Source organism: Hemiscyllium ocellatum, chromosome 26 (genome assembly GCF_020745735.1).
Source record: "Hemiscyllium ocellatum isolate sHemOce1 chromosome 26, sHemOce1.pat.X.cur, whole genome shotgun sequence".
In the NCBI taxonomy this organism is placed as follows: Eukaryota; Metazoa; Chordata; class Chondrichthyes; order Orectolobiformes; family Hemiscylliidae; genus Hemiscyllium; species Hemiscyllium ocellatum.
In genome coordinates this window covers 12,180,276-12,321,771 of record NC_083426.1, presented here as the reverse complement: position 1 = coordinate 12,321,771, position 141,496 = coordinate 12,180,276, and the positions used below count along the sequence as shown (strand labels likewise).

General features: G+C 42.7%; 3 protein-coding genes across 3 annotated transcripts; all 3 read right to left on the bottom strand.

Moving 5' to 3' along the window:
* Positions 1 to 36,955: 36,955 nt before the first annotated feature.
* LOC132828341 (cell surface A33 antigen-like) lies at positions 36,956 to 61,517 on the bottom strand. The gene is made up of 6 exons (XM_060845361.1): positions 61,430 to 61,517; positions 54,644 to 54,964; positions 54,183 to 54,506; positions 45,295 to 45,403; positions 44,320 to 44,410; positions 36,956 to 37,018 (listed from the first exon to the last, which is right to left on the bottom strand). Exons 1-5 carry the CDS (start codon positions 61,464 to 61,466, stop codon positions 44,320 to 44,322), a joined length of 882 nt encoding a protein of 293 aa, XP_060701344.1. The 5' UTR covers positions 61,467 to 61,517; the 3' UTR covers positions 36,956 to 37,018.
* Positions 61,518 to 73,991: 12,474 nt separating this feature from the next.
* Positions 73,992 to 117,019, bottom strand: LOC132828082 (polymeric immunoglobulin receptor-like). Its single transcript, XM_060844995.1, has 11 exons — positions 116,948 to 117,019; positions 114,045 to 114,359; positions 113,588 to 113,911; positions 109,112 to 109,205; positions 102,106 to 102,177; positions 88,410 to 88,495; positions 85,843 to 86,157; positions 85,388 to 85,711; positions 80,381 to 80,627; positions 79,414 to 79,504; positions 73,992 to 74,103 (listed from the first exon to the last, which is right to left on the bottom strand). The coding sequence occupies exons 1-11, from the start codon at positions 116,982 to 116,984 to the stop codon at positions 74,077 to 74,079; spliced, it is 1,932 nt and encodes a 643-aa protein (XP_060700978.1). The 5' UTR covers positions 116,985 to 117,019; the 3' UTR covers positions 73,992 to 74,076.
* Positions 117,020 to 121,427: 4,408 nt separating this feature from the next.
* On the bottom strand, positions 121,428 to 128,443 carry LOC132828081 (CMRF35-like molecule 8). The gene is made up of 3 exons (XM_060844994.1): positions 128,366 to 128,443; positions 122,252 to 122,566; positions 121,428 to 121,792 (listed from the first exon to the last, which is right to left on the bottom strand). The coding sequence occupies exons 1-3, from the start codon at positions 128,421 to 128,423 to the stop codon at positions 121,428 to 121,430; spliced, it is 738 nt and encodes a 245-aa protein (XP_060700977.1). The 5' UTR covers positions 128,424 to 128,443.
* Positions 128,444 to 141,496: the final 13,053 nt, after the last annotated feature.

The following is a 141,496-nucleotide window of genomic DNA, read 5'->3' as shown; positions in this document are numbered from 1 at the left end:
CCCCAGGGAAGAGACTTTGTCTATTTATCCTATCCATGCCCCTCATAATTTTGTAAACTTCGATAAAGTCACCCCTCAGCCTCCGACGCTCCAGGGAAAACAGTCCCCAGACTGTTCAGCCTCTCCCTGTAACTCAGATCCTCCAACCCTGGCAACATCCTTGTAAATCTTTTCTGAACCCTTTCAAGTTTCACAACATCTTTCCAATGGAAGGAGACCAGAATTGCACGCAATATTCCAACAGTGGCCTAACCAATGTCCTGTACAGTCGCAACATGACATCCCAACTCCTGTACTCAATATTCTGACCAATAAAGGAAAGCATACCAAACACCTTCTTCACCATCCTATCTACCTGTGACTCCACTTTCAAGGAACTATGAACCTGCACTCCATGGGCTCTTTGTTCAGCAACACTCCCTAGGACCTTACCATTGAGTGTATAAGTCCTGCTAAGATTTGCTTTCCCAAAATGCAGCACCTCGCATTTATCTGAATTAAACTCCATCTGCCACTTCTCAGCCCATTGGCCCATCTGGTCCAGATCCTGTTGTAATCTGAGGTAAGCTTCTTCACTGCCCACTACACCTCCAATCTTGGTGTCATCTGCAAACTTATAAACTATACCTCTTAGGCTCACATTCAAATCATTGAGATAAATGATGAAAAGTAGTGGACCCAGCTCCAATCTTTGTGGCACTCCACTGATCACAGGCCTCCAGTCTGAAAAACAACCCTCCACCACCACCCTCTGTCTTCTACCTTTGAGCCAGTTCTGTATCCAAGTGGCTAGTTCTCCCTGTATTCCATGAGATCTAACCTTGCTAATCAGTCTCCCATGGGGAACCTTGTCGAATGTCTTAATGAATCCATATAGATCACATCTACCACTCTGCCTTCATCAATCTTCTTTGTTCCTTTTTCAAAAAACTCAATCAAGTTTGTGAGACATGATTTCCCACACACAAAGCCATGTTGACTATCTCTAATCAGTCCTTACCTTTCCAAAAACATGTACATCCTGTCCCTCAGGATACCCTCCAACAACTTGCCCACCATCAATGTCAGGCTCACTGGTCTATAGTTCCTTGGCTTGTCCTTACCACCCTTCTTTAACAGTGGCACCACGTTTGCCAACCTTCAGTCTTCCGGCACCTCACCTATGAATATCGATGATACAAATATCTCATCAAGAAGTCCAGCAATCACTTCTCTAGCTTCCCACAGAGTTCTCAGGTACACCTGATCAGGTCCTGGGGATTTATCCACCTTCACCCATTTCAAGACATCCAGCACTCCCTCCTTAGTAATCTGGACATTTTGCAAGATGTCACCATCTATTTCCCTACAGTCTATATCTTCCATATCCTTTTCCACTGTAAATACTGATGCAAAATATTCATTTAGTATCTCCCCTATTTTCTGTGGTTCCACACAAAGGCCCTTATTTGAAACCAGAAGCTAGAATAGGATTGGCAAATCCAGAGAATTATTGATAGTGAGTTTGATTGCCAAAACTGGAGCAGTTAGAGGATGACAGTGGAATGTGAGAAAGATTGTGGTGGAGGTTCTGAGGTGGTTTAGAAGGATAAGATTAAGTGAAAAACAATCCAGAGAGAGCTGCCCCAAGGCACCTTTCTGTGTATCTTACAGCTCAGTAAAAACTTCACGGGAGCATGATATCAATTTACAACTCAAAGATGCCAGGACCGCTCTGAGAAAATTAGTTCAGTATCAAGGCATTGCACACCATGAAGCAGAGCACACCCCTTAAGTAGCTAACATTTCCAAGTCCAGACATAAACTAGTCTCTAGCACCCCCTGGTAGCTGCAAGCTCTCCCAGTGAGCCAAATAGTCTTCATACTTGCTGTGACAGTCATTACCCTGCTGATTTCAAGCTTTATTTATTTGATTTATTTAATTTCATTATTTTTATTATTTATTGTCATTTTCACTGTACCTCGGTACATGTGTCAATTGTTGTTTCATGTTCCCAACAGGCAGATCGCACCCTAATGATATTTTCAATGTTAGTCCCTGTATTAGAGGGATAATATATTTGAAAGCAAACCTCCCCTCATTCTGCTGCCTTGGAGAACAAAGCACAGCTGATATGTGCGGTCACCTGAACCATGGCAACAACCGAGGCAAGAGGAAGTGACTCAGGAAATCCCTTTGTGGTTAAAGAGGATGTCACACTGTGTAGAGACCGCTGTCACCAGCTGTGGTTTGGGTCCTGAGGGAAGGACAGAGATTGTAATAGAAAGTACCTTAGAAAGCATCCTATCCAGATGCATCACAGTGTGGTGTGACAATGCTCTGTCCAAGACTTCAAGAAACTACAGAGAGTCATGACCATAGCCCAGTCCATCACACAAACCAGCCTTCCATCCGTTGACTCCATCTATACTTCCTGCTGTCTCAGGGAAGCAACCAACATAATCAAAAACCCTTCCCAAACTCGGTTAAACTCTCTCCCACCATCTTTCGTCAGGCAAAAGATATAAAAGATTTAATGCATGTATGAGTACTTTCAAGAACAGCTTCTTTCCTGCTGTTTTTTGCACTAACCTCTCACATGATAGTGTTGACCTCTCTCTTTCTGCACCTTCTCTATGGCTGTACACTGTATTCTGCACTGTGCTCTGCTCCCCTAATGCACTTTGTATGGTACGATCCGTCTGCACAGCACACAAAACAACACTTTTCACTGTGTCTCGGTACATGTGACAAAAATAAGTCAATCAATATCCAGGTCTCCCCTGCTGCCTGAACGTAGAGTGATTCTGTCGAACTTTTCATAAACCAAAATGGTGTAAAGTGAAGAAACATTCATTTATATTGGAAAATTTTCACCTTTTTGCACAAAAGTAACAATCCTCTTTGAATTTCTTTCATTTAGTGAAAACAGGTCCTAATGTAGGTCTTTTGTAAAAGTGAAGCGATGTAAAGTGAACTTTTGAAAAGCAGTGGATACCTGTACGTGAGACCTGTATGTGAGAATGAGAAATGTGTAGAATCAGAGTTGGAGAGCGATCAGTTTGAAGCAGATTGCCCAAGCCGTATGCTCCCTCAGTTAATAAAGAAAATTGAAGCAGGACACTGTGACTAAAGGCTGCTCGAGAAACCAAAGAATGAAATAAGAATGGCATTGGAGGGAGAGTTTCTGCATTCCCACTGTCTGGAATGAGGTCTGTTGGGTGGTCTTCATTCTTTGAGAGTTTGTGCTGTTTCGGTCACAGTGTAGTCTACAAGACAATATAAGGTGAAGGTTATAATTAATTTATAATGATATTAATTTATAATTATTCTGAGCACTTTGTAAGTATTTCAAAAAATATTGCTCACAGATATCGTAAAGAAAAAAAGCTTGCATTTATATCAATCCTTCCATGTCCTCAGAATGAAACAAACCATTTAACTAATCACATGAGAGATTGCTGAAATATTTCTGAAGTTACAAATGATACATCAAGTGGATTATTTGTTCGGAACAGCGTCAGGCTTCTTGATCCTTGCTGTAGCTGCAGCATCAAGATCTGAGTGGCCTTCATTTCAAATTGGGGCCATTCGAGTCACTGATCAACTTCACAGCAAAGGCAGCAGTGGATCACCCAGCCATTCCAGGATGTAAATTGTGTGGGGGGTGGGGGGGGGAGGGGGAGGAGTAATGCCTGTAGAAACATTGAAGATAGGAGCAGGAGTGGGCCATTCGGCCCTTTGACACTGCTCCCCCATTCATTATGATCATCCAATTGAGAACCCTGAGGTACATAAGGACCTAGAAAGAATCAATGGCTAAATCTGAGTGGAAGATCTGGGGAATAGACAATAGACAATAGGTTGAGGAGTAGGCCATTCTTCCCTTCGAGCCTGCACCACCATTCATTACGATCATGGCTGATCATCCTCAATCAGTATCCTGTTCCTGCCTTCTCCCCATAACCCTTGATCCCACTATCCTTAAGAGCTCTATCCAATTCTTTCTTGAAAGTATCCAGAGACTTGGCCTCCACAGCCTTCTGGGTCAGAGCATTCCATACACCTACCACTCTCTGCATGAAGAAGTTTCTCCTCAACTCTGCTCTATCCCTTATTTTTAAACTTTGTCCTCTGGTTCGGGACTTACCCATCAGCAGAACATGCTTCCTGCCTCCAGAGTATCCAATCCTTTAATAATCTTACACTTCTCAATCAGATCACATCTCAGCCTTCTAAACTCAAGCGTATCCAAGCCCAGTCGCTCCAATCTTTCAGCATAAGATAGTCCCGCCATTCCGGGAACTGACCTCGTGAACCGACGCTGCACTCCCTCAATAACCAGAATGCCCTTCCTCAAATTTGGAGACCAAAACTGCGCACAATATTCCAGGTGCGGTCTCGTCAGGGCCCTATACAGCTGCAGAAGGACCTCTTTGCTTCTATACTCAATTCCTCTTGTTATGGTGGCCAGCATGCTATTAGCTTTCTTCACTACCTGCTGTACCTGCATGCTTGCTTTCATTGACTGATGTACAAGAACACCTAGATCTCGTTGTACTGTCCCTTTACCTAACTTGACTCCATTTAGGTAGCAATCTGCCTTCCTGTACTTGCCACCAAAGTGGATAACCATACATTTATCCACATTAAACTGCATCTGTCATGCATCCGTCCACTCACCTAACTTGTCCAGGTCACCCTGTATTCTCCTAACATCCTCCTCACATTTCACCCTGCCACCCAGCTTTGTATCATCAGCAAATTTGCTAATATTACTTTTAATACCTTCATCTATATCATTAATGTACATTGTAAAAAGCTGCGGACCCAGCACTGATCCCTGCGGCACACCACTGGTCACTGCCTGCTATTCAGAAAGGGAGCCGTTTATCACTACTCTTTGTTTCTTGTCAGCCAACCAATTTTCAATCCAAGCCAGTATTTTGCCCCTAATACCATGTGCCCTAATTTTGCACACTAACCTCCTATGTGGGATGTTATCAAAGGCTTTCTGAAAGTCCAGGTATACTACATCCACTGGATCTCCCATGTCCATCTTCAGAGTTACAACCTCAAATAATTCCAGAAGATTAGTCAAGCATGATTTCCACTTCATAACTCCATGCTGACTCTGACATTTCCTGTTACTGCTATCCAGATGTGTCGTAATTTCGTCCTTTATAATTGACTCCAGCATTTTCCCCACCACTGCGGTCAGACTAACTGGTCTATAATTCTCTGTTTTCTCTCTCCCTCCTTTCTTAAAAAGTGGGACAACATTAGCCACCCTCCAATCCACAGGAACTGATCCTGAATCTAGAGAACATTGGAAAATGATCATTAATGCATCCGCGATTTCTAGAGCCAGCTCCTTCAGTACCCTGGGATGTAGACCATCAGACCCCGGCAACTTATCAGCCTTCAGACCTAACAGTCTCTCCAACACCAATTCCTGACTAATATAAATTCTCTTCAGTTCAGGTCCTTCAGCCACTATTACATCTGGGAGATTGCTCGTGTCTTCCCCAGTGAAGACAGATCCAAAGTACCAATTCAACTCTTCTGCCATTTCTTTGTTCCCTGTAATAAGTTCACGCGTTTCTGTCTTCAAGGGCTCAATTTTAGTCTTAACTTTTTTTTCTTTTCACATACCTAAAAAAGCCTTGATAGTTTTGGCCAGTTTACCTTCGTACCTTATTTTTACTTTGTGTATTTCCTTTTTAGTTATCCTCTGTTGTTCTTTAAAAGCTTCCCAGTCCTCCAATTTCCCATTCATCTTTGCTATGTTATACTTTTTCCCTTTTGTCTTTATATGGTCCTTAACTTCCCTCATCAGCCATGGCCAACCCTGCCTCCCCTTAGGATCTTTCTTCCTTTTTGGAATGAACTGATTCTGCATCTTCTGCATTATACCCAGAATACCTGCCATTGTTGTTCCACTGCCATCCCTGCTGGGGTACTGCACCATTGAACTTTGGCCAGATCCTCCCTCATAGCTCCATAGTTCCCCTTATTCAACTGACATATTGTCACTTCTGATTCTACCCTCTCCCTTTCAAACTGCAGATTAAAGCTTATTGTATTGTGGTCACTACCTCCTAATGGCTCTTTTACTTGGAGGTCCCTGATCAAATCCGGTTCATCTACTTTCTAGTATCTGAGAAGGAAGTGGAGTAAATGGTTAATGTTAGTCAGTTAGTGGTGTAACTGATGATCTAATTATGGTATTGAGAACATTCAGGGAGAAAATCTGAGGTGGAGATTTCTGTATTAGATTGCTGGAGTATATATTATGTGAATAAAGAGTTGGAATTGCTTTACTGTGACTGTCTCCAGATTACTATCAGAGTAGATAAGGACAGCCAACTAATTGAATAGTACAGGGACAGGGCCAAATTGAACCTTAGAGAGATGTATAGGAAGACCATAGTGCAGATCTCCGTTCCATGGTCAACCTCATCTCACACCACAGTGGCAGCACAGTGGGCATCATTTAGAGGCACCTGATGACAGGAATTAATAAACCCACAGGATGGCCTGCCAGCTTCAGAAAAGAAGATAAATGAGGGTGAGAGCTGTGAAAGACTTCAGAAACAAGGAACACTTTGAGATCGGGTAAACTTTGACGGGAAAGAAAAGGCAGAACAATGGAGCAGCACAAGATGTTGATGCTAAAACAGTAAATAGAGAGCAGGGAGAATTGATTTTGGATAAAAATGCAGGGTGTCTTAGAATTACAGTGTTTCCTAATTCAAGAGATAGGTGCCACCTTTAAAAATGGCTGCCATGATCCAGCTGCAACCCTGACACCACAGCATTAGTGGGAATGAAAAAGAACTGCTTCTTAGTCAAGTTCTGAATAGGGCACTTAACTGGAACTAATATGATGGAAAGCACTTACAATCCTTTTCAGAAGTGTGTTTCTGATGGATTGTTCTATTGTGGTCAAAGATTGCTGCTGAGAAGGAAGTCTTCAATCTTGTAATGCAGGATATGATCTGGGATATCTCGGGTAGATTTGCCACCACCAATCCATCATGCTGGCATTAATCTGAGCCACTGATATCATGTGGGGAAGGATGCCCTCAATCGTTCCTGGCAGAAGACAAACTCAATCTTGATGAACAGTAAATAGGGTTAGTCCATGAGATTTAATTGCAGTTGGATTAAATCTAAGATACACGATTATCTCTCGTGAAACATCTTTAGTTGCATGTTGTATATAGTTCGGGTTTGGAGCGGAGGAGATTGAGAAGTGACCCGATGGAAAATTATAAAATAACGAGAAGTATAGACAGAATTGATGGTAGTTGTCTTTTCTCTAAGAAGGGAATTTCAAGACTCAGGGGCACGTTTTAAGATGAGAGGAGAGAAATTTTAAAAACATATCAGAGTTAAATTACTGACACTCAGACACTGGTGACCTGACAGCAGAGGGGTTTCATCCCCATTGGGGTATTAATTCCCAATTGTTTCCAAATGTTCTCCAGGAGTTTACCCAACGTATTGTTTCTGTTTCTAGACAGAGCATTGCGATGGTTCCTCGTTGGTTCAGTCTCTGGGTAATGACTCCAGTGACTCTCCTTCCATATTAAGGGTTAAGGTGGGGGCACTGCCTTCAGCATTGTGGCTGGGGGTGAGCACGGTTGATGAAGGGCGTCAGCCCCTTTGATCTTCTCAAAGGTGAAACCCAGCATGGTTCACCAGACTCACTCATCATCAACCACGTCCTGGTGAATACAAAGCCCCATGTCCGTCGGTTCACCAGAGGGACCCTCACCTTGGAACTGAAGCTCACTCCCAGTTACTCAATCACAGTTCACTTCCCCCTGAATTCCCTCTCTGTTGTTGAGTTCCTTTTTCTGCCTGAAATCTGCCCCATGACTTATTTAACTTGGATCTTGTGAAAATGCAGCAGAAGGTGTCCTTCTCTTGCGAATCGAGGAGTTCAGATCCTGACACAATAATTATTCAGCATTAACAGGAGGTATGTTCTAACTGATAGCATTTTTAAAATGTATTTTTAACCTAAGGATTAACTTGTTAAAATTTTCAAACAGGAGAGAACAAGCCAGTTGTCATTCACCTGAGAATTTGTATAAATACTGAGCTTGGGTCAATATTACCCTGAAAACCAGACTCTTTAGCTGTCTTGGTTTCAGAATTTTGTATTCTTTCAACGAAGATTAATTTAGCTCTTCCGGTAAACATAACTGATTGGAGAAAAATGTCTTCTGAGTTAAATGCCACCATCTGTATTACTGAGGTTTCAGAAGCCGGCTTCGTATATCTTCTTCCTCATTGAAATTCTTGTAAACATTGCATTATGCACTTATCTCAATGTGAGAAACAACTGCTGAGAGACTGACATCAAGAACTGAACTGATCTTTGTGAATAAAATGATGTGAACTTTGATTGTCCTCATTTGTTCCATTCCCAGAGAGTGACCATCTGAGTTGGAGATTGGGATAATCAATACTTGATAAAGTCTATGGTCTGGTTTATACAGTCAAGATGTTTAAATATTTGAAGATATGTTAAGAGACAAAGGAAGATCCTGTGAAACAATGGGCAACGTTGTTGTTGCTGTGACAAATGCTGAGAGTTTGATTCACACTCCAGCACCTTTTGCGAAGGAATGTGCATTATAACAAAGCTACCTGATGAAGGAGCTGTGCTCCAAAAGCCGGTACTTCCAAAAGAAACCTGTCGGATTTTAACCTGATATTCTGTGATTTTTAACTTGATCCAACATAGACTGACACCCCTCACATTACTGCAACTGGCTTCAGGCTAGTGTCAAGCTGCAGAAAACAGACACAGCATGTACTTTGTCTGCCCCATGTGTCTCTGAATATGGAAGTCTTTCAAGTTTAACTGAACAAATATAAACATGTATGAACAACATCAGGAAGTGTTATACTTCTACTTAAAATATTGTAATCCAATGTGACAGATTTCCCAAAAGATTTAGAATGACATTATTAATTATAAAATAAATAAAAAGGACTACATAATGCTGCTTTTATGTGAATTATTTTAATTTTTCCAAAGTTTTCAATGTTGAATATACACTGAAACCTGGAATGTTAATAAACCCACGAGCAACACATTCTGAGTTTGCTTTCATTTCTTTTATTTTTGAAGTGCAGTTCAATAAAGTGGGTGGCATGGTGGCACAGTGGCACAGTGGTTAGCACTGCTGCCTCACAGTGCCAGAGACCTGCGTTCAATTCCTGCCTCAGGCATCTGTGTGGAGTTTGCACATTCTCCTTGTGTCTGATGGGTTAGCTCTGGTATCCTCCCACAGTCCAAACATGTAGAGGTTAGGTGAATTGGCCATGCCAAATCGCCCCTAGTGTTAGGTGAAGGGGTAAATGTAGGGGGGGTGGGTTGCTCTTCAAAGGGTCGGTGTGGACTAGTTGGGCTAAAGGGCCTGTTTCCACACTGTAAGAAATCTAATATAAATGTTGTTTTGTGATGGAAAAGTAAATGGTTGGTTTATATTTCTCTTCCCATAAGAAGCCTTTTTCCTTTTACTCTTTAACTTGAATCAAGTTGCTGAATGTCTTTCAATGCCATTGATTTACACATTAGAATGTAACACTGCAATTCATTTATTGCTCATCATTGACACCTCTCCATTTATGGTTAAGAAATTTTGAAACACTCAAGGTTAAAATTCTGGTGTTGCATTACTCTAGGCTGCAGCTCAGTACATACCGTTACATGAAATCTTCCTGAAACAATTTGTAGCTGTCGCCACCAAATTCATACAGAATATTTTATGGACAGAAATCTGAAGCATGCATCTGTCAATTTAGTAGTCCTTTTTCTTTCAAGACTTCCTTTTTCTAAGAAGATCTCTTTTTTCCTGACCGTTATCACCTTCCTCCTTTCCTTCTCTCTTATCCATCTCTTCACTGATGTTTCAAATCGTTTCTGTCATTTTACTCAACTATTGTTCCCCACACAAAACATGGTTCTCCCAACAAGACCATTGGTCAGGTATTTATTGAAGTAAATTCTACTCAGTCATCCACAGGCTGTTCCTCTTCCACATCGGGACACAATGTGGCAGCAGTTTAAATAATTTCTCATGAAGCATCACTCTGGAACAATCAGTAAATTACTTCTATTATTTTACTCTCCTTATACTGACAACAATGTGTGATTACAAATAATCCTGCCTTGTCTGCCCTCAAGGTCCTGCACATTGATCTCTCTCTCCCATCATGAACCATCCCTTGCTGAACTTCAGTTTTCTTCGTCTCCCACTTGAGGTCTCTCATTATCTTCCTGGGTCACCTGTTGTACTGTCCCATCAGAACTGAAAATGCAGCCCCTGGGCACACCATGTGTCTACACACACCCCCCACCCCTCCCCTCCGTGGATGAAACCCTCCTTCTCCGGTCGGAGTAAGGACCCTTCAGCACCTGTACCCTTCTTCACACTGATCCCCAGCCGACTCCAATCCAGGCCTGTCACTCAGGCTGCTCTCCAGGGGACAACATTTCAATGATGCCACACACAGTGGAGTTAGAGCCCACAGCGGGCAGCACAAACCCAATTTCAAGATTATCCCAAAGCTCGACCAGTGGGTAAGAAAATATCCTGACTGTTTCAATCATTCCCTGGCAATTTGGAATACCCTGAGGCTCTGATAACGAATTACCTTCATCATGTACTAGATGGAATATAGCTAATTAAAATGTTCCTCTGCATATTAAGCATTTCCTCCCAGTCAAGTTGTTAACATGATTTCTCCTCAGTTTCAAGTGTTTTATGGGCAGAGAAACACGTTACGGGAATTTTGGGAAGAGCGATCACAATATCCTGTCACTACTAAGCATAGTGGCACCAGCCAAGCATGAAATATTGGTGTCACGGATGGATTTGTCAGTGTAAGGTGATAGCAACGACAAATTGGCCAAATGGGGGAATATCAATCACTGATAACAAAACACAAGGAATATTTCTTGTCACAATGAAGAACCTTCAATGGGGAGATGCCGGATGGTACAGCTTGAGACCTTTGCCCTTGACCCACATTGTAATGTAAAGCTGCACATCCCTGAAGGTCCAGGATGCAGCAATTGTTTTCAAATTACTTTCTGCTGATATGTCTGATCAGTGTTTTATTCAGGAAGAAACATGACAAAGTGTTGGGGGATATTTGATCTTTGATCTCTCAATAATTGTTTCTTTCCCACAGAAGCTGTCTCTGTTCATGGGCTTCAATATTTATCCCAACCAAATGCCTCATGGTCTGGGGGCTCAGTGACAGTCTCCTGTGAGTCTGCCCAGGGATCCCTCCCCATTCAATACACATGGTCTAAGAAGACCCTACCTCAAGATTCAATGATCTCTGACACCAATAAACTGGATCTACATTGTCAATCCTTCACACGGCAACATCATCAATATTACTGCACAGCCTCAAATACTCAGGGAACAAAATCCAGCGAAATTGTTCATGTGTCAGTCAACAATGTAAGAGAGAAGAACTGCAGTTATAGGATACAGATCAACAGCATTGGTAAATGTGATGTAAACAATGTTTGTTTATTATCTCATTCTGGAAAACTGTAATTGATAAAATGAACTCCAATCGTTTTCATTGTCAGTTCTGAACAAAGCCAATGGTTTGCACTGTACTTGGAAAATGAGCAGGTATATAAAATCCTACCCACAACATGGTGAAACATTGCAACAACTCCAACAATCCCTGCATATTAAAATAACGTTTGATTGATGGAGAATTTGCATTTTTCTAAGAGATGGAATTATCAAATTCAGTACATGGCTGTTGCATTCAGATTTCAGACAGATATTGGGGATAGAGTGGAGATCAGTTGTACAATGAAATACCTGTAAATATTGCCTGCAGCCATTTCCTGATCTGATCTGTTTGAGCTGTCAGGGAGGAAGCAAGTCAGCATCAAGTCGAAGTGACACACGGGAACTGTATTTGGAACTATCAGCAGCAGCTCATGAACAAAGAGAACAAAGAACAAAGAAAATTTACAGCCCAGGACAGGCCCTTCGGCACTCCAAGCCTGAGCCGACCCAAATTCACCGTCTAAACCTATCACCCAATTCCTCAGGATCTGTATCCTGCTGCTCACCACCTACTCATTCATCTGTCCAGATGCACCTTAAATGAATCTACTGTCCCTGCCTCTACTAACTCTGCTGGCAATGCATTCCATGCACCTACCACCCTCTGTGTTAAGTACTTGCTGCTTCTATCCCCCTTAAACTTTTGTCCTCTCACCTTGAACACGTGACCTCTCGTTATTGAATCCTTACCCTGGGAAAAAGCTTATCTCTCTCCACACTGTCTATACTTTTGATGATTTTGTAGACATCAGCCAGGTCCCCCCTCAATCTCCTTTTTTCTAAGGAAAACAATCCTAACCTACTCAACTTCTCTTCATAACTAGTACCTTCCATAACAGGCAACATCCTCATAAACCTTCTCTGCACCCTTTTCAAAGGCACACATCCTTTTGGGAATGTGACAACCAGAACTGTACACAGTTTTCTAAATGTGGCTGAATCAAAGCCTTGTACAATTTTAACATGACCTACCTGCTCTTATATTCACTGCCCATCCGATGAAAGCAATCATACCATATGCCTTCTTGACCACTGTAACTACCTGTGCAGCCATCTTCAGGGTACAATGGAGTTGCACTCCCAGATCTCTCTGCCCATCAACTTTTCCCAAGGCTCTTCCGTTTACAGTATAGTTCTTTTTGAATTAGACCTTCCAAAATGCATCACCTCATATTTACCCAGACTGAACTCCATTTGCCACTTTTCTGCCCAACTCTACAATCTATCTATATTCTCCTGTATTCTTTGACAGTCCCCTATCCTTTCTGCTACTCCACCAATCTTTGTGTCATCTGCAAACTTACTGATCATACCAACAGTGCTGTCTTCCAGATCACTTGTGTCTATCAAAAACAACAGTAGCCCCAGCACTGATCCCTGTGAAACACCACTGATCACCTTTCTCCATTTCGAGAAACTCCCTTCAACTACTATTCTCTCTCCTGCTGCTCAACCAGTTCTTTATCCGCCTAGCTAGAACACCCTGCACACTATGTGACTTCACTTTCTCCACTAGTTTACAATGGGGAACCTAATCAAACACCTTACTAAAATCCATGTAAATGATATTTACAGCCCTTCCTTCATCTATCAACTTAGTCACTTGGTCTATTGGTAAGGCACAATCTCCCCCGCACAAAACCATGTTGCCGATCACTGATGAGCTCATTCTCTTCCAAATATAAATAGATTCTCTCCCTCCGTACCTTCTCCAGCAACTTTCCCACCACTGACATCAGGCTCACTGGTCTGTAGTTTACTGAATTACCCCTACTACCCTTCTTGTACAGGGAGACAACATTAGCAACTCTCCAGTCCTCTAGCACTTCACCTGTGTTTAAGAATGCTACAATGATATCTGTTAGTGGCCCAACTATTTCCGCTCTCACCTCCCTCAGCAACCTGGGATAGATCACACCTGGTCCTGGGGATTTTTCTACCTTAATATCCTTTAGTCTACCCAACATGTCCTCCCTCCTGATGTCAATATGATCCAGAGTAAACAAACTTCTATCCTAACCTCAACATTCATCATGTCCTTCTCTTCAGTGAGCACTGATGCAAAGTAATCTTGCCCGTTTTCTCAGGTTCAACACACAACCTTCCTTCCTTATCCTTTAGTGAACCAACCATTTCTCTAGTTACCCTCTTGCTTCTTACATATGAATAAAAGGCCTTGGGATACTACTTAATTCTACCTGTTAAAGTTATTTTGAGACCCCTTTTAGCCCGCTTGATTCCTCATTTAAGATTGGTCCCACTCTTCCGATATTCCTCCAAAGTCTGTTCTGTTCTTAGCTGCCCCACCTTATGGACGTTTCCGTTTTCCTCTTGGCGAGTTGCACAATTTCTCCTGTCATCCACGGTTCACAAATCTTGCCTTTCCTATCCCTTGTTTTCAAAGGGATAGCCTATCTTTGAAAGCCTCCCACATTTCAAATCTGGATTTCTCTTTAAATTGCTGCCCCTCACCCACATTTCCCAACTGTGGCTGCACTCTCACTTTTGATGCCAGCATGTTGGGGGTTCCAGTTCCCCTTCGGGGTTAAAATTCAGCTGGATCCCACTGCCCAGCAGAGAGAAGTAATGCTGTGCTGTGGAAGATGAGACAGTGTCGATGAGATGAGAAACTGAGAACCTGTTTCCCCTTTAGAAATGGCACCATTTGTAAACTATTTACAGAATAGAGGTTCTCCTAGTGTCTGAGCAACCATTCATTCCTCAATCAATGTTACTAAAAACAAACAGATTTTTGAGAGAATTATTTCAATGCTATTGGCTGCTGCAAATTAACTTCTAGATATTGCTGCATTCCAACTGTTTGCTTCCGTCAACTCAGTAATCCACCGGATGGGAGGGATTTTGTGACCTCCTCAGTTTCTGTAAAGCACCAAAATCCATCTGATTCATTGATGTTCTTTAGGGAAGGAAATCTGCCGCCCTTTCCAGGTCTGCTCCACATTGGACTCCAGCAATGTGGTTTGTTCTTAAACTGCCCTCTTCAAATGGTCTAGAAAGCCTCTCAGTCAGGGGTAATTAGGAACGGGCTACAAAACCTGCTCATTAACGTACAACAGATAAAGAATTAACAGTTAATTTGTTGCAGAAGTTATTCACTTAAAACACACCCAAGCCATCTTGTCTGTGTACTCTTTGGAGATTCAAAAACTCAACCATCTACCTCATGAATCTTTACGGTTCAGTCGATGGAAAACCACTGGCGGGTTGTGTCGGTGTGAGGATGAGGTTTCACATTATTCCTGCAGGCTCAGAAAACAGGCCTCAAGAGGGTGGAAGTGACCACTGTCTATGTCGGCAAGGGACAGCTCCATGTGAAACCCGTGGTTTTAAACAAGTGGGATATCTGAGTGTAGTTACCAGCCCAAACCCTTTAACAAACCCCAATGGAACACACCAACTCTCAGATTCAGGGAAGGAAGTAAACAACATTATCTTTGTGTGGAAAAACAGGAGATAAAAGACTGCTAAACAAATATTTTGCAAGAGTTTTTACTGTGGAGAAAGACAGAGACACCAGTTAAATCAAGGAAATAAATATTCATGGTGTGATAAATAGTCCTCATTACAGAAGAGGAAATGATGGAGGTCCTAAAAAACACAATGCAGATAAATCACTGGGATCTGATCAAGTGTATCCCAGGACATTGTGGGAAGTTAGGGAAGGAATTTTGGGAGGCCCCCCAGCAGAGATATTTGTATCATGTCCAGCCATGGGTGAGATGCTGAAGGACTGGAGGGTGGCTAATGTTGTGCCTTTTTGGAGGCATGGTTAATAAGTTAGTGGATGACACCAAATTTGGTGGAATAGTCAACAGTGAAGATTACAAAGATTACCAAGGGATGTTGATCAATTGGACCAATGGGCTGAGGAATGGCAGATGGAGTTAAATTTGGGTAAGTGTGAGGTATTGCATTTTAATCAAACAAACAAGGGCAGTACTTTACACTTAATGTATAGCCCTGGGTAGTGCTGTAAGGAGACACCTGTGAGCTAGAGAGCTGTGAGTCTGATATCCGTGCAGAGTAGGTTGTTGGAGGGGATTCTGAGAGACAGGATTTACATGCATTCAGCGAGGCAAGAACTGATTTGGGAAATCGTGCTGACTAAACCTAATTGAGATATTTAATAGAGTAACCAAAACGATCGATGACAGCACAGTAATAAACATTGTCTACGCAGGCATTAGTGACAGGAATCCACAGAGTAGACTAATCAGTAAAGTTAGATCTCACAAAGCTAGTCCCTTTTTTTACTAAAGGCTGTTCCTTGGCTCAAGGAGACTCTATCCTTGATTCTTTTCAGAGGAGCAATAAACCCGGCCGGGCTCCGATCAGTCTGGCTTGGCACAGAGATGAAAAGGAGTTTGAGAGGCCTTTTGTTTATATGTAAACAGATGTGACTTCAGGCCAAAGTGGTCATGCTTTAGAAGTGACCTGTATAATGAAACGAGAGTGGTCAGCTCTTTAGCTGAACTGAGCAGTTTTCAGTTGAGTCTTGAATTGGGAAGTTCAACAGGGAGCTGTGTGGAAACTATCTCCCTTTTCTGCCCTTCAAGTTCAACCTGCAAGCATGCGTTCCATTTATAATGGGTTTCAAAGGGAGTTTGCTTATTGGGACTGTTGTATGTATTCAGAACAGCATAATTAATTGTAGCTGGATAGGTTGAGTTCTGTAGGGGTTCTTTATTCTGTTCTTTGTGTTCCATTGTGTAATTTTGTGAATAAACTTTTTGTCTGTTCTAAAATCTAATGAGTAAAAAGTGAGGTCTGCAGATGCTGGAGATCAGAGCTGAAAATGTGTTGCTGGTTAAAGCACAGCAGGTCAGGCAGCATCCAAGGAACAGGAAATTCGACGTTTCGGGCCAGAGCCCTTCATCGGAATCATTCCTGATGAAGGGCTCTGGCCCGAAACGTCGAATTTCCTGTTCCTTGGATGCTGCCTGACCTGCTGTGCTTTAACCAGCAACACATTTTCAGCTCTAAAATCTAATGGTCAACCTCGCTATCTTACTCCGGGTAATTTTCATTATACATTTACCAAAACAAATTGCAAAATTAGGCCTAGGGCTTACTGCTTAAGAATGTTTCGACTGCTCTGGCCTAGTCCATAACATAGATCCCATGGTATTCAGGGTGAGTTTGCCAATTAGATACAAAATTGGCTTGGTGGCAGAAGACAGAGGGTGGTGGTGATGGAGTTTTTTTGGAAGGGAAGTCTGTGACTAGTGGTGTTTTGCAGGGATCAGTGTAATTTATCTCAACAATTTGGATTGGAATTTAGGAGGCATGGGTAATGAGTTTGAATAGTCATCAGTGAAGAAGATTACGAAGATAACCAAGGGATTTTGATCAATTGGGCCAGTGGGCTGAGGAATCGCAGATGGAGTTTGATTTGGAGAAATGTGAGGTATTGCATTTTAATAAAACAAATAAAGGCAGGACTTTACACTTAATGCACAGCCCTGGTTAGTGCTTTCGGGCAGAGAGATCTAGGCTTTCAGAATAAAAAGGTGTTTAGCACGCTTGTCTGCATTGCTCAGATCTCTGTGTATCAGAGTTGGAACAGGGCATTTCTGAGGCCACTTTTGGAGCACTGTGTCCAGTTCCGGTCACCCTGCAAGAGGAAAGTTATTATTCAACTGGAGAGGGTTCAGAAAAGGTTTACCAGGGTTTGAGTTATAAGGATAGGCTGGAGACACTGGGACTTTTTCCATTGAGGGGGGACCTTGTCGAGGTTTATAAAATCATGAGGGGTATAGGTTAGATGAATAGAAAAGTTTTTTTTTCCCAGACTGCAGGAGAGTGCAAAGTGAGGGGACATATTTTAATGTGAGATGAGAAAGATGTAAAAGGGACCTGAGGGGCAATGTTTTCATGTAGTGGGTGGTTCATATGTGGAATAAAATGCCAGAGGACATGGTAGATGAAGGTACAGTCCCAACATTTAAAAGAGATTTGGATCGGTACATGAAAAGGAAAGGTTTGGAGGGACTTGGGACAAATGCAGGCAAGTGGAACTCGTTTATTGTGAGAAATTTGTTCAACATGGACGTACTTTATAGATTAGATTAGATTCCTTACAGTATGGAAACAGGCCCTTCAACCCAACAAGTCCTCGCCAGCCCTCTGAAGAGTAACCCACCCAGACCCAATCCTCCACCCCATATTTATCACTGATTAATGCATCTAACACTATGGGCAATTTAACATGGCCAATTCACCTCACCTGCACATCTTTGAAGTGTGGGAGGAAACCGGAGCACCTGGAGGAAATCCACGCAGACGTGGGGAGAGTGTGCATACTCCAGACAGACAGACGGCTGAGGGGGGAATTGAAACCAGGTCCCTGGCGCTGTGAGGCAGCAGCGCTAAATACTGAGCCACCATGCCACCCATCAGTATTGAACTGAAGTGTCTATTTTTGTGCCATATGAGTCGATGACCCTGGTTGGAATAATGAAGTGCAAAGTGTTGGAGGTTTTTGGCTTTTCAATTACAGTAGTTTTGTAATAACTCTTTCTTTCCCAAAGAAGCTGTCTCTGTTCCTGCATTTCAATTTGTTTCATGTTCAGTGGGCACAGTGCCAATCTCCTGTGAGTCTGCCCATGGATCCCTCCCCATTCACTACCATCTCAAGAAGACCCCATCTCAAGATCTCTGACTCCAATAAACTGCATCAACATTGTCAACCCTTCAAACACCATGTGGAGGTGCCAGTGTTGGACTGGGTTGGACAAGGTCAATAATCACACAACACCAGGTTATAGTCCAACAGGTTTTTTTGAAAACACTAGCTTTCAGAGTGCTGCTCCTTCATCAGGTGATAGTGAGACAGAAAGATTTCAGACACAGAATTTATAAGGAAATGATCAAAGGGTTATACAACTCATGTGAATGAATTGAACGCACCTAAGTTGGCTCTTAAATGTTTAATCAATTAGGATGGAGGTGCAGGTTTCAATTGGTTAATATGGAAAGGCCAGAATTTCAAGTGGCTGTCCTGAAATAACTTATGGTAATATCAATACCAAAGAGGTGACCCCTCTGGTCAGACAATGTATTTTAGGTGTGAGGTTCAGTTTGATGCCCTCAGCTGGAGTCAGACTGGTTTTATTTCCAAAATTTTTCGAATGACCATGTTGATTTCAGTTCATTCATATGTAAATCCCAGAACTTCTTTTAAATTAATTTCACAAGTGCGCTTTAACAATTAGTGCTATGTCAGCCCAGATAATGTATTGAAGGTGTTTGCTTCCCTGTGTGAGACTGTTTGTGTCCCAATGTTCAGACTGATTCTAATCTGAAAAAGGGACTTACAGAATCTTACATAGTTTCATGCAGTTTTTGAGGAAAATAAAATATAATTATGCAAATTCAAACGCACCCCACAAACATATATATGTGTGTGTGTGTGTGTATAGTGCGATGGGGTCACCTGTAGTGTGACATAAACCCAAGGTCCCGGTTGAGGCCCTCCCCATGGGTACCGAACTTGGCTATCAGCCTCTGCTTGGCCACTCTTCATTGTTGCCTGTCCCGAAGCCTGCCTTGGAGGATGGTCTCCCGAAGGTCCGAGGTTGAATGTCCTGGACTGCTGAAGTGTTCTCCAACTGGGAGAGAACACCCTTTTCTGTTGATTGTTGTGTGGCGTCCATTCATCTGTTGCCGTAACCTCTGTTTAATCTCACCAATGTACCATGCCTCAAGGCATCCTTGCCTGCAGCATATGAGATAGGCAATGTTGGCCGAGTCACATGAGCACCTGCCATGTTCTTGGTGGGAGGTGTCCCCACATATAATGGTGGTATCTGTGTTGACACTCTGACACATTTTACTGCATCCTCCATGACAAGATTGTATGGTGTTGTCCTGAAAGCCAGGCAGTTTGCTTCAAACAATGATCTGTTTGAAGTTTGGTGGTTGTTTAAAAGTGAGAAGTGAAGGCGTAGGGAAGGTCTTGGTGAGGTGTTCATCCTCATTAATAATGTGCTGCAGGCTGTGAAGAACATGGCGTAGTTTTTTGGTTCCCGGGAAGTACCGGACAACGAAGGGTGCACTATCTGTATTGCAATCCGCGTCTGCCTCCTGAGGAGGTCATTACAGTTTCTCGCTGTGGCACCTCGGAATCTACGTTTGATGAGTTCAGTATTGTACACTGTTCTTATGAGGACATCCTTAGGTACCTTCAAGTGTCCATCATGCTTCTCCTGATCCGAATAGATCCTGTGTATGAGTATGGCTTGCCTGTAGGGGATGGCTGTTTTAATATGTTTCAGGTGGAAGCTGGAGAAGTGTAGCATTGTAAGATTATCCTTGGTTTGCAGTAGAGTGAGGTGCTGAGGTGCTCATCCTTGATAGAGATGCATATATCCAAGAATGAGACAATACTAGAGAGTAGTCCATGGTGGGTTTGATGGTGGGATGAAACTCATTGATATCACTGTGAAGTTGTTTTAGTAACTCCTCGCCATGTGTCCAGAGGAAGAAAATGTCATCAATGTACATGGTGTATAGTGCTGTTTGGAGGTCCTGCATAGAGAAAAAGACTTGTTCAAACCTGTGCAAGAAAATATCGGCAAATTGGAGTGCAAATTTGATCCCCATTGGCTGTTCCATGTGTCCAGATGAAGAACTAGTTATCAAAGGTGAAAACGTTGTGTTTGAGGATAAAGTGGATGAGCTGCAGGACGATGCTCGGAGACTGGCAGCTGTTGGTGTTGGGTACTGAGGCTGTTGTTGCAATGCTGTCATTGTGGGGGATGCTGGTGTAAAGTGCTGAAATGTCCGTTGTGACGAGGAATAGTCTATGGGTCTTGAGTTTCTGTAAGAGATCTTAGTATCGCGACAGAAGTTGGGGGGTCCCTTGTACAATTAATTTCAAGATGCCTTTGAGTAACATAAAGACGGCCTCATCAGGTTTAAATACCATTACAGGACATACTACAGTACTGAAACTTGTTTCATTTGATCTTTATCTGTTGTTCATGTCAGTAATAAATTAAACTGTAATTTAATTTTCTCAGTTACCTGACCTCTGCTGCGTTACTTTGCAGGAATATCTTCACTCAGAGGGTGATGGTTTGTTGGAATTCTCTGCCCCAGGGAGCTCTGGAGGCTCCAGTCTTGAGTATATTCAAAACAGAGATCAATAATGCTCTGGGTAATAAAGATAAGTAGGGATGTGGGGTTAGTGCAAGAGAAATGGTATTCAGGTGGATGATCTGGTCTGATCCCGGTGAGTGCTGAAGGACCCTCGAGGAGCTGAACGGCCTACTCTGGTTCTGCCTCATCTCTCTCCATGGTGGCCTCATGCTGTTAATTGTTGTCATTTTACCAGCCTCCATCACTTCCTTTGGTAGTTCGTTTCATACACACACACACCATCTGTGTGAAAACGTTACTCCTCAGGTCCTTTTGAAATCTTTTCCTTCTCACCTTCAACCTATACCCTCTGGGTTTGGACACCCCCTGAGAGGAAAAAGACTTTGGCTGTTCACCCTGTCCATACCCTCATTTAAATCTCATTGGATAATATGGTCATGTGTCCTAATTGGAATGAAGACAATGCAAATACCGTTGGGTAGAGAGACAAGGGAATTAGTGTGTAATAGTTTGATTGGACAAAATATATTTTATTGCAGCCTGGACAACTTGATCAGCATTTATTGGTATGTACAGCTCCCGTGCAGACATTAATAAACATTTAAACAAAGGAACTGAGTCTTATCTGATCTAAAGAGGAAATACAACATCAAATCCTCCTTTCTGGGTCTCTCATAGAACATAGGAGACTCCAGAGAGCAAAAGAAAATGTCATATTCCCAGGTCACTGTCACTTTGTCCTTCACATGGGGAGGGTTCGGGCCAATAAGGGCTTTGTAATTCTCAAAGACATGAGCTCTGATGGGAAATTAGGGACATAATGGCTACAGAGAGAGAATGAACAGAAACGGTGAGCTGGCAAAAGATCATTGGGTCCACGGGGATAGCAACCATAAAGAGAGGAAGAAGGAGCATTCTACATCACAGGTAGAGTCTGCTGTTAATTCACAGAAACACCCCTCTCCCCATGTCTGCAGTATGTGGAGCACCTTATCGAAGCTACTAATAGTTCTGAAGAATGGCCAACAGACCCAAAACAGTAACTCTGCTTTCACTCCCCAGACACTGCCAGACCTGCTGTGTTTCTCCAGCAACTTCTGTTTTTGTCACAAATATACTCAGTTGACACTTCACCAATCCTGACCCAGTTGCTGCACAATAACTGTGTGAAATGACCGACACCCAATTGCAGAGTAGGGGAGGAGGCATTTATACATATTTTGGACAAGGAGGAGAAATGGTTGTTGGAGTAAAATTCTATGAATTTGAAACCTATTCGGGGCAATTGCATCCATCATGCATCCGCTGAGTCATTCCCACCACTGGCATAAAATAACACTTCAACAACAGGTCACTCATTGTCCAGAAGTAAACATTACGAGTGATGGCCACAAGCAATCATTGACAACAACATTGTTCACCCTCAGGTGTCTCATTAATCAGATAAATGTAATCAGACAAGCTCATTTTCTGTAATGCACTGCATGGCTATCAGTGGAAGACAGAAATCCTCAGCTGCCACATTCACACACTCAATTGTCAGTTTGTGAGGAGATCGTCTGTAATGTATAACAGGGGCTTAATTGTGCCAATAACATTTGGATGAAGATGCACACTTTGGACATCCTAGTGGAGTTATAACATGGACAACATTTCCCCTGAATTTCTCACACACACACACACACACACACACACACACACACACACACACACACACACACACACACACACACACACACACACTCTCTCTCTCTCTCTCTCTCTCCCTCGCACACATACACACTCCTTCATCCTCTCTCTCTCTCACACACACTCTCCCCACCATACATAAACACACACACATGAGTCTATCGGATGAATTTGCATTTACAAATTTGTGTTTGCAGATACCTTCTATTTTGTTCAAAAAGCACAAATCTGTCAGCAGTCAATGTGACATTTTATAAATTCCTACTTTTGAAATAAAACCAGTCTGACTCCAGGTAGGGACACAGACTCTAACCTTATCCTTGTAATGCATTGTCTGAGCTGAGATGGCACTTTTTTTATTTACTGATAAAACCTTTAGATACATTGGGACTGTGATTTGAGAGAAATTCTGGGATTTACAGATTAATCAATCGAAACCTGCATCTCCATTCAAAGTGACTAAAGACTTAACAGCAATCTCGGTTTCTCTAAAACATTGCATCCGTTGTGTGATACTTTGATCTTTTATTTCTTAATCCTGTGTCTTCTGTATCCTGTCCCACTGGCTACCTGACAAAGTTTGTATTTTCAAATAAACCTGTTGGACTATAACCTTGTATTGTGTGGTTTCCAGCTTTGTCCACCCCAGTCCAACAGCAGCCCCTCCACATCCTGAATCTTCTTGCCAGTGGCTCATATCCAGCAGACAGTGAGTGCTGAGCCTGAGTCTGAATGACAGTTGTTCACCTCTCCAAGGAGACAGCTAGATGTAAGGCTCGGGATTGATAGTGATGGTTGATGCCTCCATCCCCATTGATCCAGTTTAAGGACTGTCTCTGACATACCGACCTGCTGTGATTGTGCTTGTCTCTGCATTTTCACAACTTCAATAAAATTACTCCTGACAATTCTCAAGATTGAAGCCATTGCACAAGCATCTTTCCTCAGCCACTGACTCCAACCATCTCCCTGTCCAACAGAGCTCTTATCCATGACATTGTTAGCTCCGCACTCAATCATTCCAACACCATTCTATCCGGGTTTGAATATTCCAACTTACACTCCTCTCTGGCGCCTCTTATGTTCTACAAGAGCCCCAGAAAGGATGATATGATGCTGTATTTCCTCTTTAGACCAGATATGACTGACGTTTCATCATTTATATATTTATTAATGTATACATGAGAGCTGCACATGCCAACAAATGATGAATAGATCAAATCATTCAGATGACAACAAATGTATTTTATTGTTTTAACAGATAACAAAGTTCCATCCAATGCAACTATTACACACTATATCACTTGTTTTCTACCCAACAGCATTTACATTGTCTATGTTCCAAATGAGGACACATGACTATATTATCCAATGAGATTTAAGTGAGGGCAATGACAGGGTGAACAGCCAAGGTCGTTTTCCTCTCTGGGAGTATCCAGACCTAGAGGGCTTGGGTTGAAGGTGAGAGGGAAAAGATTTCAAAAGGACCTGAGGAGTAACTTTTTCATGCAGAGGGTTGTGGAACAAGCTGCCAGAGGAAGTGATGGAGACTGGTACAATGACAGCATTTAACAGCATGAGGTCATCATGCAGAGAGATGAGGCAGGACCAGAGTAGGCCATTCTGCCCCTCGAGTCTTCTTCAGCATTCACCTGGATCAGAGCAGATCTTCCACCTGAATACCATTTTTCATGCAGTAGCCCCATGTTCCTCCCTATTTTTATTATCCAGGATATTATCATTCTCTGATTTGAACATACTCAAGGCTGGAGCCCCCAGAGCTCTCTGAGGCAGAGAATTCCAACAAACCATCACCCTCTGAGTGAAGAAATTCCTGCTCATCTCAGTCCCAAATGGTCAGCCCATTTTTCTCAAGCTGTGTCTCCTGCTTCGAATCGCCTCCACCCAGGGCCACCTCATTGATGGGGAACTTAGAGTGCTCAAAATCATTCTTGTAAAGGCCATGATGTTCACCTAATGTTTTCATGAAAACATTGTGACTGAAACAGAACAAATCACCAGGAGAGTGAAGAGTACCCAGCGTATCACATCCCAGACAACGTAACTGTGTAAATCAGAAGAAATACAAAACCATATGTAGGAAACAAGACTGCTTCATATTTCAAATATTTATCCCCTGGTGATACTGCAGTGTATTGCAGCAAAGTAAAGCAGCACAGCTCAAGGAGTTATGTGGGAAACTAAAATTGTAATTTAATTTATTACTGACATGAACAACAGATAAAGATCAAATGAAACAACTTTCAGTACTGTAGTATGTGCCCGATGAGGCAGTCTTTCTTTTAGTTCCTGTCAGATGTAGACAAGGTGTGGCTATTGTAGTCCTGACAAATCAACAGATGTTCAGACAGTTTCTACTCTGAATGTGCCTTACAGCCACAGAAATGAACAATAGATAAAGGTTAAGTGAAACATATTTCAGTAACATGTCCTGTAATGGTCAGCTCAGTGTTATATGTGAGGATTACAAGGTTAAATGGTTGGACATTTGCAGGTGGCCCTGCAGTCTGGTGTAGTATTCCAGTCGGTGAGATGCCTCTTCAGTGAGTGAGAAACTCAGAATATCATCATCCCACACTGCTCCTGCACCTTCTAACAGGTCAGATTTATGCAGCTGGAACCAGACAGCATCCTACCCTCTCAGTTTGGGAACAATGTATAAGAAATGGACAGAAGAGGAGAAGTCAACAGAGAGTGTAATGTCCCTGTCAGTGGTACTCCAAAACACTCTGGCTTAAAAAAGCTGTCATTGCTGGTCTTTAAAAAATACCGTGAGCTGAGATAAATAATGAAGCATTGAATTTTAATGCTGGAAACAGCACCTCAATCTGGGGCGTTCCAAACAGAAAATTGGTACAGAACTTCCTGTTATGAATTTCCAATTGCATAAATCGAAATATTGTAAGGAAGGTAACAGAACAGCACTGTATAAAATCAGCCACCAATTCCATTCTGATAAATTATCATCTGAAATTGAAAATTATTGTAAACCTTTATGCTAAATCACTGATTCTCACTTGGAATCAATGAAATATTGACAATGAAATTGTTTTACCTTTCACAGACAGACTTGGATTCTGAAGATGATCTTGTTGTTGGTGACATTGTTGAAGAGACTGCACAAGTATATTCCTCTCCTATCGAGGCTTAAGAAAATATTCAGCTTCATCTGGGTCTCACTTGCAGACAATCAAGAGAGCTCTCCTCACCAAGGGAACCTCACGGCTTGTTGTGAGTAATGGATTTTGTTGAATTCATTTCTCTCTAACTCCCCCTGTCTGGAGAGATGTGGTAGTGACCTAGCTTGAACATAATTTGTGTTTGGATCCTTGCCTGGACATTGATGCTTGTATATTTTATTGAAGCATTTGAAAGGCTGAGGTTGGTGGGACTGTATTCCTGAGATTCTTTTCTTACCCTTTTCAAACATAAAGGAATGTTCCAGACACTGAGCTGGTCACTGTCCCCTGCTGGACAATGTCTTCCTGGGGGATCCCGCAGCCCCTGTTCTATCCTGTAATATCCTTGATGTGGAGGTGCTGGTATTGGACTGGGGTGGACAAAGTTAAAAATCATACAATCCCAGGTTATAGTCCAAAGGTTTATTTGGAAATGCTCCTTCATCAGGTAGCTACTGGAGCAAGGTCATAGGACACACAACTCATAGTGTCATACAACTGATGTGATATATTGAACAAACCTGGATTGCTGTTAAGTCTTTCATCTTTTAAATTGAGTTGCAGGTTTCGATTCATTAATATGTAAATCCCAGAACGTCTATATCGCATCAGCTGTGTCTTAAGATCTTGCTCCACTTGCTACCTGATAACAAGCAGTGCTCTGAAAGCTGTACTTCAAATAAACCTGTTGGATGATAACATGGGGTTGGTGTGATTTTTAACTCTGTAATATCCACTTATTATCAATGTGTTTTGGACTCTTGCCTCCTCTACAGGTGTATACCTAAAAGGTCAGAACTTATGTTCGCTCCTTAAGCATGAGGACAAGGAATGGGTCTTGTATAACTGACAAATCAATAGATGTTTATAGCAACATCTGGTCTAAACATATCTCACAGCCACAGGCACTTCAGGGTCTGGACTGAAACTGAGGTATTCGGTCACACACCGTGAAATACTTCCGTCAGCATGTCATGCTTGAAGTGACACCAACTAAGATGGAGTCAGACACCCTCTTGCCACATGCGATGATACAATGATTAAAGCAAGGTTTGTGAAGGTTTGTAGCTCAGGTTGAGGTTTAGGGTGTAGGTTTGCTCGCTGAGTTGTAGGTTTGATATCCAGACATTTCATTACCTGGCTAGGTAACATCATCAGTGGACTTAGAGGTCGCCATTGATGATGTTACCTAGCCAGGTAATGAAATGTCTAGATATCAAACCTAGCTCAGCGAGTAAACCTACACCCTAAACAGTGATTAAAGACAGAACACATCCAAGCTGTGAGATGGAACAAAAAGTTGGAGTGCAGCATTTATACGTATTCTGGAGCTACATTACAATTCTGTCCATTTTCAAAACTAAATCAACAATTGTTCAAAGGTCAAAGACGCCTAATGTGATGAGGTGCACTTGTTGGTAGTTAGACAAGAAACTTAACCAATGAGCAGTTTGAATAGGCATTGAATGAATGTGTCAGCCTCAGTGTTTGTATAAAACTTACCGATGCTGCTGATTTATATCATGGAACTACAGCCCCTCTCTGCTACCCTGGGAACTGACACATGAACAATTTCACTGGACTTTGTTCCATGAGTCTTTGAGGCTGTGCAGTAATATTGATGATGTTGCTGTGTGAAGGATTAGGTCAAAAACAACACAACACCAGCCTGTAATCCAACAGGTTTATTCGAAAACATGAGCTTTCAGAGAACTGCTCCTCCATCAGGTGATAATGAGAAAGGAAGTTTTTAGATGCAAAATTTATAAGGAAATGATCAAAGGGACATCGAACTTATGTGAATCGAACATGTGTAAAATGCCTCTTAACTCTTTAATCAGTTAGAATGAAGGAGCAGATTTCGCTTTATTGATATGCATATAGAGGAATTTCTTTCCTTTGGCTATCCTGAGATAACTTAAATTAAAAATCATACAACACCAGGTTATATTCCAACAGGTTTATTTGAAAGCACTAGCTTCTGCATCAGGTGGTTGTGGAGCAGAATCATAAGACACAGAATTTATAGCAACGGGATTACAGTGCCATGGAATGTAATATTAAGCAAATTTTGTTTAAATCTTCATCTTTTTGAATGACCCCGTTAATTTTGGTTCCTTCATATGTAAAATCGAGAATATTTTAAAAGTTACATTCTCAAATTAGCTTTTAACAATAGGTATCACTTCACCTCACATTGAAAATGTGAAGTTAAAGTCTGTCTGTGTCCCAATGTTAGGTCAGACTGATTGTATTTCTAAAGTGGGATTTACAGAATCTTACATGGATTTATGTAGCTTTTGAGCAAAATAAAATGTAATTCTGCAAGTATAAGTACACCTCAGAAACTTATGTGTGTGTGCAAGGGAGACTCAGTGAATGTGTGCATGTTGCTGTGTGTGTGGGGCCTGTGAGAGTGTGTGTCAATGTATGCAAGTGTAGTGGGTTTTCAGTCTGTGAGTGTGTGTGTGTGTGTGTGTGTGTGTGTGTGTGTGTGTGTGTGTGTGTGTGTGTGTGTGTGTGTGTGTGTGTGTGTGATAGACTGAATAGTGCAGTGGGGTCATCTGTCCCGTGGCATGAATGTCAGTCAGAATCCCCTCCAACAACCTAACCAGCACAAATGTCAGACTCACAGCTCTCCAGTTCACAGGCTTCTCTTTACAGCCTTTCTTACACAAGGGCACAACATTAGCTACCCTCCAGTCCTTTGGGACCTCACCCGTAGATGTGGATGATACAAATATCTCTGCCTGGGGCTCCCCGAATTCTGTCCCCAACTTCACACAATGTCCCGGGATGCACTTGATCAGATCCCAATGATTTATCTACCTTTGTGTTTTTTAAGACCTCCAGAATTTCCTCTTGTGTAATGTGGACTGGTTTCATGACATCATTTTTATTTCCCTGAGTTCTCTAGCCTCTATATCTTTGCGAGTTTTGAGAAGATTTGTAACTCTATGTCTTCCTCCTAAGTAAAAACTCTCGCAAAATATTTGTTTCATATCCCTCTTATCTCTTGTAGTTCCACACAAAAATGATCTTGTTCACTTTCTTTCTCAAATCTGTGAGTTGGTGTGTTCCATCTGGGTTTGTTAAAGGGTTTGGGCTGGTAACTACACCCAGATATCCCACTTGTTTAAAACCATGGGTTTCACATGGAGCTGTCACTTGCTGATATTGGTAATGGTCACTTCCATGCTCTTGGGGTCAGTTTCTGAGCCTGCAGGAATAATGTGAGACTTCATCCACAGGCACACAATCCGCCAGTGACTTTCCATCAACTGAACGATAAGGATCCATGAGGCAGACAGATGACGCTCCCCATCTCCATGACGTACACAGGCAACACGAGTTAGGTGTGTTTTAATTGAATAATTTCGGCAACAAACTATTAATTCTTTATTCTTTATTCTTTGATGGCCAGCTTTGTTGCCCATTCCTAATTACTGCTGAAAATGTGTTGCTGGTTAAAGCACAGCAGGTTAGGCAGCATCCAAGGAATAGGAAATTCGACGTTTCGGGCATAAGCCCTTTATCAGGAATGAGGAGAGGGTGCCAGGCAGGCTAAGATAAAAGGTAGGGAGGAGGGACTTGGGGGAGGGGCGATGGAGATGTGATAGGTGGAAGGAGGTCAAGGTGAGGGTGATAGGCCGGAGTGGGGTGGGGGCGGAGAGGTCAGGAAGAAGATTGCAGGTTAGGAGGGTGGTGCTGAGTTGAGGGAACCGACTGAGACAAGGTGGGGGGAGGGGAAATGAGAAAACTGGAGAAATCTGAGTTCATTTCTTGTGGTTGGAGGGTTCCCAGGCGGAAGATGAGGCGCTCCTCCTTCAGCCGTCGTGTTGTTATGTTCTGCCGGTGGAGGAGTCCAAGGACCTGCATGTCCTCGGTGGAGTGGGAGGGAGAGTTAAAGTGTTGAGCCACGGGGTGATTGGGTTGGTTGGTCTGGGCGGCCCTGAGGTGTTCTCTGAAGCGTTCCGCAAGTATGCGGCCCGTCTCCCCAATATAGAGGAGGCCACATCGGTTGCAGCGGATGCAATAGATGATGTGTGTGGAGGTACAGGTGAACTTGTGGCGGATATGGAAGGATCCCCTGGGGCCTTGGAGGGAAGTGAGGGAGGAGGTGTGGGCGCAAGTTTTACATTTCCTGCGGTTGCAGGGGAAGGTGCCGGGGGGGGAGGTTGGGTTGGTGGGGGGTGTGGACCTGACGAGGGAGTCACAAAGGGAGTGGTCTTTGCGGAACGCTGATAGGGGAGGGGAGGGAAATATATCCCTGGTGGTGGGGTCCGTTTGGAGGTGGCGGAAATGACGGCGGATGATACGTTGTATACGGAGGTTGGTGGGGTGGTAGGTGAGAACCAGTGGGGTTCTGTCTTGGTGGCGGTTGGAGGAGCGGGGCTCAAGGGCGGAGGAGCGGGAAGTGGAGGAGATGCGGTGGAGGGCATCGTCGATCATGTCTAGGGGGAGTCTGCGGTCCTTGAAGAAGGAGGCCATCAGGGCTGTGCGGTGTTGGAACTGGTCCTCCTGGGAGCAGATGCGGCGGAGACGAAGGAATTGGGAATATGGGATGGAGTTTTTACAGGGGTCAGGGTGGGAGGCGGTGTAGTCCAGGTAGCTGTGGGAGTCAGTCGGTTTATAGTAGATGTCTGTGTTGAGTCGGTTGCCCGAGATAGAAATGGAAAGGTCTAGGAAGGGGAGGGAGGAGTCTGAGACAGTCCAGGTGAATTTCAGGTCGGGATGGAAGGTGTTAGTAAAGTTGATGAACTGTTCAACCCCCTCGTGGGAGCACGAGGCAGCGCCGATACAGTCATCGATGTAGCGGAGGAAAAGGTGGGGTTGGTGCCAGTGTAGTTGCGGAAGATGGACTGTTCCACATATCCTACGAAGAGACAGGCATAGCTGGGGCCCATGCGGGTGCCCATGGCAACTCGTTTAGTTTGGAGGAAGTGGGAGGATTGAAAAGAGAAGTTATTCAGGGTGAGGACCAGTTCAGTCAGTCGAAGGAGGGTGTCAGTGGAAGGGTACTGGTTGGTGCGGCGGGAAAGGAAGAAGCGGAGGGCTTTGAGTCCTTCGTGATGGGGGATGGAGGTGTACAGGGACTGGATGTCCATTGTGAAGATAAGGCATTGGGGACCGGGGAAGCGAAAATCCTGGAGGAGGTGGAGGGCGTGGGTGGTGTCCCGAACGTAGGTGGGGAGTTCTTGGACTAAAGGGGACAGAACCGTGTCGAGGTATGCGGAGATGAGTTCGGTGGGGCAGGAGCAGGCTGAGACAATGGGTCGGCTGGGGCAGTCAGGTTTGTGGATTTTGGGCAGGAGGTAGAAATGGGCGGTGTGGGGTTGTGGGTCTATGAGGTTGGAGGCAGTGGATGGGAGATCCCCTGAGGTGATGAGGTTATGGATGGTCTGTGAGATGATGGTTTGGTGATGGGAGGTGGGGTCGTGGTCGAGGGGGCGATAAGAGGAGGCGTCCGCGAGCTGGAGTTTGGCTTCAGCGGTATAAAGGTCGGTGCGCCAAAGTACTACCGCGCCTCCCTTGTCTGCTGGTTTGATGGTGAGGTTGGGGTTGGAGCGGAGGGAGTGGAGGGCTGCACGTTCTGAGGGTGAGAGGTTGGAGTGGGTGAGAGGGGTGGACAGGTTGAGTCAGTTAATGTCGCGGCGGCAGTTGGCTATAAATAAATCGAGGGCGGGTAAGAGGCCAGCACAGGGTGTCCAGGTGGATGGGGTGCGTTGGAGGCGGTAGAAGGGGTCGTCAGAGGGTGGGCGGGAGTCTTGGTTGTGAAAGTAGGCACGGAGGCGAAGGCGGCGGAAGAATTGTTCAATATCTCACCGCGTGTTGAACTCATTAATCCGAGGGCGTAGGGGAATGAAGGTGAGGCCCCTGCTGAGGACTGATCTTTCATCCTCAGAGAGGGGGAGGTCTGGAGGGATGGTGAAGATCTGTCATGGCTGGGAGCTAGGACCTGGTGTGGGACTGGAGCTGGGAGTGGGGGCGGGGTTAGGGGCAGGGACAGAGATCGACGTGGGTCGGGTTAGATGTGGTGACATTGCTCGGTGTAGGGGAGGGGTCAAGTGTGGGGGCGTGGTCATGCGTCGTGACGGAAATAAGCGTGGGGGCGGGGTTACGTGTGGTGGCAAAAGTCGGCATGGGGGCGGGGTTATGCGTGGTGACGAAGGTTTGCGTGAGGGCGGGGTTACGTGTAGTGACGAAAGACGGCGTGGGGGCGGAGAAACCTGAGGCGTTGTGGTCCTGCAGGTTAGTGATGTCAGTGGGGGCGGAAATGGTTGCGGCAACGGAAGAACCGTAGTCATTCCCGGTAGCCGCGGGGGTCGCGAGTCTGTCGGCGATCGTGGAAGTGGTTGTCTGTGCGGTGATCGCCGGGGCGGTTGTTTGGGCGGCGATCGCGGAGGCTCCGAGGTCGGTGGGGGCGGAAGTGACATCACGGTCGGCAGCGGCCGTTGGTGCCGCAGGCGCTGTAGCGGCCACATGTGTAATGGCGTCCGACAGGCCGATAGAAGATTCTGGAACAGTTGAGGAACCACGAGTATGGGGGTAAGTACATGAAAGTTTTCGGTACTTACTATCTTTAATTTCTGATATGGCTAGGAAGAACTGTTTGTTTAGTGTGTGGATTCTTCTGTAGATGAAGAACAGCAGGGGTCCTTTGCAGGTCTGTGAGAGTGTTGTCCTGAGCTGGGGTAGGGCTGATTGCAGAGAGTGTAAGTTGCGACGCATGGCTGCAAGGGTGGAGCGGAGGATCCGGAGGGAGGTCTGTTGCTGGAGGCTTCGGATTTGTTGTAGGCACAGGTTGTCCTGGTTGGGTCCAAATTTTGTTGGTTGGAATGTAGTTCGGAGTCCGTGCGGGACCAGTCGGTTCCGTAGGCAGGTGCTGAGGAAGGAGATGTGGCTGTGGTAACGAATCTGTTTGAGAAGCTTTCTAGACCACTTGAAGAGGGCAGTTTAAGAACAAACTACATTGCTGGAGTCCCATGTGGAGCAGACCTGGAAAAGGCGGCAGATTTCCTTCCCTAAAGGACATTGATGAATCAGATGGGTTTTGGTACTTTACAGAATCTGAGGAGATCCCCAAATCCCTCCCATCCTGTGAGTCACTGAGTTGAAGGAATCAAACAATTGGAATGCAGCAATATCTCGAAGTTAATTTGCAGCAGCCAATAGCATTAACATCATTCTCTCAAAAATCTGTTTGTTTTTAGTAACACTGATTGAGGAATGAATGCTTGCTCAGACACTAGGAGGACCTCTATTCTGTAAATAGTTTACAAATGGTGCCATTCCTAAAGGGGAAACAGGTTCTCAGTTTATCGCCTCATTGACACTGTCTCACCTGCCACAGCACAGCATTACTTCTCTCTGCTGGGCAGTGGGATCCAGCTGGATTTTAACCCCGAAGGGGAACTGGAACCCCCAACATGCTGGCATCAAAAGTGAGAGTGCAGCCACATGAGCTGCTGCTGATAGTTCCAAATACAGTTCCCGTGTGTCACTTCGACTTGATGCTGACTTGCTTCTTCTCTGACAGCTCAAACAGATCAGATCAGGAAATGGCTGCAGGCAATGAGATTAGATTAGATTACTTACAGTGTAGAAACAGGCCCTTCAGCCCAACAAGTCCACACCGACCCGCCGAAGCGCAACCCACCCATTCCCCTACATTTACCCCTTTACCTAACACTACGGGCAAATTAGCATGGTCAATTCACCTGACCTGACGGGCAATATTTACAGATATTTCATTGTACAACTGATTTCCACTCTATCCCCAATATCTGTCCAAAATCTGGAAACAACAGTCACGTACTGAATTTAGTAATTCCATTTGTTAGAGAAATGCAAACTGTAAGACAATCAAATGCTATTTTAACTTGTGGGGATTTTTGGAGTTTTTGCCATGATTTTGCATGCTGTGGGTAGTATTTTTCCAAGTGCTAACCATTGGCTTTATTCAGAACTGACAATGAAACAAATGGAGTGCATTTTATTAATTACAGTGTCCCAGAGTGAGATAATAAACAAACATTGTTTACATCACACTTACCGATGCTGTTGATCTGTATCCTATAACGGCAGTTCTTCTCTCTTACATTGTTGACTGACACATGAACAATTTCACTGGATTTTGTTCCCTGAGTATTTGGGGCTGTGCAGTAATATTGATGATGTTTCTGTGTGAAGGAATGACAATTTAGATCCAGTTTATTTGTGTGAGAGATCTTTGAATCCTGTGATGGCATCTTCTCAGGCCATGTGTATTGAATGGGGAGGGATCCTTGGGCAGACTCATAGGAGTCTGTCACTGAACCCCCAGAACATGAGACATTTGTTTGGGATAAAAATCGAAGCCCAGGAACAGAGAAAGCTTCTATGGGAAAGAAACAATTATTGAGATATCAAAAAATTAAATATCCCCCAACACTTTGGCACTTTTCTTCCTGGAGAAAACATTGATCAGACATTCCAGCAGAGAGTATTCTAAAAAAATACTGAGACATTTGCCTTCAGAGACGTGCAGATATACATGAGACATGATGTCCTGCTGAATACCAGGAATCTCAATCCCAGAGATGTATCATTTGGCATCTTTCCATTGAACATTCTTCATTGTAACAAGAAATATTCCTTGTGTTTTCTTATCAGTGATCGATATTCTCCCATTTCGACAATTTGTCGTTGCTATAACCTTACACTGACGAGTCCACCCGTGACACCAGTATTTCATGTGTGACTGGTACCACTGAGCTTCGTAGTGTCAAGATATTATGATCGCTCTTATCAAAATTCCCGTTACATGTTCCTCTGCCTATAAAGCACCTGAAACTGAGGAGACAATATTTCAGAAATTTGACCAGAAAAACGTGCTTAAAATGCACAGATAAATTTTAATTAGCTACATTGCATCTAATTTCCGATGAAGGTAATCATTAATATAAACTCTTATCAAAGCCTCAGTCTGTTTCAAATTCCCAGGGAATGATTGAAACAGTCGGGATATTTTCTTACCCCCCCGGTCGAGCTTTGGGATAATCTTGAAATTGGGTTTGTGCTGCCCGCTGTGGGCTCTAACTCCTCCGTGTGTGACATCATAGAAATGTTGTCCCCCTGGAGAGCAGCCTGAGTGACAGGCCTGGATTGGAGTCGGCTGGGGATCAGTGTGAAGGAGAGTACAGGTGCTGAAGGGTCCTTACTCCGACTGGAGAAGGAGGGTTTCATCCAGGGAGGAGAGGGGGGCTGTGTGTAGACTCATGGTGGGTTCAGAGGCTGCATTTTCAGGGCTCAAGGGGTAGATACAACTTCCAAGTGACCCAGGAAGATGATGAGAGACCTCAAGTGGGAGAGGAAGAGAATTGAAGTTCAGCAAAGGATGGTTCACGATGGGAAGATAGATCAATGTGCAGCACCTTGAGGGCAGTAAAGACTGGTATGGGTTGTGGTTTCAAAATGGGCTTTCCCACAGGCTCTGGGGTTTTACCAGTGACTGAGGAGGCCAATCCCAAGTGTCTAGCAAACGTTTTGAAAGCCTGTGGAAGAGTTGTGTAATGTCCCTGCTGGAGCAGTTAGTGACATATTCCTGAACTCCTGAGCTGTTAGCTGTACAGTTCCTGGACATTATAAAAGGTTTCTGCTGTCGGAGCTTTATCTCTAGTTTACAATGGTTGAATTGATAACTCTTCTTCTGGTCCTTTGGAATCTCCCCTGTAGATTAATCGATAAAACTTCTCTCCCCTTTCAGCTGTCCTCTTTGTGATTCATAACCTACATCCTGCTCAGGCTGGACCCCGATACATCTGTCCACTGTTTGTTCCATCCACATCCAACAATGTCCTTCAAATGGACCAGGCCCCACAACATTAGCCTCCAGCAAGTGCTGTACCAGGGCAGCTCTCTCTCCAATTTGCAGACAAAAGTAACTAACATTTGCTCTCATTGTACATTCATGGGTATCTAACACACATCTCCCTTGATAATAATGACACTTTTTTCTTATAGTGTCAAAAGACAATGAACATCAAAACATGCAACAAGTGTGGAAACTTGCGTTTTGCATCTCAGCTTCTCAAAAATGGACAGCACAGTGTCTCAGTGGTTAGCACTGCTGCCTCACAGTCCCCGTGACCTGGGTTCAGTTCAAACCTTGGGTGACTGTGTGCAGTTTGTATGTTCTCCCTGAGTCTGCCTGGGTTTCTTCCAGGTGTTTTCTCCCACTGTCCAGCAATGTGCAGGTTCGGCAGGATGGCCTTGCTAACCTGCCCAGAGAGTCCAGGGATGTACAGGTTCGGTGGGTTAGCCATGGGAACTGTGTGGCTATGGGAACGGAATGGGATTATGGGTCTGGTGGGATGGTCTTCAGATGGCTGGAGCAGACCAGATGGGCCAAATGGCCTCTTTCTGCACTGTAGGGATTCTATAATTCTCAGTTACATTCCTCATTGACCATGAACCTGTTTGAGGGTTTAATGGAATGGGCCCAAACTGAATGTGTGTTCATTTACAATGAGCCATTCACACACAGCATGCTGCAGACAGAAACATATTTAGAAATAAAGCAATTTAGGGAAGAAAACTACTTTACCAGATTTAAATTTTAATTCAATAAAATTTTAAAATTATTCAATTCCATTGATGTTAATTTAGATTGTAATGTTTGGGATAAAAGTTCACATTGTTTCAGAATGATACATGAATTTGCAGCTTTCTAAATACAGTGAGCTGAGAAGGACATTCATTTCTTTCAAAGCCTTGCCTTGTCAGTGTGTTTGCGAATATTGCCAGTTGCATTCACATAGCACCTTTAAAGATGTAAAACTAGAGCAGAGAGATGGATGAGAGTAAATTGGAAGATTCATGGCCAGACAGAATGATGTTGGAATGATTGAGTGTGAAACTAACAACATCATGGATGAGGGCTCTGCTGGACAGGGAGATGGATGGAGTCAGTAGCTGAGGAAAGATGGTTGTGCTTCTTTGAGAGACAGTGGCTTCATTCTTCAGGACTGTCAGGTGTAATTTTATTGAAGTTGTGAAAATGCAGAGACAAGCACAATCACAGCAGGTCGGTATGTCAGAGACAGTCCTTAAACTGGATCAATGGGGATGGAGGCATCAACCATCACTATCAATCCTGAGCCGTACGTCTAGCTGTCTTCTTGGAGAGGTGAACAACTGTCATTCAGACTCAGGCTCAGCACTCACTGTCTGCTGGATATGAGCCACTGGCAAGAAGATTCAGGATGTGGAGGGGCTGCTGTTGGACTGGGGTAAACAAAGCTGAAAATCACATGACACCAGGTTATAGTCCAACAGGTTTATTTGAAAATACAAGCTTTCAGAGCACTACTCCTTTGTCAGGGAGTCAGTGGGGCAGGATACATAGGGCACAGCATCTGTAAGTAAAAGATCAAAGTGTCACACAACGTGCTGGAGAACCCTAGATTACTGTGAAGACTGTAATCACATAGAATGGGGATGCAGGTTTCGATTGATTAATATGTAAATCCCATAATTTATATCTCAAATCACTGCTCCGATATATCTTAAAGTTTTATCACTAAATAAAAACGTGCCATCTCGGCTGAGACAAAGCATTACAGGTATGATGTTAGAGTCTGTGCCCAACCTGGAGTCAAACTGGATTTATTTTGAACGTAGGAATTTATAAAACGTCACATTAACTCACTGCCTATAGATTGTGTGTTTTTTTAACAGAACGCAAAGTATGTACAAATACAAATTTGCAAATAGACTTATATATGTGTGTGATTGTGTTTGTGTAGCTTTGGGGGATGTGGTAAGAGAGATACAGGGAAGATGTGTGTATGTGTGTGATGGAGAGAGAGAGAGAGTGTGCAAATTCAGGGGAAATGTTGTCATATCTCCATTAGGATGTCCAATGTGTGTATCCTCATCCAAATGTCATTGGCACAACCAAGGAGACTTGCACATTGCAGACTATCTCCTCACAGACTGACAATTCAGTGTATGGCCATTGTAACTGAGGATTGCTGTCTTCCACTGTTCGCTATGCAGTGCATTACAGAAATACCAAACCCAAGTGGCCCTTTAAAATGTACTTGTCTGATTACATTCACCTCGTTAATATGATATCGAGGGTGAACAATGTTCTTGGTAATAATTGCTTGAGGCCATCACTTGTAATGTTTATTTCTGGACAATGAGTCATGTGTTGTTGATGTGTAATTTGATGCCAGTGGTAAAAGGTGGATAAATCCCCAGGACCTGATCAGGTATACCGGAGAACTCTGTGGGAAGCTAGAGAAATGATTGCTGGGCGTCTTGCTGAGATATTTGTATCATCGATAGTCACAGGTGAGGTGCCAGAAGACTGGAGGTTGGCAAACGTGGTACCACTGTTTAAGAAGGGTGGTAAAGACAAGCCAGGTGAGCCTGACCTTGGTGGTGGGCAAGTTGTTGGAGGAAATCCTGAGGAACAGAATGTACATGTATTTGGAAAGGCAAGGACTGATTTGGGACTGTCAACATGGCTTAGTGCGTGGGAAATCATGTCTCACAAACTTGATTGAGTTTTCTGAAGAAGTAACAAAGAAGATTGATGAGGGCAGAGCAGCAGATGTGATCTATTTGGACTTCAGTAACGCATTCGACAAGATTCCCCTGGGAGACTGATTAGCAAGGTTAGATCTCACAGAATACAGGGAGAACTAGCCATTTGGATACAGAACTGGGTCAAAGGTAGAAGACAGAGGGTGGTGGTGGAGGGTTGTTTTTCACATTGGAGGCCTGTGACCAGTGGAGTGCCACAAGGATCGGTGCTGGGCCCTCTACTTTTTGTCATTTACATAAATAATTTGGATGCGAGCATAAGAGGTACTGTTAGCAAGTTTGCAGATGACACCAAAATTGGAGGTTTAGTGGGCAGCGAAGAGGGTTACCTCAGATTACAACAGGATCTGGACCAGATGGGCCAATGAGGTGAGAAGTGGCAGATGGAGTTTAATTCAGATAAATGCGAGGTGCTGCATTTTGGGAAAACAAATCTTAGCAGGACTTCTACACTTAATGGTAAGATCCTAGGGAGTGTTGCTGAACAAAGAGACCTTGGAGTGCAGGTTCATAGCTCCTTGAAAGTGAAGTCACAGGTAGATAGGATAGTGAAGAAGGCATTTGGTGTGCTTTCCTTTATTGGTCAGAGTATTGAGTACAGGAGTTGGGATGTCATTTTGCAGCTGTACAGATATTGGTTAGGCCACTGTTGGAATGTTGCATGCAATTCTGGTCTCCTTCCTATTGGAAAGATGTTGTGAAACTTGAAAGGGTTCAGAAAAGATTTACAAGGGTTGGAGGATCTGAGCTACAGGGAGAGGCTGAACAGGCTGGGGCTGTTTTCCCTTGAGCGTCAGAGGCTGAGGGGTGACCTTATAGAGGTTTACAAAATTATGAGGGGCATGGATAGGATAAATAGACAAAGTCTATTCCCTGGGGTTGGGGAGTCCAGAACTGGAGGGCATAGGTTTACGGTGAAAGGAGAAAGATAGAAAAGAGACCTAAGGGGCACGTTTTTCATGCAGAGGGTGGTACGTGTATGGAATGAGCTGCCAGAGGATGTGGTGGAGGCTGGTACAATTGCAACATTTAAGTGGCATTTGGATGGGTATATGAATAGGAAGGGTTTGGAGGGATATGGACCGGGTGCTGACAGGTGGGACTAGATTGGGTTGGGCTATCTGGTCAGCATGGACAGGTTGGACCGAAGGGTCTGTTTCCATGCTGTACCTCTCTATGACTCTATGGTAGGATTGAATCAGTGGATGCATGGTGGATGTAATTGCCCTGACGAGGTTTCAAATGTGTAGAAATTTACTCCATCACCCCCCTCCCCCTCCCCAACCAAAATATGTATGACTAACTACACCCCTACTCTGCAATTGGGTGCCTGTCATTTTACACAGTCATTGTGCAGCGACTGGGTCAGGATGGGTGAAGTGTCAACTGAGTGTTTTTGTGAGAAAAGCAGAAATAGCTGGAGAAACACAGCAGGTTTGGCAGAGTCAGTGGAGCAAAAGCAGAGTCACTGTTTTGGGTCCCTTAACCATACTTCAGAACTATTAGTAGCTTCGATAAGGTGTTCCATATGCTGCAGACACAGAGATTGGGGTGTTTCTGTGAATTAACAGCAGACTCTACCTGTGATGCAGAATGATCCTTCTTCCTTTCTTTCTTGTTGCTGTCCCTGTGGATCCAATGATCTTTTGTCACCTCACCGTTTCTGTTCATTCTCTCTCTATAGCCATTATGTCCCTAATTTCCCATTAGAGCTATGTCTTTCAGAATTGCAAAGCCCTTATTGGCCCTAACCATCTCCAATTTATTTCAATGCAAGGGGCCTAACAGGGAAGGCAGATGAACTCAGGGCATGGTTAGGAACATGGGACTGGGATATCATAGCAATTACAGAAACGTGGCTCAGGAATGGGCAGGACTGGCAGCTGAATGTTCCAGGATACAAATGTTACAGGAAGGATAGAAAGGGAGGCAAGAGAGGATGGGGAGTGGTGTTTTTGATAAGGGATAGGATTACAGCTGTATTGAGGGAGGATATTCCAGAAAATACATCCAGGGATGTTATTTGGATTGAACTGAAAAATAAGAAATGGTTGATCACCTTATTGGGATTGTATTACAGACCCCCTAATAGTCAGAGGAAAATTGAGAAAAAAATTTGTAAGGAGATCTGTTATCTGTAAGAGTAATAGGGTGGTTATGGTAGGGGATTTAAACTCTCCAAACATAGACTGGGACTGCCATACTGTCAAGGATTTAGATGGAGAGGAATTTGTGAAGTGTGTACAAGAAAATTTTCTGATCCAGAATGTGGATGTATCTATTAGAGAAGGTGCAAAACTTGACCAACGCTTGGGGAATAAGGCAGGACAGGTGACTGAGGTATCAGTGGGGGAGCACTTTGGGGCCAGCGACCATAATTCTATTAGTTTTAAAATAGTGATGGAAAAGGATAGAACAGATCTAAAAGTTGAAGTTCTAAGTTGGAGAAAGGCTAATTTTGACGGTAGTAGGCAAGAACTTTCAAAAGCTGATTGGGGCCATATGTTCGCAGGTAAAGGGACGGTTGGAAAATGGGAAGCCTGAGGCACAGTGGTTAGCACTGCTGCCTCACAGTTCCAGATTCGATTCCAGCCTTGGGCAATTATCTGTGTGGTGTTTGCACATTCTCCCCGTGTTTGCGTGGGTTTCCTCTGGGTGCTCCGATTTCCTCCCACAGTCCAAAGATGTGCAGGTTCGGTGAATTGGCCATGCCTAATTGCCTGTATTGTTAGGTGCATTAGTCAGGGGTAAATGTAGGAGAATGTGTCTGCGTGGGTTGCTCTTCAGAGGGTCGGTGTGGGCTTGTTGGGCCGAAGGGCCCGTTTCCACACTGTAGGGACTCTCATCTAAATGAGATAACGAGAATCCAGAGAAAGTCTATTCCTGTCAGGGTGAAAGGAAAGGCTGGTAGGTATAGGGAATGCTGGATGACTGAAGAAATTGAGAGTTTCGTTAAAGAAAAGAAGGAAGCACATGTAAGGTAGAGACAGGATAAATTGAGTGAACCCTTAGCAGACTATAAAGGCAGTAGGAGTATACTTAAGAGGGAAATCAGGAGTGCAAAAAGGGGACATGAAATAGCTTTGGCAAATAGAGTTAAGAAGAATCCAAAGGGTTTTTACAAATACATTAAGGACAAAAGGATAACTAGGGAGAGAATAGAGCCCCTCAAAGATCAGCAAGGCAGCCTTTATGTGGAGATGCAGGAGATACGGGAGATATTAAATGGTATTTTGCATCTGTATTTACTGTGGAAAAGGACATGAAAGTTATAGATTGTAGGGAAACAGATGGTGACATCTTGGAAAATTCCATATTACAGAGAAGGAAGTGCTGGATGTCTTGAAACACCTAAAAGTGAATAAATCCCCAGGACCTGATCAGGTGTTGCCTCGAACTCTATGGGAAGCCAGGGAAGTGATTGCTGGGCCTCTTACTCCAGATATTTGTACCAGGAGGTTGGCTAATATGGTGCCACTCTTTAAGAAAGGTGGTAAAGACAAGCCAGGGAACTATGGACCAGTTAGCCTGACATCAGTAGTGGGCAAGTTGTTGGGGGGAATCCTGAGGGACAGGATGTACATATATTCGGAAAGGCAAGGACTGATTAGAGATCGTCAACATCGCTTTGTGTGTGGGAAATCATGTCTCATAAATTTGATTGACGTATTTGAAGAAGCACCAAAAGGGATTGATGAAGGCAGAGTGGTTGATGTCATCTATATGGACTTCAGTAAGGCATTCGACAAGGTTCCCCATGGGACACTGATCAGCAAGGTTAGATCTCACAGGATACAGGGAGAACTAGCCATTTCTATACAGAACTGGCTCAAAGGTAGAAGACAGAGGGTGGTTGGGGTGGGGGGGGGGGTTGTTTTTCAGACTGGAGGCCTGTGACCAGTGGAGTGCCACATAGATTGGAGCTGGGTCCACTACTTTTCATCATTTATCTCAATGATTTGGATGTGAGCCTAAGAGGTATAGTTTATAATTTTGCGGATGACGCCAAGATTGAAGGTGTAGTGGACAGCGAAGAAGCTTACCTCAGATTACAACAGGATCTGGACCAGATGGGCCAATGGGCTGAGAAGTGGCAGATGGAGTTTAATTTAGATAAATGTGAGGTCCTGCATTTTGGGAAAGCAAATCAGAGCAGGACTTATACACTTAATAGGAGAAAGTGAGGACTGCAGATGCTGGAGATCAGAGCTGAAAATGTGTTGCTGGAAAAGCGCAGCAGGTCAGGCAGCATCCAAGGAGCAGGAGAATCGACATTTCGGGCATGACCCCGAAGAAGGCTAAAGAAGGGCTCATGCCCGGAATGTCGATTCTCCTGCTCCTTGGATGCTACCTGACCTCTCGCACTTTTCCAGCAACATATTTTCAGCTTATACACTTAATAGTAAGACTCATGGAGTGTTGCTGAACAAAGAGACCTTGAAATACAGGCTCATAGCTCCTTGAAAATGGAATTGCAGGTAGATAGGATAGTGAAGAAGGCATTTGGTATACTTTCCTTTATTGGTCAGAGTATTGAGTACAGGAGTTGGGAGGTCATGTTGAGGCTGTACAGGACATTGGTTAGGCCACTGTTGGAATATTGCATGCAATTGTGGTCTCCTTCCTATCGGAAAGATGTTGTGAATCTTGAAAGGGTTCAGAAAAGATTTACAAGGATGTTGCCAGGGTTGGAGAATTTGAGCTCTCAGGAGAGGTTGAATAGGCTGAGGCTGTTTTCCCTGGAGCATCGAAGGCTGAGGGGTGACCTTATAGAGGTTTACAAAATCATGACGGACATGGATAGGTTAAATAGACAAGGTCTTTTCCCTGGGGTCGGGGAGTCCAGAACTAGAGGGCATACGTTTAAGGTGAAAGGGGAAAGGTATAAAAGAGACCTAAGGGGCAACATTTTACACAGAGAGCAGTGCGTGTTTGGAATGAGCTGCCAGAGGAAGTGGTGGAGGCTGGTACAATTGCAACATTTAAAAGGAACTTGGATGGGTATATGAATAGGAAGGGTTTGAGGGATATGGGCCAGGTTCTGGCAGATAAGACTAGATTGGGTTTGGATATCTGGTTGGCATGGATGAGTTGGACCTTGCTGTACTTCTCTGTGACTCTATAAGCCTATGTGAGGGACAATATGACAGTGACCTTGGAATATGCCATTTCCTTTTGCTGTCTGGAGCCTCCTATATTCTATGAGACTCCCAGAAAGGGGGATTTGATGCTGCATTTCCTTTTTAGATCAGGCTCAGGTTTCTTTGTTTACATAATTTATTAATGTATGCACGGGAGCGGTACATGTTGAATAAATGTTGAATAAATCAATTCTTTCGAATAACAACAAATATATTTTATTATTTTAACAGATAACAAGGTTCCATCCAATCAAACTATTACACACTAATTCACTTGTCTCTCTGCCCAACAGCATTTACATTGTCTTTGTCTTCATTCCAGATTAGGACACATGACTATATTATCCAATGAGAGTTAAAAGAGGGCATGGACAGGGGGAACGGCCAAGATCCTTTTCCTCTCTGGGGGTATCCAGACCCAGAGGACATAGGTTGAAGGTGAGAGGGAAAAGATTTCAAAAGGACCTGTGGAGTAACTTTTTCACACAGAGGGTGGGTGTGTGTTTGAAACGAGCTGCCAGAGGAAGTGGTGGAGGCTGGTACAATTACAGCATTTAACAGCATGAGGTCATCATGGAGAGAGATGAGACATGAACAGAGTAGGCCATTCAGCCCCTCGAGGGTCATTCAGCATTCACCTGGATCAGGGCAGATCTTCCACTGGAATACCATTTTTCTTGCACTACCATACCATGTCCCTCCATATCTTTATTGGACAGAACATTATTGATTTCTGTTTTGAATATACTCAAGGCTGGAGCCTCCAGAGCTCTCTGGGGCAGAGAATTCCAACAAACCATCACCCTCTGCGTGAAGAAATTCCTGCTCATCTCAGTCCCAAATGGTCAACCCATTCTTCTCAAACTGTGTCTCCTGCTTCGAAACCCCTCCACCCAGAGCCACCTCATTGATGGGGAACTTAAAGTGCTCAAAATCATTCTTGTAAAGGCCATGATGCTCACCTAATGTTTTCGTGTAAACATTGTGACTGAAACAGAACAAATCACCAGGAGAGTGAAGAGTACCCAGCGTATCACATCCCAGACAACGTAACTGTGTAAAACAGAAGAAATACAAAATCATTTGAAGGAAACAAGACAGCTTGATATTTTAAACATTTATCCCATGTTTACACTGCAGTATATTGTAGCAAAGTAACGCAACACAGCTCAGGGAGTTACGTAGGAAAACTAAATAACAGTTTAATTTATGAATGACCTAAACAATACATAAAAGCCAGATGTAACAAGTTTCAGTTCCACGTCCTGTCATGCTCTGCATCTTGTTGTCAGTGAGGATTATTAGATGTGGATGGATATCTGCAGGAGCACTGCAGTCTGGTGTAATATTCCAGTGGATGAGAAGTCTCTTCAGTCAGTGAGGAACTCAGAATAGCATCATCCCACACTGCTCCTGCACCTTCTAACAGGTAAGGCTTAACCAGCTGGAACCAGACAGCCTCCCACCCTCTCAGTTTGGGAATAATGTTTAACATGAGAGAATGGAGGAGGAGATGGTGATAGAGAATGTAATGTCCCTGGCAGTGATACTCCAGACGCTCTAGCTCAACAAAATCTGTCACTTCTTTGAAATATACAACACCGTGAGCTTAGATGAATAATGAAGCATTTATCCTGGGACATGGCAGACAGAGAATTGGCATTTCCTGTTATGAATGTCCAAAAATGTAAATAGCAACATTGTAAATGTTATGACTTGGAAATTGAACTCTTTTGCTCATTAAAACTAAAATAAAAACACCCAGAAAAGCTTGCCTTCAGCTCACCAGTAAGGGAGCAAACATAATAACATTGTATAAAGTGAGTGACCATTTACATTCTGATAAAATTGAAATGTATTGTAAGCCTTTATGCTCAGTCACTTATTCTCACTTGGAATTAATGCTGATGGAAATATTGACAATGAAATTGTTCTACCTTTTACTGACAGACTTGGGTCCTGACGATGTTCTTGTTGCCCCTCGTGATATTTTTGGTGATGTTGTTGGTGATATCGTTGAGAAATTGTCACAAGTATATTCCCTTCCTATTGAGACATGAGGAAATATTCAGCTTCATCTGAGTCTCACTCAGGACTTCTGCGAATAATGGGTTTTGCTGAATTCATTTCTCTCTGGGGACACTTGATTAGGTCCTGGAGATTTATCCATCATGATGTATTTTAAGATGATCAGCACTTTCCCTTCTGTAATTTGGACTATTTTCAAGACATCAATGCTTATTTCCCTGAGTGTCCTCAGGGGTACCTGAGGGTACAGGTGCTGACGGGTCCTTACTCCGACCTGAGAAGGAGGGTTTCATCCAGGGTGGAGGTGTGTGTGTGTGTGTGTGTGTGTGTACTCATGGTAGGCTCAGGGGTTGCATTTTCAGGGCTCAAGGAACAGACACAGCAGGTGACCCAGGACGATGATGTGAGTCCTTGTGTAGGAAACAAAGAGAATTCAGCTTCTGCCAGGGATGTTTCACAATGTGGGAGAGAGATCAATGTGCAGGACCTTGATGGCAATAAGGGCAGGATTATTTGTAATCACATATTGCTGAGAATGTAAGGAGGGTAAAATCACCACTTGCTCTCCGGATGCTGACTGACCTGCTGTGTTTTTCCAGCACCACACTCTCGACTCTGATCTCCAGCATCCACAGTCCTCACTTTCTCTTCAAAGTAAGTTACTGACTTTTCCAGAGAGATACTTCATGAGAAAATGTATAAATTGCTGTGCCATTAGGTTCTGGTGTGAAAGAGGAGGAGCCTGTCGATGTCTGGCTAGACTTTTGTTCAATAAATACCAGACCAACAATTTTGTTGAGAGAATTGCCTTTTGTGTGGGGTACAATTCTTTAATAAAGTGACAGAAAGGGTATTAAGTGTAAGTGAAGAGGTGGTGGGGAGAGAAGAAACAGAGATAGATACATGAATGATTAAAGGTGATGAAGGTCAGAAAGCAGTGATCTTATTGGAAAAAGGAAGCTTTGGAAGAAAGAGAATTGTGAAAACAGAGAGATGCACACTTCAGGTTTCTGTCCGTGAATTATTCTGCATGAAATTCATGGGCTCCAGCCACAAAATGTTTCCGGAAGGTTTCTTGTAACAGAATTGACTAAGTCATAGTCTAGAGTAATGCTACATTGGGCATTTTAATTTTGAGTGTTTGAAAATTTCTTGACTTTAAATGGAGGGATGGAAATGATGAACAAAAATGTTATTGTAGTGTTACACTGTAATGTGTAATTCAATGAGATTGAAAGAGAGTAAACAATTTCATTCAAGTTAAAGACTGAATGGAAAAAGGCTTTTAGTGAGAAGAGAAATATAAACCAACCACCTACTTTTGTGACTGAATTTCACAAAACAATATTTAATGAACAGCACTCCAAAACAGAAAAGAAATAAAAGCAAACACAAGATGTTTTGTTTGAGGAGTTATTACCACTCCTGTTTCCAGAGTGTGTTCAACATTAAAAACTTTGGAAAAATTAAAATTATTATACTGGAATGTTCACTTAAAAGAAACATTATTTGCTCTTTTTCATTTCATTCATAATTAATAAGGTTGCTCTTCAGTATTTGGGAACTCTGTCACATGGGCTTATAATATATTCAGGAGAGGATCGAACCCTCTCTAGTTGAATAATAACCTTCCTGTTGCAGTGATCAGAATTGTACACAGTGCTCCAAGAGTGGCCTCAGCAACATCCTATACACCACAATAAGATGTTCCAACTCCGATACTCAATGGTCTGAGCAATGCAGACAAACGTGCTAAATACCTGCTTCACCTGAGCCCCAAGGTCCCTCTGTTCGCCAGCACAACCCAGGGCCTGACCATTAATTGTATAAGTCCTCCCCTTGTTTGTTTTACCGAAATGCATGACCTCACATTTATCCAAATTAAACTCCATCTGCCACGGAGCAGCCCAATGACCCAGTTGATCAAAATGCCTTTGTAATCTGAGATAATCTTCTTCACTGCTGAAAATGTGTTGCTGGTTAAAGCACAGCAGGTTAGGCAGCATCCAAGGAATAGATTGTGATCTCCAGCAACTGCAGACCTCATTTTTTACCCGAAGATTTTAATCTTCTTCACTGTTGACTATACCACCAAATTTGGTGTCATTCACAAACTCATTAACCATGCATCCTAAATTCCTCTACAAATTGCTTATACAAATTACACTGATCCCTGTGAAACACCACTCGTCACATGCCATCAGTCCAAAAAACGTCCTTCATGACCATCCTCTGTCTCCTGTCCCAAACCAAATTTGTATCTGATTGGCAAGCTCACCCTGAACCCCATGTGATCTAACTTTCCTGATTAGTCTACCCTGCGGAACCCTGTCATTAATGTCTGTGTAGACAATGTGTACTGCTGTGTTGTCATCAATTGTTTTGGTTACTTCATTAAATATCTCAGTCAGGTTTGGACAGCACGATTTCCCTCACTCTATCCCAAATCAGTCTTGACTCTCCAAATGTATGTAAATCCTCTCTCTCAGAATCCACTGCAACAACCAACCCAGCACAGATATCGGAATCACAGCTCGAGAGTTCCCGAGCTTCTCCTTACAGTCTTTCTTATATAAAGACACAACATTAATCACCTTCCAGTCCTTCAGCACCTCACCCATGGCTGTGGATGTTGCAAATATCTCTGCTAGAGATGCCCCAAATTCCTTCCCCAACTTCCCACACCATCCTCAGATTCACTTGATCAGGTCAGAGTGATTTATCCACTTTTAAGTTTTTTAAGACCTCCAAAACTTCTTCTTGTATAATATGGACTGTGTTTTATGACATCAATATTTATTTCCTGGAGCTCCCTTGCCTCTATGTCATTTTCCATTGTAGAAACTCCTGCGAAATATTTGTTCAGTATCTCTCCCATCTCCTGTAGTTCCCCACAATGACGATCCCGGTTATTTTTCCCTGAATCTGAGAGTTGATGTGTTACATTGGGGTTTGTAAAAGGATTTGGGCTGGTAACTACAACCCAGGTATCCCATTTGTTTAAAACCATGGGTTTCACATGGAGCTGTCCCTTGCCGACATAGACAGTGGTCACTTCCATCCTCTTGAGGTCTGTTTTCTGAGCCTGCAGGAATAATGTGAAACCTCATCCTCACACCGACACAACCCGCCAGTGGTTTTCCATCTCCTGAAGTGTGAGAATCCATGAGACAGACAGATGAGGTTCCCCATCTCCAGGGAATACACAGTCAACACGGGCTGGGTTTTTTTAAAAATATGTGAATCATTTCTGCAACAAATAAACTATGAACTCTTTATTTTCTAGTCTTTAATGGACAGCTTTTGTTGTCCATTCCAATTGCCCCTGACTGAGTGGTTTTCTAAGCCATTTGAAGTGGGCAGTTAAGGACAAAGTACATTACTGGAGTCTGATGTGGAGCAGACTTGGAAATGGTGGCAGATATCATTGCCTAAAGGACATTGATAAATCAGAAGGGTCTTGGTGCTTTCGAGAATCTGAGGAGATCCCAAAATACTTCCCATTCTGTGAAGTACTCATTTGAAGAAAGAAAACAGTTGGAAGGCAGTAAAAAGAGGATTATGGGTAATCCAAGATGGAGGATGGGAAAAATTTCTGGCCGTAACAGGCTGCTCCTTTTTTGAGGTATTTCAGGTGTTGAAGGTGATCTCCTCGAATTCCAGGAGCAGCAAATACTGTTTAAGTGCTGCTGCATTGTTTTGGAACTTTGGGCAAAAAATGTCAAATTAGCAGCACTTTTAAAAGGGGGAGGAACAGACAAAGGCAACACATGGTTAGGTCAGTGCAGGACAGGGAGACAGAAAAGGAAACCCACACTGCTAACTGACACAGCAGTGAACCTGCGCAGTTACTGCCTTTGGTATTTGAATTGATGTATCACTGGACATCGTAGTGCGTCTGAGAAAATTAACAGACAGTAAAATTGACAACTAATCTTGGAGGAACCTGTTTCGGAGAGGTCACATCACAGAAACAGATAAGTGAATATTTTTAAGTGTGGCCTGAGAGAAAGTCTGCAGTAGTGAGTAGAGTGGATTCTTTCTTGTTTATATGTTTTATTGAAATATGTCTCTTGACTAAACGTAAAAATATAAGCATTAAGTTAGCCTGGAGCAGGAGAGGAATAAGACAGTCCTATTTTCTGGGTCTGCAAATTGGAAGAAGCAAAAATGGCCTTGTGAAGAGTGATATGCCCTTCCTGTTGGATGTGATCGTTCTGAGAGAGTTTACATGTTACTGAGAATTACATCTGCAATAAATGCTGTTGGTTGTAAATCCTTTCATATCGAATGTATCGTTTGTAGAGACAGTTAAGGACAATGAAGAATTTACAAGAGCAAGGTGGCATGATGGATGGCAGTTATAGGAAGGGGGAAAAGTTGCAGATACAGTCACATAGATGGGTTATGTCCAGGAAAGGTAGGAGAGGTAGGCAGGTAATGCAGGGTTTTCTGTGACTATCCCCATTTCAAACAAGTATGCTGTTTTGGAAAAGGCAGGGGGTGATGGATTCTCAGGTGAATGTAGCAAGAACAGCCAAGTTTCTGGTATTGAGATTGGCTCTGATGCAATGAGGGGTATGTCGAGTTCCAAGAGATCGGTTGTGTTAGGGGACTCTCTAGTCTGAGGTACAGACAGACCTTTCTGTGGCCATCAGCGAGAAAGCAGAATGATGTGTTGCTTCCCTGGCGCCAGGATCAAGGATGTCTCAGAGGGGGTGCAGAATGTTCTCACAGGGGAGAGGTATCAGCATGAGGTCATTGTCCATGTTGGAAAAAACAACATAGGAAGGGAAATGGTTAAGATTCAGAAGGGAGATTACAGAGAGTTTTGCAGGAATTTAAAAAGGAGGTCCTCGAGAGTAGTAATATCTGGTTTACTCCCAGTGCCATGAGCTAGTGAGGGCAAGAAGAGGAGGGTAGAGCAGATGAATGCTTGGCTGAGGAGCTGGTGTATGGGTGAAGGATGCACACTTTTGGATCATTGGAATCTCTTCTGGGGCAGAAATGACCTGGACAAGAGGGACGGATTGCTCCTGAATTGGAAGGGGACTAATATACTGGCAGGGAAATTTGCTAGAGTTAGTCGGGTGGATTTAAACTAGTAAGGTGGGGGTGTTGGGGGGAGGGTGTTGGGGGGTGTGGAACCCAGGGAGATAGTGAGGAAGGAGATCAATCTGAGACTGGTACAGTTGAGAACAGAAGTGAGTCAAACAGTCAGGGCAGACAGGGACAAAGCAGAGGAAAAGTTTGGACTGTTAAATTAAACTGCATTTATTTCAATGCAAGGGGCCTAACAGGGAAGACAGATGAACTCAGGGCATCGTTGGGAACATGGGACTGGGATATCACAGTAAATACAGGGACATGGCTCAGGGATGGGCAGAACTGGCAGCTTAATGTTCCAGGATACAAATGCTACAGAAAGGATAGAAAGGGAGGAGGGGGTGTGGCGTTTTTGATAAGGGATAGCCTTACAGCTGTGCAGAGGGAGGATATTCCTGGAAATACATTCAGGGAAGTTATCTGGGGGAAACTGAGAATTAAGTAAGGGATGAGGGATGATAACCTTATTTGGATTGTATTATTGACCCCCGAACCGTCAGAGGGAAATTGAGAAACAAACTTGTAAGGAGATCTCAGCTGTCTGTAAGAATAAGAGGGTGGTTATGGTAGGGGACTTTAACTTTCCAAACATAGACTGGGACTGCCATAGTGTTAAGGGTTTAGATGGAGAGGAATTTGTTAAGTGTGTACAAGACAATTTTATGATTCAGTATGTGGATGTACCTACCAGAGAATGTGCAAAACCTGACTACTCTTGAGAAATAAGGCAGGGCAAGTGACTGAGGTGTCAGTGGGAGAGCACTTTGGGGCCAGCGACCATAATTCCAGATTTAAGTGTGATGGAAAAGGATAGACCAGTTCTAAAAGTTGAAGTACTAAATTGGAGAAAGTCCAATTTTGACAGTATTAGGCAAGAACTTTCGAAAGCTGATTAGGGGCAGATATTCGCAGGTAAAGGGAAGGCTGGAAAATGGGAAGTCTTCAGAAATGAGACAATGAGAGCCCAGAGAAAGTATATTCCTGTTAGGTTGAAAGGAAAGGCTGGTAGGTATAGGGAATGCTGGATGACTAAAGAAATTGTGGGGTTGCTTAAGAAAAAGAAGGAAGCATATGTAAGGTATAGACAGGATAGATTGAGTGAATCCTGAGAAGAGTATAAAGGCAGTAGGAGTATACTTAAGAGGGAAATCAGGAGGCTAAAAAGGGGAAATGAAATAGCTTTGGCAAATAGAGTTAAGTGGAATCCAAAGAGTTTTTACAATTCATTAAGGACAAAAGGATAACGCGGGAGAGAATAGGGCCCCTCAAAGCTCAGCTCGGCGGGCTTTGTGTGGAGCTGCAGAAAATGGGGGAGATACTCAATGAGTATTTTGTATCAGTATTTACTGTGGAAAAGGTTATGGAAGATATAGAAGGTAGCGAAGTAAATGGTGACACCTTGCAAAATGTCCACATTACAGAGGAGGAAGTGCAGGATGTCTTGAAATGCATAAACGTGAATAAATCTCCAGGACCTGATCAGGTGTACCCTAGAACTCTGTGGGAAGCTAGAGAAGTGATTGCTGGGCCTCTTGCTGAGATTTTTGGATCATCAATAGTCACAGGTGAGGTGCCAGGAGACTGGAGGTTGGCTCACATGGTGCCACTGTTCAAGAAGGTTAGTAAAGACAAGCCAGGGATCCATAACCAGTGAGCCTGATGTCAGTGGTGGGCAAGTTGTTGGAGGGAATCCTGAGGGAGAGGATATGCAAGTATTTGGAAAGGCAAGGACTGATTAGGGATAATCAACATGGCTTTGTGTGTAGGAAACCATGTCTCACAAACTTGATTGAGGTTTTTGAAAAAAGTAACAAAGAGGATTGATGAAGGCAGAGTGGTAGATGTGATCTACATGGACTTCAGTAAAGTGTTTGCCAAGTTTCCCCATGGGAGATTGATTAGCAAGGTTAGATCTCATGGAATACAGAGAGAACTAGCCACTTGGATACAGAACTGGCTCAAAGGTAGAAGACAGAGGGTGGTGGTGGAGGGTTGTTTTTCAGACTGGAGGCCTGTGACCAGTGGAGTGCCACAAGGATTGGTGTTGGGGTGTCTACTTTTTGTCATTTACATAAATGATTTGGATACAAGCATAAGAGGTACAGTTACTGAGTTTGTAGATGACACCAAAATTGGAGGTGTAGTGGACGGTGAAGAAGGTTATCTCAGATTACAACAGGATCTTAATCAGATGGGCCAATGGGCTGAGAAGTGGCAGATGGAGTTTAATTCAGATAAATGCGAGGTGCTGCATTTTTGGAAAGCAAATCTTAGTAGGACTGATGAGGTCCTCGAGAGTGTTGCTGAACAAAGAGACCTTGGAGTGCAGATTCATAGCTCATTGAAAGTGGAGTCACAGGTAGATTGGATAGTGAAGAAGGTGTTTGATATGCTTTTGTTTATTCGTCAGAGTATTGAGTACAGGAGTTGGGAGGTCATGATGCAGCTGTACAGGGTATTGGTTAGGCTTCTGCTGGAATATTGTCTGCAATTTTGGTTGACTTTCTATCGGAAAGATGTTGTGAAACTTGAAAGGGTTCAGAAAAGATTTACAAGGATGTTGTCAGGGTTGAAGTATTTGAACTATAGAGAGAGGCTGAACAGGCTGGGATTATTTTCCCTGGAGCGTCATAGACTGAGGTGTGACCTTATAGAGGTTTACAACATTATGATGGGTATGGATAGGATAAACAGACAAAGACTTTTCCCTGGGGTGGGGGAGTCCAGAACTAGAGAGCATAGGTTTAGGGTGAGAGGGGAAAGATATAAAAGAGACCTAAGGGGTAACTTTTGCACACAGAGGGTGGTGCATGGAATAAATGAGCTGCCAGAGGAAGTGGTGGAGGCTGATACAATTGCAACATTTAAAAGGCATCTGGATGGGTATATGAATAGGAAGGGTTTGGAGGGTTATGGGCCTGGTGCTGGCAGGTGGGACTAGATTGGATTGGGATATCTGGTCGGTATGGATGCGTTGAAGTAAAGGGTCTGTTTCCATGCTGTACATCTCTATGACTCTATGAATGCTTGCTCAGACTACTCTGTAAATAGTTTACAAATGGTGCCATTCCTAAAGGGGGAACAGGTTCTCAGTTTCTCACCTCATCGACACTGTCTCACGTACCACAGCACAGCATTACTTCTCTCTGCTGGGCAGTGGGATCCAGCTGGATTTTAACCCCGAAGGGGAACTGGAACCCCCAACATGCTGGCATCAAAAGTGAGAGTGCAGCCACATGAGCTGCTGCTGATAGTTCCAAATACAGTTCCCGTGTGTCACTTCGACTCGATGCTGACTTGCTTCTTCTCTGACAGCTCAAACAGATCAGATCAGGAAATGGCTGCAGGCAATATTTACAGGTATTTCATTGTACAACTGATCGTCACTCTATCCCCAACATCAGCCCTAAATCTGGACACAACAGTCAAGGACTGAATTTAATAATCCCATTACTTAGAAAAATGCAAATTCTCCATCAATAAAATGCTGTTTTAATTTTGCAGGGATTATTGGAGTTGTTCCAAAGTTTCTGCATGATGTGGTTAGTATGTTTGTACCTCCACATTTTCTAACTACAGTACAAACCATTGGATTTGGTCAGAAATGACAATGAAACAAATGGAGCGTATTTCATCAATTACCGTTTCACAGACAGAGATAATACACTAACATTGTTTACATCACACTTACCGATGCTGTTGATCTGTATCCTATAACTGCAGTTCTTCTCTCTTACATTGTTGACTGACACATGAACAATTTCACTTGGTTTTGTTCCCTGAGTATTTGAGGCTGTGCAGTAATATTGATGATGTTGCTGTGTGAAGGATTGACAATGTAGATCCAGTTTATTGGTGTAAGAGATCATTGAATCTTGTGATGGCATCTTCTCAGACCATGTGTATTGAATGGGGAGGGATCCCTGGGCAGACTCACAGGAGATTGTCACTGACCCCCCAGAACATGAGACATTTGGTTGGGATAAAAATCGAAGCCCAGGAACAGAGACGGCTTCTGTGGGAAAGAAACAATTATTGAGAGATCAAAAAATCAAATATCCCTCAACTCTTTGTCACTTTTCTTCCTGGATAAAACATTGTTAAGATATATCAGCAGAGAGTATCTTTTTAAAAGATCAATGAGACATTTACCTTCAGAGATGTGCAGCTTTACATTAAACAGGAGGTCAAAGTGAATACCAGGAAACTCAATCCCACAGCTGTATCGTCCGGCATCCCTCCATTGAAGATTCTTGATTGTGACAAGAAATATTCCTTGTGTTTTCTTATCAGTGACTGATATTCTCCCATTTGGCCAATTTGTTTTTGCTATAACGTTACACAGAGGAGTCCGTCCGTAACACCAATATTTCACGTATGACTGGTACCACCGTGCTTCGTAGTGACACGATATTGTGATCGCTCTTCCCAAAATTCCCGTTACATCTTTCTCTGCCCATAAAGCACCTGAAACTGAGGAGAAACGAATTGATAAATTTGACTGGATTGAATTGCTTAATATAAACATTAACATTTTAATTAGCTACATTCCATCGAGTTCATGATGAAGGCAATCCTTTGTCACAGCCTCAGGATGTTCCAAATTCCCAGGAGGGGAAACATTTCTGGCTGTAAGAGCTGCTCCTTTTTTTGAGGTATTTTTGGTGTTGGAGGTGATTTCCCCGAATTCCAGAAGCAGCAATTATTGTTTATCTGCTGTTACATTGTTTTGGAACTTTGGAAAAAAAAGTCAAAACAACAGCAGTTTAAAAGGGAGAAGAGCAGACAAAGGAAGCACATGGTGAGGACAGTGCAGGAGAGAGAGAGAGAGAGAGAAAACCTGCACAGTTACTGCCTTTGCTGTTTGAATTCGTGTATCGCTGGACATCGCAGTGCATCTGGGAAAATTATTAAATAGTGAAGTTCACAACTAATCTTGGAGGAACTGTTGGGCGAAGTTCACAGCACACAATCAGAGAAGGTCATTGTTGTTTTAAGCCTGTCCAAGCGAAAGGCTGCAGTAGTGGGTACAGTGGATTCTTTCATGATTATATGTTTTTGGAGATAAGTCTCTTGATTAAACTTAAAATATAAGACATAGCTATTAATTTAACCTGCGGCAGTGCTTGTCGAGGAATAAGACGGTGTTATTTTCTGGGTCTGTAGATTGTGAAGGAGCAAAAATGGCCTTTGCAGTGATATGTACTTCTTGTCAGATGTGGGAGTTTAAAGAAAGTTTAAGGGTTACTGCGGATTATATCTGCCATAAATGCTGTTGTTTGCGAATCTTATCAGATCGAGTGGATCGGTTGGAGAGACAAATAGAAGTGATGAGGAATTTGCAACAGCAACAGTATGTGTTGGATGGCAGTTATAGGAAGGGGAGAAAGTCTCAGATACAGTCACATAGATGGAAGAGTAAGAGAGGTAGGCAGCTAGAGCAGGATTCTTTTGTGGATATACCCATTTCAAACAGGTATGCTGTTTTGGAAAATGTAGGGAGTGATGGATTCTCAGGGGAATGCAGCACAAACAGCCAGGTTTCTGGCATTGAGACTGGCTCTAATGCAATGAGGGGTTCGTTGGCTTACAAGAGGTCAATTGTGTTAGGGGATTCTGTAGTCAAAGGTACAGACAGACATTTCTGTGGCCAGCAGAGAAAAATCAGAATGGTGTGTTGTTTACCTGATGCCAGGATCGAGGATGTCTCAGAGAGTGTGCAGAATGTTCTCACGGGGGAGAGGGGCCAGCAGGAGGTCATTGTCCACATTGGAACCAACGACATTGGAAGGGAAAAGGTTGAGATTCTGAAGGGAGATTACAGAGAGTTAGGCAGAAATTTAAAAAGGAGGTCTTCAAGGGGAGTAATAATTGGATTATTCTCAGTGCTACAAGCTAGTGAGGGCAGGAATAGGAGAATAGAGCAGATGAATGCATGGCTGAGGAGCTGGCGTATGGGAGAAGGATTCACATTTTTGGATCATTGGAATCTCTTTTGGGGGAGAAGTGACCTGTACAAGAAGGACGGATTGCACCTAAAGTGGAAGGGGACGGATATACTGGCAGGGAAATTTGCTAGAACTGCTTGAGAGGATTTAAACTAGTAAGGTGGGGTCAGGGAGTGTGGGAGGGGCGGTGGGACCCAGGGAGATAGTGAGGAAAGAGATCGATCTGAGATGGGTACAGCTGAGAACAGAAGTGAGTCAAACAGTCAGGGCAGGCAGGAACAAGGTAGGACTAATAAATGAAACTGCATTTGTTTCAATGCAAGGGGCCTAACAGGGAATGCAGATGAACTAAGAGCATGGTGAGGAACTTGGGACTGGGATATCATAGCATATACGGAAACATGGCTCAGGGATGGGCAGGACTGGCAGCTGAATGTTCCAGGATGCAAATGCTACAGGAAGGATAGAAAGGGAGGCAAGAGAGGAGGGGAGTGACATTTTTGATTCGGGATAGCATTACAGCTGTGCTAAGGGTGATATTCCTGGAAATACATCCAGGGAAGTTATTTGGGTGGAACTGAGAAATAAGAAAGGGATGATCATTTTATTGGGATTGTATTATAAACCTCGCAGCAGTCAGAGAGAAATTGAGAAACAAACTTGTCAGGAGATCTCAGCTATCTGTAAGAATAATAGGGTAGTTATGGTAGGGGATTTAAACTTTTCAAACATCGACTGGCACTGCCATTGTGTTAAAGGTTCAGATGGAGAGGAATTTCTTAAGTGTGTACAAGACAATTTTCTGATTCAGTATGTGGATGTACCTACTAGAGAAGGTGCAAAACCTGACCTACTCTTGGGAAATAAGGCAGGGAAGGTGACTGAGGTGTCAATGGGGGAGCACTTTGTGGCCAAAGACCATAATTCTATTCGTTTAAAAATAGTGATGGAAAAGGATGGACCACATCCAAAAGTTGAAGTTCTAAATTGGAGAAAGGCCAATTTTGACGGCATTAAGCAAGAACTTTCAAACGCTGATTGGAGGCAGATGTTCGCAGGTAAAGGGACAGCTGGAAAATGGTAAGCTTTCAGAAAAGTGATAACAGGAATCCAGAGAAAGTATATTCCTGTCAGGGTGAATGGGAATTCTGGATGACTGAAGAAATTGAGGGTTTGATAAAGAAAAAGAAAGAAGCATATGTCAGGTGGAGACAGGAGAGATCGAGTGAATCCTTAGAAGAGTAAAAAGAAAGAAGGAGGATACTTAAGAGGGAAATCAGGAGGGCAAAACAGGGACATGAGATAGCTTTGGCAAATAGAATTAAGGAGAATCCAAAGGGGTTTTACAAATATATTAAGGACAAAAGGATAACTAGGGAGAGAATAGGACCCCACAAAGATCAGCAAGGCGGCCTTTGTGTGGAGCTGCAGAAAATGGGGGAGATACTGAAAGAATATTTTGCATCAGTATTTACTGTGGAGAAAGATATGGAAGATACAGACTGTAGGGAAACAGATGGTGACATCTTGCAAAATGTCCAGATTACAGAGGAGGAAGTTCTGAATGCCTTGAAAAGGTTAAAGGTGGATAAATCCCCAGGAGCTGATCAGGTGTCCCCGAGAACTCTGTGGGAAGCTAGAAAAGAGATTGCTGGACCTCTTGCTGAGATATTTGTATCATCGATAGTCACAGGTGAGGTGCCGGAAGACTAGAGGTTGGCAAAAGTGGTGCCACTGTTTATGAAGGGTGGTAAAGACAAGCCAGGGAACTATAGACCAGTGTGCTTGACTTCAGTGGTGGGCAAATTGTCGCAGGGAATCCTGACGGACAGGATGTATATGTATTTGAAAAGGCCAGGGTTGATTCAGGATAGTCAACATGGCTTTTGTGCGTGGGAAATCATGTCTCACAAACTTGATTGAGTTTTTTGAAGAAATAACAAAGAAGATTGATGAGGGCAGAGCAGTAGATGTGATCTATATTGACTTCAGTAGGACGTTCGACAAGGTTCCCCATGGGAGACTGATTAGCAAGGTTAGATCTCATGGAATACAGGGAGAACTAGCCATTTGAATACAGAACTGGCTCAAAGGTAGAAGACAGAGGGTGTTGGTGGAGGGTTGCTTTTCAGACTGGAGGCCTGTGACCAGTGCAGTGCCACAAGGATCGATGCTGGGCCTTCTACTTTTTGTCATTTACATAAATGATTTGAATACAAGCATAAGAGGTACAGTTAGTAAGTCTGCAGATGACACCAAAATTGGAGTCGTAATGGACCAGATGGGCCAATGAGCTGAGAAGTGGCAGATGGAATTTAATTCAGATAAATGCAAGATGCTGCATTTTGGGAAAGCAAATCTGAGCAGGACTTATACCCTTAATGGTAAGGTCCGAGGGAGTGTTGCATAACAAAGAGATCTTGGAGTGCAGGTTCATAGCTCCTTGCAAGTGGAGTCGCAGGTAGATAGGATAGTGAAGAAAGCATTTGGTATGCTTTCCTTTGTTGGCCAGAGTACTGAGTACAGGAGTTGGGAGGTCATGTTGCAGCTGTACAGGACATTGGTTAGGTCACTGTTGGAATATTGCGTACAATTCTGGTCTCCTTCCTATCGGAAAGATGTTGCGAAACTTGAAAGGGTTCAGAAAAGATTTACAAGGATGTTGCCAGGGTTGAGGATCTGAGCTACAGGTAGAGGCTGAACAGGCTGGGGCTGTTTTCCCTTGAGCGTCGGAGACAGAGGTTCACAAAATTATGAGGAGCATGGATAGGATAAATAGACAAAGTCTTTTCCCTGGGGTCAGGGAGTCCAGAACTAGAGGGCATAGTTTTAGGGTGAGAGGGGAAAGATATAAAAGAAACCTAAGGGGCAACGTTTTCAAGCAGAGGGTGGTACATGTATGGAATGAGCTACCAGGATGCGGTGGAGGCTGGTACAATTGCAACATTGAAGAGATATTTGGATGGGTATATGAATAGGAAGGGTTTGGAGGGATATGGACTGGGCGCTGGCAGGTGGGACTAAATTTGGTTGGGATATCTGGTTGGTGTGGACGGGTTGGCCCAAAGGGTCTGTTTCCATGCTGTACATCTCTATGACTCTATGACTCTATGAACGATTGAAACAGTTGGGATATTTTCTTACCCCACCGGTCGAGCTTTGCGACAATCTTGAAATTGGGCTTGTGCTGCACGCTGTGGGCTCTAACTCCACCGTGTGTGACATCATTGAAATGTTGCCCCACCCCACAGAGAGCAGCCTGAGTGATGGGCTTGGGTTGGAGTTGGCTGGGGATCAGTGTGATGAAGGGGACAGGTGCTGAAGGATCCTTACTCTGACCGGAGAATGAGGGTTTAATTGAGGGAGAAGAGGGGTGTGTGTAGACTCATGGTGGGCTCAGGGGCTGCATTTTCAGGGCTCAACGTGTAGATACAACAGGTGACCCAGGCAAGATGATGACAGTCCTCAAGTGGGAGAGGAAGAAAATTGTAGTTCAGCAAGGGATGGTTCACGATGGGAGAGAGAGAGATCAATGTGTAGGACCTTGAGGGCAGTAAAGGCAGGATGGTTTGTAATCACACATTGTTGTCAGTGTAAGGAATGTAAAATAACATAAATAATTTACTGACTGTACCAGAGAGATGTTTCATGAGATAGTGCTTAAATTGCTGCAATGTTGTTACCTGGTGTGGAAGAGGAACAGCCTGTTGATGACTGGGGAGACTTGACTTCAATAAATACCAGACCAACAATCTTGTTGGGAGAACCAGCCTTTTTGTGGAGAACAATTCTTGAGTAAAATGACAGAATGGAATTGAAATCTAAGGTGGAGAGGAGAAGAGAAAGGCATTCAGGTCATGAATATGTAAAGCTGATGAAAGTCAGGAGAAAGAGACCTCATTGGAAAAAGGAAGCCTTGAATGAAAGAGAGTTGTGAAAACAGAGAGATTCATGCTTCAGGTTTCTGCCCGTGAAGTATTCTACATGAATTTGGTGGGCGAGTGCCACAAAATGTTTCAGGAAGTTTTCATGTAACAGAATTCACGGAGTTGTAGCCTTGAGTAATGCCACACTGGGAATTTTAATCTTAAGTGTTTGACAATTCCTTGCTCATAAATGGAGAGATTGCAATGATGAGCAATAGTTTTAGTGTTACATTGTAATGTGTAAAGCAGTGGGATTGAAAGAGAGTCAGCGACTTGATTCACGTTCATGACTGAAAGATAAAAGGCTTTTTCTTTGAAGAGAAATATAAACCAACCATCTACTTTTGCAACTGAGCCTCACAAAACAATATTTATTCAACTCAAAATGTTTCCCTTGAGGGCTTATTACAACTCCAGTTGTCAGTGTATATTCAACATTAAAATCATTGGAAAAATTAAAATAATTGTTCTGCTTTTTTCGCTCAAAAGAAACATTATTTGGTCCACTTTTATTTAATTCAGAATTAATAAAGCTGCTCTCAAGTATTTGGGAACTCTGTCACATGGGATTGCAATATGTTCAGTAGAAGGTATATTTGTGATGTTGTTCAGGTATTTTTATATTTGTTCTTTTAAACTTCCAAGACTTCCATATTTAGAGACACATGGTGTAGACAAAGTACATGCTGTGTCTGTTTTCTACAGCTTGTCTCTCGCCTGAAGCCAGTTGCTGTAATGTGAGGGGTGTCACTCTGCATTGTGTAAGGCTGACCTGGAACCTCACCCAGTCCTGCTCCCTGCACTGGGCATGTTAGATGGATTTACAGGTTGGTAATGACCCTGTTCGATTTTGTGAGAACACACATGCTTTTGCAAAATGTGCTGGAGTGAGAATCAAACTCTCAGCATTTATCACAGCAAGAACAATGTAACCATTGTGTCACAAGCTCTCACTTTATCCGATTATGTATCTTCAAATATTTAAGCATTTCTACTGTATAAACCACACAGTGGACTTCAACAAACATTGATTATCTGAATATACAACTCAGATGGTCACTCACCGGGAATGGAACAAATGAGGAGAATCAAAGTCCACATCGTTTTATTCTCAAAGATCAGTTGAGTTCTTGATGTCAGTCCCACAGCTCTTGTTTCTCACATTGAAATAAGTGTGTAATGCAATGTCTACCAGAAGTTAAGTGAGGAACAGGATATACGAAGCCAGTTTGTGAAACTACAGTCGGCCAGATGGTGAAAGTTCACTGTGAAGACTTTTTTTTGATTAGTCGTGTTTAACAGAAAACTGAATTAATTTCCTATGAAAGAATAGAATGTTCTGAAATCAAGAAAGTTAAAACATCAAGTGTTGAGGATAATGTTGATCCAAGCTCAGTATTTATACTGAAATCTCAGTTGAATGATAACTGACATATTCTCCCATGTTATAAAATTTCAACAAACACTTTTTTGCAAATAAAGATTTCTTTTGCAAAAAATAATCATGCAGCTAAGAGTCGAATTGTTTTGAATATTTTGTCTGCTTGCAGAATATTCCTCCTGGCATTAGTGCTGAATAATTATTGTGTCAGGATCTGAACTCCCAGATGTACAGGAGAAGGACACCCTCTGTTCCATTTCCACAAGATCCAAGTAAACAAGCCCTGGGGCCGATTTCAAGCAGAAACAGAAACTCAACAACGGAGAGAAAATTCAGGGCGAAGTGAATTGTGATTGAGTAACTGGGAGTGTGCTCCAGTTCCTCACAAAACAATATTTAATGAACTGCACTTCAAAAATAAAAGAAATAAAAACTCAAGATGTTTTGTTTGAGGGCTTATGACCACTCCAGTTTTCAGTCTGTATTCAACATTAAAGACATTGGAAAAATTACAATAATTTATTCCACACACGAACTTCTCTCTGTGTAAAATATTTGCCTCATTTCTCCGAAAAAATTTCCCCTCATGTTCTTTTTAAACATTTCTCCTCTCACCTTAAAAACATGCACCCAGGTTTTGAACAGACACCCGAGAGAAAAGACCTCATCCGTGTCGCTCATGATCTTATAAACCTCAAAAAGGTCACCACCCAGCCTCCTCCACTCCAGTGAAAAAGGTCCCAGTCCTTCCAGTCCATTTTGATTTATAAAACTCTCATTTCGCAGCAACAAACTACATTGCATTATTTCAAAGGACAGTCGTGGAGTTGCCTCATCTCCTCATCCATAATTCTCACCAACTAAGGTCACAAATAAAGACAATTTGATCATTATCAGATTGTTCCTTGCAGAAGCTTGCTGTCACAAATTAACTGCTGTGGTTCCTAAAATGGAACAGACATGACAGTTCAAACAGTCTTTCACAGACTGTAAATGGTTGGGCCTGTTCCAAGGTGAGGATCCCTCTGGTGTCCTGACGGACATGGGGCTTTGTATTCACCAGGACATGGTTGATGATGAGTGAGTCTGGTGAACCATGCTGGGTTTCACCTTTGAGAGGATCAAAGGGACTGACACCCTTCACCAACCCTGCTCATCCCCAGCCACAATGCTGAAGGCAGTGCCCCCACCTTAACCCTTAATATGGAAGGAGAGTCACTGGAGTCATTAACCAGAGACTGAACCAACGAGGACCATCGCAATGCTCTGTCTGGGAAACAGAAATAATACGTTGGGTAAATTCCTGGAGAACACTTAGAAACATTTGAGGGTTGATACCCTAATGGGGATAAAACCCCTCTGCTGTCAGGTTACCAGTGTCTGAGTGTCAGAAACAGAGAGCAGAAATCCCCCAGCCCCTGAATGACATGGACACTGTAGATTCAGTTGGAAAAATAGGATCGGATTGAAAAATTAGATTCTGTGATGAAGCAGTGATGGCAGCAATTATTAACAAAGTGAAGAATATCTGATCAAATTGTCAGAGATCCTGTAAAATGACTTGCTCAGTGTCAAAGCCATATCCTGGTAGACGGTCACTCAGCAGTTTTTAAAAGACTGTTCTTCTGAGACAAACAATTGCAGGACCTGGAGCTGCCACAAAGCCCCTCCCTCATTCGGATGGATGTCCCATTTGCTCTGGAATGGTGCAGTGATCCACCCACAACATGGACATGAGCCTGTCCCAGGAGGTTTCCTTCCCAGAGATTGTGATCAAAGGGCTGGATCTGAAAACTCTCAGTACAGCCTTGAATGACCCAGAGTGTGCCACCCACAATATCCTGTTGATTAACACTGATCTGGGCTCTAAGAAAACTGTCCCTATCCTGCCTTTCCAGAATGCCTTTCCACTGAACATTTCTGTCAGTGGCTGTGCAAACGTGGCTGCAGACATATTGCTCCAGGTGACACAGTTCTCCCTCTTTACTGAGCTGTAGACAATGGGTGCCAGGAGGGTGTTACAGTGCCTGCAGGTATGGGTTGTGGTTTCACAATGGGCTTTCCCCACAGGCTCTGGGGTTTTACCAGTGACTGAGGAGGCCTATCCCAAGTGTCTAGCAAACGTTTTGAAAGCCTTTGGAAGAGTTGTGTAAGGTCCCTGCTGTAACAGTTCGTGACATATTCCTGAACTCCCCTGAGCTATTTGTCACACATTTCCTAGACAATATAAAATGGTCAGTGCTGAAGGAACTTTAGGAACAGTTTACAGCACAGTTTAATTGATAACTCTTCTTCTGATCCTCTGGAATCTCCCCTGTAGATTAATCGATAAAGCTTCTCTCCCCTTTCAGCTGTCCTCTTTGTGATTCATAACCTACATCCTGCTCAGGATGGACCCCGATACATCTGTCCACTGTTTGTTACATCCACATCCAACAATGTCCTTCAAATGGACCAGGCCCCACAACATGAGCCTTCAGCAAATGCTGTACCAGGGCAGCTCTCTCTCCAATTTGCAGACCAAAGTAACTAACACTTACTCTCATTGTACATCTATGGCTATCTATCACACATCTCCCTTGATCATATTCACACTTTTTTCTGATAGTGTGAAAACACAATGAACATCAAAACATGCAACAAGTGTGGAAACTTGCGTTTTACATCTCAACTTCTCAGAAATGGACAGCACAGTGTCTCAGTGTTAGCACTGCTGCCTCACAGTCCCCATGCTCTGGGTTCAGTTCAAACCTTGGGTGATTGTCTGTGTACAGTTTGTATGTTCTCCCTGAGTCTCTGTGGGTTTTCTCCAAGTGTTGCAGTTTTTTCCCACTGTCTACCAATGTGCAGATTAGGTGGAATGGTCATGCTGAATTGCCCAGAGTGTCCAGGGATGTATAGTCTCAGTGGGTTAGCCATGGGAAATGTGTGGCTGTGGGAAAGAGTGGGGTTCTGGGTCTGGTGGGATGCTCTTCAGATGGATGGTGCAGACCAGATGGGCCAAATGGCCTCTTTCTGCACTGTAGGGACTCTATAATTCTCAGTTACATTCCTCATTGACCATGAGCCTGTTTGAGGGTTTAATGGAATGGTCCCAAACTGAATGTGTGATCATTTACAATGAGCCATTCACACACAGCATGCTGCAGATAGAAACATATTTAAAAATAAAGTAATTTTGGGAAGAAATATATTTTACCAGATTTAAATTTTAATTTCATAAAGTTTTTAAATTATTTAATTCCATTGAACTTAATTTGGATTGTCATGTTTGGGATAAAATTTCACATTATTTCAGAATGATCGGTGTATTTGCAGCTTTCTAACTACAGTGAGCTGAGAAGCACATTCATTTGAAAGCCTTGCCTTGTCAGTGTGTTTGCGAATATGGCAAGTTGCATTCACATAGCACCTACAAAGATGCAAAGCTGGAGCAGAGAGATGGAAGAGTGTAAATTGGAAGATTCAAGGCCAGATTGAATGATGTTGGAATGGTTGGACATGAAACTAATAACATCATGGATGAGGGCTCTGTTGAGCAGGGAGATGGATGGAGTCAGTGGCGAAGGAAAGGTGAATGTGCTGTGATAGAGACAATGGCTTCAACATTCAGGACTGTCAGGTGTAATTTTATTGAAGTTGTGAAAATGCAGAGACAAGCACAATCACAGCAGGTCGGTATGTCAGAGACAGTCCTTAAACTGGATCAATGGGGATGGAGGCATCAACCATCATTATCAATCCTGAGCCATATGTCTAGCTGTCTCCTTGGAGAGGTGAACAACTGTCATTCAGACTCAGGCTCAGCACTCACTGTCTGCTGGATATGAGCCACTGGCAAGAAGATTCAGGATGTGGAGGGGCTGCTGTTGGACTGGGATGGACAAAGCTGTAAATCACACAACACCAGGTCCAACAGGTTTATTTGAAAATACAAGCTTTCAGAGCACTACTCTTTTATCAGGGAGTCAGTGGAGCAGGATATATCGAGCACAGAATTTATAAATAAAAGATCAAATTTTCACACAATGGATACAATGTATTAGAGAAACCTAGATTGCTGTTAAGTCTTCAGTCACTAAGAATGAGGCTGCAGGTTTCCATTGATTAATATGTAAATCCCAGAATTTCTGTCAAGTCACCGTCCCGATATATCTTCAGGTTTTATCGGTAAATAAAAAAGTGCCACGTCAGCTCAGACAATGCATTGCAGGAATGAGGTTAGAGTCTGTTTCCAGCATGGAGTCAGACAGGATTCATTTTGAAAGAAGGAATTTATAAAATATCACATTAACTCACTGTTTATAGATTGTGTGTTTTTTGAACATAATATAAAATATCTGCAAATACAAATTTAAATGCAATTCATCCCATAGACATGTATGTGTGTGAGGGAGAGAGAGAGAGAGGGAGAGTGAAAATTCAGGGGAAATGTTGTCATAACCCCATTAGGATGTCCAATGTGTATACCCTCATCCAAATGTTATTGGCACAACCAAGGAGCCTTACACATTGCAGACTACCTCCTCACAGACTGACAATTCAGTGTATGGCCATTGTAACTGAGGATTGCTGCCTTCCACTGCAGTGCATTACAGAAATACCAAACCCAAGTGGCCCTTTAAAATGTACTTGTCTGATTACATTCGCCTCCTTAATGAGAGACCGAGGGTGAACAATGTTGTTGCAATGATTGCTTGAGGCCATCACCTGTAATGTTTCTTTCTGGACAATGAGTGACCTGTAGTTGAAGTGTAATTTGATGCCAGTGGATGCATGGTGGATGCAATTACCCTGACGAGGTTTCAAATTCATCGAATTATACTCCAACACCCACCTCCCCCTGCCCATCCAAAGTATGAATAACTGACTCCACCCTACTGTGCAATTGGGTGTCTATCATATTACACTGTCATTGTGCAGTGACTGGGTCAGGATTGGTGAAGTGTCAACTGAGTGTTTTTGAGACAAAAACGGAAATTGCTGGAGAAACACAGCAGGTCTGACTGTGTCTGTGCAGCAAAAGCAGAATTACTGTTTTGGGTCCATTGACTGTTCTTCAGAACTATTAGTAGCTTTGATAAGGTGCTCCATATCCTACAGACAGGGGGAGTGAGGTGTTTCTGTGAATTAACAGCAGTCTCTCCCTGTGATGCAGAATGATCCTTCTTCCTCTCTTTATTGTTGCTGTACCTGTGGACCCGATGATGTTTGTCACCTCACCGTTTCTGTTCATTCTCGCTGTATAGCCATTATGTCCCTAATTTCCCATCAGAGCCATGTCTTTCAGAAATGCAAAGCCCTTATTGGCCCTCACCCTCTCCAATTAATTTCAATGTAAGAGGGTTAATAGGGAAGGCAGATGAACTCAGGGCATGGTTAGGACCATGGGATTGCGATATCATAGCAATTACAGAAACATGGCTCAGGGATGAGCAGGACTGACAGCTGAATGTTCCAGGATACAAATGCTACAGGAAGGATAGAAAGGTAGGCAAAAGAGGAGTGTGGGGGGGAGGGGGCGGTGGCATTTTTGATAAGGGATAGGATTATCAGCTGAGCTTAGGGAGGATATTCCTGGATACACCCATAGTTTTAGGGTGAGAGGGGAAAGATATAAAAGGGACCTATGGGGAAATGTTTTCACGCAGAGGGTGGTATGTGTATGGAATGAGCTACCAGGATGCGGTGAAGGCTGGTACAATTGCAACATTTAAGAGGCCTTTGAATGGGTGTATGAATAGGAAGAGTTTGGAGGGATATGGGTTGGGTGCTGGCAGGTGGGACTAGATTGGGTTGGGATATCTGATCGGTGTGGACGGATTGGATCGAAGGGTCTGTTTCCATGCTGTACATCTCTATGAATGATTGAAACAGTGAAACATTGAAACTCCTCCAGATGCTGATGGATCCTTACTCTGACCGGAGAGCAAGGGATTAATCCAGGGAGGAGGGGGGTGTGTGTGTAGACTCATGGTGGGCTCAGGGGCTGCATTTTTAAGGCTCAACGTGTAGATACAACAGGTGACCCAGGCAAGATTATGACAGTCCTCAAGTGGGAGAGGAAGAGAATTGGAGTTCAGCAAGGGAGAGAGAGATCAATGTGTAGGATCTTGAGGGCAGTAAAGGCAGGATGGTTTGTAATCACACATTGTTGTCAGTGTAAGGAATGTAACATAACCTAAATAATTTACTGACTGTACCAGAGAGATGTTTCATGAGATAGTGCTTAAATTGCTGCAATGTTGTTTCCTGGTGTGGAAGAGGAACAGCCTGTTGATGACTGGGGAGACATTACTTCAATAAATACCAGACCAACAATCTTGTTGGGAGAACCAGCCTTTTTGTGGAGAACAATTCTTGAGTAAAATGACAGAATGGAATTGAAATCTAAGGTGGAGAGGAGGAGAGAAAGGCATTCAGGTCATGAATATGTAAAGCTGATGAAAGTCAGGAGAAAGAGACCTCATTGGAAAAAGGAAGCCTTGAATGAGAGAGAGTTGTGAAAACAGAGAGATTCATGCTTCAGGTTTCTGCCCGTGAAGTATTCTACATGAATTTGGTGGGCGAGAGCCACAAAATGTTTCAGGAAGTTTTCATGTAACAGAATTCACTGAGTTGTAGCCTAGAGTAATGCCACACTGGGGATTTTAATCTTGAGTGTTTGACAATTCCTTGCTCATAAATGGAGAGATTGCAATGATGAGCAATAGTTTTAGTGTTACATTGTAATGTGTAAAGCAGTGGGATTGAAAGAGAGTCAGCGATTTGATTCACGTTCATGACTGAAAGATAAAAGGCTTTTTCTGTGAAGAGAAATATAAACCAATCATCTACTTTTGCAACTGAGCCTCACAAAACAAAATTTAATCAACTCAAGATGTTTCCCTTGAGGGCTTATTACAACTCCAGTTTTCAGTGTATATTCAACATTAACATCATTGGAAAAATTAAAATAATTGTGCTGCTTTTTTCACTCAAAAGAAACATTATTTGGTCCATTTCTATTCAATTCAGAATTAATAAAGCTGCTCTCAAGTATTTGGGAACTGTGTCACATGGGATTGCAATATGTTCAGTAGAAGATATATTTGTGATGTTGTTCAGGTATTTTTATATTTGTTCTTTTAAACTTCCAAGACTTCCATATTTAGAGACACATGGTGTAGACAAAGTCCATGCTGTATCTGTTTTCTACAGCTTGTCACTTGCCTGAAGCCAGTCGCTGTAATGTGAGGGGTGTCACTCTGCATTGTGTAAGGCTGACCTGAAACCTCACCCAGTCCTGCTCCCTGCATGTTCGATGGATTTACAGGTTGGTAATGAACCTGTTCGACTTTGTGAGAACGCACATGCTTTTGCAAAATGTGCTGGAGTGAGAAACAAACTCTCAGCATTTATCACAGCAAGAACAATGTAACCATTGTGTCACAATCTCTCACTTTATCTGAATATGTACGTTCAAATATTTAAACATTTCTACTGTATAAACCACACAGTGGTTTATCTGAATATCAATAACCATTGATTATCTGAATACACAATTCAGATGGTCACTCACCAGGAATGGAACAAATGAGGATAATCAAAGTCCACATTGTTTTATTCTCAAAGGTCAGTTCAGTTCTTGATGTCAGTCCCACAGCTCTTGTTTCTCACATCGAAATAAGTGTGTAATGCAATGTCTACAAGAAGTTAAATGAGAAACAGGATATACGAAGCCAATTTGTGAAACTACAGTAGGCCAGAAAGTTCACTGTGGTAACATTTTTTTTGATTAGTCGTGTTTAACAGAAAAACTGAATTAATTTCCAATGAAAGAATAGAATGTTTTGAAATCAAGAAAGTTAAACATCAAGTGTTGATCCAAGGATAACGTTGGACAATGTTGATCCAAGCTCAGTATTTATACTGGAATCTCAGTTGAATGACAACTGACATATTCTCCCATGTTATAAAATTTCAACAAACACGTTTTTGCAAATACAGATTTCTTTTGCAAAAAATAATCATGCAGCTAAGAGTCGAATTGTTTTGAATATTTTGTCTGCTTGCAGAATATTCCTCCTGGCATTAGTGCTGAATAATTATTGTGTCAGGATCTGAACTCCCAGATGTGCAGGAGAAGGACACACTCTGTTCAATTTCCACAAGATCCAAGTAAACAAGCCATGGGGCCGATTTCAAGCAGAAACAGAAACTCAACTGACAGGGAGAAAATTCAGGGAGAAGTGAATTGTGATTGAGTAACTGGGAGTGTGCTCCAGTTCCTCACAAAACAATATTTAATGAACTGCACTTCAAAAATAAAAGAAATAAAAGCAAACTCAAGAAGTTTTGTTTGAGGGCTTATGACCACTCCAGTTTTCAGTCTGTATTCAACATTAAAGACATTAGAAAAATTACAATAATTTATTCCAAACACGAACTACTCTCTGTGTAAAATATTTGCCTCATTACTCCGAAAAAATTACCCCTCATGTTCTTTTTAAATATTTCTCCTCTCACCTTAAAAACATGCACCCAGGTTTTGAACAGACACCCGAGAGAAAAGACCTCATCCGTGTCGCTCATGATCTTATAAACCTCAAAAAGGTCACCACCCAGCCTCCTCCACTCCAGTGAAAAAGGCCCTAGTTCTTCCAGTCCATTTTTATTTATAAAACTCTCATTTCTCAGTAACTAACTACATTGCATTATTGCAAAGGACAGTCATGGAGTTGCCTCATCTCCTCATCCATAATTCTAACCAGCTAAGTTCACAAATAAGGATAATTTGATCACTATCAGATTGTTCCTTGCAGAAGCTTGCTGTCACAAATTAACTGCTGTGGTTCCTAAAATGGAACAGACATGACAGTTCAAACAGTCTTTCACAGACTGTAAATGGTTGGACCTGTTCCAAGGTGAGGGTCCCTCTGGTGAACCGACTGACATGGGGCTTTGTATTCACCAGGACATGGTTGATGATGAGTGAGTCTGGTGAACCATGCTGGGTTTCACCTTTGAGAAGATCAAAGGGACTGACACCCTTCACCAACCCTGCTCATCCCCAGCCACAATGCTGAAGTCACGCCTCCCACCTTAACCCTTAATATGGAAGGAGAGTCACTGGAATCATTACCCAGAGACTGAACCAACGAGGACCATCGCAATGCTCTGTCTGGGAAACAGAAACAATACATTGGGTAAATTCCTGGAGAACACTTGGAAACATTTGAAGGTTGATACCCCACAATGAGGATGAAACCCCTCTGCTGTCAGGTCACCAGTGTCTGAGTGTCAGAAACAGAGAGCAAAGATCCCCCAGCCCCTGAATGACATGGACACTGTAGAATAAGTTGGAAAAATAGGATCAGATCGTAAAATTAGATTCTGTGATGAAACAGTGAGTGCAGGAATTATTAACAAAGTGAAGAATATCTGATCAAGTTGTCAGAGATCATATAAAGTGACTTGTTTAGTGTCAAAGCCATATCCTGGTAGACGGTCACTCAGCAGTTTTTAAAAGACAGTTCTTCTGAGACAAACAATCGCAGGACTTGGAGCTGCCACAAAGCCCCTCCCACATTCGGATGGGTGTCCCATTTGCTCTGGAATGGTGCAGTGATCCACCCACAACATGGACATGAGCCTGTCCCAGGAGGTTTCCTTCCCAGAGTTTGTGATCAATGGGCTGGATCTGAAAACTCTCAGTACAGCCTTGAATGACCCAGAGTGTGCCACCCACAGTATCCTGTTGATTAACACTGATCTGGGCTCTAAGAAAACTGTCCTCACCCTGCCTTTCCAGAAAGCCTCTCCAGTGAACATTTCTGACAGTGACTGTGCTAACGTGGCTGCAGACATATTGCTCCAGGTGACACAGTTCTCCCTCTTTACTGAGCTGTAGACAATGGGTGCCAGGAGGGTGTTACAGTGCCTGCAGGTATGGGTTGTGGTTTCACAATGGGCTTTCCCACAGGCTCTGGGGTTTTCCCAGTGACTGAGGAGGCCAATCCCAAGTGTCTAGCAAACGTTTTGAAAGTCTGTGGAAGAGTTGTGTAAGGTCCCTGCTTTAGCAGTTAGTGACGTATTCCTGAACTCCTGAGCTATTTGTCACACAGTTCCTGGACAACATAAAATGCTCAGTGCTGAAGGAACTTGAGGAACCATTTACAGCACAGTTTAATTTATTAGATTACTTACAGTGTGGAAACAGGCCCTTCGGCCCAACAAGTCCACACTGACATGCCAAAGCGCAACCCACCCATACCCATACATTTACCCCTTACCTAACACTACGGGCAATTTAGTATGGCCAATTCACCTGACCCCGCACATCTTTGGAATGTGGGAGGAATCCGGAGCACCCGGAGGAAACCCACGCAGACACGGGGAGAATGTGCAAACTCCACATAGTCAGTCGCCTGAGTCGGGAATAGAACCCGGGTCTCAGGCACTGTGAGGCAGCAGTGCTAACGACTGTGCCACCGTGCCGCCCATTGATAACTCTTCTTCTGGTCCTTTGGAAGAGCTTCTCTCCCCTTTCAGCTGTCCTCTTTGTGATTCATAACCTACATCCCACTCAGGCTGGACCCCGATACATCTGTCCACTGTTTGTTACATCCACATCCAACAATGTCCTTCAAATGGACCAGGCCCCACAACATGAGCCTTCAGCAAGTGCTGTACCAGGGCAGCTCTCTCTCCAATTTGCAGACCAAAGTAACTAACACTTACTCTCATTGTACATCCATGGCTGTCTATCACACATCTCCCTTGATAATATTCACACTTTTTTCTGATAGTGTGAAAACACAATGAACATCAAAACATGCAACAAGTGTGGAAACTTGCATTTTACATCTCAACTTCTCAGAAATGGACAGCACAGTGTCTCAGCGGTTAGCACTGCTGCCTCACAGTCCCCGTGACCTGAGTTCAGTTCAAACCTTGGGTGATTGTCTGTGTACACTTTGTATGTTCTCCCTGAGTCTGTGTGGGTTTTCTCCAAGTGCTACAGTTTTTTCCCACTGTCTACCAATGTGCAGATTAGGTGGAATGGTCATGCTGAATTGCCCAGAGTGTCCAGGGATGTATAGTCTCAGTGGGTTAGCCATGGGAAATGTGTGGCTGTGGGAAAGAGTGGGGTTCTGGGTCTGGTGGGATGCTCTTCAGATGCATGGCGCAGACCAGATGGGCCAAATGGCCTCTTTCTGCACTGTAGGGACTCTATAATTCTCAGTTACATTCCTCATTGACCATGAACCTGTTTGAGAGTTTAATGGAATGGGCCCAAACTGAATGTGTGATCATTTACAATGAGCCATTCACACACAGCATGCTGCAGACAGAAACATATTTAAAAATAAAATAATTTTGGGAAGAAATCTATTTTACCAGATTTAAATTTTAATTTCATAAAGTTTTAAAATTATTTAATTCCATTGAACTTAATTTGGATTGTCATGTTTGGGATAAAACTTCACATTATTTCAGAATGATCGGTGGATTTGCAGCTTTCTAACTACAGTGAGCTGAGAAGCACATTCATTTGAAAGCCTTGCCTTGTCAGTGTGTTTGCGAATATGGCAAGTTGCATTCACATAGCACCTTCAAAGATGCAAAGCTGGAGCAGAGAGATGGAAGAGTGTAAATTGGAAGATTCAAGGCCAGATTGAATGACGTTGGAATGGTTGGACATGAAACTAATAACATCATGGATGAGGGCTCTGTTGAGCAGGGAGATGGCTGGAGTCAGTGGCGAAGGAAAGGTGAATGTGCTGTGACAGAGACAATGGCTTCAACATTCAGGACTGTCAGGTGTAATTTTATTGAAGTTGTGAAAATGCAGAGACAAGCACAATCACAGCAGGTCGGTATGTCAGAGACAGTCCTTAAACTGGATCAATGGGGATGGAGGCATCAACCATCACTATCAATCCCGAGCCGTATGTCTAGCTGTCTCCTTGGAGAGGTGAACAACTGTCATTCAGACTCAGGCTCAGCACTCACTGTCTGCTGGATATGAGTCACTGGCAAGAAGATTCAGGATGTGGAGGGGCTGCTGTTGGCCTGGCGTGGACAAAGCTGAAAATCACACAACACCAGGTTATAGTCCAACAGGTTTATTTTAAAATACAAGCTTTCAGAGCACAACTCCTTTTTCAGGGAGTCATTGAGGCAGGATACATCGGGCACAGAATTTATAAATAAAAGAACAAAGTATCACACAATGGATACAATGTATTAGAGAAACCTAGATTGCTGTTAAGTCTTCAGTCACTTAGAATGAGGCTGCAGGTTTCCATTGATTAATATGTAAATCCCAGAATTTCTGTCAAGTCATCATCCCGATATATCTTCAAGTTTTATCTGTAAATAAAAAAGTGCCACGTCAGCTCAGACAATGCATTGCAGGAATGAGGTTAGAGTCTGTTTCCAGCATGGAGTCAGACAGGATTCATTTTGAAAGAAGGGATTTATAAAATATCACATTTACTCACTGTCTATAGATTGTGTGTTTTTTGAACACAATCTAAAATATCTGTAAATACAAATTTGCAAATGCATTTCATCCCATAGACTTGTATGTGTGTGCGTTTGTGTGTAGTGGGGTGGGAGGTGGCATGGTGGTGGGGGAGAGAGGCAGAGGGAAGATGTGTGCATGTGTGTGAGGGAGAGAGAGTGAGAGAGAGAATAATAGGGTAGTTATGGTAGGGGATTTTAACTTTCCAAACATCGACTGGCACTGCCATTGTTTTAAAGATTTAGATGGAGAGGAATTTCTTAAGTGTGTACAAGACAATTTTCTGATTCAGTATGTGGGTGTACCTACTAGAGAATGTGCAAAACTTGACCTACTCTTGGGAAATAAGGCAGGGCAGGTGACTGAGGTGTCAGTGGGGGAGTACTTTGGGCCAGGGACCATAATTCTGTTAGTTTTAGAATAATGATGGAAAAGGATAGACCACATCTCAAATTTCGGATTAGTGGTGCTGGAAGAGCACAGCAGTTCAGGCAGCATTCAAAGTGCATCTCAAATTTGACATTCTAAATTGGAGAAAAGCCAATTTTGACTGTGTTAGGCAAAAACTTTCAAAAGCTAATAGGGGGCAGATGTTTGCAGGTAAAGGGATGGATGGAAAATGGGAAGCCTTCAAAAATGAGATGACAAAAGTCCAGAGAAAGTATATTCCTGTCAGGGTGAAAGGAAAGGCTGGAAGGTACAGGGAATCCTGGATGACTAAAGAAATTGAGAACTTCATTAAAGAAAAGAAGGAAGCACATGTCAGGTATAGACAGGATAGATCGAGTGAATCCTTAGAAGAGTATCAAGGCAGTAGAAGTATACTTAAAAGAGAAATCATGAGGGAAAAAAGGGGAAATGAGATGGCTTTGGCAAATAGGTTTAAGAAGAATCCTAAGTGCTTTTACAAATACAGTAAGGACAAAAGGGTAACTAGGGAGAGAATAGGGCCCAAATGATGAAAGGGCTAATGCCAAAACGTCAAATTTCCTATTCCTTGGATGCTGCCTAACCTACATAGAACATAGAACATAGAAAGATACAGCGCAGTACAGGCCCTTCGGCCCTCGATGTTGCGCCGACCGAATCCTACCTAACCTACACTAGCCCAATAACTTCCAAATGCCTATCCAATGCCAGTTTAAATGACCATAAAGAAGGAGAGTTCACCACTGCTACTGGCAGGGCATTCCATGAACTCACAACCCGCTGTGTAAAGAATCTACCCCTAACATCTGTCCTATACCTACCACCCCTTAATTTAAAGCTGTGTCCCCTAGTAACACCTGACTCCATTAGCGGTAAAAGGTTCTCAGTGTCGACCCTGTCTAAACCCCTAATCATCTTATACACCTCTATCAAATCTCCCCTAAACCTTCTCTTCTCCACTGAGAACAGCCCCAAGTGCCTCAGCCTTTCCTCATAAGATTTTCCTACCATTCCAGGCAACATCCTGGTAAACCTCCTCTGCACTCGTTCCAATGCCTCCACATCCTTCCTATAGTATGGCGACCAAAACTGCACACAATACTCCAGATGAGGCCGCACCAGAGTCTTATACAGTTGCAACATGACCTCAGGACTCCGGAACTCAATTCCTCTACCAATAAAGCCCAGTATACCATATGCCTTCCTCACAGCACTATTTACCTGGGTGGCAACTTTCAGAGATCTGTGTACATGGACACCAAGATCCCTCTGCTCATCCACACTACCAAGTAGCCTACCATTAGCCCAGTAATCCATCTTCTTGTTACTCCTACCAAAGTGAATGACTTCACACTTAGCTACATTGAATTCCATTTGCCACATTTCTGCCCAGCTCTGCAACTTATCTATATCCTGCTGTAACCTACCACTTCCTTCCTCACTATCCACAACTCCACCAACTTTTGTGTCATCCGCAAACTTGCTTACCCAGCTTTCAAGCCCTTCCTCTAGATCATTTATAAAGATAACAAAAAGCAATGGTCCCAAAACAGATCCTTGTGGTACACCGCTAGTAACTGCACTCCAAGATGAACATAGTCCATCAACTACTACCCTCTGTCTCCTTCCAGCTAACCTGCTGTGCTTTAACCAGCAACACATTTGCAGCAGAGAATAGGGCCCCTCAAAGATCAACAAGGCGGCCTTTGTGTGAATGTGCAGGAGATGGGGGAGAAACTAATTGGTATTTTGCATCTGTATTTACTGTGGAAAAGGACGTGTAAGTTATAGAATGTAGGGAAACAGATGGTGACATCTTGAAAAATGTCCATATTGCAGAGGAGGAAGTGCTGGATGGCTTGAAATGCATAAAAGTGGATGAATCCCTACGACCTGATTAGATGTACCCTAGAACTCTGTGGGAAGCTAGGGTAGTGATTGCTGGCCCTCTTACTGAAGTATTTGTGTCATCTATACTCACAGGTAAGGTGCCAGAAGACTGGAGGTTGCCTAACATGGTGCCACTGTTCAAGAAAGGTGGTAAGGACAAGTCACGAAGCCATAGCCCAGTGAGCCTGACGTCAGTGTTGGGCAAGTTGTTGGAGGGAATCCTGAGGGACAGGATGTACATGTATTTGGAAAAGCAAGGACTGATAAGGGAAAGTCAGCATGGCTTTTTAGATTAGATTACTTACAGTGTGGAAACAGGCCCTTCGACCCAACAAGTCCACACCAACCAGCCGAAGCGCAACCCACCCATACCCCTACATTTACCCCTTACCTAACACTAATGGCAATTTAGCATGGCCAATTCACCTGACCCGCACATCTTTGGAATGTGGGAGGAAACCGGAGCACCCGGAGGAAACCCACGCGACACGGGGAAAACGTGCAAACTCCACACACTCAGTCGCCTGAGTCGAGAATTGAACCTGGGTCTCAGGCGCTGTGAGGCAGCAGTGCTAACCACTGTGCCACCGTGCTGCTTTGTGTGTGGGAAATCATGTCTCACAAACTTGATTGAATCTTTGGAAGAAGTAACAAGGAAAATTGATGAGGGCAGAGCAATAAATGTGATCTATATGGACTTCAGTAAGGCTTTTGACAAGGTTCCTCATGGAAGATTGGTTAGTAAGGTTAGATCTCACTGAACGCAGGGAGAACAAGATATTTGGATCCAGAAGTGAATCAAAGGTAGAAGACAGAGGATGGTGGGAGAGGGTTGTTTTTCAGACTGGAGGCCTCTGGCCAGTGGAGTGTCACAAGGATCAGTGCTGGGTCCACTACTTTTCATCATTTATCTCAATGATTAGGATGTGAGCCTAAGAGGTATAGTTCATAATTTTCAGATGACATCAAAATTGGTGGTGGAGTGGACAGCGAAGAAGCTTACTTCAGATTACAACGGGATCTTGACCAGATGGGCCAATGGCTGATAAGTGGCAGATGGAGTTCAAGTTAGATAAATGTGAGGTGCTGCATTTTGGGAAAGCAAACCTTAGCAGGACTTATACACTCAATGGTCAGGTCCTAGGGAGTGTTACTAAACAAAGAGACAATGGAGTGCAGATTCATAGCTCCTTGAAAGTGGAGTCACAGGTAGATAGGATAGTGAAGAAGGCATTTGGTATGCTTTCCTTCATTGGTCAGAGTATTGAGTATAGGAGTTGGGAGGTCATGTTGCGGCTGTACAGGACATTGGTTAGGCCACTGTCAGAATATTGCGTGCAATTCTGGTCTCCTTCCTATTGGAAAGATGTTGTGAAACTTGAAAGGGTTCAGAAAAGATTTACAAGGATGTTGCCAGGGTTGGAGGATCTGAGCTACAGGGAGAGGCTGAATAGGCTGGGATTGTTTTCCCTGGAGTGTCGGAGGCTGAGGGGTGACCTTATAGAGTTTTACAAAATCATTAGGGGCCTGTATAGGATATATAGACAAGGCCTTTTCCCTGGTGTGGGGGAGTCCAGAACTAGAGGGCATAGGTTTAGGGTGAGAGAGGAAAGATATAAAGTAGACCTAAGGAGCAACTTTATATGCAGCGGCTGGTGCGTGTTTGGAATGAACTGCCAAAGGAAGTAGTGGAGCTAGTACAATTGCAACATTTAAAAGGTATCTGGTTGGGTATAGGAATAGGAAGAGTTTGGAAGGATATGGGCCAAGTTCTGGCAGGTAGGACTAGATTGGACTCAATATCTGGTTGGCATGGATGAGTTGGACCGAAGGGTCTGTTTCCATGCTGCACATCTCTATGACTCTATAACACTATGTGAGGAACAGTATGACAGTGATCTGGGAATATGTCATTTCCTTTTGCTCTCTGGCACCTCCTCTGTTCTATGAGAGTCCCAGAAAGGAGGATTTGATACTGTATTTCCTCTTTAGATCAGACTCAGGTTTCTTTGTTTACATATTTATTAATGTATGCACGGGAGCTGTACATCCCATCAAATGTTGAATAAATCAATTTGTTTGAATAACAACAAATGTATTTTATTATTTTAACCGATAACAAGGTTCCATCCAATCAAACTATTACACACTAACTCACTTATATCTCTGCCCAACAGCATTTACATTGTCTTCATTCCAGATTAGGACACATGACTATATTATCCAATAAGATTTAAACAAGGGAATGGGCAGGGTGAACAGCCAAGGTGTTTTTCCTCAATGGGGGTGTCCAGACCTAGAGGGCAGAGGTTGAAGGTGAGAGGGAAATTATTTCAAAATGACCTGAGGAGTAACATTTTCACACAAAGGGTGGGTATGTGTGTGAAACGATCTGTCAGACGAAATGATGGAGGCTGATGCAATGACAGCATTTAACAGCCTGAGGCCACCATGGAGAGAGATGAGGCAGGAACAGAGTAGGCCATTCAGCCCCTCAAGGGTCCCTCAGCATTCACCTGCATCAGGGCAGATCTTCCACCTGAATACCATTTTCCTTGCACTCCTGCCATGTCCCTCCATATCTTTATTACCCAGAACATTATTGATCTCTGTTTTGAATGTACTCAAGGCTGGAGCCTCCAGAGCTCTCTGGGGCAGAGAATTCCAACAAACCATCACCCTCTGAGTGAAGAAATTCCTGCTCAACTCAGTCCCAAATGGTCAACCCATTCTTCTCAAACTGTGTCTCCTGCTTCGAAACCCCTCCACCAGGATCACCTCATTGATGGGGAACTTAGAGTGCTCAACATCATTCTTGTAAAGGCCATGATGCTCACCTCATGTTTTTGTGTAAACATTGTGACTGAAACAGAACAAATCACCAGGAGAGTGAAGAGTACCCAGCGTATCACATCCCAGGCAATGTAACTGTGTAAAACAGAAGAAATACAAAATCATTTGAAGGAAACAAGACAGCTTGATGTTTGAAACATTTATCTCCTGTTCACACTGCAGTATATTGTAACAAAATAAAGCAGCACAGCTAAAATTAATTTACAATTTAATTTTTGATTGACTTGAACAATATATAAAGGCCAAATGTAACAAGTTTCAGTTCCACGTCCTGTCATGCTCAGCATCTTGTTGTCAATGAGGATTATTGGATGTGGATGGATATTTACAGGAGCACTGCAGTCTGGTGTAATATTCCAGTGGGTGAGACGTCTCTTCAGTGAGTGAGGAACTCAGAATAGCATCATCCCACACTGCTCCTGCACCTTCTAACAGGCAAGGCTTAACCAGCTGGAACCAGACAGCCTCCCACCCTCTCAGTTTGGGAATAATGTTTAACATGAGAGAATGGAGGAGGAGAAGATGTGAGAGAATGTAATGTCCCTGGCAGTGATATTCCAGACACCCTGGCTCAACAAATTGTATCATTTCTTTGACATATACAACACCATGAGCTTAGAAGAATAATAAAGCGTTTAAACTGGGATGGGGCAAACAGAAAATTGGCATTTCCTGTTATGAATTCCAATAATGTAAATAACAACGTTGTAAATGTTACGACCTGGAAATTGAACCCCTTTGCTAATTAAAACTAAAGTTAAAACAGTCAGAAAATCTCACCTTCAGCTCACCAATAAGGAAACAAACATAATGACATTGCATGAAATCAGTGACCATTGACATTCTGATAAGTTATCACCTAAAATTGAAACTTATTGCAAGCCTATGCTCAGTCACTTATTCTCACTGGAATCAATGCTAATGGAAATATTGACAATGAAATTGTTCTACCTTTTACTGACAGACTTGGGTCCTGAAGATATTCCTGTTGTTGTTGATGATATTGTTGGTGTATTTGTTGATGATATTGTTGGTGAAGTTGTTGATGATATTGTTGGTGAAGTTGTCGGTGATATTGTAGTTGATGTTGATGATGATATTGTTGATGTCGTTAATGATATTGTAGTTAATGTTGATGATATTGTAGTTGATGTTGTTGATGATATTGTTGAGGATTTGTCACAAGTATATTCACTTCCTGTTGAGACATAAGGTAATATTCAGCTTCATCTGCGTCTCACTTACAGACAACCAAGAGAGCTCTCCTCACCAATGGAACCTCAGGACTTGTTGTGAATCATGGATTTTGTTGAATTCATTTGTCTCTAACCCCCCCTGTCTGGAGAGATGTGGTAGTGACCGAGTTTGCCTAAAACTTGTATTTTGTTCCTCACCCGGACATTGATGCTCCTGTATTTTTATTAAAGCATTTGAAAGCCTGAAGTTGGTGAGTCTATATTCCCCTTTCTCATCCTTGTCAAACATAAAAGAAAGTTCCAGCCACTGAGCTGGTCACTGCTCCCACTGGACAATGGCCCCTGCTCTGCCCAGTAATATCCTGTGATTGTTGGGTGAGCTTCCACTGGGACTTTTGCCTCCACTATTGTATTTAGACCCAATGATGTCATCTTTACGTTAGCTCCTGTTACATGAGAACAAGACATGGATTTTGTTGGACTGACAAATCAACAGATATTTACACCAGCATCTGGCGAAACATATCTCACAGCCAGAGACACTTCAGGATCTGGGCTGGAACTGAGGTATTCAATTACAAACAGTGACATCCGTCCATCAGCATGTCATGCCTGATGTGACCCTGACTAAGATGGAGTCTGACACCATTATCCCCTCAGGTCACATGCTACGATACAGTGATGAACTTTATCTATTAAAGGTATAACACACACAAGCTGTGAGATGTAACACAAAGCTGGAGTGAAGCACGCATGCATTTTCTGAAGCTTTATTACAATCTTGTCCATTCTCATAAATAAGTTAACACCTTGTTCAAAATTGTTCAAATATCATAGAGACATAATGTGATGAGGTGCAGTTATTCTGAAGTATGAAAGAAACTTAACCAATGAGCAGTTTGAATAAACATTGAAAGAATGTGTCAGCCTCAGTGTTTGTAGGAAACTTACCGATGCTGCTGATTTATATCATGGAACTCCAGCCCCTCCTTGCTACACTGGGAACTGAGACATGAACCATTTCACTGGGATTTGTTCCCTGAGTATTTGAGGCTGTGCAGTAATATTGATGATGTTGCTGTGTGAAGGATTGACAATGTAGATCCAGTTTATTGGTGTCAGAGATCTTTGAATCTTGAGATGGGGTCTTCTCAGACCCTGTGTAGTGAATGGGGAGGGATCCTTGGACAGACTCACAGGAGACTGTCACTGAACCCCCAGAAATGAGACATTTGGTTGGGATTAAAATTGAAGTCCAGAAACAGAGATGGCTTCGTTGGGAAATAAACATTTGTGACAAAACTGACTATAATTGAAAAACCAACAACCCCCAACACCTTGCCCTTCACTATCGCATTCAGTGTCATAGACACATATGGCACAGAAATAGACCCTTCAGTTTAATACGTCCGTGCTGAAAACGTTTCTCAAATAAACCAGTCCCACTTGCTTGCATCTGGCACATTTCCCTCCAAATCTTTCTTATTTATGTATTGATCCAAATGTCGTTTTGATGTTGCAACTGCCCCTTCACCTCCCATGTTCTCTGGCATTTCATTCCACATATAAAACACCCTCTGCATGAAAATATTGTCCCTTAGATTCCTTTCAGATCTGTCTCCTCTCACTGTGAAAACATGACCCCTCACTTTGAACTTTCCCAGTCTCGTGAAAGAAACCTTTGCTAAACACCTTATCACCTACCCCTCATGATTTAAAAAACCTCGATAAAGTCACCTCCCAACCTCCTCCGCTCCAGGGGAAAAAGTCCCAGCCTATCCCTATCACTCAAACCCTCCAGTCACAGCAACATCTTAGTAGATCTGTTCTGAAGCCTCTTCAATTTAATAATAACCTTCCTGAAGCAGGCTGACTCGAACTGTACACATGAAACCAAAAGTGGTCTCAGCATCATTCTGTATAAGCTAAACGCAATATTCCAACTCCTACACTCAATGGTCTGAGCAATGAGAGTAAGCATGTTAAATACCTTCTTAACCATCCTCTCTACCTGTGATGCAAATATCAAAGATCCCCAGGGTCACTCTGTTTGACAACACGACCCCAGGCCGTACTTTTAATTGTGTAACTCCCGTCCTGTTTTGTTTTACCAAAAGGCTATACCCCACATTCAACAAAATAAACTCCATCTGCCAATCCTCAGTGCATTGGCCCAATTGATCAAGATCCCTTTGTAATCATAGATAACTTTTGTCACTGTCAACAATACCACCAATTTTGGTGTCATTCATAAACTTACGAACCATGCCATCTAAATTGTCATTCATATTGTTTATATAATTAACACTGATCCCTGCTGAACACCACTGGTCACAGGCCTCCAATCCAAAAAAATGACCCTCCACCACCCTCTGTCTCCTGCCATCAAGCTAATTTTGTATTCAATTCGCAAGCTCATCCTGAATCCCATGTGATCTAACTTTACAAATCACTCCTGAATGTGGAACCTTGTTACTAAAGTCCATGGAGACAACAATTACTGTTCCCCCTCATCAATCTTTTTGCTTACATCCTGAAAAAAATAGAACCAAGTTTGTAATGCACGACTTCCCACACAATATCCCGAATTAGTTCTTGTCTGTCCAAATATATGTCAATCCAAACTTTAAAACGCCCTCCAACAACAGTCCAAAGATGTGCAGGCTGGGTGAATTGGACGTGATAAATTGCCCCATTGTTTTCAGGGATGTACAGGTTAGGTGCGTTAGACAGGGGAAATGTTTCTGTGTAGGATGCTCGTCGGAGGGTTGGTGTGGAATTGTTGGGCCGAATGGCCTGTTTCACACTGTACGGAATCTGTCATTCTATGATTCTCACTTACCCGTCACTGATATCAGACTCACAGAAATGTAATTCCCAGGCTTCTCCACACAGCCTTTCCTACATAAAGGGATAACGTTAGCCACCCTTACATCCTCCAGCACCTCACCCGTGACTGTGGATGATACAAATAGCAATGCTAGGGGGACCCACAATTTCTTCCCTAATTTCCACACTGTCCTGGGATGCACTTGATCAGGTCCTGGAGATTTCTTTTTTAAGATTTTCAGGACTTCCTCTTTCTGTAATATGGACCGTTTTCATGACATCAATGTTCATTTCCCTGAATTCCCTAACCTCCATGTCTTTCTCCACAGTAAAATATTCGAAATATTTGTTGAATATCTCTCCCATCTTCTGTAGTTGCACACAATGACGATCCCGGTTACTTTTATCCCTGAATCTGAGAGTTGGTGTGTTCCATTGGGTTTGTTAAAGGGTTTGGGCTGGTAACTGCACCCAGATATCCCACTTGTTTAAAACCACGGGTTTCACATGGAACTGTCACTTGCCGACATAGACAGTGGTCACTTCCACCCTCTTGAGATGGTTTTCTGATCTTGCAGGAATAATGGGAAACCTCATCTATAGACACATAACCCACCAAAGATTTTCCATCAACTGAACCATAAGGATCTATGAGGTAGACAGATGAAGTTCCCCATCTCCAACAGGTACACAGGCAATACGGCTTGGGTGTGTTTTATGTGAATTATTTCTGCAACAAATAAACTGTTAATTCTCGATCTTTTGGTCTTTAATGGCTAGATTTTGTTGTTCATTCCTAATTACCCCGACTGAGTGACTTTCTAAACCTTTTGTAGAGGGCAGTTTAAGAATAAACCACATTGCTGGAGTCCCAAGTGGAGCAGACCTGGAAAAGGCTAGAGATTTCCTTCCCTAAAGAACATCAATGAATCAGATGGGTTTTGGTACATTACAGGATCTGAGGAGATGGAAACAAACAGTTGGAATGCAACAATATCTCAAACTTAAATTACTGCAGCCAAATAGCATTGAAATAATTCTCTCAAAAATCTGATTGTTTTTAGTAACATTGATTGAGGAATGAATGCTTGCTCAGACACTAGGAGAACCTCTATTCTGTAATTAGTTTACAAATGGTGCCATTCCTAAAGGGGGAACAGGTTCTTAGTTTATCGCCTCATCAACACTGTCTCACCTGCCACAGCACAGCATTACTTCTCTCTGCTGGGCAGTGGGATCCAGCTGGATTTTAACCCCGAAGGGGAACTGGAACCCCCAACATGCTGGCATTAAAAAGTCAGAGTGCAGCCACATGAGCTACTGCTGATAGTTCCAAATACATGTCCCGTGTGTCACTTCGTCTTGATGCTGACTTGCTTCTTCTCTGACAGCTCAAACAGATCAGATCAGGAAATGGCTGCAGGAAATATTTACATATACAGAGGGCCCTTGATAATCCAAATGACTCGGGAAGGGAATGTTTTGTCTGGATAATTGAATGTTTGGACAATACAGTTCACCAAAGCATCAGGCCCTTGAGAACCTGTTTGGATAACCCGAAATTAGTATCATCGACGTTCAGATAATTGAGGTTTCTCTGTACTTCATTTGTGCAACTGATCTTCAATCTGTCCCCAATATTTGTCCTAAATCTGCACACAACAGTCACTGACTTAATTTAATAATTCTTTCTGTAAGAAAAAAGCAAATTGTTTTGACAATCAAATGCTATTTTAATTTGCTGGGATCATTGGAGATGTTGCAATGACTCTCTATGCTGTGGGTAGGACTTTCTGTCCTTGCTCATTTTCCAAGTATAGGGCAAGCCATTGGCTTTGTTCAGAACTGACAATGAAAACAAATGGAGTGCATTTTATCAATTATAGTTTCCCAGAGTGAGATAATAAACAAACATTGTTTACATCACACTTACTGATGCTGTTGATCTGTATCCTATAACTGCAGTTCTTCTCTCTTACATTGTTGACTGACACATGAACAATTTCACTGGATTTTGTTCCCTGAGTATTTGAGGCTGTGCAGTAATATTGATGATGTTGCTGTGTGAAGGATTGACAATGTAGATCCAGTTTATTGGTGTCAGAGATCTTTGAATCTTGTGATGGCATCTTCTCAGACCATGTGTAGTGAATGGGGAGGGATCCCCGGGCAGAATCACAGGAGATTGTCACTGAACCCCCAGAACATGACACATTTGGTTGGGATAAAAATCGAAGCCCAGGAACAGAGACAGCTTCTGTGGGAAAGAAACAATTATTCTGTGAGAAAAATCAAATATTCCCCAACACTTTGTCACTTTTCTTCCTGGATAAAACACTGATCAGACATATCAGCAGAGAGTAATTTAAAACAAAGTGAGTCACGTACCGTCAGAAATGTGCAGCTTTACATTAAACATCGGGTCATGGCCAAAAGTCTCGATCCCACAGCTGTACCATCCTGCATCTCCCTGTTGAAGATTCGTGATTGTGACAAGAAATATTCCTTGTGTTTTGTTGTCAGTGATTGATATTCTCCCATTTGGCCAATTTGTCGTTGCTATAACCTTACACAGACGAGTCCATCCGAGACACCAATATTTCTTGTGTGACTGGTACCACCGTGCTTCGTAGTGACAAGATATTGTGATCGCTCTTCCCAAAATTCCCGTTACACCTTTCTCTGCCCATAAAGCACCTGAAACTGAGGAGACTATGTTTCAGAAACTTAACTGGAAAGAACTGCATATTACAAACAGATATGTTTTAATCAGCTACATTCCATCCAGTTCATGATGAAGGTAATCATTAATATAAACCCTTATCCGAGCCTCAGGCTGTTCCATATTCCCAGGGAATGATTGAAACAGTCGGGATATTTTCTTACCTCCCTGGTCGAACTTTGGGACAATCTTGAAATTGGGTTTGTGCTGCCCGCTGTGGGCTCTAACCCCACCGTGTGTGACATCATCGAAATGTTGACCCCTGGAGAGCAGCCTGAGTGACAGGCCTGGATTGGAGTCGGCTGAGGATCAGTGTGAAGGAGGGGATAGGTGCTGAAGGGTCCTTACTCCGACTGGAGAAGGACGGTTTCATCCAGGGAGGAGAGGTGTGTGTGTGGACTCGTGGTGGGCTCAGGGGCTGCATTTTCAGGGCTCAAGGGGCCAAGACAACAGGTGACCCAGGAAGATGATGAGAGACCTCAAGTGGGAAAGGAAGAGAATTAAAGTTCAGCAAGGGATGGTTCACGATGGGAGAGAGATCAATGTGGAAGATCTTGAGGGCAGTAAAGGCAGGATTATTTATAATCACATATTGTTGTCATTGTATGGATAATAAAATAACAGAAGTAATTTACTGATTGTGCCAGAGAGATGGTTCATGAGAAAATGTTGAAATTGCTGCCACATTATGTCCTGGTGTTGACGAGGAGAAGCCTGTTGATGACAGCGTAGACTTTACTTCAATAAATGCCAGACCAACAGTTTTGTTGGGAGAACTGCCCTTTGTGTGGTGAACAATTCTTGAGTAAAATAACAAAGGATTTTAAATGTAAGTGAAGAGGTGGAGATCTGAGATGAAAGGGAGGGAGATACGTGAATGATTACAAATGATGCTGGTTTGGAGACAGAGACCTTATTGGAAAGAGGAAGACTTGAAAGAGAGAGAATTGTGAAAGCAGAGAGATGCATGTTTATGATTTCTGTCCATGAAGTATTCTGCATGAAGTTGGTGGGCTGGAGCCACAAAACATTTCAGGGAATTTTCATGTAACAGAATTCACAGAGCTGTAGCCGAGGGGAAAGCGACACTGAGAATTTTATTCTTGAGTCTTTCAAACATTTCTTTATCATTAATGGAGCGCTTGCAATGATGAGCATTAACTTGATTGTACTGTGTAAATCAATGGAATTGAATAAGAGCAAACAACTTGATTCAAGTTAGACTGAAAGGAAAAAGGCTTTTCTAAGTGAAGAGAAATATAAACCAACCATCTCCTTTTGTGACTGAGCCTCACAGAGCAATATTTAATGAATCGATCTTCAAAAATAAAAGAAATAAAAGCAAACTCAAGATGTTTTGTTTGAGGGCTTATTACTCATACACTTTTCAGAGTGTATTGAAAATTGAAAATTTCAGTCAAATCAAAATAATTGTGCCCTTTTTCTCACTGAAAAAAACTGTTATGGTTCCCTTTTAATTTAATTCATAATTCATTATGCTGCTTTAAATTATTTGGGAACTCTGCAGCATGGGATTATAAAGTGTTTAGTAGAATTACTACATTTTGTGATGTTGTTCATGTACTTTTATGTTTGTTCATTTAAAATTCAATGGCGTCCATATTTAGAGACACATGGAGCAGACAAAGTCCTTGCTGTGTCTGTTTTCTGCAGCTTGTCACCAGCCTGAAGCCAGTTGCTGTGATGTGAGGGGTGTCACTCTGCATTGGATAACCATGAGGTGCCGTTGTTGGACTGGGGTAGACAAATCACACAACACCAGTTTATAGTTCAACAGGTTTATTTGGAAGCATTAACTTTCGAAGAACTTTCAAATGGTTGTGTTCACCTGATGAAGGAGCAGTGCTCTGAAAGCTAGTGCTTCCAAATAAACCTGCTGGACTAAATCTTTGTTTTGTATGATTTTTAAGTGCGCATTGGAAAAGACTGATGTGGAATCTCACCCAGCCCTGTTCTCTGTATGTTGGAAAGATTTGTAGGTTGAAAATGAACCAGTTTGGCTTTGTGAGAAGACACATTCCTTTGAAAAGTGTACTTTTGTAAGAATTGAACTCTCAGCATTTGCCACAGCAATAACGATGTTACCCACTGTGTCACAAGCTCTCCCTTTTCCAATTATATATCTTCAAATATTTAAACATTTCTACTTTATAACACAGTGGATTTCAACATATGTGGATTATCTGAATATACAACTCAGATGGTCACTCACCGGGAATAGAACAAATGAGGAGAATCAAAGTCCACATCGTTTTGTTCACAAAGATCAGTTCAGTTCTTGATGTCAGTCTCTCAGCTCTTGTTTCTCACATTGAGATACTGTGTAATGCAATGTCTACAAGAAGTTAAACGAGGAAGAGGAAACAGGAAGCCAGCTTCTGAAACCAGAGTGAGCCAGTGAAATTTAATCGTGAAGAGATTTTTCTCCTTGGTTATGTTTAACAGAGCTAAAGAATTTTCATTGAATGAACAGAAAATTCTGAAATCAAGGCAGTTAACGCATCAGGTGCTCAGGATAATGTTGACCCAAGCTCATTAATTATACTGAAATCTCATTTGAATGACAACTGTCTCATTGTCCCATGTTAGGAAATTTCAACCTGCAGTTTTGGACAGACGTAGAATTAGCTTGCGAAAGTTAAGCCTTCAGCTAAAAATAGAACTCTTTTGAATATTTTGTCTGCAGAATATGCCTCCGATCGTCAGTGCTGAATAATTATTGTGTCAGGATCTGAACTCCCCGATGGGCAGGAGAAGGACATCCTCTGCTCGATTTCCACAAGATTCAAGTAAAAGGTTCTGGGGCCGATTTCAGGAAGAGAATGAAACTCAACCGACAGAGAGAAAATTCAGGGGGATGTGAACTGTGATTGAGTAACTGGGAGTGAGCTTCAGTTCCAAGGTGAGGATCCTTCTGGTGAACTGACTGACATTGGGGTTTGTATTCGCCAGGACATGGTTGATGATGAGTGAGTCTGGAGAACCATGCTGGGTTTCACCTTTGAGAAGATCAAAGGGACTGACACCCTTCATCAACCCTGCTCACTCCCAGCCACAATGCTGAAGGCAGTGCCCCCACCTTAACCCTTAATATGGAAGGAGAGTCACTGGAATCATTCCCCAGAGACTGAACCAACGAGGACCATCGCAATGCTCTGTCTGGGAAACAGAAACTATATGTTGGGTAAACTCCTAAAGAACACTTGTAAACATTTGGGGGTTAATACTCCAATGGGGATGAAACCCCTCTGCTGTCAGGTCACCAGTGTCTGAGTGTCAGAAACAGAGAGCAGAGATCCCTCAGCCCCTGAATGACATGGACACTGTAGAATCAGTTGGAAAAATAGGACCAGATTGAAAAATCTGGCAGCAGTTATTAACCAAGTGAAGAATATTTGGTCTAATTGTCAGGCATCCTGTAAAGTGACTTGCTCAGTGTCAAAGCCATATCCTGGTAGACGGTCACTCAGCAGTTTTTAAAAGACCGTTCTTCTGAGACAAACAATTGCAGGACCTGGAGCTGCCACAAAGCCCCTCCCTCATTCGGATGGATGTCCCATTTGCTCTGGAATAGTGCAGTGATCCACCCACAACATGGACATGAGCCTGTCCCAGGAGGATTCCTTCCCAGAGATTGTGATCACAGGGCTGGGTCTGTAAACTCTCAGTACAGTCTTGAATGACCCAGAGTGTGCCACCCACAATATCCTGTTGATTAACACTGATGTGGGTTCTAAGAAAACTGTCCCCACCCTGCCTTTCCAGAAAGCCTCTCCACTGACCATTTCTGTCAGAAATACATCACCATTGCACATTATAGTCGATGTCGTCACAGACTTACAACTCAGTGTGTGAAGGTGGCAGCTGAGAATTGCTGTCTTCCACTGACAGCATGGAAGACCCCAAACCCAAGTGGCCCTTTTAAATGTGCTTGACTGATTACATTCGCCTCATTAATGAGACACCGAAGGTGAACAATGTTGTAGTCAATGATTGCTAAAGGCCATCACCTGTCATGTTTATTTTGGGACATTGAGTGACCTGTTGTTGAAGTGTGATTTGATGCCAGTGGTAGGACTGACTCAGTGGATGCACGGTGGATGAAATTTCCCTGACTAGACTTCAAATTCATAGAATTTTACATTCGCCCCCTTGCCCTTCACCTCCCCATCCCAAAATCTGAATAACTGACTCCACATGCACTCTGTAAGCTGGTGTCAATCATTTTACACAGTTATTGTGCAGCAACTGGGTCAGGATTGGTGAAGTGTCAACTGAATGTTTTTGTGACAAAAACAGAAATTGCTGGAGAAACACAGCAGGTCTGACTGTGTCTGTGGAGAGAAAGCAGAGTTGTGGGTCCGTTGATCATTCTTCAGAACTATTAGTAGCTTCGATAAGGTGCTCCATATCCTGCAGACACTGGGAGTGGGGTGTTTCTGTGAATTAACAGCAGACTCTACCTGTGATGTAGAATGATCCTTCTTTCTCTCTTTATTGTTGCTGTCCCTGTGGATCCAATGATCTTTTGTCACCTCACCATTTCTGTTCATTTCCTCTCTCTATAGCCATTATGTCCCTAATTTCCCATCAGACCCATGTCTTTGAGAATTACAAAGCCCTTATTTGCCCCAATCCTCCCCTGAATTTCCTCTTTAGATCAGACAAGACTCAGGTTTCGTAGTTTAAAAATATTTATTAATGTCTGTGTGGGAGCTGTTCACACCAATAAATGCTGAATAGATCAAATCGTTTGGACAGCCACAAACATATTTTATGATTTTAACAGATAACAAGGTTCCATCCAATCAAACTATTACACACTAACTCACTTGTCTCTCTACCCAACAGCATTTACATTGTCTTCATTCCAGATTAGGACACATGACTATGTGATCCAATAAGGTTTAAATGAGGGCATGGACAGGGTGAACAGCCAAGGTGTTTTTCCTCAATGGGGGTGTCCAGACCTAGAGGGCACAGTTTGAAAGTGAGAGGGAAATTATTTCAAAATGACCCGAGGAGTAACTTTTTCGCGCAAAGGGTGGGCATGTGTGTGAAATGATCTGTCAGACGAAATGGGGGAGGCTGGTACAATGACAGCATTAAACAGCATGAGGCCACCATGGAGAGAGATGAGGCAGGAACAGAGTAAGCCATTCAGCCCCTCGAGGGTCCCTCAGCATTCACCTGGATCAGAGCAGATCTTCCACCTGAATACCATTTTACTTGCACTACTGCCATTTCCCTACATATCTTTATTACCCAGAACATTATTAATCTCTGTTTCGAATGTACTCAAGGCTGGACCCTCCCGAGCTCTCTGGGGCAGAGAATTCCAACAAACCATCACCCTCTGCGTGAAGAAATTCCTGCTCATCTCAGTCCCAAATGGTCAACCCATGCTTCTCAAACTGTGTCTCCTGCTTCAAAACCCCTCCACCCAGGGCCACCTCATTGATGGGGAACTTAGAGTGCTCAAAATCATTCTTGTAAAGGCCATGATGCTCACCTCATGTTTTCGTGTAAACATTGTGACTGAAACAGAACAAATCACCAGGAGAGTGAAGAGTACCCAGCGTATCACATCCCAGACAATGTAACTGTGTAAAACAGAAGAAACACAAAATCATTTGAAGGAAAGAAGATTGTTTGATGTTTTAAACATTTATCCCCTGTTCACACTGCAGTATATTGGAGCAAAATAAAGCAGCACAGCTAAAATTAATTTACAATTTAATTTTTGATTGACTGAAACAATATATAAAGGCCAAATGTAACAAGTTTCAGTTCCACGTCCTGTCATGCTCAGCATCTTGTTGTCAATGAGGATTATTAGATGTGGATGGATATTTGCAGGAGCATTGCAGTCTGGTGTAATATTCCAGTGGGTGAGAAGTCTCTTCAGTGAGTGAGGAATAGCATCATCCCACACTGCTCCTGCACCTTCTAACAGGCAAGGCTTAACCAGCTGGAACCAGACAGCCTCCCACCCTCTCAGTTTGGGAATAATGTTTAACATGAGTGACCGGAGGAGGAGAAGGTGCTAGAGAATGCAATGTCCCTGGCAGTGATACTCCAGACGCCCTGGCTCAACAAAATCTGTCACTTCTTTGACATAAACAACACCATGAGCTTAGGTGAATAATGAAGCATTTAAACTGGATGGGGCAAACAGAAAATTGGCATTTCCTGTTATGAATGTCCAATAACGTAAATAACCACATTGTAAATGTTACGACCTGGAAATTGAACCCCTTTGCTAATTAAAACTAAAGTTAAAACAGTCAGAAAATCTCACCTTCAGCTCACCAATAAGGAAACAAACATAATGACATTGCATGAAATCGGTGACCATTGACATTCTGATAAGTTATCACCTAAAATTGAAACTTATTGCAAGCCTATGCTCAGTCACTTATTCTCACTGGAATCAATGCTGATGGAAACATTAGCAATGAAATTGTTCTACCTTTTACTGACAGACTTGGGTTCTGAAGATATTCCTGTTGTTGTTGGTGATATTGTTGGTGAAGTTGTTGATGATATTGTAGTTGATGTTGTTGGTGATATTGTTGTGGATTTGTCACAAGTATATTCACTTCCTATTGAGACATAAGGTAATATTCAGCTTCATCTGAGACTCAGTGACAGACAACCAAGAGAGCTCTCCTCACCAATGGAACCTCAGGACTTGTTGTGAATCATGGATTTTGTTGAATTCATTTGTCTCTAACCCCCCCCCGCCTGTCTGGAGAGATGTGGTAGTGACCGAGTTTCCCTAAAACTTGTATTTTGTTCCTTTCCTGGACACTGATGCTCCTGTATTTTTATTAAAGCATTTGAAAGCCTGAATTTGGTGAGACTATATTCCCCTTTCTCATCCTTGTCAAACATAAAAGAAAGTTCCAGCCACTGAGCTGGTCACTGCTCCCACTGGACAATGTATTCCTGGGGGATCCAGCAGCCCCTGCTCTGCCCAGTAATATCCTGTGATTGCTGGGTGAGCTTCCACTGGGACCTTTGCCTCCACTATTGTATTTAGACCCAATGATGTCATCTTTACGTTAGCTCCTGTTACATGAGAACAAGACGTGGATTTTGTAGGACTGAAAAATCAACAGATATTTACACCAGTATCTGGCGAAACATATCTCACAGCCAGAGACACTTCAGGATCTGGGTTGGAACTGAGGTATTCAATTACAAACAGTGACACCCGTCCATCAGCATGTCATGCTTGATGTGACCCTGACTATGATGGATTCTGACACCATTATCCCCTCAGGTCACATGCTATGATATAGTGATGACTTTATCTAATAAAGGTATAACATACACAAGCTGTGAGATGTAACACAAAGCTGGAGTGAAGCACGCATGCATTTTCTGAAGCTTTATTACAATCTTGTCCATTCTCATAAATAAGTTAACACCTTGTTCAAAATTGTTCAAATATCATAGAGACATAATGTGATGAGGTGCAGTTATTTGTAAGTATGAAAGAAACTTAACCAATGAGCAGTTTGAATAAACATTGAATGAATGTGTCAGCCTCGGTGTTTGTAGGAAACTTACCGATGCTGTTGATTTATATCATGGAACTACAGCCCCTCCCTGCTTCACTGGGAACTGAGACATGAACAATTTCACTGGGATTTGTTCCCTGAGTATTTGAGGCTGTGCAGTAATATTGATGATGTTTCTGTGTGAAGGATTGACAATGTAGATCCACTTTATTGGTGTCAGAGATCATTGAATCTTGAAATGGAGTCTTCTCAGACCATGTGTAGTGAATGGGGAGAGATCCCTGGGCAGATTCACAGGAGACTGTCACTGACCCCCCAGAACATGAGACAATTGGTTGGGGTAAAAATCAAAGTCCAGGAACAGAGAAAAAAACAAATATTCTTTGAGAAAATTAAAATATTCCCCAATTGTACAAACATTGTGACTGAAACACAAGAAATCACCAGGAGAGTGAAGAGTACCCAGCGTATCACATCCCAGACAACGTAACTGTGTAAAACAGAAGAAATGCAAAATCATTTGAAGTAAACAAGACTGCTTCATAGTTGAAATACATATTCCCTTGTTAGATTAGATTCTCTTCAGCATGGAAACAGACCCTTCAAGTCTGCATTCAACCTCTGAAGAGTAACCGACCTGGATCCTCTCCTCTACATTTACCCCGACTCGGGGCAATTTATCATTGACTTGTGGAAGGAAACCTGAGCACCCAGAGGAAACCCAAGCAGATATGGTGGGATTTTGCAAACGCCACACAGTCACCTGAGGTGGGAATCAAACCCAGATCCCCGGTGCTATGAGGCAGCAGTGCTAACCACTGAGCCACCATGCCGCCCCTGTTAACCTGTTACACTGCAGTATACTGTAGCAAAGTAAAAGCAGCAAAGCTAACGCAGTTTTGTGGGAAAATTAAATTACCGTGTATTTTATTACTAACCTGAACAACAGATAAGGTTCAAATGAAAGAATCCGCTGTAGTACGTCCTGTGAAGGTATTTATATCCGATGAGGCAGTCTTTATGTTAGCTCCTGTCAGGTGTAGACAAAGCGTGGCTAGTTCTGACAAATCAGCAGTTGGACAGAACAGTTTCTGGTCTGAATGTGCTTTACAGCCACAGAAAGGAGCAATAGATAAAGCTTAAATGAAACAAGTTGCAGTAACATATCCTGGAATGGTCAGCCCAATTTTATCCGTGATGAGGTAACGGGACGAGGTGCAGTTGTTCGTAGTTAGACAAGAAACTTAACCAATGAGCAGTTTGAATAGACATTAAATGAATGCGTCAGCCTCAGTGTTTGTATAAAATTTACCGATGCTGCTGATTTATATCATGGAACTACAGCCCCTCTCTGCTACCCTGGTAACTGATACATGAACAATTTCACTGGCGTTTGATCCCTTGAGTCTTTGAGGCTGTGCAGTAATATTGATGATGTTGCTGTGTGAAGGATTAGGTCAAAAACGACACACCAGGTTGTGGTCCAACAGGTTTATTTGTAAACATGAGCTTTCAGAACACTGCTCCTCCATCAGGCTGGAGTGAGACTGGTTTTATTTCCAAAGTAGGAGTTTATAAAATGTCACATTGTCTGACTATCTATAGATTGTGTGCTTTTTAAACAATAAGTCTGTGGGGTGAATTTGCACTTGCAGATTTGTGTTTGCAGATACATTCTATTTTATTTAGGAAGCACAAATTTAGAAATTTGTAGATAGTCAGTCAATGTATCATTGTATAAACTCTTACTTTGGGGAAAAAAATCTGTTTGACTCCAACTGAGCACTCCAAACAAAACCTCACACCCAAAATACACTGTCTGACCAGAGGTGTCACCTCCTTTATATTGATAATACTTACCTCAGGACAGCCACTGGAAAGAAATTCTAGGATTTATATATTAATCAATCGAAACCTGCACTTCCATTCTAAATGATTGAAGATTTAACAGCCAACTTACGTGTGTTCAATTCGCTTGCATGTGTTGTATGATCCATTGATTATTTCCTTATAAATGCTGTGTCTGAAATCTTTCTGTCTAATATCCCCTGATGAAGGAGCGACACTCCAAAAGCTAGTGTTTCCAAATAAACCTGTTGGACTCTAACCTGGTGTTGTGTGATTATTGACCTTATCCAACCCAGTCCAACACCGGCACCTCCACATGGTGTTTGAAGGATTGATGTTGTAGATCCAGTTTATTGGAGTCAGAGATCTTGAGATGGGGTCTTCTTGAGAAGGTAGTGAATGGGGAGGGATCCCTGGGCAGAATTGCAGGAGATTGGCACTGTGCCCACTGAACGTGAGACATTTGGTTGTCATCAAAATTGAAGTCCAGGAACGGAGATGGCTTCTTTGGGAAAGAAACAATTATGACAAAACAGACTGTAATTGAAAAGCCAAAAAAGTCCCAACACTTTGCCCTTCATTATTCCAACCAGTGTCATAGATTCATATGGCACAGAAATAGATCCTTCTGTTCAATATGTCCAGGCTGAACAGGTTTCTCATAATAAACTGGTTCTACTTGCCTGCATTTGTCCCACGTCCCTCCAAACCTTTCCTGTTCACTTACCAATCCAAATCTCTTTTAAATGTTGGAACTATACCTTCATCTACCATGTCCTCTGGCATTTCATTCTACATATGGACCACCCACTACATGGAAACATTGTCCCTTAGGTCTCTTTTACATCTTTCTCATCTCACATTAAAATATGCCCCTTACTTTGTACTCTCCTATGCTACGGAAATAAAAACCCTTTTCTATTCAACTGACTGATACCCCTCACAATTTTGGAAACTTCAGCAAGGTCTCCCCATAACCTATCCTTATAACTCAAACCCTCCGGATTTCGCAATATCTTGATAAATCTTTTCTGAACCCTCTCCAGTTGAATAATAACCTTCCTCTTGCAGGGTGACCAGAACTGGACACAGTGCTCCAAAAGTGGCCTCAGAAACATCCTGTTCCAACTCTGATACTCAGAGATCTGAGTAATTTAGACAGGCGTGCTAAACACCTTCTTAACCTGAAAGCTGAGGTCTCTCTGTTGAAAAGCACTACCCAGGGCCCGTCCATTAATTGTAAAGTCCTCCCCTTGTTTGTTTTACCAAAATGCTTAACCTCACATTCATCCAAATTAACCTCCATCTGCCATTCATCAGCCCATCGACCCTATTGATCAAAATACCTTGATAATCTTAGATAATCTTCTTCACTGTTGACTATTGACCAAATTTGGAGTCATCCAAAAACCCATTACCCATGTCTCTTGAATTCCTATCCAAATTGCTGATATAAATTGCACCAATCCCTGCGAAACACCACTAATCACAGATCTCCCATCCAAAAATACCCTTCAACACCACCCTCTGTCTCTTGCCACCAAACCAATTTTGTCTCGAGTTGGCAAGCTGACCCAGAATCCCATGTGATCTAACTTTACTGATTGGTCTACCCTGTGGAACCCTGTCCATAATGCCTGTGTAGACAATGTGTACTGCTGTGCTGTCACCATTCGTTTTGGTTACTTTATTAAATATCTCAATCAGGATTGGTCAGCACAATTTCACAAATCTCAGAGTTATTTTATTTCCTGAATCTGAGAGTTGATGTGTTCCATTTGGGTTTGTTAAAGGGTTTGGACTGGTAACTACAACCCAGATATCCCACTTGTTGAAAACCAGGGGTTTCACATGGGGCTGTCACTTGCTGATATTGGCAGTGGTCACTTCTACCCTCCTGGGGTTGATTTTTGAACTTTCAAGAATAATATGAAACCTCATCTCCAGACACAGATCCTGCCAGCGATTTTCCATCTCCTGAACCGTAAAGATCCATGAGGTAGATCCAATGGGGTTTCCAATCTCCAAAGAGTACAAACAGCATGGCTTGGGTGTGTTTTAAAGGAATCATTTCTGCAACAATTAAACTGTTAATTTTTGATCTGTTGTTCTTTAATGGCTAGCTTTCGTTGCCCATTCCTAATTACCCCTGACTGAGTGGCTTTCTAGACCATTTGAAGAGGGCAATTCGGAACAAACCACATTGCTGGAGTCCCATGTAGAGCAGATTTCGGAGAAATTTGCCCAATAGGTTAGAGATCACAAAACACAGCTCGAAGTGAAATTGACAAACAATTTATTACAAGCCATATCACTGGAAGAGAAATTGACTAGACTGACACAGAACTGACAGTCTGCACAGGTAGATCAGATTTCTCTTCCCAGAGCTGAGGATGAGACCAGCTTTATAATAATGTTACACAATGACACTGAGTAAGAAATGGGAAACTACAATGTATCTGGAAATGGAGTAATCTAGTTACAAGGATGCTAATTGGAAAACAGTTATCACATGAATGTCCAATTCCTTCACACAATGCAACATCCTGACAGTAACAATGGTTCCATTCCTCTTCACAGGTAGATGTTAATGTCTCTTGTGAAATGGTGAGGTGCTTCCATTCTCCTGTGCCTGGACATGTCCTTGCTGGTGCCTTTCTGTCTGACCTGCTCTTTGTGTGGCTTTGGTATTGCTGGGTTGTGAAACTGCCCTTAGGGCTTTGACATATCTGTGGTGCTCTATCATGTCCATGGGAGCTTAAAGTGTATTCCCTTGTCTGTGCTGTCTGATTCAGCTTGTAAGCTGCTTGGGAATTCTGGGTGTTGTGGTACAGTTTGGCAAATTTTGCTTTTGTGGGCCTATCGTGGGTTAGCAAATCTTTTTTCACAGCAGACCTGGAAATGGCAGCAGATTTCCTTCCCTAAAGGACATTGATGAATCAGATGGGTTTTGGTACTTTACAAAATCTGAGGAGATCCCAAAATCCCTCCCATCCTGTGAGTCACTGAGTTGATGGAAACAAAGAGTTGGAATGCAGCAATAACTAGAAGTTAATTTGCAGCAGCCAGTAGCATTAACATCATTCTCTCAAAAATCTGGTTGTTACTGGTAACATTGATTGAGGAATGAATGGTTGCTCGGAGAACCTCTATTCTGTAAATAGTTTACAAATGGTGCCATTCCTAACGGGGAACAGGTTCTCAGTTTATCACCTCATTGACACTGTCTCACCTGCCACAGCACAGCATTACTTCTCTCTGCTGGGCAGTGGGATCCAGCTGGATTTTAACCCCGAAGGGGAACTGGAACCCCCAACATGCTGGCATCAAAAGTGAGAGTGCAGCCACATGAGCTGCTGCTGATAGTTCCAAATACAGTTCCCGTGTCTCACTTCGACTTGATGCTGACTTGCTTCTTCTCTGACAGCTCAAACAGATCAGATCAGGAAATGGCTGCAGGCAATATGTACAGATATTTCATTGTACAACTGATTGCCACTCTATCCCCAATATCAGCCCTAAATCTGGACACAACAGTCATGTACTGAATTTAAAATTCCAATTGATAAAAAAAATTGCAAATTCTCCATCAATCAAATGCTGTTTTAATTTTGCAGGGATTGTTGGAGTTGTTGCAATGTTTCTGCAGGCTGTGAGGAGTATTTTATGTACCTGCTCATTTTCCAAGTACAGTTTAAATCATCTTCAGAACTGGATGTACATGTATTTAGAAAGGCAAGGACTGATTCGGGATAGTCAACATGGCTTTGTGTGTGGGAAATCATGTCTCACAAACTTGATTGAGTTTTTTGAAGAAGTAACAAAGAAGATTGATGAGGGCAGAGCAGTAGATGTGATTTATATGGACTTCAGTAAGGCGTTCGACAAGGTTCCCCATGGGAGACTGATTGGCAAGGTTAGATCTCATGGAATACAGGGAGATCTAGCCATTTGGATAGATAACTGGCTCAAAGGTAGAAGACAGAGGGTGGTGGTGGAGAGTTGTTTTCCAGACTGGAAGCCTGTGACCAGTGGAGTGCCTCAAGATCGATGCTGGGCCCTCTACTTTTTGTCATTTACATTAATGATTTGGATGCCAGCATAAGAGGTACAGTTAGTAAGTTTGCAGATTACACCAAAATTGGAGGTGTAATGGGCAGCGAAGAGTGTTACCTCAGATTACAACAGGATCTGGACCAGATGGGCCAATGGGCTGAGAAGTGGCAGATGGAGTTTAATTCAGATAAATGCGAGGTGCTGCATTTTGGGAAAGCAAATCTTAGCAGGACTTATACACTTAATGGTAAGGTCCTAGGGAGTGTTGTTGAACAAAGAAACCTTGGAGTGCAGGTTCATAGCTCCTTGAAAGTCAAGTCACAGGTAGATAGCATAGTGAAGGAGGCGTTTAGTATGCTTTCCTTTCTTGGTCAGAGTATTGAGTACCGGAGTTGGGAGGTCATGTTGTTGCTGTACAGGACATTGGTTAGGGCATTGTTGGAATATTGCATGCAATTCTGGTCTCCTTCCTATCGGAAAGATGCTGTGAAACTTGAAAGGGTTCAGAAAAGATTTACAAGGATGTTGCCAGGGTTGGAGGATTTGAGCGACAGGGAGAGGCTGAACAGGCTGGGGCTGTTTTCCCTGGAGCGTCGGAGGCTGAGGGGTGACCTTGTAGAGGTTTACAAAATTATGAAGGGCATGGATAGGATAAATAGGCAAAGTCTTTTCCCTGGGGTCAGGGAGTCCAGAACTAGACAGCATAGGTTTAGAGTGAGAGGGGAAAGATATAAAAGAGACCTAAGAGGCAAGTTTTTCACGCAGAGGGTGGTACTTATATGGAATGAGCTGCCAGAGGATGTGGTGGAGGCTGGTACAATTGCAACATTTAAGAGGCTGTACATTTCTATGACTCCATGAAACAAATGGAGTTCATTTTATCAATTACAGTTTTCCTGAGTGAGATAATAAGCAAACATTGTTTGCGTCACATTTACCGATGCTGTTGATCTGTATCCTTTCACAGCAGACTCTACCTGTGATGCAGAATGATCCTTCTTCCTCTCTTTATTGTTGCTCTCCCTGTGGACCCAAGGATCTTTTGTCATCTCACCGTTTCTGTTCATTCTCTCTCTCTAGCCATTGTGTCCCTAATTTCCCATCAGAGCTCATGTCTTTGAGAATTACAAAGCCCTTATTAGCCCTAACACTCCCCATGTGAAGGACAAAGTGACAGTGACCTGGGAATATGTCATTTTCTTTTGCTGTCTGGCACCTCATATGTTCTATGAGAACCTGGGAAAGGGGGATTTGAAGTTGTATTTCCTCTTAAGGTCAGACGAGACTCAGGTTTCTTTATTTAAATGTTGATTAATATCTGCATGGGAGCCGTACATACCAATAACTGCTGAACAGATCAATTCATTCGAATAGCAACAAATATATTTTATTATTTTAACAGATAACAAGGTTCCATCCAATGAAACTATTACACACTAACTCACTTATATCTCTACCCAACAGCATTTACATTGTCTTCATTCCAGATTAGGACACATGACTATGTTATCCAATGAGATTTAAACAAGGGCATGGACAGGGTGAACAGCCAAGGTCTTTTTCCTTTTGGGGTTGTCCAGACCTAGAGGGCTTGGGTTGAAGGTGAGAGGGAAAAGATTTCAAAATGACCTGAGGAGTGACTTTTTCATGCAGAGGGTTGTGTGTGTGGAAACGAGCTGCCAGAAGAAGTGATGGTACAATGACAGCATTTAACAGCATGAGGCCACCATGGAGAGAGATAAGGCAGGACCAGAGTAGGCTATTCAGCCCCTCGAGTCTCCTTCAGCATTCACCTGGATCAGAGTAAATCTTCCACCTGAATACCATTTTTCTTGCTCTCTCCCCCACCATGTCCCTCCATACCCAGAACATTATTGATCTCTGTTTTGAATATACTCAGTTAAAAGTCACACAACACCAGGTTATAGTCCAACAGGTTTATTTGGAGGCATTAGTTTTCAAAGGGCTGCTCCTTCATTAGGTGGTGGTGAAATAGGACCATCAGACACAGAATTTATAGCAGAAGGTGACAGTTTCATGCAGCTGAAATGATATATTGAACAAACCAAGATTAAGTCTTTCATCTTTTCTTGTGGGTTTGTGAGTTTTGGTTCTTATGAAGAAGCAGCACTTCGAAAGCTTGTGCCTCCAAACAAACCTGTTGGATTATAACCTGGTGTTGTGTGATTTTTAACTATGTCCACCCCTGTCCAACACCAGCACCTCCAAATCTTGAATATGCTCAAGGATGGATCTTCCAGAGCTCTCTGGGGCAGAGAATTCCAACAAACCATCACCCTCTGAGTGAAAATATTCCTGCTCATCTCAGTCCCGAATGGTCAACCCATTCTTCTCAAACTGTGTCTCCTGCTTCGAAACCCCTCCACCCAGGGCCACCTCATTGATGGGGAACTTAGAGTGCTCAAAATCATTCTTGTAAAGGCCATGATGTTCACCTAATGTTTTTGTGTAAACATTGTGACTGAAACAGAACAAATCACCAGGACAGTGAAGAGTACCCAGCGTATCACATCCCAGACAACGTAACTGTGTAAAACAGAAGAAATACAAAATCATTTGAAGGAAACAAGACTGCTTCATATTTCAAACAGTTATCCCCTGTTTACACTGCAGCATATTGTAGCAAAGTAAAGCAGCACAGCTCAGGGAGTTATGTGGGAAACTTAAATTACAGTTTAATTTATTACTGACATGAACAACAGATAAAGATCAAATGAGACATTTTTCAGTCGCACATCTTTTTTTAATCATTAAGGGGATGAGGACATCACTTGCTGGGCCAGCATGTGTTGTCCATCCCTAATTACCCAGAGGGCACTTAAGAGTCAACCACATTACTGTTAGTCTGGAGTCACATGTAGGCCAGACTGAATAAGGAAGGCAGTTTCCTTCCCTGAAGGACGTGAGTGAACCAGAGTGTGAAAATAGAGAAGTCCCCTGGGCCGGATGGGATCTATCCTAGGATCATCTGGGAAGCAAGGGAAGAGATTGCCGAGCCTTGGCATTGATCTTCAAATCATCATTATCTACAGGAATAGTGCCTGAGGACTGCAGGATAGCAAATATGGTACCCTCATTTAAAAAGGGTAATTACAGGCCAGTGAGTCTCTCTTCAGTTGTTGGTAAAGTGTTGGAAAAGGTTATAAGAGATAGGATTTATAACCATCTAGAAAAGAATAATCTGATCAGGGACAGTCAGCACAGTTTTGTGAAGGGTAGGTCGTGCCTAACGAGTCTTATTGACTTTTTTGACAAAGTGATCAAACAGGTAGATGAGAGTAAACCGGTTGATTTGGTGCATATGGATTTCAGCAAGGCGTTCGATAAGGTTTCCTACAGTAGGCTATTGTACAAAATGTGCAGGAATGGGATTATGGGAGACATAGTAGTTTGGATCAGTAATTGGCTTGCTGAAAGAAAACAGAGAGTTGTAGTTGATGGAACATGTTCATTTTGGTGTCCAGTTATTAGCGGCATACCGTAAGGGTCGGTGTTGGGTCCACTGTTGTTTGTCATTTTTATAAATGACCTGGTTGAGGGCTTAGAAGGGTGGGTTAGTAAATTTGCAGACGACACTAAGGTCGGTGGAGTTGTGGATAGTGACGAAGGATGTAGTAGGTTGCAAAGAGACAGAGATATGATGCAGAGCTGGGCTGAGAGGTGGCAAATGGAGTTTACTATGGACATGTGTGAGGTGATACATTTTGGATGGACTAATCGGAATGCAAAGTACTAGCTAATGGTAAGATTCTTGGGAGGGCAGATGAGCAGAGAGATCTCGGTGTCCAGGTACACAGATCCCTGAAAGTTGCCACCCAGATTGACAGGGTTGTTAAGAAGGCATAGAGTGTTTTGGCCTTTATTAATAGAGGGATTGAGTTTCAGATCCAGGATGTTATGCTGCAGCAGTACAAAGCTCTGGTATGGCCAGAGTATTGTGCACAGTTCTGGTCACCGCATTAAAAGAAGAATGTGGAAGCTTTGGAATTGGTGCAGAGGAGATTTACTAGGATATTGCCTGGTATGGATGGAATGTCTTACGAGAAAAGGCTGAGGGCTTTGAGGCTGTTCTAGTTAGAGAGAAGAAGGTTGAGAGGTGACTTAATAGACATACAAGATAATCAGTGGGTTAGATAGGGTGGACAGGGAGAGCCTTTTTCCAAGTATGGGAACAGCAAACATGAGGAGACACAACTTTAAAGTGAGGGGAGATAGGTCAGAGGTAGTTTCTTTACTCAGAGAGTAGTAAGGGTATGGAATGCTTTGTCTGCAACGGTAGTAGATTCACCAAGTTTAAGTGCATTTAAGTCGTCATTGGACAGGCATATGGACGTACATGGAATAGTGTAGGTGGGATGGGCTTCAGATTAGTATGACATGGCGGCGCAACATCGAGGGCCGAAGGGTCTGTACTACACTGTAATGTTCTATGTTCCATGCTCTATGTTCTCACCAGGTGGGAATTTCCAACAGTTGGCAATGGATTCATGGCCATTGGTAGACTCTTAATCCCAGATTTTTGTTGAATTCAGATTCCACCACCTGCCACAACAAGGTTTGAACCCAGGTCCCCAGAAGTTGACCTTGGTCTCTGGTTGAACAATCCAGCAATAATACCACGAGACCATCGCCACCCCAGCGCCTCCTATAATGGTATTTATACCTGATGAGGCAGCCTTTATGTTAGCTCCTGTCAGATGTAGACAAGGTGTGGCTATTATGGTGCTGATAGATCGACAGATGTTCAGAACAGCTTCTGGTCTAAAAGCATCTTACAACCACAGTAATGACAAATAGGTAAAGGTCAAATCAAACAAGTTTCAGTAACACATCCTGAAATGGTCAGCCCAATGTTAACCATGTGGGTTATCACGTTAAATGGTTGGACATTTGCAGGTGTCCACTGCAGTCTTGTGTAATATTCCAGTGGGTGAGATATCTCTTCAGTCAGTGAGGAACTCAGAATATCATCATCCCACACTGCTCCTGCACCTTCTAACAGGCAAGGCTTAACCAGCTGGAACCAGACAGCCTCCCACCCTCTCAGTTTGGGAATAATGTGTAAGATGAAAGAATGGAGAAGGAGCAAATGACAGAGAACATGCTGTCCAATAATTCTCCAGAACATCCTGGCTTAAAAAAAGCTGTCATTGCTGGTCTTTGATAAATACCGTGAGCTGAGATAAATAATGAAGTATTGAATTTTAATGCTGAAAACTGCACCTCAATCTGGGAGGTTGCAAACAGAAAATTGGTACTTCCTGTTATGAATTTCCAATTAGATAAATAACAACATTGTAAGAAAGGCAATGGAAGTTCAGAACTAGAGGCATAAGAATAAGAACTTGGAGCAGGAGTAGGCCAGTTGGCCCTTCGAGCCTGATCGTCCATTCAATAAGATCATGGCCGATCTTTTCATGGCCTCTTTTCCACTTACCCGCCCTCTCACCATCACCCTTAATTCCTTTGTTGTTCAAAATAATCTATATTAGCTTTAAAACCATTTACTTCATTGGGCAGGGAATTCCATCGATTCACAACCCTCTGGGTGAAGAAATTCCTTCTTAATTCAATCCTATATCTGCTGCCCATCATCTTGAGGATGTGTCCTCTTGTCCTTGTTTCACCTGCCAGTGGAAATATCCTTTCCACAACTCTCTTATCTATACCCTTTATAATTTTATATCTTTCTGTAAAATACTCTTTCATTCTTCAGAATTCCAATGAATATGATCCCAGTCTACTCAGTCTCTTTTATAATATAACCCCCCTGAACTCCTGAATCAACCTGGTGAACCTCTTCTGCAGCCCCTCCAATGCCAGTGTATCCTTTCTCAAGTATGGAGATCAAAACTGTACCCTGTACTCCAGGTGTGGCCTCACCAGCACCTGATACAGCTGCAACAGAACCTCTCTGCTTTTAAACTCAACCCCTTTAGCAATGAAGGACAAAATTCCATTTGCCTTCCTAATTACCTGTTGTATCTGCAGACTAACCTTCTGTGATTCATGCACAAGGACACCCAGGTCCTTCTGCATAGCAGCATGCTGCAACTTTTTACCATTCAAGTAATCGTCCTTGTTACTGTAACTCCCACCCAAATGGATGACTTCACAATAATTAACAATGTATTCCATCGGCCGGAACTTTGCCAATCACATAAGTTATCTATGTTCCTGTGCAAAGTTTCACAATCCTCTGCACACTTTGCTCTGCCACTCACCTTAGTGTCATCTGCAAACTATGACCCCGTACATCAGATCCCCAACTCCAAATTATCTATATAAATTGTGTATAATTGTGGTCCCAGCACCGATCCCTGAGGCACACCACTTGTTACTGATTGCCAACCAGAATTGCGCTCATTTATCCCCACTCTTTGGCTCCTGTTGTTAACCAATCCTCTATCCTCTTATACTTTACCCCTAATGCCATGCATCTTTATCACATGCAGCAACCTCTTATGTAGCACCTTATCAAAGGCCTTTTGGAAATCCAGGTGCACTACGTCTACTGGGTCCTCACTGTCCACAGTGCTCATAATGTTTTCATAGAATTCCAAAAGGGCATGACCTGCTTTTCATGAACCCACACTGCGATTGCCTAATGGGACAATTTCTACTGAGATTTCTTGTTATTTCTTCCTTGATAATGGGCTCAAGCAACTCCCCCATGACAGGTTCAGCTAACCGGTCTACAATTCCCCATCATTTGTCTACTGTCCTTTTTAAACAGTGGCGTCATATTTGCTGTTTTCCAATCTGCTGGAAGTGCCCTAGTATCCAGCAAATTTCTGAAAATCTTGTTATTTCTCTCACCATCTCTTTTAGCACCCTGGGATGCATTCCATCAGGGCAAAGAGGCTTGTCTGTCCTGAGCTCCATTAGTTTGCCCAACACTTGCTCTTCCATAATAACGATTGTTCCCAGGGCCTCACTTACCTCCATCTCTTTGTCAGTTACTGGTATGTTATTTGTGTCCTCTACTGTGAAAACTGACATAAAATATATTTTCAATGCCTTGGCCATTTCATCATATCTCATTAATAAATGACCCTTCTCATCCTTTAAAAGACCAATGTTAATTTTAGCCATTCTTTTTTGGTTTATATATCTGTAGAAACTTTTGCTATGTGTCTTTATATTCTGTGCTAGGTTTTTCTCATAGTCTACCTCACTTTAATATATAGCTATTTTGTGGCTTTCTGTTGACTTTTAAAGCTTTCTCAACCTTTTAGTATACCACTGATGTTGGCCATTTTGTATGCCTTCTCTTTCAATTTGATAGCCTCCCTTATTTCCTGAGACACCCATGGCAGATTATCCCTTTCCTTACAGTCCTTCAATTCACTGGAATATACTTTTGCTGAGCACTTTGAAAAATTGCTTGGAAGTCCTCCTCTGCTCATCAACTGTCCCACCATAAAGTCTTGTTTCCAGTCTACTTTAGCCAAGTCCTCCCTCATCCTATCGTAGTCTCACTTGTTTAAACACAGGACCCTGATATTGGATTTTAACTTCACTCTCTCCATCTGTATTCTAAATTCAACCATACTGTAATTACTCATTCCAAGAGGATCCCTAACTATGAAGTCATTCATTATTCCTGTCCCAAAACACAGGACCAAATCTAGGATAACTTGCTCCCTTGTCGGTTCCATTACACACTGTTCAAGTAAACTATCACAGATACACTCAACAAACTCCTCCTCAAGGCTACCCTGACAGAGCTGGTTCGACCAGTCCACATGTAGATTAAAATTCCCCATGATAATTGGCATACCATTTTTATTGGCATTAGTTATTTCTTTGTTTATTGTCTACCTTAATGTGATGTTATTATTTGGTGGCCTATAGACTATGCCTATCAGTGACATTTTCTTCTTAAAATTTCAAATTTCCACCCAAATGGATTCAATCTTATTCTCCATAGAACCTATATCATCTCTCAGCATGGCCCTGATGTCACCCTTGAATATCAGAGTGACACCACCTCCCTTACCTTCTAGTCTGTTAGCCCTGGATATTTAACCCGTAGTCGTGACCATCCTGTAACCATGTCTCCGTAATGGTGACTAAATCTTATTCATTCGCAATAATTTGTGCTGTTAACCTTGTTAAGAATGCTATGAACATTCAAGTAAAGTGCCTTTATGCTAGTTTTCATGCTCTCATGATTTTCATCATCTCTAAAATTATCCTTCCTTTTCACTTTTCTCATAATCTGCGTTGTCGATAAACCGTCCTGCACACATGCTAACCTGTGGCTTACCTTGTTATTTACCATCATATTTCCTGTCGGTTTCCCCTTCCCTTCCCCCCACCTCACTAGTTTAAAGTCCTAGTGACCACCCTATTTATATTTTTTTCTAGAACACTGGTCCAGATCGTTTAAGGTCGAGACCGTCCCATCAATGCAGATCCCTCCTGTTCCAAAACTGATGCCAATGCCCCATGAATGGAACTCCTCTTTCCCGCACCATTCCCTTAGCAACATGTTTACTTCCTTAATTTTCTTATCCCAAAACACATTGCTTGTATATTAATCTGGAGATTATAACCCTTGAGGACCAGTTCCTTCATTTCGTTCCTTGGGGTTGATAATCCTCAAACCGGTAATAGCCTTGCCTATGTTGTTGGAGGACAACAACTGGACCTTCCCCCTCCAGCTCCAAATCCTTTCAAGCTGGCCAGAGATGTCCTGCACCCTGGCAGCAGGCAGACAACACACCATACGGGACTCCGGATCAGTCTTGCAAAGGATGCTATCTATCCCACTAACTATAGAATCCCCTATAATGACCACTTGTCTTTTAGCTCTCCCCTCTTGAATGGCCTTCTGCACCATGGTGCTGTGGTTAGCTAGCTCATCATCCCCACCGCCCTTTTCCTCATCCACACAGGGAGCAAACATCTCATACCTGCTGGAAAAGGTTAAAAGCTGAGACTCCTTCGTTCCTGAACTCAGGATCCCCCTACCTGGCTCACTCAACACACCCTTTTGTCCCTGATCACTGACTGAGTTTGAATTACTTAATCTACCAGGTGTGACTGCCTCCTGAAACAAAGGGACCTACGGGCCATCTTTTTCACAGAGAGTGGTGCATTATGGAATGAGCTGCCAGAGAAAGTGGTGGAGGCTGGGACAATTGCAACACTTAAAAGGAATCTGGATGGATATATGCATAGGAAGGTTTTAGAGGGATATGGGTCAAGAGTTAGTCAATGGGATTAGATTAGTTTAGGATATCTGGTCAGCATGGACGAGTTGGACAATAGGCTCTGTTTCCACATGTACATCTCTATGACTGTATGACTCTACAATTGCTCTGTACACAATCACCCACCTTTTCCATTCTGATAAATCATAGTCTGAAAGTGGAAATTATTGTAAACCTTTATGCTAAATCACCAATTCTCACTTGGAATCAATGAAATATTGACAATGAAAATGATCTACCTTTTAGTGACAGACTTGGATTCTGAAGATGTTCTTGTTGTTCGTGATGTTTTTGCCGAAATTGTTGAGGAATTGTCACAAAAATATTCCTCTCCTATTGAGACATAAGAAAATATTCAGTTTCATCTGAGTCTCACTTGCAGACAACCATGAAAGCTCTCCTCACTGATGGAACGTCACAACTTGTTGTGAATAATAGATTTTGTTGAATTCATTTCTCTCTAACTCCCCCTGTCTGGAGAGATGTGGTAGTGACCTAGCTTCAACATAATTTGTGTTTGGATCTCCACCTGGACATTGATATTGCTGTATGCTTGTTAAAGGCTGAGGTTGGTGGGACTGTATTCCTGAGATCCCCCTTCTCGTCCTTGTCAAATGTAAAAACAATGTTCCAGACACTGAGCTGGTCACTGTCCCCACTGGACAATGTATTCCTGGGGGATTCAGTGGTCTCTCCTGTTATATCCTGTGATGGCTGGGTGAGCTTTCAACATGATTTGGATTTTTGCCTCCACCTTGGTATTTCTACCTAAAAAGGCTGGAGTTAATTTGCTCCTTAAATATGAGTAGACAAACAAGAGGCTGGAAGAACACAACAAGCCAGGCAGCATCAGGAGGTGGAGAAGTTGATGCTTCAGGTGGAACCTTTCTTCAGGCCTGGGGGTGACAGTGAGGGGAGCTGTAGGTAAAGGGGGTGGTGTTGTGGAAGAGTGTTTTGGATGGGGAGGGGGGGAATGTTGAGGTAGTGATAGCTGAACACTAGTAGAGGATAAGGCTTTTGGTGATGGAAAGGATGAGTCCAGCTGGGAGCTGGAAGGAAGGGTCAGTCAGAGTCATGGAAGGGAGGGGGAGGGGCTGGAAAAGAAGTTCAGGGATGGGAATGGAGGCTATTTGAAATTGGAGATTTCATTATTGAGTCCTCCAGGCTGTACACTGCTCAGGCAGAAGATAAGGTGTTGTTCCTCCAATTTGCGATCTGATTCACTGTGGCAATGGAGGAGGCCAAGAATGGACATGTCGGAAATGGAGTGGGAAAGGGAATTAAAATGGGCAGTGACCGGGGGGATCGGTTGGCCTCTGCAGATCTGACTGAGATGCTCAACAAACCATTCCCTAAGCTTACGTTTGGTCTCCCCAACATAGAGAAGACCACATTGGGTGCAGCGGATACAGTAAACTCAGTTGGAGGAGAGTCAGGTGAACCTCTGTTTCACCTGGCAGGACTGTTTTGGGCCTGGCTGGAGGTGGGGGGGGGGGGGGGGGGGAGGTGTACCAGCAGGTTTTGCATCTTTTACGGTTACAGGGGAAGGTAATGGGAGTTTGGAGGTTCGGTGGTATGAGTGGGGGAAGCAACAAGTGATGAAGGCAGCGGTCTTTGCAGAAGCTGGAGGGGGGTGGGGAGGGGAAGATATTCTTGGTTATGGTGTGTAGTTGAAGTTCACAGAAGTGTTTAAGAATGATATGTTGGAGGCGGAGACTGGGGTGGAAGGTAAGGACAAAGGACACCCTGTCCTTATTGTGTTTGGTGAGAGGGTGGGGGGAGCAGTTTTAGAACAGTGGAGCAGAGAATGGAGGAGGTGTAGTGTAGGGCTGTCTAGATGACAGGGTGGGTAGGGATGTAATGGGGGCAGACCTTGAGGCATGAGGACAAGGTGTGAGTTTGTAGTACTGTCAAATCAACATAAGTTTATAACAGTGTCTGGCCTAAACATATTTCAAAGTCACAGGCACTCCAGGGACTCCTACAGAGTCACAGGGAAATAAAGCACAGAAACAGACCCTTCGGTCCAACTCATCTTTGCTGACCAGATATCCTAACCTAATCTAGTCCCATTTGCCAGCACTTGGCCCTTATCCCTCTCAACCCTTGCTAATTATGCCTTTTATATGTTCAAAATCACACAACACCAGGTTATAGTCCAAGAGGTTTATCTGGAAGCACTACCTTTCGAAGTGTGCTCCTTCATCAGGTGGTTGTGAAGCAGGACCATCAGACGCAGAATTTATAGCAAAAAATTACGGTGTCATGCAGCCAGTCCAACCCCGGCTCCTCCAAATCATAACTTTCACATGTTGGAATTGTACCAGTCTCCACCACTTATCTGGCAGCTCAGTGCATACACGCACAAAGCTTTGATTTAAAACATTGCAACTTAGGTCACTTTTAAACCTTTCCCCCCCCCCTCACCCTAAATCTATGTCCTCTAGTTCTGGATTCTCCCACCCCAGGGAAAAGATATTGTCTATTTACTCTGCTCTTGGCCCACATGATTTTATAAACCTTCATAAGTTCACCCCTCAGCCTCCGATGCACCAGGGAAAACAGCCCCAGCCTATTCAGCCTCTCCCTGTAGCTCAAATCCTCCACTCGTGGATACATCATTGTCAATCTTTTCTGAACCCTTTCAAATTTCACAAAATCTTTCCGATAGGAGGGAGACCAGAATTGCACATAATATTGCAAAAGTAGCCGAACCAATGTCCTGTACAGCCATAACACGACCTCCCAACTCCTGTGTCCATGCTCTGACTAATAAAGGAAAGCATACTAAACATCTCTTCACTACCTTATTTGCCTGAGACTCTACTTTCAAGGAACTACGAACCTGCATTCCAAGGTCTCTTTGTTTTGCAACACGCTCCACGTCCTTACCATGAAATGCATATGTCCTGCTTTTCCAAAATGCAGCACCTCACATTTATTTAAATTAAACTCCATCTACAACTCCTCGGCTCACTGGCCCATCTTATCGAGATCCCATTGTCGTCTGAGATAACTTTCTTCGCTGTTCACTACACCTCCAATTTAGGTGTCATCTGCAAATTTAATAACCATACCTCATATGTTCACATCCAAATCATTTATGTAAGTGATGAAAAGCAGTTGACCCAGCACCGATCCTTGTGGCACACCGCTGGTCACAGGCCTCCAGTCTGAAAAGCAATCCTCCACCATTACCCTCTCTCTTCCCTCTATTCCACATGATCTAACCTTGCTTACGAGTCTAACATGTGGAACCTTGTCAAAAGCTTTACTGCAGTCCATGTAGATCACATCCACTGTTCTGCCCTCATTAATTACTTCTTCAAAAAACTCAACCAAGCTCATGAGACATGATTTCCCACGCACCAAGCCATGTTGACCATCCATAATCAGTCCTTGCTTTTCCAAATGCATATGAATCATGTCCGTCAGGATACCCTCCAACAACTTGCCCAATACCTGCCTATAGTTCCTGAGCTTTTCCTTACCAACTTTCTTAAATAGTGGCATTGCATAGCCAATCACCAATCTTCCGGCACATCACCTGTGACTATCTTTGGTATGAATATCTCGTCAAGATGCCCAACAATTACTTCCCTAACTTCCCACAGAGTTCGAGGGTACACCAGATCAGGTCCTGGGAACTTTATTCACTTTAAGACATCCAGCACCTCCTCCTCTGTAATATGGACATCATCAAGATGTCATCATCTATTTCCCCACATTCTGTATCTCCAGGTCTTTCTCAACAGTAAAACTGACGCAAAATACTCGGTTCGTACTTGCCCATTGCCTGTGGTTCCACACAAAGGCCAATTTGTTGATCTTGGATTGGTCATATTATCTCTCTAGTTACCCTTTTGTTCTTAAGAGATTCATAAAATCCTTTTGGATTTTGTTTTTGTTTCTGATTTACAGCATGCACAGTTCTTTTGATTTTTAATGTAAAAGTTAATTTGCAGCAGTCAATGCCATTGAAATAATTCTCTCAAAAATCTGATTGTTTTTAGTAACATTGATTGAGGAATGAATGCTTGCTCAGACACTAGGAGAACCATTATTCTGTAATTAGTTTACAAATGGTGCCATTCCTAAATGGGGAACAGGTTCTCAGTTTCTCACCTCATCGACACTGTCTCACCTGCCACAGCACAGCATTACTTCTCTCTGCTGGGCAGTGGGATCCAGCTGAATTTTAACCCCGAAGGGGAACTGGAAGCCCCAACATGCTGGCATCAAAAGTGAGAGTGCAGCCACATGAGCTGCTGCTGATAGTTCCAAATACAGTTCCCGTGTGTCACTTCGACTTGATGCTGACTTACTTCTTCTCTGACAGCTCAAACAGATCAGATCAGGAAATGGCTGCAGGCAATATTTACAGGTATTTCATTGTACAACTGATCTCCTCTCTATCCCCAATACCTGTCCAAAATCTGGACACAATAGTCATGTACTGAATTTGATAATTCCATCTCTTAGAAAAATGCAAATAATTTGTTAATCAATCATTGTTTTAATTTGCAGAGGTTATTGGAGTTGTTGAAATGTTTATGCATGCTGTGGATAGTATTTTATGCTCCTCCTCATTTTCCAAGCACAGTGCAAAGAGTTGGCTTTGTTCAGAACAGACGATAAGACAAATGGAGTGCATTTTCTCAATTACAGTTTTTCAGAGTGAGATAATAAATAAACATTGTTTACATCACACTTACCGATGCTGTTGATCTGTATCCTATAACTGCAGTTCTTCTGTCTTACATTGTTGACTGACACATTAACCATTTCACTGGGTTTTGTTCCCTGAGTATTTGAGGCTGTGCAGTAATATTGATGATGCTGCTGTGTGAAGGATTGACAATGTAGATCCAGTTTATTGGTGTCAGAGATCTTTGAATCTTGTGATGGCATCTTCTCAGACCATGCGTAGTGAATGGGGAGGGATCCCCGGGCAGACTCACAGGAGACTGTCACTGACCCCCCAGAACATGAGACATTTGGTTGGGATAAAAATCGAAGCCCAGGAACAGAGACGGCTTCTGTGGGAAAGAAACAATTATTGAGAGATCAAAGATCAAATATCCTCCAATGCTTTGTCAGTTTTCTTCCTGAATAAAACACTGATCAGATATATCAGCAGAGAGTAATTTTAAAATAAAATGAGTCCTTTACCTTCAGAGATGTGCAGCTTTACATTAAAATGTGGGTCAAGGCCAGGAGTGTCAATCCCACAGCTGTACCATCCGGCATCTCCCCATTGAAGATTCTTCATTGTGACAAGAAATATTCCTTGTGTTTTGTTGTCAGTGATTGATATTCTCCCAGTCTGCCAATTTGTCGTTGCTATGACCTTACAATCACGAGTCCATCCGTGACACCAATATTTCATGCTTGGCTGGTACCACCGTGAATTGTAATTGCAAGCTATTGTGATTGTTCTTCCCAAAATTCCCGTTGCAAGTGTTTCTGCCCATAAAGCACCTGAAACTGAGGAGAAAACATGTCAAACACTTGACTAGAAAAGATGCTTAATATACCGAGACACATTTTGATTAGCTACATTACATCCACCTTCCGGTGAGAGCAATTGACGTGGAACAGTGGTTGAGGGGTAAATATAGGGTAGCAGTCTGGGTCGGTCACTCTTCAGAGGGTCGGCGTGGACTTGTTGGGCCGAAGGGCCTGTTTCCACACTGTAGGGAATCTAATCCCTTATCAGAGTTTCAGAATGTTCCAAATTCCAAGGGAATGATTGAAACAGTCAGGATATTTTCTTACCCCACTGGTCGTGCTTTGGGACAATCTTGAAATTGGGTTTGTGCTGCCTGCTGTGAGCTCTAACTCCATCATCGAAATGTTGTCCCCCTGGATAGCAGCCTGAGTGACAGGCCTGGATTGGAGTCGATTGGGGATCAGTGTGAAGGAGGGTACAGGTGCTGAAGGGTCCTTACTCCAACTGGAGAAGGAGGGTTTCATCCAGGGAGGAGAGGGGGGCTGTGTGTAGACTCATGGTGGGCTCCAGGGCTGCATTTTCAGGGTTCAATGGGCAGATACAACAGGTGACCCAGGAAGATGATGAGAGACCTCAATTGGGAAAGGAAGAGAATTGAAGTTCAGCAAAGGATGGTTCACGATGGGAGAGAGAAATCAATGTGCAGAATCTTGGGGACAGTAAAGGCAGGATTATTTGTAATCACACATTGTTGTAATTGTATAGATAATAAAACGACAGAACTAATTTACTGATTGTTCCAGATGAGATGCTTCATGGGAAAATGTTTAAATTGCTGCCACGTTTTGTCCTGGTGTGGAAGAGGAACAGCCTGTTGATGACTGGGTAGACTTTACATCAATAAATTCCTAATGAAAGGCTTATCCAGAAACATTGAATCTCCTGCTTCTCAGGTTCTGCCTGACGGGCTGTGCTTTGCCACACTTTCTAACTCTGATCTCCAGCATCTGCAGTCCTCAATTTCTCATTTACTTCAATAACTACCAGACCAACTTTGTTTGGGGAATGATTCTTGACTGAAATGACAGAATGGAATTGAAATGTAGACTGGAGAGAAGAGAATGAGGAATGAGGAATACATGAATGAGGAAGGCTGATGGAAGTCAGGAGAAAGAAACCTTCTTGGAAAGAGGAAGCTTTGAAATAAAGGGGTTTGTGAAACAGATGCACGCTTCAGTTCTCTGTCTGTAAAGTACTCTGCATGAAATGAGTGGGCATAAACCACAACATGTTCCAGGCAGATTTGATCTCACAGAATTCACTGAGTTGCAGTCAAGGGTCATGCAACATTGGGAATTTTATTAATATGTGCTTGAAATTATCTTGAAAAAATCTATCACAAAGAAGGAGAGGTGAAAATGTTGAACAATAGCTTTATTACAATGTTACATTGCAATGTTAAAATCAATGGGATTGAAAAAGCATAAATAACTTGGTTAAAGTTGGTCAAAGACTGAAAGTAAAAAGGCTTCTTGTGGGAGGTGAAATATAAACCAACCAGCTATTTTTATGCAATAGCCTCAGTAAAAAATATTGAATTAATGGCATTTTAATAGGAAAGTAAATAATGAAAAATCAAAATTGTTTTGTTTGGGAGCTTCTGACCACTCCACCTTTTAATGGATTTTGAAAGTCAAGCAACATTAGAAGTTTGCATCTGATTGAAATAGGTTTTCATTTTAATTTTTCTGCTTTTTCAGTTTAAACAAAATTATGTTCTTTTTATTTCATTCCAAATAGTTAATGCACCTCTACATTGTTTGTTTACTGTAGCCCACGGTAGGATAACATTTTTAGAAGAAGATACAACATTCCCTTTAAATAACAAAGTCTTAGATATTTCGAGTTGCCTGAGGCAGACAAAGCACATGCTGTGAGAGAGTTTAAAAGTACTCAATAGGTGAAATACTTGAATCGAATTGTAGAATCCCTATGTTGCAGAAATAAGCCATTCAGCCCATTGAGTCTGCACTGACCCTCCAAAGATCATCCCACACAGACAAAGCCCCAACTCCAGCCCCTTATCCCATTCCTGGAATCCTTTAAAAGTACTCAAGAGGTGAAATACTTGAATCATGTCTGTTTTCCGCAGCTTGTTCTTCCAGGAACAGGTCATTCGTCTGAACCAGTTGCTGTAATGTGAGGGGTGTCACTCTGCATTGGATGAGGCTGATCTGGAACCTCACCCACTCTTACTCCCTGCCCTGCACATTTTGGAAAGATTTGCAGGTTGATAATGAACCTGTTTGGCTTTGTGAGAATACACATTCCTTTGCAAAATGTGCTGGAATGAGAATCGAACACTGAGCATTTGTCATGGCAATAACAATGTTACCCATCGTGTCACAAGAGCTTCCTTTGTGCCTTTACATGTCTCCAAATATTGAAGCATCTTCACTGTATAAAGCATGGTGTGGAGGAGCTGGTGTTGGACTGGGTGGACAAAGTTAAAAATCACACAACACCAGCTTATAGTGTGATTTTTTTTACTGTATAAAGCAGAGAGTGGACTTCAACAAACATTGATTATCTGAACATGCAACTAACTCAGATGGTCACTCACCAGGAATGGAACAAATGAAGAGAATCAAAATCCCCATTGTGTTATTCACAAAGATCAGTTCAGTTCTTGATGTCAGTCTCTCAACTCTTGTTTCTCACATTGAAATAAGTGTATAATGCAACGTCTACAAGAATTGAAATGAGGAAGAGGATATAGGAAGGCAGTTTCTGAAACTACAGTGAGCCAGATGTTGAAACTGACCCTGAAGTCTCTTGTCAGTGATGTTTAACAGAAGAAATAAATTACTTTTCATTGAATGAATAGAAAATTCTGAAATCAAGACAGTTCAAGAGTCAGATGCTGTGGGTAATGGTGACCCAAGCTCATTATTCAGCTTGAAATCTCAGCTGCACTAGAAATGGTTCATTCTTCCACGTTAGAAATTTTTGACATAGATTTTCACAAAAATAGTTCTCTTCTATGAAAATTATTCCTGCAACTAACAATAGAGTTTTTATTAATACGTTGTCATGGAGTCATGGCATTACACAATATGGAAAAAGACCCTTCGGTCCAACTCGTCCATACCCATAACGTCAAATTAAATGGGTCCCATCTGCTTGCACTGACCCCAAAGCCTTCTATCATTTATTTATACTTATCTAAATGCCTTTTAAATGTTGTAACTGTACCCACATCCACCACTTCCTCTGGAGGTTCATTCCCCACGTGCACCACTCTCTGTGAAGAATTTTTCAAACATTCTCCTTTCAGCTTAGAAATATGGCCCTTCATCTTGAAATCCCTCCTCCAGGGAAAGGACCCCCACCATTCACTTCTTCTGTAAACCTCATTATTTTATAAAGCTCAAAAAGGTCTGCTCTCAACCTCCTATGCTCCATGGAAAAAAGTCCCAGCCTATCCAGCCTCTCCTTGTAATTCAACCCCTCCATTCCCAGCAACTCTTGGTAAATCTCTTCTGAATCCTCACCAGCTTAACAATATTCGTCCTTTTATATGGAGACCAGAACTGGATAAATCCTCCCGAAGAGATCTCACCAATGTTCGGTTCAAATGCAAAAAAAGTCCCAAATCCTATCCTCCAATAAAGTCTGAGCAATAAAGCAAGCAAGCTAAATGCTTTCTTAACCGCCCTAACAACATGTGATGCCAACTCCAATTAATTATTAACCAGAATCCCTAGGTCTCTCTGTTCTACAACACTGCCCAAAGCCTACTTTCAGTTGTGTAACTTTTGTCTTTTTTTGTTTTACCAAAATCCTATACTTCACATTTATCCAAACTAAACTCCATCTCCCACTCTTCACACCATTGACCCAATTGTGCAAGCTATCTTTGTAACCTTAAATAATTTCTTACAGTCCACTATACCACCAATCTTGGTGTCATCCACAAATGTACTAACCCTGCCTCCCATATTCATATCTAAAGCTTTTATATAAATGACCAATAAATGTGGACTCCGCACTGATCTCTGTGGAACACCACGTGTCATAGGCCTCCAGTCTGAAAAACAACTCTCCACCAATCACTCTCTGTCTCCTCCCGTTAAGCCAATTTTGGATCCAATTGGCAAGCTCACCCTAAATCCATGTGATCTACCTTTCATAATTAAGCTGCCATGCAGAACTTTGTTGAAGGCTTTACTAAAATCCAAGTAAACAACATCCACCACTCTGTCCTGATCAATCTTCTTGGTAACTTCATTAAAATACACAATCAAGTTTGTGAGACAGGATTTCTCTCACACTAAACTATGTTGACTATCCTGATCATTCCTTGCTTCACCAAATGCTTTATGAATCTTACCTTGCAGAATCACCTCCAACAACTTACCTCCCACCGAAATTGCACTCAGGTATCTACTTCCCAGCTACTCCTTACATCCCTCCTTAAACAAAAGCACAACATTCAATATGTTCCAGTCATTCAATACCTCAACAGTTTTTATAATGATACAAATATTTCTGCAAGTGGTCCCTCAATGTCCCCCTAATTTCCCACGATGTCCAGGTCTAGCACACTCAGTGTCTGCTGAGTATGAGCACGCAGCTGCACTCCATCACTGTAGTCATTGGTGTTCATCAGTCGATGGGTTTCATAGAGATGCCATTGGCCAAGTTTTGAGAGGATACTCCTTGTCTCCCAACAGCTATCCCTGTATGTCTGAGACCCGCGGGACGGAGCAGGACCCAGTGACCTTTTTAATATCTCAGTATTGTGGGACATCCCAGTATATCGAAGACATACCTCCAAAATCTGGCATTGATGGTCACATACAGTTTGAGCATTGTTGGAGTGGAAATCCTTTCCTGTTCCTAAACTCTGTAAGTTGGTGATGGGGACATTCTGAAAGCAATGTGAGTGCAGCTTCTGCAATCCTGCACCTGGGGTGAACCAGTGATGGTGGGACATTCTCGTTCCTGGACTGAGTGTCTCTCCCTGCCACAGCTCGGGGACAGATATGAATAGCTGTCATCTGGGGAAAATGGCAGCAGACACAGCTTGACTGCATTTGTGTGTCTGAGAGTGGGAGATACCACACAGCTGCTCAGTCACTCATTGAAATGTAGGCACTGGCAGAAAATTCAAGGCAAATATTGTCCATGTCATAACTCCATTCGGATGTCTGAGGTGTGAATCTTCATCCAAATGTCATCTGTACAGCCAAGATTTCGGGCTCCATTGGGGGTTGTAGAATTCTGACAGTAAGTCACTATTATAGACTCCTCCTTCCTGAAGAAAAGGCACCTTTACACAATGCAGACTACAGATCATTCTGTTAGAATGTGCGCTTGGTCAACACAAATTCCCTGTTATATGATTGATGCATTGGGGATGCTGTTTCTAAAGCAGGAGCTTCTAAAACTTTTAAACAGCCAACACTTAGAGTGCTATTTCAAAAGCATAATTTTTCTATAATGCAGAATTGCAACCATCACATTATGGAAGAACTGGCTGTATCTTGTCATGAACTCACAATTCAGTGTGTGAATGTAGCAGCTGAGAATTGCTGTCTTCCAATGATTGCTATGCAGTGCATTACAGAAATACCAAACCCAAGAGGCACTTTGAAATTATCTTGTCTGATTACATTGACCTTGTTAACAAGATGCTGAGGGTGAACAATGTTATAGTCAATGATTGCTTGAGGCCATCACCTGTAATGTTTATTTCTGGACAATGTAGTTGAAGTGTAAGTTGATGCCAGTGGTGGGACTGAATCAGTGGATGCATGGGTGCAATTGCCCCGACTAGGTTTCAAAATCATAGAGTTTTACTGCAAGCCACCTTCCACTGTCCCTCCCAAAATATGAATAAATGACTCCATTCCCACTCTGCAATTGGGTGTCTGTCATTTTACACAGTTACTGCACAGCGACTGGGTCAGGATTGGTGAAGCGTTAACTGAGTGTTTTTGTGACAAAAACAGAAATTGCTGGAGAAACACAGCAGGTCTGGCAGTGTCTGTGGTGAGAAAGTAGTCTCTGTATTGGGTCCGTTGACTGTTCTTCAGAACTATTAGTGGCTTTGATGAGGTGCTCCATATCCTGCAGACACCAGGAGTGGGGTATCTCTGTGAATTAACAACAGACTCTACCTGTGGTGCAGGATGATCCTTCTTCCTCCCTGAATTGTTGCTGTCCCTGTGGATCCGATGACCTTTTGCCATCTCACCATTTCTGTTCATTCTCTCCCTATGGCCATTATGTCCCTAATTTCAAATAGAGCCCATGTCTTTGAGAATTACAAAGCCCTTATTGGCCCTAATCCTCCCCATGTGGAGGTCAAAGTGACAGTGACCTGGAATAACTCCACCTCCTCTGGTGCTTCCTATGTTTTGTGAGAGACCCCAAAAGAGTGATTGTATGTTCTATTTCCTGTTTAGTCCAGGCCAGATTCAGGTTTCTTTATTAAATATTTATTAATGCATGCTTGGGAGCTATACATATCCAAAAAAAAAGTGAATGGGTGAAATCTTTAGGACAGCAACACAGGTTTAATTCTATGCTGTTCTACCTCAAACAGCATTGTCAGAATGACATTGGCATGGGATGGTGCCACACAGAGATATGTTGCTGGTTAAAGCGCAGCAGGTCAGGCAGCATCCAAGGAACAGGAAATTCGACGTTTCGGGCACAAGCCCTTCATCACGAATGAGGAAAGTGTGTCCAGCAGACTAAGATATCTTAGTCTGCTGGACACACTTTCCTTATTCCTGATGAAGGGCTTGTGCCCGAAACGTCGAATTTCCTGTTCCTTGGATGCTGCCTGACCTGCTGCGCTTTAACCAGCAACATATTTTTAGCTCTGATGACTTTATCTATTAAAGGTATAACACACACATGCTGTGAGATGTAACACAAAACAGGAGTGCATAATTTATGCATTATCTTGCGCGTTATTACAATTTTGTCCATTTTCAAAATTGTTTAAATATTAAAGAGACATAATGTGATAAGGTGCAGTTATTTGTAAGTATGTAAGAAGCTTGACCCATGAGTAGTTTGAATAGTCATTAAAAGTACCTGCAGGACTCAGTGTTTGTATAAATCTTACCTATGCTGCTGATTGTTATCATGTAACTACAACCCTTCTCTGCTACATTGGTAACTGAGACATGAACCATTTCACTGGGTTTTGTTCCCTGAGTATGTGAGGCTGTGCAGTAATATTGATGATGTTGCTGTGTGAAGGATTGACAATGTAGATCCAGTTTATTGGTGTCAGAGATCTTTGAATCTTGTGATGGCGTCTTCTCAGACCATGTGTAGTGAATGGGGAGAGATCCTCGGGCAGACTCACAGGAGACTGTCACTGAACCCCCAGAACATGAGACATTTGGTTGGGATAAAAATCGAAGCCCAGGAACCGAGACGGCTTCTGTGGGAAAGAAACAATTATTGAGAAATTGAATTGCATCAAAAATCAAATGCTCCCAACACTTGATAATCTTTCTTCCAGGATTAAACAATGAACAGACATATAGTCATTAGATTAGATTACTTACAGTGTGGAAACAGGCCCTTCTACCCAACAAGTCCACACCGACCCGCCGAAGCGTAACCCACCCAGACACATTCCCCTACACCTAACACTACAGGCAATGTAGCATGGCCAATTCACCTAACCTGCACATCTTTGGGCTGTGGGATGAAACCGGAGCACCCGGAGGAAACCCACGCAGACACGGGGAGAATGTGCAAACTCCACACAGTCAGTCTCCTGAGGCAGGAACTGAACCTGGGTCTCTGGCACTGTGAGGCAACAGTGCTAACTACTGTGCCACCGTGCCGCCCATATAGTGGAAAGTAATGTTTAAAAAATCACTGAGACATTTACCATCAGAGATGTGCAGCTTTGCATTAAACATTGGGTCAAGACCAGGAATCTCCATCCCACAGCTGTACCATCCTGCATCCCTCCATTGAAGATTCTTCATTGTAACAAGAAATATTCCTTGTGTTTTGTTGTCAGTGATTGATATTCTCCCATTTGGCCAATTTGTCATTGCTATAACCTGACACAGACGAGTCCATCCATGACACCAATATTTCATGTGTGACTGGTACCACCGTGCTTCGTAGTGACAAGATATTGTGATCGCTCTTCCCAAAATTCCCGTTACATTTTCTTCTGCCCATAAAGCACCTGAAACTGAGGAGACAATATTTCAAAAATTTAACTGGAAAGAACAGCCTAATACAAACAGATATATTTTAATCAGCTATGTTCCATCCAGTATGTGATAAAGGTAATCAGTAATATAAACCCTTATCAGAGCCTCAGGATGTGCCAGATTCCCAGGGAATGATTGAAACAATCGGGATATTTTCTTACTCCACTGTTCGAGCTTCGGGACAATCTTGAAATTGGGCTTGTGCTGCCCACTGTGGGCTCTAACTCTACTGTGTGTGACATCATCGAAATGTTGTCCCCCGGAGAGCAGCCTGAGCGACAGGCCTGGGTTGGAGCTGGCTGGGGATCAGTGTGAAGGAGGGCACAGTTGCTGAAGGGTCCTTACTCCGACCGGAGAAGGAGGGTTTCATGCGGGGGTGGGGGGGGTGGGGGGGATTGTGTGGAGACTCATGATGTGCTCAGCGGCTACATTTTCAGTGCTCAAGAGGCAAATACAACACGTGACCCAGGAAGTTGATGAGAGACCTTAAGTGGGAAAGAAGAGAACTGAAGTTCAGCAAGGGATGGTTCACGATGGGAGGGAGAGCTCAATGTGCAGGACCTTGAGGGCAGTAAAGGCAGGATTATTTGTGATCACACATTGTTGTCAGGTTAAGGAGAGTAAAATAACAGAAGTAATTTACTGATTGTTCCAGTGAGATGGTTCCTGAGAAAATGCTTAAATTGCTGCCACACTGTGTCCCAGTGTAGAGGAGGAGCAGCCTGTTGATGACCAGGTAGACTTTATTTCAATAAATACCAGACCAATGGTCTTGTTGGGAGAATAATTCTTGAATAAAATAGCAGAGAGGAATTTAAGTGTAAGTGTGCAATGATGTGCTAGGTAAGTAGATTATGCATGGTAAATTGCCCCATTGTGTTCTGAGATGTGCAGGTTAGGGGCATTAGTCAAGGGAAATGTGGCGTAATAGGGTAGGGAAATGGGTCTGGGTGGGATACTCTTCGAAGGGTTGTTGTGGACTTACTGCGCCAAATAGCCTGTTTCCACACTGTCAGGATTCTATGAGAAACTGTCCTTTTCTATGGATGGAGTATTCAAGACGAGGAGCATAATTTTAAGGCGATAGGAGAAAGATTCTAAAAAGACATGAAAGGCAATTTTTTTTACACAGTGAGTAACTCATGCTTGGAATGAACTTTCAGACAAAATGTTGGATACAGGTACAGTTATAACATTTAAAAGACATTTAAATAAGTGCATGAATAGAATATATTTGGAGGGTTATGGGCCAGGTTCAGGCAGGTTGGATTAGTTTAGTTTGGAAACATGATTGGCATGGACTAGTTAGACCAAAGGGTCTGTTTCTGTGCTGTATGACTCTATGATTCTATAACTGTGGATGCTGGAAAGCTGAAACAAAATCAGTGATTGCTGGAAAAACATAGCAGGTCAGGCAGCAAGTGTGGAGATAAATCAGAGTTAACATTTCAGGTCCAGTCACCCTTCTTCAGAACTGATAGGAGCAAAGAAAAGGGTAATACATATGGTCTAGAATAGGTTGGAGGGAGGGGGGCATTGCTGAACACTATGTGGAGATGGAGTCCAGAAGGAAGACATTAAAACAATTGGGCAGACAGAGCATTGGATAAAGGTCAGCCTAGGAGAATCAATAACCGCTAATAGGGATTGTTAATGGCTGACAATGGGTTGTGATGTAGCAGCCCATGTGATAACAAGGCCTGGAGTGTGGGGGTTGGGGGAAGGGACTAAGGCCCTAAAATTACTGAACTCGATACTGATTCCTGAAGAGGTGAAAATGAGGTGTTGTTCTTTCAGCTTGAGCTTCGCTTCGCAGGAGTACTGTCGAAAGTACGAGACCGAGATGCTGGTTGTGTATTGAAATGGCAGACAACAGGAAGCTTCGGGTCATCTTTGCAGACAAAATGGAGGTGTTCTGCAAAGCAGTCGCCCAGTCTGCACTTCGAGAGCAGCGAATGCAGCAGACTAAGTTGAGTGAAGTGCAGGTAAAGTGCTGCTTCACCTGGAAGGTGTGTCTGGGGCCTTGGATACTGAGAGGGGGAGGAAGCAAACTGTTCAGTGCTACACCTTCTTTGATTACATGGGAAGGTGCCGTGGGTGTATGGGAATTTGTTGGGAGTGAAGGAGAGGTAGACCAGAGTGTCTTGGAGGGAATGGCTGCTCCAGAAGGGTGACAGGGTGAGGAGGTGAATATGAGTCAGTAGCGGCATCCTGCTGAAGGTGATGTAAATGGAGGCTAATGATCCTCTGAATGTGGATGCTGGTGGGATGGTAGCTGAGGATGAAGGGGACTCTGTCACTGTTGTGGAACAGAAGAGAGGGGTTGAGGGTTGGAGTGTGGGAGATGGGACAGACACAGCTGAGGGCCCTGTCAATCACAGTTGGTGGGGAATCCTCAGTTGAGTGGATATCTGGGAGGAATCCTTCTGGAGGTTGACATTCGATGGAGACAGAGGAACTGGGAGAAGGGAACAGTGTCTTTTCAGGAAGCAGGGAGTCAGGATATACAGATATATAACTGTGGGTTTGTAGTGGATATTGATGACCACTTATCTCCAGAAATGGAAACAGAAAATAAACCAACCTTCTACTTTTGTTATCGAACTTCATTAAATAATATTTAATGAATGGCATTTTGAAAATAAAATAAATAATTACAAAATCATGATATTTTGTTTGAAGGCTTATTGTCGTTCTGGTTTTCAGTGTATATTGAGCAGCTGACTACATTAAAAACTTTGGACTGATGAAAATGGACTCTTGTTTTGATGCTGCTGCTTGTGTCACTTTTAAAAAATCATATTGTCATTCTCATTTCATCCTTAATTAATAACGCTGCTCTAAACTACTTGGCAACTATATAAAGGTAAAAACAAGGACTGCAGATGTTGGAAACCAGAGGAATAGATGTTCTATTCCTGTTGAAGGGCTTTTGCCCGAAACGTCGATTTTCCTCCTCCTCGGGTGCTGCCTGACCTGCTGTGCTTTTCCAGCACCACTCTAATCTAGACTCTACTTGGTAACTATATTCCATTTTATGATAATATTTTCAAAAGAATGTGCAATATTTCCTGGTATTATTCATGTAATTTTCCATTCGTTCCTTAAAATTTCGAAGATTTCCGTATTTAGAGATATATGGAGCAGACAAAGTACATTCTGTGTCGGTTTTCTGCAGCTTGTTCTCCAGGAAATAGGTCACTAGCTCAAAGCTAATTGTTGTAATATAAGGGCTGCCATCCATGTTACAGACTACACCAGAATCCCTCAAAATATTTTAAGAATCTAGCCAAAATGTTAACTTTTTCATATTTTAAAGGTAGATAGAGTCATAGAAACGTACAGCATGGAAACAGTCACTTCGGTCCAACTCATCCATACCAACCAGATATCCCAAACCAATTTAAATTAGATTTGATTCCCTACTGTGTGGAAATAGGCCCTTCGGCCCAACCAGTCCACACCGACCCTCTGAAGAGTAACCGACCCAGACCCATTTCCCTCTGACTAACGCACATAACACTATGGGCAATTTAGAATGGCCAATTCATCTGACCTGCACATCTTTGGAGTGTGGGAGGAAACCGGAGCACACCCACAAAGAGAATGTGCAAACTCCACACAGTCGCCCAAGGCTGGAATCAAACCTGGCACCCTGGTGCTATGAGGCCGCAGTGCTAACCACTGAGCCGCTGTGCCATCTGCCAAAACCCAGCCCCTATCCCTCCAAACCCTTCCTATTCATATCCTCATCCAGATGCCTTTTAAATGTTGCAATTGTACCAGCCTCCACCACATCCTCTGGCAGCTCATTCCATACACGTACCACCTTCTCCGTGAAAAAATTGCCCCTTAGGTCTCTTTAATATCTTTCCCTTCTCACCTAAACCTATGCCCTCTAGTTCTGCACCCCAGGGAAAAGATTTTCTCTATTTATCCTGTCCATGCCCCTCATGATTTTGTAAATCTCTATAAGGTCACCCCTCAGCCTCCGATGCTGCAGGGAAAACAGCTCCAGTCTGTTCAGCCTCTCCCTGTAGCTCAAATCCTCCAGCCCTGGCAACATCCTTGTCAATCTTTATGAACCCTTTCAAGTTTCACAATATCCTTCCGATAGGAAGGAGACCAGAAATGCACGCAATATTCCAACAGTGGCCTAACCAATGTCCTGTACGGCCGCAACATGACCTCACAACTCCTGTACTCAATATTCTGACCAATAAAGGAAAGCATAGCAAACGCCTTCTTCACTATCCTATCTACCTGCAACTCCACTTTCAAGGAGCATTGAACCTGCACTCCAAGGTCTCTTTGTTCAGCAATACTCCCTAGGACCTTACCATTGAGTGTATAAGTCCTGCTAAGATTTGCTTTCCCAAAGTGCGGCACCTCACATTTATCTAAATTAAACTCCACTTGCCACTTCTCAGCCCATTAGCCCATCTGATCCAGATCCTATTGTAATCTGAGGAAACCTTCTTCGCTGTCCACTACACCTCTAATTTTGGCATCATCTACAAACTCAATAACTGTACCTCTTTTGCACACATCCAAATCTTTTACATAAATGACGAAAAGTAATGGACCCAGCATCGATCCTTGTGGCACTCCACTGGTCACAGGCCTCCAGTCTGAAAAACAACTCTCACCATCACTCTCTGTCTTCTACTTTTCAGCCAGTTGTCTATCCAAATGGCTAGTTGCCCCTGTATTCCATGAGATCCAACCTTGCTAGCTAGTATCCTATGGGGAACCTTGTTGAACCACTTACTGAAGTCCATATAGATCATGTCCACTGCTCTACCCTCATCAATCCTCTTTATTACTTCTTCAAAAACCTCAATCAAGTTTGTGAGACATGATTTCCTACACACAAAGCCATGATGACTATCCCTAATCAGTCCTTTGTGAGGCGCCATGCTCCAGATGTGATGCGACTGAACAAACTACTCGACATTAAACAAAACATAATTTATTTAAATGTTATAGTTAAAATGCAAAAGAAAGAAGCAGGAACTAGATTAACCTAACTATTAGAAAGCTTGATTGAATAATAGGTACAGAACCTATTACTAATGAACTGTTCCAATATAGTAACATTCCATAAACACACGCCTTGGCAGAAGGTAAAATTCAAACCCAGATTCTCACATGCAGTTCTCCAGTCCAGGAGGAAAAAATATCAAGAGAAAATTCAGAGTGTAGCAGCCAGGAGACATTCACTGAAGCTCTCAAATCTTTTGAGATCCCACTGGCTTCTGCTTAAAATAAAACCTAAAATCTACAAAAAAACCTAGAAAGCCTGGTCTGTGACTCAGTCTACTTCCATTGTTCCAACTTTAAAAACAAACTAAGCCCTGTCAAATTGTTTACGTTCTTAGAGACAGCTCCGTACCTCTGCCTCACAATCTCTCCTAAAGAAAAACAGGATAAATAACGCTTTAAAGTGACAGCATTGTCACACTCTGCATTGGACAATGCTGGCCTGGAATCACACCCACTCCTGCTCCCTGTCATGGCCATGATGGAAGGAAATGCAGGTTGATCATGAACCTGTTTGGCTCTGTTAGCATCCACATTCCTTTGCAAAATGTGCTGGAGGGAGAATCGACTCATGGCATCTGTCACAGCAACAATGATGTTCCCCACTATGTCATAAGATCCTCCTTTGTGCCATTACATATCTCCAAAGATTTAAATATCTCTGCTGTATAAACCAGATAGTGGACATAAACAAACATTGAAAATGTGAATAAGCAACTAAGATGGTCACTCACCGGGAATGGAATAGATGAGGAGAATTGAAGCCCACAACATTATATTTGCAAAGATCATTTCAGTTCCTGATGTTCGTCCTCCAGCTTTTCTTTCTCACAACAAAGTATGTAACACAATGTTTACAAGAATGTAAATGAGGAAGAGGATAGAGGAAGACAGCTTATAAAACCACAGTAAACTAGATGATAAAATCTGACACCGAAGAAATTACTCTCCTGTCAGTTATGTTTTAACAGCAGAATTAAATTAATTCCTAGCCCAAGAATAGGAGGTTATGAAATCAAGATAGTTAAAAAGTCAAATGTTCTTGATAATGGTGACCAAAGTAAATTGAATTTTCAGGTAAATGACAAATGGCTCATTCTCCTTTGTTAAAAAATATCAACTGTTCATGACACAAAGAGTTTTGCTTTATGAAAATTTGTTCTGCAATTAACATTAAACTGCTGCTAATAATTTTGCTTTTTTTAACATAATATGACTCTTGTTATTGCTGAGTAATTATTCTGTCACAATCTAAACTTCTAGACATGCAGTTGAAGGACAAGATCCAAATAAACAAGACATAAGGTCAATTTCAGGCAGAGAAAGGAACTCAAAAACTGAGAAAATTAAGGGGGAAGTGAACTGTGATTGAGTAACTGGGAGTGAGCTTCTGTTCCAAGGTGAGGATCTCTCTGGTGAACCGACTGACATGGAGCTTTGTATTCACCAGGGCGTAGTTGATGATGAGTGAGTCTGATGAACCATGCTGGGTTTCACCTTTGAGAAGATCAAAGGGGCTGACGCCCTTCATCAACCGTGCTCATCCCCAGCCACAATGCTGAAGGCAGTGCCCCCACCTTAACCCTTAATATGGAAGGAAAGTCATTGAAGTCATTACCCAGAGACTGAACCAACAAGGACCATCACAATGCTCTGTCTGGGAAACAGAAACAATACATTGGGTAAACTCCTGGAGAACACTTGGAAACATTTGGGAGTTAATATCCCAATGGGGATGAAACCCCTCTGCTGTCAGGTCACCAGTGTCTGAGTGTCAGTAATTTGCCTCTGATATGCTTTCAAAATTTCTCTCCTCTCATCTTAAAAATGTGCCCCTGAGTCTTGAAATTCTCCATCTCAGGGAAAAGACAACTACCATCAACTCTATCTATATCTCTCAGTATTTTATGAACTTCTATCAGGTCACGTCTCAACTTCCTATGCTTTTCTGAACTCCAGAAAGTCCAACCCTAAGCTATATACAACATGCAACTAAAGATGTTTCACAAGAGATAATCCTGTATCTTAGATTTAATCCAACTGCAATTAAATATCATGGACCAACCCTACTTACAGTTCATCAAGATTGAGTTTGTCTTCTGCCAGGAACGATTGAGGGCATCCTTCCCCACATGGTATCAGTGGCTCAGATTAATGCCAGCATGATGGATTGGTGGTGTCAAATCTACCCAAGATATTCCAGTTAAAAATCCTATAACACCAGGTTAAAGTCCAACAGGATTTATTGGAAGCACACTAGCTTTCGGAGCATTGCTCCTTCATCATGTGATTGTGGAGGACACAATTCTAAGGCACCAAATTTATAGCAAAAATTTACAGTGTGATATAAATTTTACATCATATTGTAAATTTTTGCTATAAATTCTGTGCCTTAGAATTGTGTCCTCCACAATCACCTGATATAGGACCGATGCTCCGAAAGCTAGTGTGCTTCCAATTAAACCTGTTGGACTATAACCTGATGTTGTGTGATTTTTAACTTTGTACACCCATCTCCAAATCAAGGTATCTCATATCCTGCATTACAAGATTGAAGACTTCCTTCTCAGCAGCAATCTTTGACCATAATAGAGCAATCAATCAGAAACACACTTCTGAAAATGAGTGGAAGGGCTTTACATCATGATCTTAGTTCCAGTTAAGTGCCTGATTCAGAACTTGACTAAGAAATGGTTCTTTCTCATTCTCACTAATGCTGTGTGTCAGGGTTGCAACTGGATCATGGCAGCCACTTTTAAAGATGGCACGTATCTCTTGAATTAGGAAACACACTCTGTAATTCTAAGACACCCTGTATTCTTGTTCAAAATCAATTCTCCCTGGTCCTTTACTTACACTTTAGCATCAATATCTTGAGCTGTTCCATTGTTCTGCCTTTCTTTCCCTTCAAAGTTTACCTGATCTCAAAGTGTTCCTTGTTTCTGAAGTCTTTGGCAGCTCTCGACCTCATTTATCATCTTTTCTGAAGTTGGGTTTACCAAGTCTTGGCATCAGGCATCTCTAATTGTTACTCACTGTGCTGCCATCATGGCTTGCGATGAGGTTGATCATGGAATGGAGGTCTGCACTAATCGTCTTCCTGTACGTCTCTCTAAGGCTCCGTTTGGCACTGTCCCTGTAGTATTCAATTGGTTGGCTGCCCTTACCTACTCTGATAGTAATCTGGAGATAGAGACAATAAAGCAATTCCAATTCTTTATTCACATAATATATATGACAGCAATCTAATACAGAGAGCAACTTCTCCATCTCAGATTCTCTCTCTGAGTGTTCTCTCAATACCATAATTAGATCATCAGTTACGCCATTAACTGACTGACATTAACCATTTGCTCCCACTTCCTTCTCAGAGACTCCAAAGTAGATGAACTCCTACTTCCCCAGATTAAACTGCACATTCCACACAGATTTCACCATTGACTCTTTCTAGGTCCTTATCTACCTCAGGATACTGAGGTAGGTGATCATAATAGACCGGGAGGCAGTGTCGAGAGGTCGAATGGCTCACTCCTGCTCCTATCTTCACTGTTTCTACAGACATTGCTGCTCCTCCTCTCCCCCCACCCACCACACAATTTACATCCTGGAATGGCTGGGTGATCCACTGCTGCCTTTGCTGTGAAGTTGATCAGTGACTCGAATGGCCCCAATTTGAAATGAAGGCCACACAGATCTTGATGCTGCAGCTACAGCAAGGATCAAGAAGCCTGACGCTGTTCCGAACAAATAATCCACTTGATGTGTCATTTGTAACTTCAGAAACATTTCAGCAATCTCTCATGTGATTAGTTAAATGGTTTGTTTCATTCTGAGGACATAGGAGGATTGATATAAGTACTTCAAAAAATTGCTCACAGATATTGTAAAAAAATTAATTTAATTATGAATTAATTACAACCCTTCCCTTATATTGTCTGTCAATTATACTGTGACTGATTCAGCACAAATCCCCAAAGAATGAAGACCACCCGATAGGCCACATCCCAGACAGTGGGAATGCAGAAACTCTCCCTCCAATGCCATTCTCATTTCATTCTTTGGTTTCTCGAGCAGCATTTAGTCACAGTGTCATGCTTCAATTTTCATTATTAACTGAGGGAGCGTGCAGCTTGGGCAATCTGCTTCAAACTCATCGCTCTCCAACTCTGATTCTACACATTTCTCATTCTCACATACAAGTCTCACGTACAGGTATCCACTGCTTTACAAAAGTTCGATTTACACCACTTCACCTTCACCAAATTTATAGCAAAAATATACAGTGTGATATAAATTTTACATCATACTGTAAATTTTTGCTATAAATTCTGTGCCTTAGAATTGTGTCCTCCACAATCACATGATGAAGGAGCAATGCTTTGAAAGCTAGTGTGCTTCCAATTAAACCTGTTGGACTATAACCTGATGTTGTGTGATTCTTAACTTTGTACACCCATCTCCAAATCAAGATATCTCATATCCTGCATTACAAGATTGAAGACTTCCTTCTCAGCAGCAATCTTTGACCATAATAGAGCAATCAATCAGAAACACACTTCTGAAAATGAGTGGAAGGGCTTTCCATCATGATCTTAGTTCCAGTTAAGTGCCCTATTCAGAACTTGACTAAGAAATGGTCCTTTCTCATTCTCACTAATGCTGTGTGTCAGGGTTGCAACTGGATCATGGCAGCCACTTTTAAAGATGGCACGTATCTCTTGAATTAGGAAACACACTCTGTAATTCTAAGACACCCTGTATTCTTGTCCAAAATCAATTCTCCCTGGTCCTTTACCTATACTTTTAGCATCAATATCTTGAGCTGTTCCATTGTTCTGCCTTTCTTTCCCTTCAAAGTTTACCCAATTTCAAAGTGTTCCTTGTTTCTGAAGTCTTTGGCAGCTCTCGACCTCATTTATCATCTTTTCTGAAGTTGGGTTTACCAAGTCTTGGCATCAGGTACCTCTAACTGTTACTCACTGTGCTGCCATCATGGCTTGCGATGAGGTTGATCAAGGAATGGAGGTCTGCACTAATCGTCTTCCTGTACGTCTCTCTAAGGCTCCGTTTGGCACTGTCCCTGTAGTATTCAATTGGTTGGCTGCCCTTACCTACTCTGATAGTAATCTGGAGATAGTCACAGTAAAGCAATTCCAACTCTTTATTCACATAATATGTATGACAGCAATCTAATACAGAGAGCAACTTCTCCATCTCAGATTCTCTCTCTGAGTGTTCTCTCAATACCATAATTAGATCATCAGTTACGCCACTAACTGACTGACATTAACCATTTGCTCCCACTTCCTTCTCAGAGACTCCAAAGTAGATGAACTCCTACTTCCCCAGATTAAATTGCACTTTCCACACAGATTTCACCATTGACTCTTTCTAGGTCCTTATCTACCTCAGGATACTGCGGTAGGTGATCATAATAGACCGGGAGGCAGTGTCGAGAGGTCGAATGGCTCACTCCTGCTCCTATCTTCACTGTTTCTACAGACATTGCTGCTCCTCCTCTCCCCCCACCCACCACACAATTTACATCCTGGAATGGCTGGGTGATCCACTGCTGCCTTTGCTGTGAAGTTGATCAGTGACTCGAAAGACCCCAATTTGAAATGAAGGCCACACAGCAAGGATCAAGAAGCCTGACGCTATTCCGAACAAATAATCCACTTGATGTGTCATTTGTAACATCAGAAATATTTCAGCAATCTCTCATGTGATTAGTTAAATAGTTTGTTTCATTCTGAGGACATGGGAGGATTGATATAAGTACTTCAAAAAATTGCTTACAGATATTGTGAAAAATAATTAATTTAATTATAAATTAATTACAACCCTTCCCTTATATTATCTTGTAGACTACACTGTGACTGAAACAGCACAAATCCCCAAAGAATGAAGACCACCCAACAGACCACATTCCCGACAGTGGAAATGCCGAAACTCTCCCTCCAATGCCATTCTTATTTCATTCTTTGGTTTCTCGAGCAGCCTTTAGTCACAGTGTCCTGCTTCAATTTTCATTATTAACTGAGGGAGCATACGGCTTGGGCAATCTGCTTCAAACTCATCGCTCTCCAACTCTGATTCTACACATTTCTCATTCTCACATACAGGTCTCACGTACAGGTATCCACTGCTTTTCAAAAGTTCGATTTACACCACTTCACCTTTACAAAAGACCTACATTAGGACCTGTTTTTGGTAACCGATAGATAATCGAATCGGATTTTTGTTTTAACGAGAAAAGGCAAAGTTTTTCCGAAATAAATTAATATTTCTTCGATTTACACCATTTGGGCTAATAAAAATTTCCATAGGAACGCTCTTCTTTTGGGCAGCAGGGGATACCTGTGTATTGATTGATTTATTGTTATAGACAATAGACAATAGGTGCAGCCCTTGCAGTCAGCACCATCATTCATTATGATCATGGCTGATCATCCACAATCAGTATCCTGTTCCTGCCTTATCCTTATAACCCTTGATTCCTCTATCTCTAAGAGCTCTATCCATCTCTTTCTTGAACGTATCCAGAGACTGCATTTTGGGTCAGAGCATTCCATATATCCTCCACTCTCTGGGTGAAGAAGTTTCTCCTCAACTCTGTTATAAATGGTCTACCCCGTATTTTTAAACTGTGTCCTCTGGTTCTGGACTCACATGTCAGTGGAAACACGCTTCCTGCTTCCAGAGTGTCCAATCCTTTAATAATTTTATACGTCTGAATCAGATCCCCTCTCATCCTTCTAAATTCAAGTGTATACAAGCCCAGTCGCTCCAATCTTTCAACATAAAATAGTCTTGCCATTCTGGGAATTGACCATGTGAACCTACGCTGCACTCCTTCAATAGCCAGAATGTCCTCAAATTTGGAGACCAAAACAGCACACAATACTCCAGGTGCGTTCTCACCAGGGCTCTGTATAGCTGTAGAAGGACCTCTTTGCTCCTATACTCAATTCCTCTTGTTATGAAGGCCAGCATGCCATTAGCTTTTCTCTCTGCCTGCTGTACCTGCATGCTTGCTTTCATTGACTGATGTACAAGAACACTTAGATCTCATTGGACTTCCCCTTTACCTAATTTGACTCCATTTAGATAGTAATCTCCCTCCCTGTTCTTGCCACCAAAGTGGATAACCATACAATTATCCACATTAAACTGCATGCCATGCATCTATCCATGCACATAGCCTGTCCAAGTCACCTTGTATTCTCATAACATCTTCTGCACATTTCACCCTGCCCACCCAGCTTTGTGTCATCAGCAAATTTGCTCAAATTACTTTTAATGCCCTCATCTATATCAGATATACAATTATGTATCCCTTTATCTGAGCATCCAAAAACTGAAAAGCTCTGAAAACCGAAGGGTTTAATGGAGCGTGCAGTGTCAGCCATGCCTGTGTAACATCATGGGGTTTTCTTGGCAAGCGAAGGCCACACCCACTTGACCACATGGCGGCATGGCCCAGCACTCAGAGGCGTCAGTTGTGGATTGTTTTGACTGGGCTAAATTGTTTAATTTTAGAGTAAAAATTTCACATAGAGATGCATTTACATCTGTGGCTAACAATAATATAAAGAAAAGGAAGCATCTATCATTATCAATAATGCAGGAAGTAGAGTTATTGCAGAAGCTTGATCATGGTGTGACTGTGCGGTGTCAAACTGAAGAATATGGTGTCGGAACTACCACTGTCTATGATTTGAAGAAACAGAAAGACAAGTTACTGAAGTTTTATGGTGACAGTGATGACCGTCAATTAATGAAAAATAGGAAAACACAGCATAGGCAAAGAAATGAAGATCTTATCCGGTGTAGATGGAGTGGATTAGACAACGAAGAAGTGAACGTATGCCACTGACTGGTTTGATGGTCCTGAAACAAGCTGAAAAATATCATAAAGAACCGGACATTAAAGGTATTCAGAAGGTTGGCTGCAGAAATTCAAGAAGTGTAATTGGTGTGAAATATCTGAAAATCTGTGGCGAAAAGGCTTCTGCTGACCATGAAGCAGCTGAAAATTATGCCAAGCTGATATCTGCCAAAAGCCTTAGGCCTGAACAAATTTACAATGCTGATGAAACAGCTCTCTACTGGCGCTATGTCCTGAGAAAAACATGAGCAACGGCTAATGAGAGAGCACCAACAGGTTTTAAGGAAACTAAGGACGGATTAACTATTCTTGGGTGTATCAATGCTATAGGCACACACAAAGTGAAATTGGCAGTGATTGGGAAAACATACATCCGAGATGTCTTAAAGGTGAACGCAATTTGCCTGTGCATTATTATGCAAACAAGAAAGCATGGGTAACCAGAGAAACTTTTTACGATTGATTCAGTAAACACTTCATACTAGTGGCACGAGCTCATTGCAGACAACTGCTCCGCACATCCCCCTGCCAAACAACTTGTGAAAAGTATTATTTTTAGCATTTACTTGCCCCCGAATGTGACATCAGTATTACAGCCTTGTGACCAAGGAATATTATGCTCCATGAAGAGCAAGTATAAAAAATACTTAAATAGTATACTTGCTGCAGTCAACAGAGAGGTAGGATTTCAAGACTTCATCAAAGAGTTTACAGGGGAACCTCGATTATCCAAATGGGATGGGCGGGATTCAATGCCTTTCCTCTGGGGCTTGGAGCTTCTAAAGTCTGCTCCCTCTTCAGGAGACTGCAGCAGCACACAGCGTGCGAGGTCCTGCACCCAACCCCGCACCCAGCCAACACAGCGCCCATGTCCACCCCCCAGGCGTCCAACACCACCCCCCGCCCCCAATCCCCCCCCCAACCCTGGTCAACACATCCCCCCTATCCCCCTCCAACCATCCAGCACCTCCCCCTGCCTCCCAACACTGCCTGCCCCCACCCTCACCCCCGACCAACACCTCCCCCCCGCCTCCCACCCCCAGCTAACACCTTCCCCCACCCCCACCCAACACTTTCCCCGGCCCCCCGACTGCCAGCCAACCCTGCACCCGTCCCTGTCCAACACCCCCCCACCCCTCCCAACCCCACCCAACCCCGGACCCCCCGCCCCCGTCCAACAAAGCCCCCGCCCCTCTCCGGGGCAGCCGGACCGTACACCAACAATAAAACTGTTGCTGTTGCAGCTGCTGCAGCTGCCTTTGTGGGGTAAGTCTCCAAATAGTGCACACACACACACGCACACCACACACACACACCACACACACACAAACACACACATACACACACGCACACACACGAACACACACACATGCACACACAAACACACACACACACGTGCACACACACAAACACACACGCGCACACACACACACACGTGCACACACACACAAACACACACAAACACACACGCGCGCGCACACACACACACACACCCACACACACAACGTTTTGACAGGTTCCACTTCTGCCCTGTACAGGACAATGTTAGAGAGATTATCTGGGGAATGGGGGTGGGGGTGGTTGGGCGCAGTTTAGGGTACACCCCCTCTGTAGAGCTCCAGGGAAAGTGTGGGGAGAGAGAGAGGGCAGGAGGTCAGTCATTTGGTGACAGTGCCTGTTTAATCACTGTAAACAAAAGTCGCAATCACTGTTGGAAACACGGCTTTGATGTAATGTTTCTATCAGGACCTCAAGATCTCCTTCTGATAATCCAATTATCGGATAATTGGTATTCAGATAATCGAGGTTCCTCTGTAGTCTTAAGAATGCCATTTACATAGTTGCTAACGCTTGGAATGATGTTGATAAAGCAACATTAACAACTTCTTGGCAAGACTCTGGCCTACAACGATGTGTCTTGTAAATGAACCTGCAGGTGAAGAGCTTGAAGGATTTCATGTCACTGAAGAGAAAAAGATGATAACAAGCCTTGTTACTTATGCACAAGATTTATCAGACGAAAGTGTAAATAAATTACATGAAGTTGACATAGAAAAAATGCTGATCATTAACAATGATATGCCTATCGTGCATTCCTAGAGTGATGAGAACATTACTGAAATATGGGTTCCTGTCCAGGTAAGTGTGAGGATAGTAATGATGATGACGACGACGATGATGAGTTAATGAACACGGTTGAAAAAGTCCCCATTGATGATATGGTGACAATGTGTGATCAGTTAAATGCTGGCCTTGAACAACGTGCATTTATCAGAGAGCAAGAGATTATGGCAATTTACTCAATTAAAGAGAGATTGTTTGGACAGAAACCCATGTTAATGAGACAGATGACACCTGAAGAAGCCTTGTAAACAGTCGCCTGCCATAGTACTGAAGCTGTGTACGTTTAAGTTTTACCGAACATGTTTTTTGGAATGATTTTTGTGGAAATAAAACTTTGTTGAATATTTATAGTCGATGCATTTCATGAATGTGTATATATTACTCTATAAATAAGCTTTGTGCTTTTATGTTTTCCAGAATGTTTTTCTTCAAATGTCTTTTATGGAAATAAAATGTCGTTGAACATTTATGGTCAATGTATTTCATTTATTGGTACACTACTCTATAAATAAAGTGTGGTAGCATTTCTAGTCTTTATTTATCCCACTTAGTGTCAGTATTCATACGTTTTTGCTATTTATTTACTTTTGATTACGAGTTGTTGCCCCGTGCATAATTCCGACTTCTGCAAAGCAGCTTGTCCTGAGCATTTCAGATAAAGGGATACGTACCTGTATTGAGACACAGTGAAGAGTGTTGTTTTGTGTGCTGTGCAGGTGGATTGTACCATTAAAGTGCATCATGGGAGCAGAACACAGTGCAGAATACAGTGTACAGCCATAGAGAAGGTGCAGAAAGAGAGAGGTCAACACTAACATGTGAGAGGTCAGTGCAAAAATCTGATAACAGCATGAAAGAAGCTATTCTTGAAAGTACTCATACATGCATTCAATCTTTTATATCTTTTGCCTGATGAAGACAGTGCAAGAGAGTAGAACCGAGTTTGGGAAGGGTCTTTGATTATGTTGTTTGCTTCCCTGAGACAGCAGGAATTAAAGAAGGAGTGAATGGATGGGAGGCTGGTTTGTGTGATGGACTGGGCTATGGTCAAGGATCTCTGTAGTTTCTTACAGTCTTGGACAGAGCATTGCTACACCATAAATGTTCAATGACATTTTATTTCCATAAAAGACATTTGAAGAAAAACATTCTGGAAAACATAAAAGCACAAAGCTTATTTATAGAGTAATATATACACATTCATGAAATACATCGACTATAAATATTCAACAAAGTTTTATTTCCACAAAAATCATTCCAAAAAACATGTTCAGGGCGGCACGGTGGCACAGTGGTTAGCACTGTTGCCTCACAGCGACAGGAACCTGGGTTCAATTCCCACCTCAGGTGACTGACTGTGTGGAGTTTGCACGTTCTCCCCGTGTCTGCGTGGGTTTCCTCCGGGTGCTCCGGTTTCCTCCCACAGTCCAAAAATGTGCGGGTCAGGTAAATTGGCCATGCTAAATTGCCCGTAGTGTTAGGTAAGGGGTATATGTAGGGGTATGGGTGGGTTGCGTTTCGGCGGGTCAGTGTGGACTTGTTGGGCCGAAGGGCCTGTTTCCACACTGTAAGTAATCTAATCACACTGTGGTGCATCTGGATAGGATGCTTTCTAAGGTACTTTCATTTACAATCTCTGTGCTTCCCCCAGGACCCAAACCACAGCTGGTGACAGCGGTCTCTGCACAGTGTGACACCGTCTTTAACCACAAAGGGATTTCCTGAGTCACTTCCTCTTGCCTCGGTTGTTGCCATGGTTCAGGTGACCGCACATATCAGCTGTGCTTTGTTCTACAAGGCAGCAGAGCGAGGGCAGGTTTACTTTCAACTATATTATCCCTTTAATACAGGGACTAATATCAGTAATATAATTACAGTGCGATCTGCCTGTCAGGAACATGAAACAACACTTGACACATGTACCGAACTACAGTGAAAATAACAATAAATAAATCAAAATATATGAAATGAAGTAAATCAGATAAATAACGCCTGAAATCAGCAAGGAAAATAGCTATCATAGGAGGTATAAAGACTATTTTGCTCACTGTGAGAGCTTGTAGCTACCTTGGCTAGTTTGTGTCTGGAGTTGGAAATGTTGGTCTCAGAAGGGATGTGTTCTGCTTCATGGCATGCAATGCTTTGATGTTGAATTAATTTTCTCAGAGCAGCCCTGGCATCTTCGAGTTGTAAATTGATATCTTGTTCAGTTGAAATCTTTACTGAGCTGTAAGGTACACAGAAAGGTGCCTTGGGGCAGCTCTTTCTGGATTGTTTTTCACTTAATCTTATCCTTCTGAACCTCCTCAGAACCCCCTCCACAATCTTTCTCACATTCCACTGTCACCCTCATGACATTTTTTGCTCTAACTGCTCCAGCTTTGGCGATCAAACTCACTATCAATAATTCTCTAGCATTTGTCATTCCTATTCTTGCTTCTGGTTTCACTTAGGGGCCATTCCACATTATTTACCCAGATGTTGAAGACTACTGCAGTCAATGAGGTGTTGATAGAGCCACAGTCAACTCAGCCCCAGAACATCTCTGGAGGAGTTCTTCAAGGGTAGAGTCTTAGGCCTAATCACTTATAGTTACTTCATCAATGACCAATAAAGGAAAGCATACCAAACATCTTCTTCACTATCCTATCTAACTGTGACTCCACTTTCAAGAAGCTATGAACCTGCGCTCCAAAATCTCTTTGTTCAGCAATACTCCCTAGAACCTTACCATTAAGTGTATACATCCTGCTCTGATTTGCTTTTCCGAAATGCAGCATTCCGCATTTATCTAAATTAAACTCCATCTGCCAGTCTTCAGCCCATTGGCCCATCTGACCAAGATCCCATTGTAATCTGAGGTAACCTTCTTCGCTGTCCACTATACCACCAATTTTGGTGTCATCCAGCAAACATAAGAACTAAACCTCCTATGTTAACATCCAAATCATTTATATATGCCATGTCTGACCTACTAACCATTCTACCTTATATAAAAAATATCTCAGAAGTGACAGCCAGACTTTTCTGACACTTTAGATTCATGATAGCCCATAAACTGACAACAATGCTCAGACAACAACTTACCATAACAAAAGACCCTATATCCATCATATGCAAGATTAACGTAACTTATAAGATTCCATGCAAAGACTGCATGAAACACTACATAGGACAAACAGGCAGACACCTAGCAATCCGTATCCATGACATCCAACTAGCCACAAAGCGACAGGACAAGCTGACCCAAGTAGCTGTATAAACAGATGACAAGGACCACAAATTCGACTGGGACAAAACAATGATCATAGAACACACCAAACAGAGGACAGCCAGATAATTTCTAGAAACATGGCACCCATCCACGGACTCCATCAATAAACACATAGACCCAGACCCAACATACCAGCCACTACAACAAACACCCAGAATCGGCAACTGGAAACAGCAGGAATGGAACCGTTTATCCCTTCTTCGGTTCTGGGCGAGCCAAAGTGCTATTTCTGTTATCACGCCATAGATTTCCATATACTAGAAACTGACTCATTCAGAATTCAGATGGAGTCATGACCCTGATTCTGAATTAAGGAGGACTTTACCATGTTTGAATGTCACAGTTTAATTTTTGACAGAGGAGAAACTGTTTCTTCATCATTGATTTCAGTGGGAAACAATAGGATGGTCAGAAAAGTAGAGAAATGCCTTTTTCCTGAGCAGCAGTACATATATCCTTGCATACTCTTGATATTGACAATGACCACTTGCATTATTTGCCAGAGAAGATAACTGTCAGCAGCTGGTAAACAAAGATTCACCTTCAAACTGCATTTGTATAGTGTGGAAAGAGATC

Coding starts and splice junctions, on each gene's coding strand:
- LOC132828341 (XM_060845361.1), bottom strand. CDS start 61,466: ATGTGGACTTTGATTCTCCTCATTTGTTCCATTCCCG. Junction 54,507..54,643: donor AAAGCTGCACATCTCTGAAG/GTAAATGTCTCA, acceptor TCTTTCCCACAG/AAGCCGTCTCTGTTCCTGGG. Junction 44,411..45,294: donor CCCAAGTCTGTCAGTAAAAG/GTAGAACAATTT, acceptor TGTTTTACACAG/TTACGTTGTCTGGGATGTGA.
- LOC132828082 (XM_060844995.1), bottom strand. CDS start 116,984: ATGGGGATTTTGATTCTCTTCATTTGTTCCATTCCTG. Junction 113,912..114,044: donor AAAGCTGCACATCTCTGAAG/GTAAAGGACTCA, acceptor TCTTTCCCACAG/AAGCCGTCTCTGTTCCTGGG. Junction 80,628..85,387: donor GATACAGATCAACAGCATCA/GTAAGTGTGATG, acceptor ATGTCTCAACAG/GAAGTGAATATACTTGTGAC.
- LOC132828081 (XM_060844994.1), bottom strand. CDS start 128,423: ATGATCTTTGCAAATATAATGTTGTGGGCTTCAATTCTCCTCATCTAT. Junction 122,567..128,365: donor CCTCATCTATTCCATTCCCG/GTGAGTGACCAT, acceptor TTGTCTCCTCAG/TTTCAGGTGCTTTATGGGCA. Junction 121,793..122,251: donor AAAGCTGCACATCTCTGATG/GTAAATGTCTCA, acceptor TCTTTCCCACAG/AAGCCGTCTCGGTTCCTGGG.